The following is a 144,179-nucleotide window of genomic DNA, read 5'->3' on the forward strand; positions in this document are numbered from 1 at the left end:
AGTCTCAGGATACACACTCCCAGAATGCTTTGATCCACTGCTTATATAACACCTGAGCAGTGACACTTGTCACACAAAGGCTCTTTAAAAATTATGTTGGAGGCAAATACCCTACGCTCTGTTTCATATGGTTCTGGACTTGAACTGTTAAATATATGTACCTGGGAGGTTGTGAATATGGAAAAGGTCAGGAAACAGAGAGAGAGAGAGAGAGAGAGAGAGAGAGAGAGAGAGGCACACACTATTAGCAATGTATTTGTATCAGAGAAAGTAATTTTTCTTTTTTTTTGTAGTTCTGCTTCTACATGTTTCCAAATTTTCACTAATGAGTATGAACCACTTTTACTGACAAGAAGACTAAGACACTACCCCAAGAGTAGACACCTCTGTCCCCCACCAGCTGTGTGTGTGGCAAGGAAGGCAAGGTCACATGGACAATGATGGCTACAATAGCAAGTCACAAAGGACCCCTTACTGCTGAGCATAGTGTAGGTAGAGTGCCCAGTACTGTGTCTGGCACACAGGAAGAGTTGAGTTCATATGAAATATTATTATTCATAATATTAGTAGTGGTATGGTTAACCTTCCCCAAAATATACAAAATACTGACTCAGGGCCCAAGCAGAAAGATAGAAAGAATACATAGAACATAGCCAATGGTACTGGAAAGAAAGTTAGTAGTAGTCAGACAAGAAGTGACACCTCTCAGGCTCCAATGCTAGCTAGGCAGGCTGCTTTGGCTACAAAGCAAAGCGATCCACACACTCTAACTCAACCAAGGGATATTCTCAGAATAAGGAGGGTCTCATGGATCCCAAAGGTAAGAACCAAAGCCCAGAGACTCCCCAGAAATCTGAACTGGGCAATCAAGAAGTATCAAGAGTCCCCTCCCTCTCTGCCCCCCAATCTCTCTCCCCTCTGTCTTTCAAAGTGTCCACCACATCTTCTTCTTCCACAGGCTGATGACATCCTCACACTGTCTCCCCTGTGCACGATAGGCAACCAGCTCAGCATTAGGCTCCCAAGTGAAGAATGAGATCTGGCTCGCCACAGCAGATCACGCAGATCGCTTATCCCTTGGTCTCCCATGAGGTTGATTACCCTGTCATCACACACTCTTCTCTGGTGCAACCGGCCTGGCAAAAGGAATTGGGTCATGTGGCATAAAATGTGCCACTGCCAGTATTCACCGGGGATTATGCTTAGATATGTATATGGACAGGAAAAGCCATTGACCTTTCTAGGATGGAACTTTCTAGAACAGAACTTACTGCTTTCAGTTTGTTTTACAAGGTTTCTTATTCGTCCTCGTTAGCCTATATAATACATATATATGGGGGTACTCGACTGTGCTGAAGGAAAAAGTCTTTTTTTTTTTCCCCACAGGTTTGGTTTTTCAGGAAGCAGATTGGTGTCCTTAGTTGCTCATCTGTTCTGGCAAAGTTGCTGCACCTGGTGTAGTAGCTGCTATTGCGGAAGCTGCATGATTGAGCTTAGAGAGCTCCGCTGTCACTCGCCAAACCCTGTCTGAGTTTTCAGGAGTCCGAGTTCTACATTCATGAAAACTGAGTGATATTGACCCTATGACTAGGGCCACCACCTCCGTGTACTTTGCTTTTGCAAGCTGGCATTTCCTTCCATCCTGAGATGTGTTCTCCTTAACTGGCTGTCTTTACCAAGCTCAAGATACTGGAGGCGGTTGGGGGTAAGGGCGGGGCGGGGGCAGGAATCAGTTTTCATTTGCGTTTCCCCACTGTGGCAATTCAAGACAAGCAATATGTCAAGCTAAGCCATGAAGACTGGTCACCCCGTTATACACTTAAGAACCTCAGAGCCAGGCCAGCCATGGTAGAGGGTTTACTCCTAGCCAGCCTGATCTACATAGTGAGCTACAGGACAGCCAAAGCTACATAATGAGACCCTGTCTCAAAAGAAAATGAGAGAGAGAGAGAGAGAGAGAGAGAGAGAGAGCCTCCTCAGACGTGACCACTGGGTGCATTGCACACACATCATGAAGCCACTATGAGTTGGACCATGGCCAGGACTTATTACTTGGTCCTCTCCCATTAACATAGGGTCATATGATACTGTCAGCTACCATCCTTTGTCCAGTAGTCCCTGAGTACTGGCCCATCCCCCTCTCACCATTTACCATCTATTTACTCCAGTTGATGGTTGAGTCTCCTTGAGGAGACTTGCAAATGAAGCCTGAAGGAATCACCACTGGTGTGTTTGTTGACTGCCACAAGGACATTCCTTCCCTGGAACTGGATAAAACCAGTTCTCACTTCCTACTTGAAGATTTCTTCACCTCTGGCAAAAAAAAAAAAAAAAAAAATGGGCAAAGAATTGTCCCTTTCCGTGGCAGTCAATGGCTGTCAGTGCTCCCTTAGCATCTTTTGATTGCACAGTCTCCATTGGCTGCCATCTGTTTGGGAATCAGATCTTCCTTTTAGCAGTCATCAGGACAATTCTCTGCAGGCAGACCCATTCTGTTATGATGCTGCCTGAACTTGGCCCTGGACTGGCAAGAAGCCACCACTGACCACACTTTACAGTAATGTCACTGTCCCTCTCATCATGTATTTCCTTACTAATGAGTACCACACCTTGCCATGGCACAAAAATCACCTGGTACTAGATATGGCCTCCCACTGAGCCCTTCAGTCCTCTTTCCACCATTTTCCATGTAAATTTCAACATTTCCAACGTTTCCTAGGGGCCTTCTCTATCTAAAAAGACATCATAGTAACTGGTCCACACCATCTCCTGGTCCTGGATCACTTCATCTTCACCTTTCAACTTAACTTCTCAACAACATTATTGTCTGTGTAGCCATTTTTCTCTTCTTTTTTTTTTTTTTTTTTTTTTTTTTTTTTTTTTTTTTTTTTTTTTTTTTTGCATTAAGATTCCTTCATTTTAAACAGAGGTGTTTCAGTTTTCCTGGTTAGTTTTAAATGATTCTCCATTGAAATCTCCAGATTAAACCTCCCTGAGGGAGGGAGCCATCTGTTCTCCATCTCTGAGGTGAATAACCAAGCATCTGACATTTAGCAAATGCTCAGTAGAAGTTTGGTTAATTTACTGGACAGTGTTTACATAGAGGATAATTTCTCTTCTCGCACATGTCTGCCATGTGTTTTACAAAAGGTGGTTCTTAACACAAAGATGATGACACACCATCCTACGCTAAAAGAACTAGAAAGCTCCCTACCATCAAGAGAAAGGAGTCTTCTAAATGACATTTGAAGACAATGAGCTGGCCGGCCCCTTCCAGTAGAGCTGTGTTAGGAAGTCAGCTTTGGTCTTTAGCAACTCAGCCTGCTTCCCAGTGAAAATTCCTGTCCAATGTCCAGCCACATTATTTACAGCGTCCTCTTCATCTCTGTCCCTGAGGCTGGTTCATGATGTCTCCTTTCTGCCATTTAATCTTGAGCTGAAGAAAATGCTAACCATCCTGCCAGAAAGGATGCAAAAAAGATGTCACTTGCCCAAAATCACAAAGTAACGACAAAGCAAAGACAGAGATTTAACTAATTCCTCCATGATCTTACTTCTACCACCCTGCTTTCTGCAATCATCTGAAAGTAATTGCAGTTCTTTCTCTTCCACACCTAAGGAAATGGAAGCTTTGTCAATGAAGCTTTGAGAAATAGCCTTTCTCTGTGCAATAATCGCTTACTGAGTACTTAGCAATCAGACCTTGTTCTTGTCATTGGATGCAGAGTGGTCAAGGAGGACCTGGGAAATAATAAAACTCATAAAGAGGGGGAGGGGAAGGAAGTAGAGGAATACAGGAAGTGCAGGGGGGAGGGGGAGGGGAGAATGGCAAGGGGAAAGAGGAAATGCATGGCCTCTGCTCCCATAGGCTTCTAAATCAGTGCTGTGTCTTCCAAAGTATTTGGAAAATAAAACATAACACTAGGACCAGAAAAAGGGAATCAGTTTAATTCATGGCTCAGCAGTCTAGGTCCGTGGACCAGCTCCAACTGTCACCCGGAAAGCAAAAAAATATTTCCCTATCTTTTAGAAGTTACAGAAAGTCTGAGGGGGAAAAGAGGACATAGACACATGTGGCCTCCAAAGCCTAGAATGCTTGCTCTTGCCCATTCCAGAAAAGCTTGCTGGGTTGTAAAAGTGACTTTCCTCATCACTACAACGAAAGTACTTGAGAGAACAGCTTGAGGGGGGAAGCACTGTCTTGGCTCCCAGTTTGTGAGCAGAGAGAGCATCACAGAGGTAAAGAATATGCATTGGAGGCTGGTCTTTAATTCTGGGTAGACAGGAAGTACAAAGTAAGAGAGAGATAAAGTATCTCCAGCCATCCTCTGCTGACATCTATATCCTAACACTTCTGGACCCTTTCAAATAGCATCACCAGCCGGGGACCAAGCATTCATCCTTTTGGAGAACCCTTCATTTGCATATTACAACCCTGATTTCTGGTCTATCTTTAAAGAGCTTGAGACCAGGCATGAAGGTATTTATGTTTATTATCTCAGCTCTTGGAAAGCTAAGGCAGGAAAAGTGGAGTTTAAAACAGTCTGAGGTACAGCATGATTTCCAGACTAGCATGGACAACTCAGTGAGAGCTTGCTGCAAAGAAGAAAAACAAAAGTGACAAGATAATTTATGGCTATTTGAAGAATTTGCCTTCTCAGGACGCCTTTGCCTGCCCCATTCTCAGATAAATCTTTGTGTGGATCTGGCCTCTAATATAAAGTGTGACTTGTACTTACAAGACTCCCCTTTGCCTAGCCTTGGGTCCAGACGTCAACTCTGGGCGAAAAAAGACAAACAAACAAACAAACAAACAAAAAGATTCCTGTAGGGTCCCAGCCCACGGGAAAAATTGAATCAGGGTTCACCTGAAAGAGGGAGCGGGGATTGAAAGTAGGATACAGAGACACGAAAAATAACGAATCAAGTCGGGAAATTTCTGATTAAGATTCACTTTATTGCCGACTAGCAGGAACATATATAGGGCAAGGTCAATAGGATCTATTCTTATCTCACTCACTCTAGCCCTGGGGCAAGAATGCAATAGGCTAAATCGCTCCCTGTAGAACTTCCTAGTTCTCTGAGTAGTTCCTTGTAAGAACTTCTTAGATTCTCCGGGTGATTCCAAGTTGCGACTTCTCTACTTCTTTCAAAGGTAAATAGTCCAAGGATAGCCTAGAACACAAGACCTCATGGTGAGGTAAAGATCAGCAACTCGAAGGTCACAACATACAGCCTAAGCACAGGATTTCTGACATGACAAAATTTAACATGGGTTCCTACAGACTCCCCCTCCATCCCTGAAGGAAGAGTTCAGGGCATGACTTCATCTGGCCAATGTGCTGTAGGGATCCACTGGAGAAGGAATGCTTGTGGAGGAATGCCTTGAGTGGATGTAGCAGTTGTCAATAAAGCGCTGTTTGGCCAATCAGCTATGCAGAAGGACAGAAAGAGGAAGGCGGAGCTTCCGAGAGGAGGTTGGAAGAGTTGGTAGCTTGAGAGTTGACAGGTGGGGGAAAAAAGCCACCCAGGAGTCATCAGATTGGCAAATTATTGGTTTTGAGGCCAAAGGTCTAAAGTAGTTTAGATTCTGCCCAGCGTAGTAGTTACAGCTTTGAAATACACTATAATCTCACTGTGTCGGTTATTTGCACCCTAGGACATACTGGTAAATTATCTGCAACAGATGCTCTTCCTCTTTGGAGCTGGAACGCAGGCATGGGCACTGGGCACTGGGATCCATGGTGGGGAAACAACCCATCCTAGAGAGAATAGCAGATTTATTAAGTAACGTGGTCTCCGTTCCTGCATTCACAGTTTAAACAGCCTTCCTAAAAGCCACAAGACAGCATGTAAACGTCAGTCCTGCCACTGATCTGAAAGGAATATTCAGGATGCCCACCTAAACCACATGTTGTTCTGGAAGCTGCTAAATAAGCCACAGACCAAAAAAAAATTCAAATCATTCATGTCTAATTAAAATCGGGACTCTTTGGCCAAGAGCTCCTCAATCACTTTCACTATAAACTCCTGTGCCCACTATTCTACGTATAATAACTATACTTTTAATTTTAAGGACTTACTATAATTGTATATACAGATAGAAATTAACAAAATACAAAACATCAGTAAAGAAAACAAAGACAAAACTGATTCTAGTGGGGCTGAGAGATAGCTATTTGGTTAAGAGCACTGGCTGCTCTTCCAGAGGACCCAAGTTCAATTCCCAGCAACCACATGGCAGCTTACAATTGTCTGTAGCTCCAGTTCCAGAGGATCTGACACCCTTATAAAGAAATGCATGCAGACAAAACAGTGCACATAAAATAAAAATATAAGAATAAATAAATTTAAGAATTATTCTAGGAGAAGTTAGAAAATATAATAATAATAATCCCAAAATAAATCTCTGAGAAAAATACAGAAAAGAAATAGTCAGAAATTTTAAATGAGGCATTACTACAGATCCTACATTGAAACGATCATAAAAGGTCATTATGAATAATTTTATCCCAATAAATTTAAAATAAATTTCAATTAAAATGAACAGATCCAAACAGAACCCGACATTAAAAGAGATATGAGAAAAGGCTGGGTGGTCTTAAGTACATTTTCCAGATCGTTAACAGATGGAGCCTTTAGCTCAAGTTATAGAGTGAAGGCAAATGGGTAATTGCAAGTACAGATATATTTTATGATGTTGTTAGCCCCAAGTGCCTTTATACAAGCATATGTCCCTTGATTTGCCACATACCCTACCTACTAATTCACTATTTAAGTTCCCTTTACAGACTTTTGATGTATTTGTGTTTGTAATCCATAGAAAATTTTCAAAATAATTCAGAATGTGATAATCCAAAGGATTTCATTAAAAAGTGGTCTATCTAATGCTATTTTTATAATCTCATCTAATTAGATCACTCTATAAGTACCTCCAAGGGAAATTTTTTGTCTTGTAGTGGTTATTTTGTGGGGAAGGGGGTTGGTTGGTGGTTGTTGGTGGTGGTGTTGTTTTCTAGACAGGGTTTCTCTGTGTAGCCTTGACTGTCCTGGACTTCATAGACCAGGCTTGCCTCGAACTCACAGAGATCTGCCTCACTCTGGCTCCCGAGTCCCGGGATTACAGGCATGCACCACCATACCCAGCTTGTCTTGGAGTTTTAAGGTCTGCTCTCACCGCTATGTACAACTGGACACATCTGCATGCATGTAGGCCTCTCTCAGTTACAGTACAAAAGTAGCCAAATTACTGTGATTTGAAATAATAGATCTGAAGACATCCTTCACTTCTGACATCAGCTACAAATTTATGGAGATCCTTGCCTATACTTGTTTCAGTAATTCTCCCAAAGGACATGCAGAACTCACTGGAAAATATTATTTTGGCTTCGGTTACTAAAGGATCATAAATAAATCAGCCAGAGGAAGAGATACATAGGGCAAAGACCCAGAGAGTACAAAGCTCCCATTGTCCTCTGCTCTGGAATCAATATGCAGAAAAGACTGCTGCTCTAGCTTCAATTCATTGCGCCCTTATTACAGAAACGTGATGGATTGATTGACTGATTGCCCAAGTTGTTGAACTCAGCCTCGAGTCAACTGATACTACATGACCCAAACTTTAGCTATAAAATCAATCATGGGTGACCCTTGCTGATGCATCTATTCAGTATTCTTGACCCCAGCCTAAGACTCAATGTGGCCAGCACCCACTTAAAACAAAGACACTTCTATCGGGTTTAACACAAATTACCTCCCAGAAGGAAAGCAAAGCCAGGCATCTCTTCAGTCAAGGCCAAATTCTTTACTAGCCGGCACTGACATGTAAATGGCAGTCATATAACTGAGGTTCTCTGGCATCAGATCTGTCAACCCACCTATATGCAGAAAAGAACATATGCAAAGAAACCTAGTTCAACAAAGGGACCGTAAAGAGTAGTAACCAAAATACAGACTAATTCCATTCCCTGTGTCCCACAGACTTCGTCTTGTGATTCTTAAGACCAGACCCCTGGACAGGCTCACTTGAAGCCCCAGCTGAATCTCTGAGGTAAATTTAGGGAAATAAAAAGGTTAAGGCACACAGGAAGCTCGCCCTGCCTCTCTCTATTAAATACAGCTCTGTACCTCTTTCTTTCCCCCAGCAATCTATGTTGAGACCTGGAGAGATCTTTGCTGCGCAATAGCAGCTTGGTGCCTTTGTTTTGTAGCTCACACCTTTCAGAGGAGAAAAATAATAATTTCACATGTCTCTTCTATTTAAGTTGCTTGACAACCAGACTACCCAAGCACAAAGAGATCGTGGATGTCATAGAAACAAGTCTTGGGATTTTTCATAGTATGAGCCACACAATATCCTTCAATAAAATGGCCATTCACCTTATAAACAGTCAACTTTTTTTTTAATCCTTATTTGTCAATGGTTACATGTGCTCTGAAAATACTATTATAAAATTCTTTGAATGGCAAGCTCACTTTGTGAATTTAAAATATAATTTACATGTAGGGTTTCTGGAGCATAGCACAATACAGAGAAAGATACACTTTGCTGATTTACTTAACAGACTCACTTGTTTTTCCTTTTCATCGATGAAATAATAGTAACGTTGAGTCCAGACTGCATTGGAGTTACCACAGACTGGGGTTAATTGCATCCCTGTTTGCCAGAGTATCTTAATATAGAGAGGTCTGGGTAAATAACTGTTTATTGGATTGTTTGTGCATCCTTATTATACATCGTGTTCAAGCTCTAAGAACTGGAGATAAGAGACTAATGGGCCCGAAGAGTTTAAAATTAGTTCAATTGTTCAATATCTAGCAATCTACATTGAAGAATACCAATCCGTGGCACGTTTCCTGTTGAGGAGAAACACATTTGATCAGCACTGATAAGACAATGGAATGAGTCACAGAGTCTCTGTCACTTTTTTCCAGATCTGCAGTTACATATATATTCATCTTGTCAGCTGGCTATATAAACAGATGAGGTAAAACAACATGGCATTTGTTGTACTTCAATTACTTTCTTGTATAATGTCAAGAAGTAAAAGCTAACAAACCATAACTTTCCTTGACATTTCCTCCCTCAAGTGACCAATGATGGATTTGCCTTTAAAAGGCATTCATCATTTTAAAGAAGGCTAGAGACAGTAGATTTCTTTGTGTTATTTTTTTTCCCATTTTTTTTAAAGCCAGTGGTTAAACTGAAAAGCCCAGTGCTCCTGCAGATGGAAAGCAAACCTGGTTGATAAGATTACATGTTCCTAATCCTGGGGGATGTTTGAAGTCATCCAAGTAGAGAGGGCATTTGCTGTCATAAATGGTCCAGAGATGGAACTGAATTCCCAAAGAGGCGAGAGGCCACCCTCACCATCACATCCCCCTCCTTCCCCCACATCTCCAACCTCCATTCCCACTAAACAGCGTACACTTTGCTTAGCAAATCTTTTTATGTGGTCAGATCTGACATGGCAGCACAGCTGTTAACAGCACTGGCGTCTGACTATCAGGGACACCGTTTCAAATATCACCTCAGCCGTTTATCAGCTCTGTGACCTTGCGCAAATTACTTAAGTTCTCTAAATCTGTTACTTTGTCTGTAAAATAGTGACAATAAAGTCTAATTCACGGTGTTTCTGCAAGTAATAAAATTAAATGGCATGGTAAAAGGGCTCAGTGTGGAAACTGATAAAAAAAAAAAAAAAACACGCTCCTGTTATCAAATTTAGTATAAGCCCAATAAAAGCCAGGTTACTGCTCGACATTGTCACTACTTAAAGTCTTCACAGAACTTGGCCTCCACTAGACACTCACTATTTGGTGAATGACTTAATGTACAGATACTATTAGGTAGCTTGGATTACGATCTGCCTTAGACACTAGAAATCAGTGTAACAAAAATAATAATTGCAGACACCACATTACCCCTTATTGAGCTAAGCTATAAGTTACCAAGGTGAAACACCATATGTGTTAAATCACCGAACCATCACAAGTATCATAAATGAAGAAACTGAGACATCGAGAGCTTAATTAACTTATCCAAGCTCACACAGAGTGGGGCAAAGTCTTAAACCCAACAGTGAAGCATTACAGTGTATCACACCAAGAAAGAAAGTATCCAGAGAATAACAGTAAGTTACATTAATCAGGCATTTATGAAGATGCTTGTCACAGCAGTTTCCTTTATTTGGCATTTACAGCAACCCTAAGAGAAATTCACCCTCATTTTCCAGAAAGAAATTGAAGCAAAAACAGTTAAACAAATTATCTAAGTTATGCATAGTTAGAAAGTAGCCAGCTAGGAGTCAAGCTGCCTGACTACAAAGTCATGCGTTTGGTTTTTTGTTTTTGTTTGTTTGTTGTTGTTGTTTTGAAACAAGGCTTCTCTGTGTGGTCCTGGCTACTCTGGAACTCAATATGCAGACCAGGCTGGCTTTGAATCCAAAGATCCACCTGTTTCTGCCTCCTGGGTGCTGCCATGCCCAGCAAAAATCATGGTTTTTAAGCTCTACGTGTTCAAATATAGTAAGATACTTTGAGGATGAACCTCTAATTTGTTCACGTTTATTGTGCTCAGTGTGTTAGGATCGACAGGTGTACAACAATGTGCCTCCCTTCATCCTGGGCACACAAGTAGGCTACATGTCCTGGACTCCATAGACGTTGAGTACCAACTCATGATTGATTTCCATTTAGGGTTTAGAAAACAAAGAGTTTTTACTCCCAGACATAGCCCCTAGACATTGGCCACAGCTGGTCTTCATGTTCCATCTATTTCTTTCCATAATGCAGGAGAGTGTGACCAGTCCTTAAGGTAAGTAGATCTGTATATCACACATCAAGGGCCAAATGCAGACTGCCACTTCTCTTTGTAAATAATGTTTTATTTGAACACAGCCACACTTTTAATTCATACATTGGCTGGATTATTTTCATGGTATAATGACAATGTCAAGTACATGTGACAGAGACAAGATAAAGAATAAAATACTTCGTTATCTAATATGCCCTACTCCCAATCATAATCCTTGCTCTAGGGAATGTTAGAGACACAAGGTAGAAGGAGCCTGGGTTCCTGAAAGAAGCAGTCAAGGACAGCTACCCTGTCGTTATGAATACCCAACCTAGGCAGTTACTGAGCAAAAAAATATGATTACTAAACCCCAATGGTGTGCCATTATATTTCTTGGTGTGTTTTTTTAAAGCTGCTATCACTGTATAACTTATTCACAAGGACCCTCAGTTATGGAAAAATACATTCCTTCACACACACAGGAAAAAATACCTCTTTTGCTTCCCAAAATGATTCCTGTTTCACCTCATTGCTTCTCCATATCACACAGCCCTTCCTTCCTGCCACCTCTCTCTGGCATGGAGCTACTGCTTCCCTTTCTCAAGTATAAATGACACCGATGTTGACACCAGTGCCCTCCCTGAGATCCCTAATTATTAGCAATGTTTGCTGTTTCAAAATTCAAACAAAAAAGATAGAATTATAGCACTTATCCAATAATTCTGTCTATGCTGAGAAATAAGATTCTGCCAAGCATGAGGGGAAAAAATGTATTTTGATTCGTACGTCCATATCTGGAATGCAATAAAGCACAGACCTTTCAGAAGGGAAAGAAAAGCCAAGAGCAGATTACTAACGGCTGCAGGGTCCAATATTGTAAAGCCCTTTTTTTTTTTTTTTTTTCTTCTCCCAGGCCACGTTTTTTAATGTCTCCGTGAGCTCAGTGTGCAGTGACTATCAATCACAGAAAACCCTGACATTGTGAAACTGCTTTTTAAGATATACAGAGTTTTCAAAGCCAAAGTTGTCTAAAGAACAAAATTCTTCAAAGATTGTATATTTTCAAAAACATCTATTTGCTACGCCAAGCTGAGTGACAGCCAGCTGTCTTACTCTGTAGCTGCTTGACAGAATACATGAATACGGATCTGTGGAAGACATTAAACACAGGAAACAAAAGCGTTTTATGGGGACCGCCAGCTTTGCTGTGGCCACTGTTGTGACCTCAATGACTGTGTGCTCTAAAAACTCTTATGCTGAACTCTCAATGCCCAATGCAGTAATACCAAGAGGAGGAGCCTTTGGGAGCAATTAGGTCATGAGTGCAGAGCCTCGTGCCTATGTCAGTGCCCACATGAGAGATCGATTCCCCCCACCCCACCCAAAAAAAACTTGCCATGTGAAGACATTGACAGAAGTTAGACACATGCACTCCAAAAAGACCCAAGCATGTCAATGCCCTGATGGCAGAATTCTAATCTCTAAGAACACAGAAATGGATTTCTGTTCTTTATTAATCTCTTGGTTGATGGTAGTTTGTTATAGCATCACAAATGGACTAAGATGGGCTCTTCCTTTTGTAGGAATGAGAGTTTACATTACTGCTGAGGTGCTAAAAGTGGGTAGATTATAATCAAATTGATGTAGAAGTAGACAGTCCTCCAAGCTGTTTAGAGGTCAGGAAATCTTGATGTTTGCAGTCACAGTACAGATGTCTTCGCATACAGACATATGAAAGTGAAGTCAATTCTGCTGGTATGGTCTAGAACCTATGGGAATTTGCAACTTCTTCTAAGTGGTTGAGGAAAAATGCCTCAGAGAAATGGACGATGAGCACCAGAGACTGACATCTCTAATATTTGTTCTTTTTAGGCATAGGGAAGACAGGGTCTGTCACAGAGACCCGCCTGCCTCTGCCTTGCCAAGTGATGGGATTAAAGCCTTATGCCCCCACCCCTGACCTCTGGCAGTCATTCTGACATTCAGCAAATATGAAAGCTGTTTATGTCATGGCAACCACTCAGAACACACTAGACACATTTTAAAAAGTCATGTCTTTATGAGGATCGCATTCTGGTTTTCAAAAAAGACAACAAGCAAACCAATGCATTACAGACATTGAAACAGTGATATCACACAGACCACAGCCTCATGGCAGTACAATAAAACTAAAATTTACCCAAGTGGGGTAGAGTAGCAAACACCTGGAATCCCAGCACTCAGGCATTAAGACATGAGAATCACAAGTTCGAAGCTAGCCTGGGCTACATACCTGTTCCAAAAACTAAAATTCAGTAACAAAAGGAGCTACATAGAAATCCCACAAGAGAGGGGATAGCTAGATAGATAATTCAGTCAGTAAAATGTTTACATGTAGAGAGGAGGGCCCCCAACACCTACATAAAAATGTCAGTCATCACGTTACATCCTTGTAATCCCAGTGGTAGAGAGTGGAAATTGGTGGATCCCTGAAGCTTGCGGGCCAGCCTGACCCTGTTACAAAAAACCAGGGTCCGTGTGTGTGTGTGTGTGTGTGTGTGTGTGTGTGTGTGTGTGTGTGTTGGAATGTCACCAGCCTCTAGAGACACCCACCCTGTTACAAAAAACCAGGGTCCGTTTGTGTGTGTGTGTGTGTGTGTGTGTGTGTGTGTGTGTGTGTGTGTTGGAATGTCACCAGCCTCTAGAGACACCCACCCTGTTACAAAAAACCAGAGTCCGTGTGTGTGTGTGTGTGTGTGTGTGTGTGTGTGTTGGAATGTCACCAGCCTCTAGAGACACCCACCCTGTTACAAAAAAACAGGGTCCGTGTGTGTGTGTGTGTGTGTGTGTGTGTGTGTGTGTGTGTGTGTGTGTGTTGGAATGTCACCAGCCTCTAGAGACACCCACCCTGTTACAAAAAACCAGGGTCCGTGTGTGTGTGTGTGTGTGTGTGTGTGTGTGTGTGTGTGTGTGTTGGAATGTCACCAGCCTCTAGAGACACCCACCCTGTTACAAAAAACCAGGGTCCGTGTGTGTGTGTGTGTGTGTGTGTGTGTGTGTGTGTGTGTGTGTGCGTGCGTGCGTGCGTGTGTGTGTGTGTGTGTGTGTGTTGGAATGTCACCAGCCTCTAGAGACACCCACCCTGCCATAAAAAACACTTCCAGGAAGCTGAATATCAGCAAGCAGAGCTAAGACAGAGAGCTTGCTCAGTACCTGTGACCTCTGTCATAATCACTACTCTTGTTTTAATCCTCAAAAGACTTTAATGTGCTTGGTATCCCATTTTCCAAATTTAGAAAATGTACCAAAACACTGCAATAAGCAGCAAGAATGGGAAAAGAGCAGAGCTCTGAGCTCAAGTCACAGGATTAGTGGAAGTGACGTGAGCGGCAGAGCACTACAAACAAGAAGGCAGCATGCCAACGTCAGAGGAATGCTAAACGGGGCATTAGTAAGCCAAATCCAGGAATAAACAAAATATTTAGCATTATACCAAACAAGTCTTATCCCAGGGATGCAAGGTTGCTTTGTTGAAAATCTACCACCATTATAACAGACTCAACTGAATGAGCATGTTGATAAATGTAGAGGAGAAAAAACTCTTAGTAACTTAGAATAGACAGAAAATGTCCCTGAATTGTAAAAGTTCCCTGTCAAAAGTCTATAGTAAACATCACATATGAGGGGAAGGAATTACATACATGTGACAGCATTACATAGATGTGAAGGCATTGCACACATGTGAAACCACTATATGCATGTTACGGCACTGCATAACATGTGAAGCCATAACATACATGTGAAGGCATTACATACATGCGACAGTTTTAAAGGGAGTTTGGTTTGTTCTGGCTGTAGACAGGATTTCATTTTGTATAGTCCAAGCTAGCCTTGAACTCTCAGCAATCCTCCTGCCTCAAGCCCCCAAGTACTGGGATTGCCCAACTTCTTTTTTCTTATTGTGCTATTGTTGTTTGTTGATTTTGTTTTTTTAAACTGACATTGATGTTCAACTCCTACTTTAATGATTTCATCTGGTTGATCCGATTGAGATGCTAGGGTGGGGAGGGAGTTGTGTGGGGGGTGGGATTTGTTTCTGCAGTACTGGTCTCAAAGCAAAGGTCTCACGTGCTAAGTAAGAGTTCTACCACTAAGCTACATCTGCAGTCTCATAAAAGCAACTCAAATACTTCGGATATAAATCTGGGCTGAGAACCAATTCCCTAAGCCGGAAAGCCTTGGGAGCAGACAGACACCTGGGCAGGGTGGAGCACACTCCTTGTCCCAGCACCCAGGCACAAATTCTCACCTGTCACAACATGTATGGAACTCAGGATACCGAGGCAAAGGAATCGCAAGTTCGAGACTCATCTCAAAGATTGAAGAACCTGGTTATATCAACACTAGGGAAGCAGATGTGTGAGTTCAAGGCTAGCCTGGTCTATATTACAAATGCCAGCCAGACCCTGTCTCAAAAAGCAAGGCAGGAGGGACATAAGAGATCAAGGGAAGAAAAGGAATGATAATAGTACGGTGCCATTCGTATAGAAATGGTGTTGAATCGTTAGTTATCAAAGTACTGCAACACCAGGATACAAAATAATGTAAATATCATATAGAGGCATCGTACTAAAGTCACTTCAGAGTATTAGCTAAATGCTATATATTGTTTCACTCTAAAAGAAAAAAAAAAAGAAGGAAATATTTGGAGAATAAAATAGACAAAATCCAAGACATTTCTGATAATATGGAAGCTATTGCCATATTTCTTTAAGTGGAGGATTAGAAACTAGACACCTTAAAATGCTCTTCCACTTCTAAACATTACTGTGGTACTGGATATTTGTGGAAAAAGCACAAGAGACGCACCACCATTTCCCTGTACCGTACTATTACCATTGATTTTAGCAAATGATAAGAACTTTTGTATATAAAAATACTACCATAATTAACATAAGGGACTCAGTGCATCGATGTCTATGTTTTGTCAAAGAAGTTATAACCATAAGGACAACTTCTTAAAAAATCAAGCAAATACCTCAAACAGCTGTATAGTTAACACACAGTGCTAAGAACACTGAATTTCAGTATGTAATTATTAACTGTGAAGTTTTAGATCTGTGCGTGAACTTCTGGGAAGCTGAGTTTCTATACCCGTAAACAGAAGGATATTAAGCAATGCCCACAGCTGGGTATCATAAACACTAAGTGTTATTGTATATAAAGTGTCCACAAATGCATTTCGTACCTAAGTAACAAATACTGCTCAATAACATTTTTTCTCCCCCTGTCATTGGGTTTGACGTCCAGTAACTTGTTGGTTTTCATGGCTTTACAATAAATTTGTATAGCGGCATTAAAAAGAAAAAAAGAACAGAAATGGAAGGGGCTGAGTGGAAGAAGGGAGGAAGGAAAAGCTAACTCGGTGAGCACAGTGGTTAGAAGCAGAGCCAGCGGACCCTAGCCAGACGTAGAGGCTCGTGAGTACCGTGGCTTCTCCTCGGTGGTAGGCATCCGTGTCACCTGGCTCAGCACAGTCAGCACAAGTGCGTGTTTCCAAACATAGATTTAACGCTCTTCAAGGAACTGCGGTATGTTTAAACAGGAAAATATGACTGAACAATACACAACTTTGGACTAAGAAGTCCAGTCAAGGATCTTACAAATCAGCTTAGGAACAGTAAAACAGCGCAAAGAGGCTGGCAAGAGAGGGCTCAGTGGGCAGAGCGACTGCCGCACAAGCCTGCCGAGCTGGGTTCAATCCCCAGGTCGAGTATAAAGGTGGAGGAAGAAAGCAGACGCCACAAAGCCGTCCTCTGACCTCACCTGCTCTCTGTGGCCCACATGCAACTGCACTCACGCACGTTCACACACAAATAAATGAATAAAAAATAAATAAATAAAATTTTGATTCATTTTAAAACCAATGAGAAGCTATTAGCCACACAGGTGCTTTTGATTCTCCTGGCTATAGGAAACCCACAGCACTCAGGGCGATGCAGGAGACTAGCAAGAATGAAGCTCTTCCTTGGGAAAAGCTCAGTTGTGTTTCGGAGAGTGGCGCCTGCTTAGGAGCAGCCATTGCGGCTGAGGAGCACTGAGGCACTTACGCGCTAACAATGAAACAGGTGGCTGCTCACTGAGACCGCAATAATTCGGTAAAAACCTTCAGTGAGGAAAAAAAGCGCGCTATAACTGTATGTGCTATGATCTCGCTCTTCAAAAATGTTTATGTTGATTGATGTTTGGCTATTCATAAAAATTTAACAGAGGTTCCCTTAGTAAGGTAGATAAAGATTATTATTGTTTCTTTCTTTTTTTTTTTTTTTCCTCCACTAAACAAACTTGAATCACATACTTGGAAAGATAATTTTCAAAAACAGGTCTCATCTCAAAATAAAAATAAGTGTGTGTTGAAGAGTTACTTCATTTATAATAGAAAAATGTGGAGTTTTATACTCACACACAAAAAAGGGCTTTGCTTATTTGTAGTTGGGGTTGGGGGTTTTTTGTTGTTGTTTTGTTTTGTTTTTGTTTTGCTTTGGGTTTGTTTGTTTTTTATGTTGGTTTTGGTTTGGTTTGAGACAGGGTCTTACTATGTAGACTTGTCCTGCTGCCCTGGAATTCACTATGTAGACCAAGCTGGCCTTATACTCTTGGCAATCCACCTGCCTCGGCCTCCTAGCGCTTGGACTAAAAGCGTAAGCCACTATGCCTAACCACCATAATTGGAGTCTTTTAAGATTTAATTTCAAGTGTGTGTGTGTATGCGTGCGCGCACATGGTCGAGTGTGTGGAATGGCACCAGATTCCCTGGAGGATATTACAGGCGGCTGTGAACCACCCAACCTGAGCTCTGGGAACTGAACTCAGATCTTCTTCTACTGGAGCAATAGAGATTCTTAACAGCTTCCTCATCTCTCCAGCCCCATATAATTGTATTGTTTTGTTTTTTAACATTAGTGAAAATCTTGTTCTTGTTATGTAGAAGAACCCATGTTGCAATGTGCTAATTTAAAATTAGACTAAATAAGTATAAAAGAGTATAAGAGGTATCTCGTTATCTGTTTCTGTACATTTAGACTGAACAAGAGTTTCCTAAGGAACCCGGCAACAACATGTCACTGTATAAAACACAGTAAATGTGCTTCCTAAACAAGTATTTTGATCATTTCCTCTTAGGTAAATAAACTTTTTGTATCGCTTTAAGACTCAAGCTAAACTCTTTTTGCCCGATACCACGAGCATTGTCAAATCCTGGGGTGGTATTCTCTGACTGCTGGCTGGCTTCAGTTTCTTCCTCCTGTGTTGGTACATAGACCAGTCTTGCAGGGAGGGAAGGGGGCTAAGATCTGTTTAAGATCTGGACTGAGTTAACAGCCAGGCTTACCAAAATCTCCTCTTTCTAGTCTGAAGCTGGGGTAGCCTCACTTCTCTGAGCATCTAATGGACCGCTCTGTTCTGATGCCAGTTCTTAATGCATGCAGTAAATAAATACCTGTTGGGCTTATGGCCAGGGCACCATGTTCCCTTTTATGTGTCATGGAAAAAACCAGAAGCCTTGCACAGCCTTTCCAGTACTTCAAATTAGTTTAACTCCAATTTGGTTGAAACTTGGTCAGGGAGAAGGCTCAGTCTCCTGGCTCCATATAGGTGTCAGTTAACCTTCCCAGGGGTGGAGGCTGCTCCGGTTACATCTCAGCCTCGGGGTTACTTGAAACAACTGACCCCTGATTTTGATTTCGGTGTTCAGGTCAAAACTTGAAACATTTTAGCAAAAGTAAGCAGAGGTCCCCTACAAAGCCCATACCTTTAGCCCATGACTTAGAACAGGGAAGTGGGAAAGCCTTTTGTTCCTCCTCCTGCGGCTGTGTTCAGTTGTTATCTTGATTCAAAAGCAGTGTCTCAAATGCAGGCTTTTGTTTTGCTCCTATCTTTTCTACAAAATATTCTTCCCTTTTCATGGGAAGACTCTGGAACCCAGAATTATCACAACAACTCATCCGCCTATGTGTCTTATGATCTCCTGTTTTGACAACAAAAACCCCCACTAATTCCTCAAAAGAAAACAAAAGGAAATCAGAGTTTCATCAATTAGATTTTGTTTCTGGTAAAACAACAGAATATGGGGACCAACAAACAGATTCTTGTTTTATCTACCTATTCCATATTCCGTTCAGAATACCCGTACTCACTCCAGGGGTAAATCCCCCATGTTCGTTGAGGGGTCAGAATTAGACCCAAGTCCACTGATCTTCATTGTCCATTGGTGCCTCTAAAAGCCCCAGCCATTGCTTGTTTTTCATAGCTGAGTAGTATTCCATAGTGTAAATGTACCACAGTGGATCTGGGCCTAGGGGTCCTGCTCAAACTATTGCACTAACCAAGGACAATACGTGTAGTAAACACTGAACCCCTACCCAGATCTAGCCAATGGACAGGACATTCTCCACAGCTGAGTAGAGAGAGGGAACTGACTTTCACATGAACTCTGGTGCCCCATATTTGACCACGTCCCCATGATGGGGAGGCATAGTGGCACTCAGAGGAAGGATAGCAGGCTACCAAGAAGAGACTTGATAACCTATGATCACATACAGGGGGAGGAGATCCCCCTCAGGCACAGTCATAGGGGAAGGGAATAGGATGAAAGCGGGAGGGAGGGAGGAATGGGAGGATACAAGGGATGGGATAAAAATTGAGATGTAATATGAATGAATTAATAAAAAATAAAATACAATCATACACAAAAAATAAATAAATAAAAATTAAAAAGCCCCAGTCGTTATTACAGCCCAGCGCTTTCTCAGACAGAACCTTAGCATCATCATTAACATGGTTGATCCAAGAAGAATCTAGAGAAATGGTGGATCAGAAGCAATGACTATGAGACCAAAGCTGTGTGGAAGAAAGAAAGTTCAGGTAAAACAACCAAACACTGATGGGGTCTGTGAGAGGTTCAGCGTGTAAAACACTGAGCAAACTCACAGCCTCGGGTTAATCCCGGTAGCCCACATAAAGCAAGGAGAGAACTTACACCACAAAGTTGTCCTTTGACCTTCACGTGCATACCAGACATGAGAATGATGATGACGATAAATATTTATAAAGCCACCAACAAAAGGAGGAACTGCAGAAAACAGAAATGAGACAAAGGTGGGACTTCACACACACACACACACACACACACACACACACACACCACACACACACACACACACACACACACTCCAGCAGATGTACCCAGCCACATCAAGTTGCAGGCACCCCCAGAAGAGCTGCAAAGGACTTGGAGCATTTGTGCATTGAGAAATCACAAAGAGAATGTAAACTGCAAATCAGAAACCAAATCAGAAGCTGAACTGGCTGGCCAGGAAGAACAGTGGACCACAACAAACCATAGACCCACATTATAAAAGGTATGGGCATCAGAAACCCAGGGATTTCCAACCCACGTCGCCACCACCCCACGCACGCGCATGCGCCGCGCCGCGCTGCAGTCACCAGAGGTGTAAACAACTTATAAACATAGCTCCAGAGAAGGGGTTGCGGGTGCCTAAGGTTAAGAAATCTTCAGCACTCTACATCACCGCCTCCTCGCACAAATTCACTATTACTCCATGGACCAGTGAACGGATAGAGACCCCACGGAGAATGTGACAGAACACGCCACACGGTACAGCATTCTGCTGGGGGGCAATAGACCCCAAGCAGCACAGACTGCGGAGACAGCCGCAGAAGGATGGATGGGAAATGAAGCTAAGACTGAGAGAGCCTCAACACCCTCAGCCGCCATAGCAGAGAGGTGAACCAGAAGAAGAGGGAGGAAAGTACTTGGGAGGAATCCAGAAGGCAGAACTAAGTAAACAGAGGGCGGGGCATCTCGCCCCAGCCAAGAAGCCGGTCACTGTTCACTTGGGGAGTGGGGAGGGGCCTCATTTGTATTTATATTATTTTGATCTTTAGTATTCTATTTATGTATTTTGTGCGTGTGCCATCTCTGCAATTTAAATGTCCAAACGTGTTGCAACTCCTGTCTCATTAGAAACGGTTTTTCTGCCCTTGTTTCTGTAAAACTAAAAACAGCATTTTCCCTGATGGTTTTATGTCGAGCCGTTTGTAAAGGCTCTCTGGCCATAGGCGCTGCTCTGGTGCTCTCTGCTGCAATATAAGAATCACATGAGGAGCTGCAGAGATGGCTCAGAGGTTAAGAGCACTGGCTGCTCTTCCAGAGGTCCTGAGTTCAATTCCCAACAACTACATGGTGGCTCACAACCATCTACAGTGGGATCTGATGTCCTCTTCTGGAGTGCAGGTGTACATGCAGGCTGAACACTGTATATGTAATAAATAAATAAATCTTAAAAAAAAAAAAAATCACATGGATTGCTGAGACCGTGATTAAACAAGATGTTCTGCCAAGGCTATACTCAGGGTCTTCAGAAAAAGTACAGTGTGGCCTCTAGAGGCTGAGAGTTGATTGTTCCAGCACCCAGGAAAAGGAACTGCGTGCTTGAGATTACACCGTTTTCCCCGTGTGAATGTCAGCATTGTCTCCTGAGAGCCACCCTCCGCTTTGTCTTCCCATACCTGAGATGTGTATACATTGCACTGGTTAATAAAGTCAAAGCGGTTGTGGTGTTGACTGCAAGCTCTCCCAAGTCTATCCTTTGTTTCTTACTATTTCTTGCCTCAGTTTCTTATTTCTGTTCTTTTATCATTTCTTAAGCCTCGCTCCCTGACCTAGAATCTGTTCGATACTGTCAGGGCAGGCCCCGGGAGTTTTACATATCGCTAACCCATGTACTCGCCTTCTTAGTCTCAGTAACTCCCTTTTTGTCCTTTGTGGGGTCACTCTATAATTGGGTGTGAGGCCCACTCCCCAAGAACCAATCTGTGCCTGGTACTGTAAACCCAGTTTTTTTTAATGGCTAGGAAAGTCATGGTTCTAGGAGACAACTTTCAACTGTTCTTTAACTAGACGTACTATCAAACTGCCTTCTAAATATCTGTACTTATAGACAAACATGACTCCCAGCCTTCATCAGAGAAGCCTCTCTTTGCAGTGAACAGTGTTGATTGCCGAGGCTCTCAGCTGCTGTCAGTTGCTGAGAGTAAGTGACAGCTGAATGTTCAGTCTAAACAAGCCGTGCCATCACCTGTAAGGTTCGGAGATCATCGAAGATGGGGGTGGGGGGCAGAGAGAGTGCAAGAGCCAGAGACAGGGAGAGGGGCTGTGAAGTGCCACTCTCTAGGCACACTAACACAGTCAATGCAGTGATGACCTCATACCAGCTGGGGTTACCTGCACTGCGCCTGCATAAGACTGGCCCTTGTCAACTGTCAGTCATGGATGGGGGAGGAACTCACAGGGCCCTCTTTGGTGATCTAACAACACTGATAGTTGCTGGGGAGAAGGAGGCATTGTTTCCAGTTGAGTACACACAGGTCAGACCACCAGACTCCATTGGATAGTTCCAAACCCATGGTCACACAGCTGCTCCGCGACCCCTGAACTAGGTGGGCCACAGAGCAAAACAAAGAGGTGAACGTGAGAAAGGGATTTGTAGAGAGTTGGGGGAGGGCGGGGCGGGGATGATGGGGAGGAGGAGGAGTATGATAGCAAAGGAACGGGTTGTGCAGAGGATTTTAGTTCAGAACATGGCTGCTCTGGTAAGAGATCACATCCAAAGACCTAGATCTGTGTGGTCCAGCTGGAATCAAGCCTTTAATCCAGGAGACAGAGGCAAGCAGGTCTGAGTTCAAGGCTAGCCTTGTATAGAGCAAGGTTCAGGTGTGGTGGTACATGCCTTTGACCCCAAACAATGAAGGTAAAGTTAGTTTGTAGAAGGAAGCACCCATGTTTGAAAGTGATGTCTGATTGAGTGGCAGAAAAAGTGACAAATCAGAGAAAGATTTGACAGAGTGGGATATACCCAGCTCTCCCTAGAAGAGAGAGGAAAGGGAAGCTACTTAAGTGGCCATGCAGAGAGAGGGAAAGGAGACAGTTCTCCTGGGACAGTAATAGAGAGACAGGTTGCAGAGAGAGAACTCAGGTGAAGACTGAATGTCCCAGAGAATGTGAAGGAGCCAGAAGATTATAAAAGATTGCTGAAGTTAGTTTGAGGCCAGGCACAGCAATTCAGGGGCCAGGACAGAAGCCAGATTGAATAAGTCAGCTGGGAGAGGGAGTTTGAGCCAGAACAGCTGAGTTGAATAAGCCAGCCCAGAGCTCAGAAAGGGCAAGAGAAGGTGAGCTTATTAAGCAGTAATTCTCAGCGTCTGCAACATTCTAGGCCTAGGTTAGATTGTATGGAGGCTAGAAGCTTCCAGGACTAGGCCGAGGTTAGCAGACAAAGGCATTAAGTCTCTAAGACAGCAATTACTTCAGGAGAATAAAGGTTCCTTTTACAGAGGTGTGTGACAGGGTAAGAGGGAGATAAGAGAGAGTGGGGTGAAAGTCATAAGATTGTGCTATATATGTGCGAAACTGACAAAAGTTTTAATTAGTTTTTATAAGGAAAATGTGGGACATGTGTGTATAAACAAGGGAATCTTACTCAGCTGTAAAAATGAATACCAAGTGGTCAGCCCTAAAAACATACACACACAAGCAACACGAGGTGGACTCAGCAGGTTGTGTTTATACATTTATATGTGTGTGTGCATGTAACAATAATAATTAGGGACAAAGAAAACGGTAGAAATGATGTGGGAAAATGGAAGAAGGGCTGGAGGCAGAGGAAGGAGCAACAGTGGGAAAGGAGTTGGATATCATAAATAGAGGATTAAAAACTATCAATTATATTGTGTGTGTGTATGTGTGTGTGTGTGTGTGTGAACTGTAATAATGAAATTTATGTGCAGTTACTAAATGCTAACTAATATGGAAAATAATGAAATCAAAACATTCCTATGAAAATAGACAGAACTAAAGACTCTTTAACCAGAGTAAGCTGGTCTCAAGAAAAATACCATACTTTCTCTTATATGTATATGTACATATATATATATATATATATTAAAGGGGGTGTGGTGGTCTGGGTAGATATGGCCCCCACAGACTCCCGTGTTTGATGCTTGGCCCATAGGGAGCAGCACTATTAGGAAGTATGACCTTGTTGGAGTAGGTGTGACCTTGTTAAAGGAAGCCTGTCACTGTGGAGGTGGGCTTTGAGGTCAAGCTATGCCCAGTGTTGTAATACCATTTCCTTCTGCTGCCTGCGGATCCAGATGCAGAACTCTCGGCTCCTCCAGCACCATGTCTGCCTGCACACTGCCATGCTTCCCACCGTGATGATAATAGACTAAACCTCAGAAACTGTAAGCCAGCCGTAATTAACTGTTTTCCTTTATAAGAGTTGTCATGGTCATGGTGTCTCTTCACAGCATAGAAACCCTAACTAAGACAAGGGGCCAGGTGTGGTGGCACAGAGACAGACAGATCTCTGTGAGTTCAAGGCCAGTCTGGTCTACATAGTGAGTTCCAGTACAGTCAGAACTACACAGTGAGGCCCTATGTTCTCAAAACAAAAAAACAAAAAGTTAAATGGGGGCTCTGAGAGTGGAGGAAAGGATCTAAAGTGAGGGGGAGATGGGTTAATCTCATGAAAGCAGAAGAGATGATTTGGAAAGAGAAAAAGAGCAAATAGGAGGGAGAAGGTGGAGCCAGCAGAGGGCAGTAGAGGGCATAAGAACCCAGGATAATGATAAGACATGGAAATGTTACTGTGAGGCCCATCGGTACACAAACCAAAGTATTAACCCAAGAGAAGAAAGGTCAGACTTAACGCTGTAGTATGTGCCTGCAGCCCCAGCGCGTGGGAAGCAGAGGCTGAAGACCTGACCTCTCTCCCTCTTCCCCTCTCCTGCTCCCCCTCCTTCATCCCTTCCTCTCTCTCTCTCTCTCTCACTCTCTTCCTCTCTTCCATTACTTCTCCAGAGACTTGCTCTGTAGCTCAGGCTAGCCTCACCCTATACAAAAGTCCATCAGAATGGATCGAGACTTTAAACAGAAGAGTTAAAACTACAACATTCTTAGTAGGAAGCATGGGATAAATAAGATTCTTCACTGTGGCTTTGAAATGGATTTCTTAGGTTTGACACCCAAACTAGAGGAAATATAAGAAAAAAAGGTAAGTTGGATTTCATTGAAATTAAAAGCTTTGTGTGTCAAAGGGGATTGTCGACAGCACGCGAAGGCAGCTCACAGAGTGTCTGGAAATATTTGCAGATCTTTTATCTGATAAGAGATTCGTATCCAAAATGTACAAAGAACTCCTAGAGTTTAAAAAAAAAAAAAAAGGAACAACTCAATTTAAAAACAAAGTAGCTAGGTGTGGTAACGCAGGCCTATGAAGCTAGCGCTTGGGATGAGAAGGCAAGAGTGTGGAGTTTTGAGGTCACCCTGGCTACGTAGCAAGGCTAGGAGCAAAGGAGTTGAGTGGGATGGCTGAAGGTGGCTACTCCCACCCAGAATTTACCCCCTGGAGATCTGAGCTCTGTTTCCCATGCCTGCTTGGCAAGCATGCCATCCACTGAGCCATCTCCCTAGGCCCCCACTTTGCCTACTTCACATCCTGTTAGCGTCTCTGACCTAGTTATCACCACATACTTTTTTTATGCCTGTATTGATTTGAAGAAGGCACTAGATTAATTGCTACCTAAGAAAGAATAAAAGCCAATTTCATCCTCATAAGAGGCTACTAGGATGAAGTGCTGCCACAGGGAAGCTGTTTCTAGTACCCTCTGATTCTTCAGACCCCCTCTCCCCAAAATCCCCTGTCTCAGAGGTGGTGGAAACATTCCGGGGTGTGGTCTAGTGAAAAGCTGTTAGGTCATTGGGAGCAAATCTCTGAGGGGGTCATTGAGGGTGCATCCTGCCTCTCGACCTTCCTTCACTCCCTGGCCACCGTGAAGTAAGCAGCTGTGATGTACCCCTTGCCTAGAAGCTACACCAAGGACTGGCAAGTCGTGGAACCAATCTTGGGAACTATGGGCCAAAATAAGCCCTTCTCTTTTTAAAAAAAAAAAAAAAAAATGGATGTCCTCAGGCATTTTTGTCAGAGTGAAGGAAGTCTGACTGGCACATCATCATTAGCTGGAATAGAGAGGCACACTGTACGAGATCTGCGTCATCACTCAGCCCACACAAAAGGAAGGGCTCCTGACCTTTTAGGCCAAGGCAACTTCACACTATGGACCAAATTCACTCTGGAAGGGACAACCAGTCTCCATAAAGCTCTGTTTTATGTTGCCTTCGATTAACATTCTTTAAATTTTTATTTCTAACTTATTTGTAAAATATGTTAGGGTAGCAAAAATAAAAATAAAGCAAAAGACCTTGTCCAATCATTGTTGTGAGGCATCCGTCTGTCTGTCTTGTAGGTCACTCAACTTAACAGGGATAGAAGGACAGTGAAGTCCTTCTAAGCACTGGACACTAAAAGGCCTCTGCCTCCCGCAGAAGAGTGGACAAGAGGGCACAGGACAAGGTTAGGTAAGACAGGGCAGGGTCTGTCACTGCCACTGGACCCAGGCCCTGTCAGCTTAGACCCCCTCCTCCAATCCAAGGTACTTGGGAGCAATTCCCCAGTGCCCTCTAAGAAATGAAGACCCGGGCAGCTAGGCTGACCTGAGCTGTGGTGAGAAGAGCCAAGGATCCCTCCTCCTTCCCCTCATGGAGTCCTCTAGTTCCCCTGGGAGACTTCTGGGAACATGAGACTGAAGTCAGGTGTGTCTGATATGGAGGCAGAGTCAGGGTGTGGAAACAGGGCACAGGTACCCCACCCTGGCAATGGTACCTTAGGGAAGCCTGATAACAAGTCCTCATGGTGGCTCTTTTCTTTAATATGTAAATTCATTTTGGTTTTCATAGGAGCAAATTCTATAAAATTAAAGACTATATACATCACTTAATAGTTGTACTGGTTTACACTTAAACAGGTAATATAACAACCATTCAGTTTTCCAGATCATTGGAATGGCGCATAGGAAGATTTAATAATTGCAGGAAAATTAGTGGGCATTTAGAAATTCATGTACAGTATTTGTAATTGTATCGTTAGATTTTTTTTTTTAACTCCTTTAAATTTGAAAAGTCTAGATTTAACTGGCAAGGAAACATATGAGAAGGAATGGAAATGGATGGTAAATGTCAGCGTCATGTTTGATCATACCAAGGTGACCTTAAAATGCCATTTTATGCACTTTAATTTAACAAGACTGATTTCCTAAAATATCAAATATTTGATATAACCAAGAATTTATATTGAACTACTGGAACAAATAGCTAGAAGATATTTCAGTTGTCCCATTTGGAAAAAAAAAAAAAAAAGCAAGGTGTAGGCAAACTCTGCTCAACATGTCCAGAGGGAAGGAGTGGGGAGGGAGAAGGGAAGAGAGGGGAAGAAGAGAGGAGGGAGGAGGAGGAGGAAGGAGGGAGGAGGAAGGAGGGAGGAGGAGGAGGGAAGGAAGGAGCGAGAATCTTCCCTCTTCATCAAAAACTGGAAAGCCAGCTTCACCCAAATGTAAAGACTGTTTTCTTTTATCAGATTTAATCTCGGGGTCTCTGTCCCCTCCAAAAGCTAGCAATCCATCAGCACCCATCAGCAAGCCTTTCCTTAATTCAGACGCCACAGCTCTTCCTTTTAAAAATGCAATTTCCCTGGGAAGAACCAACACATTAAGTCCCTAAAACCTTAATGGGAGAGTATTGATTGAATTGCTTTCTTCCCTGAAAGGATAGACTGGACACATAAAAATGGAAAGAAGGAGCTAAAAATACAGTTTTAAAGCATGCACACAGACACACACACACACACACACACACACACACACACACACGCGCGCGCGCGCGCTTCGAGCTGATGCCTGATGAGCTGGGGCAAGGACTTTACAGACTTATTCTAATGCCTGCAACTCTTCAATGACAGCTAATTTGTCCATCTTACAATGAGGAAACTTGAAGCTGAGAATTAAAATAACTCAACCAGTTACACGGCCACTAAAGGAGGAGTCAGGATTCGAACTCATATCTGAACACAACCCAGTTTACTTCACACACACACCAGCTGCGTCTTCACAGGCAGACAAATGGAGTCCAATTGGCCATTAAGAGAGCGATGTCTCCTGTGTCTCAGTTTTACTAAGAAGGAATCCCAGTTGCAAGGCTGATCCTGTTGAGCTGACCCTTTCTGAAAATCTTGTTTGAGTGAGGTTCCACCACTTAGTAGAAACAATTCAACAATGTTCACTGCACCACACTAGACCCACATCTGAAGAGAAAGGCTAACGCTATGAATAGCAGACGCATTCAGTAGGTGGCCTTGGAACCACAAGGACTACACACAGCCCTCTCCTCCCCAGCCCCTCAACATCACACTCAACCTTAACAACCACCTGTGCAGGTCTCTCTGGTCATTTACTGGCAATACACAGGTCCTGGATGCTGAGGGTCCTTTGCTTCAGGTCATCATGCCTGTCTCAGATCAAGATCACCTCACTTGCCTATGTAGTATCATAGCTGGTCAAGGATGGACCAAGAGGCATCCATGTGGGACACCAAATGCCACCCTATTTCTCCCTGGCTGTTATATAAAGGCAGCCCTTCATCCTGTCAAATGTCAAGGTCTCCTGACAAGTGACCCCTCCATTCGTCTTATAGCCACTGGATCACAGGAGCCTGGAATGTTCCAGAAGCAGCTGTAACTATGGTTCAACGTGACTTGTGCCATTTTCTTCAACCACTTGGAGGTATTCCCTGATTGTATAGTCATAGGGCTGCCTGTACCACCGCCTGAACTGGCTGTAGAGCCCTGTCCTGTTCTGTATACCACTCCGAGGTGACAGCCTTGTGTGACACAACCTGTTCTAATACACCTGGCATTGTGGAATTCTAATGTTGGCTGGATTTCCTGGTGTGTGGAACAAGCTTCCTCCAGAACCCAAAGGAGACAGTCTGCTGGGCACTTGGACTTCCTCCTTCATCACGGGATGGAATTATATGAAAGATGGAAATGAATAAGTTAGGGGTTGGAGGGACAAAGATGGCTCAGTGGTTGGGAGCTCGCATTGCTTTAACACAGTGGCTCTCAATCCTCCTGATGCTACACGACCCTTTCATATGGTTCCTCATGTTGTGGTAACCCTAAACCATAAAATTATTTTTGTTGATACTTCATAACTGTAATTTTGCTACCATTATGATTCTTAATGTCAATATCTGTGTTTTTCGATAGTCTTGGGAGACTCCTGTGAAAGGGTCATTCAACCCCAAAGGGATTGCAACCCACATGCTGAGGACGACTGTTCTAATGGGACCTGAGTTCTGTTCCCAGCACCATGCACTGCATGCGTGTAGTGCACGTACACACAGAAAGGCAAGACACCCATACACATGAAATAAAAATAAACTCTATAAAGGAAAAGGAAGCCCGAGGATCAAGCAACAAGGATTTCTGTTATGTATCTGGGGACCAGGTCTTGGCCCCAAAAACCTGGTCCCAGGGGAGAACAGAAGAAGGTATGGGATCTTCTGCAACTGGGATTACAAATGGTTGTGAGCCACCACGTGGGTGCTAGGAACCAAACCCAGGCCCTCTGCTAGAGCAGTCAGTGCCTCTCTGCTGAGCCATGTCTCCAGCCCCAGAAAGCATCGTTTCCTACTAAGCTAAGTGCCTCCACCTTCTTCTGGTCATCCACTCATGATTTCTTTGAGGAGTACAAGCTGGGTAGTGCTTGTGTTGGCCACCTATCTATTATGTCCCTAGGGCTCCCAGCTCTTTAAGATCAGTCCCAGGATTCCGCTCCAACCCTACCCCCCAAGCACTATAATTACATCTACCCTGCAAAAGCCAGGATTCACCTACCTCCATTGTCTGCATTCTTGCCATCCCCTATTCCCCACAAACACTAGGTACGTGGTGGTAGATGATGAGTTCCTTTCCTTCTATTGCATCCCAATTCATCACTCACGAGAGTTTCAACAACTTGACTACCACGGAGAGTGGTTCAGCCTACAGGCTCTATCTGACTGTCTGCTTTACAGGACCGCTCCCAGTTTCAACTGTCTCCACGAGGGTTCCAAGGAAGTATACATGTTTAAACGGCTTGATTCTTTCTTCCTGAACCTGCCATGAATGGGCAGATTTGCTCTGCTGCACACTCCCATTGGGATGTACTGCCTGGAACTCCATAGCAGTAATACAAAGCCAAGCTGTCCCCTGTTTTGAGTTGATTCCCTTAAATATTTTGTTATAGCCACAGAAAGATAACACATGAGTGCAGAGTAGTACACAGAACTAGAATAAAAGGAGAGACTTTAACTGTAAAAAAAAAGATCATTGGAAGAAGTGAGGGGCTAGCTGAGGTCCTGAGTGTGGCTGAGGTCATCCAAGGAGATAACAACACAGGAGGACAGAACCCAAAGAGACACCAAGGTCTAAAGAGGCATCCACAGAGGATGACAGAGTGGTCCAGGCAAAGGAGAAGAGATAGAAAATGGTATATGTCCAGGACTGGTGTCATTGACTTACATGACTAACCAGAAAGGGAAACTGAGACAAGTAATATAAAATAAATTTAAAAGAAAAAATCAGCAATGCTCAGGCAGCCAGACAAGCCCTTTGCTTTTGTTATAAACCGGTGGCCAGCTGCTGCCCGTTAAGACTGGATGTCCAGCCTCTTTAAACGGTCTGTGTCTTCATTTCCTGCAGCAACATGCTGTTTCCGGTGGTAACACGACGTTAGCACAAACTTGGTATCTCAAAACGACAGAAATTTAGCCACACGCAGTTTTCGAAGGCAGATGTCTGAAATCACTGCCACTCAGCTGAAATCAAGAATGGATTTTCCCCCAGCAGCTCTAAGGAAAATCTGTTTCCTGTTCTTTCCAACACCTTTCTGCCCCATACAAGGCCAACATCTCCAAATCTCTTTTTGCTCCAATTTCTTTGCTTTTTTTTTTTTCTTTTTTCTTTCTTTCTTTCTTTTTTTTTTTTTTTTTTTTTTTTTCACTTTACATACGGAATGCACCCCCTCCCTCCTTTGCTCCGGGTCCCACCCTCCCATCCTCTTGCCTCTCCTCCCCACCCTCTCCTTCTCAGAAAAGGGGAGCCCCTCACCCCACCCCTTTCCCTGCTGTCTCTTACCAACCTACCCTGGCACATCCAGTCTTGTCAGGACTAAGTGCATCCTCTTCCACTGAGGACAGACAAGGCAGCCCAGCTAGGAGCAAGTGATCTAAAAGCAGGCAAGCAAGTCCATGTCAGATACAGCCCTCTGTCCACTTGCTAGGGGACCCTCATGAAGACTAAGCTGCCCATCAGCTACATATGTGTAGGGGGCCTAGCTCCAGTCCATGCATCCTCCTGGATTGGTACTTCAGTCTTTATAAGCACCCCCATGGGCTCAGCTTAGTTGACTCTGTTGGTCTTCTTGTAGAGTTCTTGTCCCCTCCTGGTCCTTCTATCCTTCCCCCCACTCTTCCGCAAGACTCTCCAACCTCCACCTAATGACTGGTCTCAGCATCTGTTTCTATCTGCTACTAGGTGGGACCTCTCAGAGGACAGTTACACTAGGCTCCTGTCTGCAAGAATAGCAGAGTATCATGAATAGTGTCAGAGGTTGGCCTTCTCTTATGGGGTGGGTCTCAGGTTGGGCCAGTCATTGGTTGGCCATTCCCTCAATCTCTGCTCCATCTTTATCCCTGCATTTCTTGTAGGAAGGGTGAATTTTCGGTTGAAGGTTTTGTGGATGGGTTGGTGTCCCCCTCCACTGGAAATCCTACCTGGCTATGAGGTGGCCACTTCAGTCTCCATGTCCCGCAAGGCTAGGAGTCTCAATTAGAGTCACCCCCATAGCCTCCCATCCTATTTCAGGTCTCCAGTTTGTCCCAGAGATGGCCCCCCCTCAGTTTCCCTTCTCTCTCCCAGCCCTCTTACCTCTCACCCCCGCCCCTGCTCTCCCCATATCTGATCTCCACCCTCATCTCCCTCCCCACACCCTCTCCCACCCAGGTTCCACACTTCCAATGTCTAGTCTATTTCTCCTTCTGAGTGAGAGTCAAGCATCCTCCCTTGGGCCTTCCTTGTTATTTGGCTTCTTCGGGTCTCTAGCTTGTAGTATGATTATTCTGTACTATATGGCTAATAACCACTTATAAGTGAGTACATACCATGGGCATCTTTTTGGGGTGAGGTTACCTCATTCAGGATGTTTTCTAGTTCCATCTACTTGCCTGCAAATTTCATTATTTCCTTGTTTTTAATTGCTGGGTAGTATTCCATTGTATAAATGTACTACATTTTTTTAATCCACTCTTCAGTTGAGGGACATCTAGGTTGTTTCCAGTTTCTGGCTATTACAAATAAAGCTGCTATGAACATGTTTGTCTTTGTGCCATTTTTACACTGCTTCTATACCATGTATCAAATCTCCCTCTGGTCTTCTTATAAGGGTGTTTATGAGTGCATTTAGGGCCCATACAGGTAACCCAAGGTAATCTCTCTCACCTCTGTAAATCAGCCTCCTGCTGAGAGAATCTGTGCCCAAAGAGCAATGTGGGGTGGGGAGATGGAATGCTTGATGCACATGTATGCGGAACAGTGTTTGGATCCCAGGGGCCCATAAAGCCTATATGCTAGGTAGGCATGATGGCTGCCTGTAATCCCAGTATTCAAAAAGGCAGAGACAGGAATCCCAAGACCAGCCAAAGCCATGAGCATGGGTTATGTGAGAGAACTTGCCTCAACATTTAAGATAGAAAGAGTTCAAAAAGTCACCCACCAGCAACCTCATGCCTCCACACAAACAGGAACATATGCACATAAGCCATACACACATACACATACAAAAAAAATGGAAGTGGGGGTTACTTTGGCTCCATTCAGACATCTGAGTCCAGGAATGGCTAGGCAGCGCATCACAGTGAGAGGAAATGGCAAAGCAAAATTGCTTTATCCTAGGCAAGCTAGGAAACAAGACAGAGGCGACCAGGCTCATACACGTCCCCGCATAAACACATGCCCAGTGTCCTACAAGCACACCCAGTTGCCAATAATGCCATAGATGGGGTACAAGCGTTGTTTGTTGTTTATATGAGTAGCTTCGGAGACGGTCTCCAAGGCTTTGCTCACGGTGGGCATTCTCTCTGCCATGGAACAGGAATCCAGGCCCCGACCAAGCCTTTAACCACGGACCTTAGGGAAACACAAGCTGTAAGCCATCAAGAACACCCTCCCTTCTCCTTCTCCCTCCTGCCTCCCTTCCTCTCTCCCTTCTTCTGCCCTTCCTCGACTCTCCACCTCCTGCACTCTGGGGCTTTGTTCCCACCTACCTACTTTATCCTTAAACAACAATTTTTCTACCTATTTTTTCAATTATTACAACAAAGGCTTTCAAGTTAAGGGAAACAATGCTGTTCTCTTCCCCACAGCCAGCTGTTCCCTGACACAAAGTAACAGTGATTCTCAACATTGCTAGCAATTGTTATGAAAATGCATTTCTCTGTATCCTGTTGTCATGGCAGCTAAGCATCAAGAAATGCCTGCTAGGCACAGCAATTTATACTGATTTGAAAGGCTGTTTTGGGGGCAGGCATTAAAATGCAGAGCCGAGTGCATGTGAAACCATAACCCAGCAAAGTGCAATATCAGTTATTCAAATAACATTTAAAAAGCAAAGTACATTGTTTGCTTCCATCAATATTGTGTTCATTATTTATGCTCAGGGAATCACTTTAATTTCCAATACACTGGCAAGTTCATTGGGTTTTTGTTTTTTGTCTTTTTGTTTTTGTTTTTGGTTTTGGTTTTGTTTTTCAGCGCTCAGATCATCCCTGTTACCTTCGTCCAGGCACTGTCTGGCCCAAACACAGATTCCAACACCCACATTACGTTGTGATGCTCAGAGCTGCTGCGGCATTTGTTTTCCTACCTGCTTCTTTGTTTGCTAGGCTAGGAGAAACTCACCTCTTAGTGAAACTCTTCAGTGCGTTTCCCCCATGGGCCGACAACTTCTCGAAATCTCACAGTATGGCTAATTCTCTCTACCTCCAAATTGTAACTGTACCTCAAGACACAGCACCACATTGACCTCATAGCTCAGGTCCTTCAAAGGGAACAGGACAAAAGCCCAAGAAGACAGACAGGGGGGTCAGGGTGCCAACCAAGAATATAAAAGGTTTAGATGCAAATAATCGACTACAAAATATCACATTTATTAGCCATCTGGACGGTGGTTGGGCCCCTAATCCTTTCTGTTGGTTATCCCCCCAGACTCAGCTAAGGAGACCAATGGCATTTGGCAGGCAGGGAAGTGGAGGCATGTGGGAGGGGAGAGGGACCACAGTGGCTGGGCTAGTTTGAGAACTTAGACTAGGGGTCTAAGGAATCTTACTAAGATTTCCTAAAGCTTAACTGACCACAGCCCCTCCAAGGATACTTGGTTACCCTGATTTTCCCATATGTGTACATTTTTAAGGAATCTTCTACTGAATTCAGCTTCCATACCACTCTTCAAACGCCCCTTAATCATAGCTGTCTCTCCAGATATTTCCTCCCTCGTCTCCTCTTCCTTCCATCTGTCCACTTGATGCTCCTGTTCCAATCCCCCCATCCATCCATCTATAACTCTATTTTAATTCCCTTTCTTATGGAGATCTATCTGTCTGCCCTTTACTCTGTACCTATAACCTCTGAGACTCTATGGATTGTAGCTTGGTTATCACTGACTTAATAGCGAATAACTACATATAAGCATGCATACCATATTTGTCTTTCTGGGTCTGGATTATCTCACTAAAGATGGCTTTTTCTAGTTTCATTCATTTACTTACAGATTTCATGGTTTCATTTTTTTGTTTGTTCGTTTTGTTTTTTGATAGCTGAGCAATACTCCAGTGCGTATTTACCATATTTTTTAAGCCATTTATCTATTGAGTTATGTCTAAATTGTTTCCAATTTCAGGCTATTATGAATAAAGGAGCAATGAACATGGTTCAGCAAGTGTCTCTGTTGTAAAATGAAGCACTCTTTGGGTATATGCCCATGAACGGTGTGTTAGTCAGGGTTTTCTAGAATAATAGAACTTTAAATAAGTTTACACATATGTCTATATATAAGGGGATTTATTAATTATATGTTTGTTTATTTTATTAATTACATATAATATATTAGGGGATTTGTTATATAGCTTAAAGGCTGTGGTCCAGCTAATCCAATGGTGGCCACCTATAAATGGAAGATCCTTTCCACAGGGGCTGTACAGGTTTGCACTCCCATCAGCAATTCTTCGACTCCACCTCCTCACCAGCATGAACTACCACTTGTTTTACTGATCTTAACTACTCTGATGGATGTAAGAGAAAATCTCAAAGTAGTTATGATTTGCATTTCCTGATGACTAAGGATGTTGAACATTTCTTGAAGTGTTTCTCGGCCACTTTAGTTTCCTTTCTGGAAAATTCTGTTTGGAACGATACCTCATTTTTAACTGGGCTGTTTGTTTTCTTGATACTTAGTTTTTTAGGTTCCTTATATATTTTGGATATTAGCATTCTATCATCCGTGAGTTGGTAAAAAAAAAATCTTTTCCGATTCTGTATGCTTCTACTTTGTCTGAATGACGGTATCGTTTGCCTTATAGAAGCTTTTCAGATTCTTAAGGTCCCATTTATTAATTGCTGATCTTAGTGCCTGTGCTAATGGTGTTCTGTTCAGGAAGTTTTTCCTGTGCAAGAGTTCGAGGCTGTTCTCCACTTTCTCTTGCATCAGGTTCAGTATATACGGCTCTATGTTGAGGGTTTTGATCCATTTGGAGTTGGGTTTTGTGCAAGGTGATAAGTATGGATCTATTTTGATTCTTCTACACACAGCACCATTTGTTGAAGATGTTGTCTTTTCCCCAGTGTGTATTCCTGCTTTCTTTACCAACAATCAGGTGTCCATAGGCATTTGGTTTTATGTCTAGGTCTTCAATTCGATTCCATTTAATCTGTCTGCATTTGTGCCAATACCATGCTGGTTTTGTTACTGTGACTCTTCTGTACAAGCTGAAATTGGGGGCGGTGATACCTCCAGCAGCTCTTTTATCATTCAGGATTGTTTTAGCTATTCTGCCTCTGTGTATGTGTGTGTTTCCATATGCAACTGATAATTGTCCTTTCAAAATCTGTGAAGAATTGTGTTGGAATTTTGGTGGGAATTACATTGAAACTAAACGTTGCTTCTGGTGGAATGGCTGTTTTTATTATATTAATTCTACCAGTCTATGAACACAAGAGATCTTTCCATCTTCTGATGTCTTCTTCAATTTCTTTCTTCAATATTTTTAGAGATTTTATCATACAAGTCTTTCACTTGTTGGTTAGAACTATCCCCAAGATATTTTGCATTATTTGAGACTGTTATGAGAGGCCATTTGTGTATAAGAGGTCTACTGGGTTTTATGTGTTAATTTTGTTTCCAGCTACTTTTCTGGAAGTGTTTATCAGTTATAGGGGTTCCCCAGTGGAGTTTTTTAGGGCCACTTGTGCATACTATCATCTTGGGTACAGTTGACTTCTTCCTTCCTTTTCATATCCTCTTGATCCCTTCACTTCTTTTATTGCTCTAGACAAAACTGCAAGTATTGAGTAAGTATGCAGGGCATGAACAACCTTGTCTTGTTCCTGATTTTAGTAGAATTGCTTTCAGTTTCTCTCCATTTAAGTTGATGTGAGCTATGATGTTGCTGGAAACTGTCTTTATTATGTTGAGGTATGTCCCTTGTATCCATTATCTCTCCAGGATTTTTTATCATAAAGGGGTGTTGGATTTTCGTCAAAGGCCTTTTCTGCATCTAATGAGATTTTTTGTTTTGTTTTTCAGTTTGTTTCTGGGGTGGATTAATTACATTTACCAATTTACATATGTTGAATCATCCTGACATCGCTGGGGAAAAGCCTACTTGATAATGCTGGATGATCCTTTTGGTGTGTTCCTGGATTCAGTTTACAAGTGTTTTATTGAGATTTTTTTATGTTCATGAGAAAAAATGATCTGTAATTCTTTTCCTTTGCTGGGTCTTTATGTGGTTTGGGTACCAGAGCAACTGTAGCCTCGTAAAACAAATTGGGGCAACATTCCTTCTGTTCCTATGTTGTAGGAAAATTTAAGGAGTATTGGCATTAATTTGCCAATGAAAGTCTGATCGAAGAGCTGGAGAGATGACTGAGTGGTTAAGAGCACTAGCAGCTCTTCTGGGGATTTTCTCTGTAGCCCTAGTGGTCCAGGAACTTGCTCTGTAGACCAGGCTGGCCTAGAACTCAGAGATCCACCTACCTCTGCCTTCCAAGTGCTGGGAATAAAGGTGTGCACCATCACAAACCATCTGTTTGTGCTTTCAAAGATTTCCTTAAGGGATTTATTTCCTCTTTGAAGACCAGTATCTTATTCATAAAGGCTAGTTTAAGGTCTTGGGTTCCTTGGTCTCTGTTGCCCTCTATGGTTCTTAGTAGAGTGTAGTGGATGGTAGGAAAGTTTTCTGGGCTCCTGATGGATGTGGCCACTGGTGGTTCCAGGTAAAATGTGTTTGTATGTTTGAGGAGCTGACTAGAAGTGGGGTGGGCTCTAGAAGTGAGGGCTGAGGGGGTCCCCAGGAAGGAGGAAAGCATGGCGTTCCACGAGAATCTGCTTAGTTCCCTGGGAACGGGGGCAGACAGTGAGGAGAGGCTCTAACAGGTCGTCTTCTACAGAGCTGGGGATGAGACTGGGACATGGATGTGGAAGAGAAGAGGGAGACTGAAGGTCTGAAGCTCACCCTGCCTGCTTTGCTGGCCTACTTCTTCTCTGTCAGGCTTGGCTAGCAGGTTCCCAGCGAATGTCTGCTGGAATTAGGGGCTGGGAAAACAAAATAAGTGGGGAGGAAAGTTGGAGAAGATCAGCTGCAGGATCTGCTGAAGATAGGGACAGGATGATGGGGCAGGAGGGGGGGGGAAGGTCACAGCAGGTGTTCTGCTGCAGAGTTGGGGATAAGACTGGGGAAGTGGACTTGAAGGGAGAGAGGGAGGGATGAAGACTTCTCTGGCCTGCAGTGTTCTCTGACAATGCTTACTGGAGTTGGGGGCTGGGATAAAGCAATGAGCCCAGCCCAGCCTCTTAAATCCTGTCTCTTCAAACTTGGCGTTTGCTCTCCCTATCGTTGACATTTCTCTCTTACATTAGGCAACCAAAGTTAAACGTTTACGTCCACATTTAGCACGGAACAGTGTTTCTCTTCTCACGCTTAGCCAAGATTCACAAGATCTGGTGATGCTGATCCTTTGAGTTAAAAAAAAAAAAAAAGAAGGAGCATATTAGTCAGGGTTTTCTAGAGGAACAGAGCCTGTAAGATGATCTGGTTTAAGAAACTCATGAACGTATGAGTTTATATATAAAGGGGGGTTTGTGCTGAAATCATAATGGTGGTTGTCTCGCACCTAAAAGGCCATGAACCCAGCAGCTGCTCAGTCTGCCAGACTGGGTATTGCAGCAGTCCTCACCTGATGCCTAAAGTCTGGAAGGTTCCCGGAGATTGGCTGGTGGTCCCAAGTCGACAGTGCGAAGTTACGCTGGCGCTGCAGTCAGCAAAGGAATCACCAGCAGCAGCAAGAGTGTAAATCAGCTCTTACCCAGACCAACTCTTGAGTGGGTCTTCCCACGTCAGGTAAGGCAATCAGAACAGTTCTTCGGTTATGGCTCCTTACTCGCGTGATTCTAAATAGTGCCAAGTTGACATTAAAACGAGCCATCACAGAGAGCAACAAACAGGAGCCATTGCAGGCCTAGGGAGATGGCTCGGTGGTTAAGAGTGCTTGCTGCTTTTCAGGGGACCTGAATTTGGTTGCTAGTGCCCATGTTAGGCAGTTCACAATGGCTTGTGACTCCAACTCCAATTCTTCTGACCTCCTCAGGCACCTGTACGTACACACACACACACACACACACACACACACACACACACACACACCTAAGAATACTAAAAATAAATCTTTTTTAAAATGTCACTTCTTACTCACTTGCTTGGAAGTGTCAAAGCCAGCATGTGAGCAAGGTCACTTGGCTCCAGAGTCTGTGGCCTCAGCCTCTCTACTGACTCAGTCTCCAGAAACAAAGCAGCTAGGAAACCAAGAAGCCAAGGCCCATGTTCTAGCTACGTACATGGCCTTGTGTAAATTACAGTACTACACCCTGGGTTCAGATGTGACCACCATTATGGATGGAATTGCTAAATAAATGTCTTGGCAATATGACTGGCAAGCAACATGCTTTCCAAAAATGGTAGCTGCTGGCTATTGCTGACATCATGACATCTGACTCCTGATAAAAAGGAAAAAAAAACTAGTCCAAGAAGTGTGGAAGAACACATTTCCTGTATAGTCCTTCTTTTTCCGTAAGAGAGTGGACCAGAGAAAGGTAGGCAACATGAAAGTGGAGGAGTGGGGTGAGCAGGGAACATGGTGAACATCTTCAAGCAGGAGGGGGCTGGCTGGGTTTAGGACCAATGAAGATAAAGAAGAGAAACCTAAAACCAGGGTGGTTTTAATCCCAGCACATGGGAAGCAGAGGCAGGCAGATCTCTGTGAGTTCGAGGCCAGCCTGGTCTACAAAGTGAGTTTCAGGACAGCCAGGGCTATTACTGAAAAAAAAAAAAAAAAAAAAGGAAACTAAACAAGACTCACTGTAGGATAAAGACCCTCTCAGGACAGCAGATCTGAGGCAGTAGCTTCTCCACGGTGATAAATCAAACACTCTCCTAGCCAAACAAATATGATTTTTTCCTACTCCCCTATTGGCTTGAATTAAACAGCTCCTCGGTGCAAGGGGCATTTTCCTTTGCCTTCATGAACTCAAAGCAAGAAGAATTTACATTTTCTTCCAGAAAAGAAGCATCCCCAGCTAGGAAACCACAGTGCCAGGATACAGTCCCCACGCCTCTGCAGCCAAACTTCCCAACACCAGGGGTGATGGAATTAGCAAGTGTTGAGGTCTCTGGAGGGGATCTTCTAGTCCAACATGGGTATCGGACCACACCATCCCATGATCTGGAAGCCTCCTGCAGTTGAAGCCTGCTGCAAACCTTGCCGTTCGTCCCTCGGTTTCCTGGCATTCTGTTCTGTACAGGCACCAAAGGATACAGAGATGCTGAAGTCTTGTCTGAGAGTCAAAGGAGAGAAGAGGAAGAAGCAGAGATCTTGGGTGGAGTCGAGTCTCTGCTACTTGCCCTGCAGCCCTAGGAAGGTCTGCTCCCTCTGTGCCTCGCTGATGAGACCCAGTGGGCAGAGGTCCTCAGTGGTAGAGTGCCCACCTCACAAGCATAAGGACCTGGTTTAACTCCCCAGTAAGGGGATAGGGAAGAAAGACACTTACCTGCTTTAGGATTCTATGATTTGTGTGAACTTGTCCTCTGGGAAAAATACTCTTTGATCGGTAGATACTATCTATCACATGATTTATGGGGGGGTTGGGTATCGATTTCACGGCTGGTGGTTTTATATGATAATCACCAGTCCCTAGGGACTTGGAATAATTTCACCATCAAAATTTTCCATTAGAGTGGCAACACAGCTCTGTTTCAACAAGCTCGCTCAAGTAACTTTCCCAGTGCAAATTCACATGATAATAGCATTATAAATGGCATCTCCAAAGACTTCAATTAAAATTGATTTGTCATTGTAATCTTAGCTAATAATGGTATGGTAATGGCATTATAATGAGGAGATCAAAGACTCACATTGAAATTATTTTGGCATTGTTATCCTAGATTCTAAATGGCTCTGAATAGGCTGATCTATACATAGATTTGAAACTGTTGTGTCATAGTGCTATTAAAAGCTAAGAGAACCGGTAATGGAGTCATCTATCCCTTTTCCCCAGAGCCCGGCTTGGAATTTCTTCTACTCTTTTCATCTTCCCTAAAGGTGGAGTTCAAAAGGGGGAATCTTTAATTCCCCTACCTTAGCACAGCAAGGAAGAGGAAAGAGATTGAGGTGGTGACAATGAGTGCCTGGAAAGACACTCACAGCAGCAGCAGCAGCAGCAGCAGCAGCAGCAACAGCAGCAGCAACAGCAGGAGACAGCCCCACTCAGCCCCACTCAGCCTCCATCAGCAGATGCTAGAACCTGGGCAAGCCTCTCTCTGAACTGGACCTGCGCAGCAGGCTGATGAGAGGCTAACTGAGGGGTCCTGTTGGTAGGCATGGTGCTACTGCTCCTCCACAGTAGCCATGCCTAGAATCAGGATGCCATATTTCCATGTGGCCCTCCTCCTCTGTGGCTCTGGCAGTTGTGACCCTTGTATGTGATGGAGGCTGTGGTTTTTCTCTGGTTCTGTCGTATGATGCTTGTGTGGCTTTTGACAGAGTCTTGCTATGTAGCCAAGGCCATCCTGGACTCACCACCTTCCTGCTTCAGTTGGAATTACAGGAATGCCCTTCTGGGTTTGGTGTCTCTTTAGTTTGACAGGTACTTAAATGTAGTGGCCTGAGCTATAATATCTTGGTTTATATTTACTTTGCAGAACTCCTACTTTCGAGAATATTGTTATATTAGGCTATATGATAGCCAGCAATCATACCTCTTACTCTATGGTAAATACTATCTTAAACACTTTGAAAACAGTCAGCTCTGAAGTATTCTAAGTAGTCATGCTCCATAAAGTCACCACTGACAACTGCTGAGCTGGAGGTGAAGATATAGCTCAGTTGGTAGAGTGGTTGGCTAGCACAGAAGAGGTCACAGGTTCAATTCCCAGTTCCACATAATTAGGTATAGTGGTGCATGCCTGTAATCCCAGCACCCCAGAAATAGCAAAAGAATCAGAAATCCAAAGACATCTTTGGCTACCTAGGCATTCAAGGCCAACCTGGGATACATAAGATACTGTCTCAAAAAGGTAATACATAAACAAAACGCACACTGGCTCATTGCTCCTACAGAAGATTACAGGTTGGGCAAGAGTTCTGCATGCCTGTTGCCCCAGGCCTCTTGTCAAGCAGTGGGTATAGCCCGTGGCTCTGTGTGTGTGTGTGTGTGTGTGTGTGTGTGTGTGTGTGTGTGTGTGTGTGTGTGTATGTACATGCACTTGTGTGCAGGGACCCATGAGACAAGACAAGGACATCAAATGCCCTGGAGACGGAGTCGCTAAGCAGTTGAGAGCCACCAATGTGAGTACTGGGAACTAAGTCCTGGCCCTCTGAAAGAGTAACGAGATCTCTTAACTCCTAAGCCAACACCTAACCCATAGAGCTCTGCTTAACATACGTGTGGGCTTGATGTCATTTTACACGAGACAGGCTGTAGACATTCCCACTGAACTGACAGCTAATAGCACCCTGCTCTAACTCATGCCTGAAGGAGGTCCATCTGGTATACCTATTTTCTCCCTGTGTTACATCACAGCATTCTGGTACATAAGCACAGCACTAGGCCTAGGGCCATTTAAACAACAAAAAAGGCAAAAACTTCAAAGCATGTAGCATTAATTAAGCTATTAAAAAAACCACGTTTGGGGGCTGGAGAGATGGCTCAGAGGTTAAGGGCACTGACTGCTCCTCCAGAGGTCCTGAGTTCAATTCCCAGCAGCCACATGGTGGCTCACAGCCATCTATAATGTGATCTGGTGTCCTCTTCTGGCCTGCAGGTTTAACATGCAGACAGAGCACTGTGTTCATAATAATAAATAAATGGTTTAAAAAAAAAAAACACGTTTACAGTTTGTTTCACCTCTCCCATAATGCACCCCATACAACTTGGCTTTTCACTGTCCACCCCTGACCACCACAGGTATTAATTTTGAGATTACAAATAAATTGCAGTAAGCAAGTTCAAAAACGCAGAACACATGAATCCTAAAAATTGACTGAACAATTATATATTTAAGCTTTATATTAACCCACTAAATGAGATATGCTGATGACGATGGTGGTAGTAGTGATGGCTGTCCTTGTTTTATAGACAAGGAAACAAAGACACGAGAAAATATGTATATGCAATGCTCAGCTCCCCCTCCCTCTTCCTGCCCCTCCCTCCCCCACCCGTGTGTGTGTGTGTGTGTGTGTGTGTGTGTGTGTGTGTGTGTGTGTGTGTTTTACCTGCATGTTTATTTGCTTACCACATGCATCCTGGTGCTAGCAGAGTCAGAATAACAGAGAGCATTGGCTCCTCTGGAACTAGAGTTGCCAGATGGCTCTGAGCTGCCATATGGATACTGGGAATCAAACCTGGGTCCTCTGGAAGAGCAACAGGTGTTCTTAACCGCTGAGCCACTTCTCCAAGCACCCATATACACACACTTTTTAAAAGGATATCAATTTAGAAAAATAGCATAGCCCTAGTGTTTTGGATGGGAAGGAGCTATGGTCGTCTAATTTTCCAGAGTTTTGAAGGGGCCAGAATAAAGGCTATATCAGTCATTTTTCTGACACCGTTAAAAAAAAAATCTGATAACAACTACATATGAAATATCACTTTAGAGGTCCAAAGTTCACAATTAGGCATGCTCTGTTGGTTTGCCCCTGGGGAAAATGCTGGATGGTAAACAGTATGGCAAGAATACACCGAAATAATCACATCTCAAACCAGCCAAAAGGAAGAAAAGAAACACAGTCCCACAGGCAATCCCCCTTTGAGAGCACATCTCAAAGACCTAAAGACCTCCCTCTAGGCTCCACCTCTTAAAGGTCCATAGCACTTGCTACTCCCTTCACCCTGGTGGCCAAGCCTTCTCATATGGACACTGCGAGGACAGTCAGCATCCAGACACATCCTCAGCAAAGGGAAAGCAAGTCGAAGATGCAACACACAGTACTGGTGTAAGCCCAAATCCATCCCTACTCCTTCCCTTAGCTATAAGAGCAGCAAGCTTTGTGCGGCTCATGCTGAGGACAAGGACCCCTGTTCTCCTTTGTCCAGAGGGAGAACCTCAACTAAAGTATGCTTGTCAAAACTATGCTATTTCCTAATCAAGAGCATGTTTTGAGAAAGGAGGCTTCTTTCCCCTCCATCCCCCCTTTTCTCTTTCTCATTCTCACTCTCTTTTGAGAACAAGGGTCTTTCTATGTGTCCCAGGGTGGTCTGGAACTCACAGCCATCCTCAAATGCTATGGGTATAGGAGCATGTCACATACTCAGCCTCCCATCCTTTCCATGGATCTTCTGATGCTTGTGGACACTGGTGAGTGGGCAATAGCACTGAGAATTGCTGGGACCATCTGAGGCCCTAGAGATACACCCGAATGGTAGAACTGCAGAGTACATGACAGGCTTTGGATAGTGGAACTGTAACATGCACGAGAGGATGTGAACAGAGCACAGAATGTTTGGCCTCTGATGTGATAAGCCCTGCCTGTTTAAACTGCTTTGGAGAAGTTCAAAGTACCTGGTGGGCTCATGAATCCTTTGGGAATCTGTTAGAACAGAGACGTGGACATCACAAAGTCACAGAAACTCTACAGACAGAAATACAGAGACCAAGCCTTCTGACAGAAATGTGATGCATTGGTTTCTCAGTTACATAAGTGATGGGAAATTTCCTCCCCTTGAAAACAGCTTTTGATCTAGCTCACTAGGGAAACAGCCATTGCAAGAATTCATCAGCAAAGACTCAGTAAACTCCACTGCATCAACATTCCGTCCTGCGGTCCATGTGGTAGGGTAAGGTGATGAAAGAGACAAGCTCTCTATCCTCTCCCATCCAATGCAGAAAACCAGACCAACAGGAACTTATAATTCAGGAGAAATTGTAGAAAGATACTGCAGTAGAAAGATAAGTGAGAGATTAATTTATTTTGGCAGACTCAAAAAAGCCCAGTGTTCTCTCCTGCTTAAAATTCCCCAGTGGTTTCCAACCGCAGGGCATTCATTTGACAAAATATTATTGAGGAAGTAATCGGGGCAACACTGATATAGATGTAGGGGACACCAAAGCACAAAGACACAAAGTCCCTGATCTTGTGAGATTAGGGGTGTGTGTGTGTGTGTGTGTGTGTGTGTGTGTGTGTGTGTGCACGCGCGTGTTGGTTGATTTTTAATTTTGATGGTAGTGGTTTTGGTTCTGTTTCTCCTGCTATGTATCTCAGGTTAGCCTAGAACTCACGATATAGACCAGGCTGATCCCTCTACCTAAGCTGCGATTGCAGGTTTGCACCAACAGAGCCAACTGTGAGCTTATGCTTTAGCAAAAGGACGATATATGATATGCAAATGAACAGATTTATACGTGATCAGTGCAGTACTGTTGAGATTTTTAAAAGTGGGGTACAGAGAGGTGATGCTAGGTTGTCAGGAAGCTATTTCATACGGCAGGGTGAGAAGCTGGCATCTTAGCAGAAAGAAGTGGAGAGTGAGTTATTTGTGAAGATGTGGAGAGACTATTCCAGGAAGCAGGAATAGTAAATGCAAAGGACATGTGCCTGGTACAGTTGAAGAGAACAGGTCAGTGTGCCTGGAATAAGGCGAATGAAAGGAGAACTGAGCAGAGCCAAATTCATCCCAGAAACACTGATGTGCCCAGTGTTAAAGTTATTCTTATAAAACTGTGTTTGTTTCTCTCTTAACCCGGCTAACACACAAATAATTGAGACTCTGTTATATTATTGAAACGAGCTTCACAGCACAAGAACTGAGCAATTACTAATCTATTCTTAACCCTCTAAGCTAATTTGGTTTTCTCCCAGCACACATCCCAGAGATACTTGCACTTTGTAGCGTTCCTTGATCCAGCTCCTCTCCTGATGTCTCTTGGCCCTCTCTCATGGCTCAATCTCCTAGCTGACTCCCCTGCTTCCTCTTCTAACTCTTCCTCCCCTGGCTGGCAGGAAGTACAGGCCTATTCTCTCTCTGGCTCAGCAATTGGCTGTAAGCTGCTTTATTGGCATACCAGGAGACAACTGGAGAGCAGTGTTTACACAACACTGAGACAGGAGATTCTCAGAACAAGGATTGCAACCAGATATGGGGGGGGGGGGTCAGAAATCAGCATTGAAATTATGTGATAACCTTATGCCTACAGCCCAGAAAGCCACATGCTTTGCTGTAATCTGAAAAGCAAAACAATTGTCACTAAGATAACTGTCACTACATTCTCCTGTAGCAATCATCCCAGGGGACATCTAGCCTGGGTTCAGTCAAATATATTTATGCAAATTGAAGTCACTCTCATGATGATCTGCCTCTAGGGAAGCTTCCTGGGAGCTATCTTCCAGAGAAGAAGGCTGGGGATAGGGACAGCTACCAGTCCCAGCCTCTGGGATCCTGGCATGTTGCCTACAGCCAATCATGAACCTGCTCCCAAGGTTAAAGACTAGGTGATGGGTAAAAGAGGGGTGCCCACCACCCTATCTCATTTTGGTTCTGCTATTTGGCATTGCAACCCAAAATTCAGGGCCACAATTCCAGTAGGATGAGGAATTTTGTCCCACAGAGCCCATAAAAGGTATTCTGACAGGTGTCACATATGCTCAACCAGGAACGTGTGAGAATGCTGGATTGTGAGCTCATTGACACCTGGTCAAAGGGGAAGTCTTCCCCAGGCAGGAGTGTACTCCAGACTGCCCACACAAGAAAGATGAATGCCCACAGTTGATGGACTAGGTTAGAGGTGGAGTTCAACAGTTGAGGTCACCAACCTGAACACCACAAGTGGCAAGGCTGATCCCTGGGAGCGAAGTCACCACCATTCAAACAAAAAGGGCTTTCAGACGGTCATCCCCAAGGAAATGCTTTCTGGCTGTATATACAGAATCTGTTCCTATAATACATCGCTTCTCATGACAAATCCTGAAGATATCCCAAAATGTTAATCTATAGGTAACTGATTAAATTGCCTCCATTAAATGCAGTTGTGGACTAAAAAACAAACAAAAACAAAACAAAACAAAACAAAGGAGGTCATGTTTCAATATGAAAAAAAAAAACCTCTTTAAATCCTTAGCTATAGGTGTCACTTACCCATAATCCAGCACTAGAGAAAGAGAGACAAAGCTGGGCGTGGTGGCGCACGCCTTTAATCCCAGCACTCAGGAGGCAGGGGCAGGTGGATCGCTGTGAGTTTGAGGCCAGCCTGGTCTACAAAGTGAGTCCAGGACAGCCAAGGCTACAAAGAGAAACCCTGTCTCGAAAAACCAAAAGAGAGAGAGAGAGACAAGATGGGAAGTTCAAAGTCATCCTCAGCTACATAGCAACTTTGAAATTGTTGTTCTGGGCTACATAGAAGCCTATCTCAAAACACAGAAAATAGAGTGGGTGGGAAGATGACTCAGCGCTCACTTGCTGCTCTTGCAGCATGAAATATACACTGGATCCTGAAACAAAGAAAGTAAACTATCAATATGGATCACATGTTGAGCTGGAAATATACCGGTGGATTAGGTTACAAGGCAAATCGTTACTATTAATTTTACGTATTTCTTGTTTTTCTTTTTTAAGTACGTGTTAGGAGCCAGGTGTGGTGGCACATGCCTTTAATCCCAGCATTTGGGAGACAGAGGCAGGTGGATGGCTGTGAGTTCGAGGCCAGCCTGGACTACAAAACGAGTCCAGGACAGCCAAGGCTAACACAGAGAGATCCTGTCTTGAGAAACCAAAAAAAGAAGAAGGAAAAAGTGCCTGTTAGAATGTTTTATCTGTAAGGGTGTGCCATGTGCACGCCTGGGGCACGTGCTAAGAAGCCAGAACAGGTTGTTGGATCCCCAACTGGAATTACAGATGGTTGTGAGGCATCTTGTGGGTCTAGGAACTGAACCTAGGTCCTTTGCAAGAGCAACCGGTGCTCTTAACCACCAAGCCACGTCTCCAGCCTCCTTACCAGAATATTTTAACTGGCCTCAATATCTTGGCACAGTGGCGCGCACACACACACACACACACACACACACACACACACACACACACACACACATGTAATCCCAGCACTTCATGGGAAAGAACAGTGAGTGTCAGTCTAGCCTGGGCTCTAAAATAAAACCATTCTAAAAAACAACAACAACAACAAACAAACAAACAAAGTAAGTGAGTAAGTGGCCTCTGTGACACACACTGAATTTCTATCAGCTAAGGCTGCTATCTGGCATGAAATACGGGGACAGGCATCATGTGTGTGTGTCAGAATGAGTCAGTAAAGATCTTGGGGCGTGCACTGCGTGTGATGAGAATGCAGAGAAGAACGGGGGCGTCGTTTAGGTTTTCCTGGTGATCTGTGAAAGCAAAGCAAACTCTCCCCCTTGTCATCCTTGGTAACAAATTAAAATGTTCTCTCAATTATCATCAGCAATTACCCAGTGGGAAGATTATGTGTTTGTTTGGAGTTGCTCAAGTGCAGCTGCCTGAAGCAAATGCTCTCCTTCCTCGAGAGGGCTGGGGGAGCAGATTGCACTTGCGCAGTTGAGAACCACACTTCAGTTCTGAAATCCAGGACTTCCGGTATGGCTCAAAGACAAAACTCTCACCTCTTCTGAGCAAGGCCCTGGATTCCATCTCCAGCAACACACACACACACACACACACACATACACACACACTCTCATATACAAACACGCACACACATGCACACAGACTCAGACACAAACATCCACATCCAAATATACATAGATACACATACACATATGAATACACACACACACCCAGACACATGCGTAAACACACTTAAAAATGCACACCCTCACAAACATTCACACTTGCATACACACACAAACACATGCACACACCCATAGAGACACACAAACACGCAGTCACACATGCACAATCAGACATAGACACACAGACACACATGCACACACATACACAAACACTCACATACCAACACACACACATGCACACACATACAGCAAACACACACAGACACATATACAGACACACACACTCACACACAAACATACACACATACAAACCTATCTTTCAAAAAAGAATAAAGAGAACACCAGTGAGATGGCTCAGCAGGTAATGGCACTGTACACCAAGCCTGACAACCTGAGTTTAATCCCTGAGACCCACATGGTGGAAGGAGAGATCTGACTCCCACAAGCTGTCTTCTGCCCTCTACACATGTGCCCAAGCCAGACATACACAAAAATAAATAAAACTGGAAAACAGAACACTCAATTTCTGAGTTTTGAAACAGAATAAAGAACACGGTAACACATTGTAAATCCATATGACAAGAAAAAGAGCCCCAGCTTTGGGGTGAGGCGAAGCTGAGGACAGTCTGCAGCTTCTCACAATGCTGCTAGGGCCGTCACAGCAGAGACCCACAGCTCTTCCCGGTGTGTCTTCATACCACCTTTTCTGCACACGTGTCTGTCTTCAAATGTCCCCTCTTATAAAGATTCCCATAGCTAAGACCTGGTTTCCTCCTGATTTTCCGGTCTGTGTTGTTGTTGTTGTTGTGATTGTTGTTGTTGCTGTTGTTGTTGTCGCTGCTGCTGCTGTTGACAAGGATTTTTTGTTGTTAGTGGTGGTTGGTTGGTTTTTTTCCCCCTCTGTTCAGGCTTCCTTTGTGGGTTCCAAATAGCTGCCAATTTGATTTTTCATTCATAATCAAAAGAGAAAGACAGAGTCTTCTCCCAGAAGCCCCAGAAGGAGCCAGGAGGTTCATTTTGATTGGCTGGTCCAAAGTCATGTGCTCACCTCACTAATCACTACCACCACCAGAAAGATGAACTGTACTAGTTGGCTTTCAGGAATATGTGCAATGCTCCTGCATTAATCAGCTTTCCTTCACTGGCAAATTACCTAAGAAAATCCGCTTCAGAGGAAAATTTATCTGGACTCACAGTGTCAAACTTTTCTTGACCCAAACATTGCTGTACACGAAACCACTGACCTCAGAACATTCAGGAGGCAAAAAGAAAAAAAAGGTTACCCTCCCAAAATCTCTTCAGGGGCTCATCCCCAGTGAGCAATCTGCCGTTAGGCTCCACCTCCTAAAAGCCCTACCCCTTCCAGTAGCACTATCAGCTGCGGTCCATCCTTCAAGCCTTTGGAGAACATTTACTATCAAAACCACTACGAGGCAGGAGCCGCTATGAACACTTGCTGCTCTTCCAGAGGATCTGAATTTGATTTCCAGCACCCACATGGCAGCCCTCAACCATCGTAACCCCAGTTCCAGGGGATCCCACTCCCTTTTCTGGCCTCTGGGGGCACTGTATGCACATGGGGCATCAATATACACGCAGGCAAAACTCCCATACAAATAAAATAAAGACATTTTTTTTTAAGGTCCACACCACTGTAGAGAGGGGTATGTTCAAAGTACATAATGTGCTTCAGGAAAATGGCTTTAAATAACCCATAAAAAATAAATAATACAATGAAATCATATAGACCATAACTCTGTGCAATCTAGAAAGGTTAGTCCTTGGAATGGTCTGGCCTCAGATAAAAATTGGTTAGAAAAAGGGAGGGAAGGACTCTAACAGAGCTCCCAGCACGGGCCTGCTGTGAAGACCCTGGCATTACCCTTCATCCTAGCTGCTTAACTTAGCAGTTGAGTCTGGGCTATCCGGAACATACTGGTCCAGCCCCTAATTAGCTGACTGAGTTTTACCATCTAGATCTCTGTCCACTGGGCACACCAATCTTCCACTTAATATTTTATGATCCAAATTAGAAAGGCTCTTTACGTGGCTTGCCTCTCACCACTGAACAAGCCTGCCTGTTATCTAGAAATAGAAAGTGGCGGCAACTTACTCAAAACACACCATCTTCTCACTACAATGAGGCATGATTATTAATGGCAGACGGCCTATCAGAAATAAAACTAATCTTTCATTTTGTTCAAAATAAATGTGCTCCAAAAGGTATAGAGATGGCAAAATTAATTTGAGAGTTATCAATTCCTGCATTTTAAATGAACATAATTAAGTAATCGTTCAATTATTTAATGGGCTTCATTAAGCTTATTTCTGGCTTAGGTGTCACATTTTTTATCCCAATTAGCTCAAGTGCTGAAATTAATTTTTTATTACTGGCAAGAGTGCTAATACAAGTAAGGATGAAACAGCTGGAGTCGGCCCAGCCTTACCCAGAGACTAAGATGGCCCATCATCATTTAAGGATGAGATTCGCTGTGTCATAACCATTGCTGCCAGTCAAGGCTCCCAGAAAGGCAAAGCAGGTCTATGGCAAATGACCTGCTCCTAGCCCAGACAAGACCCTGTCAGAATCAACCACAACTGCCACAGAAAACCTCGCAATGGAAACATCTCTCCGGAAGCCTGCATAGAAGCTGTGCTGGCTAAGGTGTCACCAAGAATGTTCCTGAGGGGAAGAGGGGGCTAGAGAGATGGCTCAGGGGTTAAAAGCATTGGCTGCCCTTCCACAGGACCTGAGTTTGATTCCTGGTACCCAGCATGGTAGCTCACAACCATCTGTTTCAGGTGATCCTACTCTCTCTTCTGGCCTCTGTGGACACTGCATGCATATGGTAAATAGACAGTGTGATGGGTTGGAAGAAAATGGCCTCATGGGCTCATAGGGAGTGGCGTTAGCAGGAAGTGTGGCCTTGTGGGAGGAAGTGTGTCACTGTGGGGGTGGGCTTTGAGGTCTCAGATGCTCAAGCCAGGTTTAGTGTGATTGTCACTTCCTGCTGACTGTGGATGTAGAACTCTCAGCTCCTTCTCCGGCACCCTGTCTGCCTGCATGCTGCCATGTTTCCCACCACTAAATTTCTGAACTGTAAGCCAGTCCCAATTAAATGTTTTCCTTTATAAGAGTTGTTGTGGTCGTGGTGTCTCTTCATAGCAACAGAAACCCTAAGATAGACATGCATGCAGACAAAACTCTCACATATGTAAAATAAAATAATAACTTAAAAATGAATCTGAGCACCGTTTAGAACAGGAAAGATCTAGGCATCTCACAGACTTGTGTTCAAATTCCACGTTGAATGAAACAATGTATGGGTTTTTTTTTTTCTTTTCTAGCCTCAGCTGCCCTCAACTTTAAAGAGGAATAACGAATACACTGTTTCTTAGAGTTGGATGTGAAAAATCACTGTAGTTATTATTCTCATCTTTCTGAACTTCCTAATGATTTATTTGGTTTTATCTCACATATATTCATGGTTTTGCCTGCATGCGTGTGTGGTGTGTGTGTGTGTGTGTGTGTGTGTGTGTGTGTGTGTGTGTGTGTGTGTGTGTGTGTGTATGTTTGTGTGTGTGTGTATGTGTGTGTGTGTGTGTGTACCTGCGCATGTGCAGGGCTGATGCATGCTTGGTGCCTGAGGGCATAAGGTGCTGGCTGGGAACAGAACTGGGGTTCTCTGCAGGAGCAGCCAGTGCTGGTCACAGCTGAGGCACCATTCTCACCCCATAGTTGTCATTCTTCTTCTCACAGTCAGATAACAACAAGTTTACCAATATACAGACTTTTTAAATACAAATACTAATTTGTATAACTTTTTATGCAAATACTCTTTCTAATACAAATACTAATGATATGTTCTGAGTGGCAATGCTGCAAAATAACATATCCCAAAAAAATTATGCTTTAAAAGTAAGCAGACAGTGAAGATGTTTATAGCACCAAAAAGAAAGAGTTGGTACAACTTGGGGTTTTTTGGTTGGTTGGTTGGTTGGTTGGTTGGTTGGTTGGTTGGTTGGTTGGATGATTTTTCTAAGAGAGAATTTCTCTCTGTAATAGCCTTGGCTATCCTGAAACTAGTTCTGTAGACCAGGCTGGCCTCGAACTCACAGAGATCCACCTGCCTTTGCCTCCCAAGCACTAGGATTAGTTTTGTTTTTTAATAAAGTTTTAAATGACTTATTTGCATGTGTTGGTGTTTTGCCTGCATGGAGCCAAAGTTACAGATAGTTGTAAACTGCCATGTGGGTGGTGGGAACTAGACCCGGGTGGGTCGTCTAGGAAAGCAGTCAGTGCTTTTAACAGCTAAACCATCTCTCCAGCCCCCTGTGTTCAGTTTTAAAACACGGGGATCCAGGAATGGACTGTTTTGAGTTCAAACAAAACAACCAGTCTAGGGAATGACTGAGGATGTAGCTCAGAGGTAGACCACTGGGTTGGCACATGCCAAGCCCTAGGTTCAATCCTTGGACCACACAAACAAAGAAATGAAGAAAATCATAGGCTTAAGTTTGAAGATAGGGTTATTTTATACACAGAAACCTGAACTCTGGGCTTAGTGGCTCACGCCTGTAATCCCAACACTCAAGAGAATGGAGCAGAAGGATTGCTGCAAGTTCAGGGCCAGTCTGGACTACAGAATAAATCCTGGGCCAGCCTGGACTTATCTCAAGAAATAGAAAAAGAAAAGAGGGACGGAGAGATGAAAGAGAGGGAAGGAGGGAGAGGTAGAAAGGAAGCTAAGACAGCAAATACTCAATATCTTTTCTCTATTACTATTACCCTAACTAGCAGAAATGTACAGAAATATGGATGCCAGATCCATTCAGTTGAAGAAAACATTTTATATATAGACAAAAAATTTTCTTGTGAGTTAATTTTGCCCACTTATTTAAACATGTACTGACACACCCACTACATGTACTAGCAAACACTATGTGTAAGGAACTGGATTTATATAGTAACTTGGGGGGAAAAGGCTTTTTAAAAGCACATTGGCCTTTCATGCCAACCAAGTTACAGAGCTTACGTAGTGCCTAAGACCTTCCCAGAAGGCAGTGGCAGGGAAAGGCGGTGGGGACGTCGTTTGCCTGTTCAGAATCAGACTAGCTATAAAGCCAAATGAGGGGCTTGAGGCAGTGTAGCCGAGTGCCTCTGTTGTCCAGAACAATCTCTGCATTTGTCCTGCCCTATTACAGATATTATGGACATCTGACACTGAAGGAATCGTCAAAATTAAGTTGCTCATGGATGTCTCTAAAACAGTCATCAACTCTGATGTCTTTTTTTTTCTTCCCTATTTAGCTCTTTCCTTTCCTTTCTTTTTTCTCTCTGTTTTTTTGTTTTGTTTTGTTTTGTTTTTTAGTTTAGTTTAGTTTAGTTTAGTTTTGCTTTGTTTTACATGTTTTAAGGGCCAGCGCTACTTGTAGCTCAAGTGAGTTTCCCCTGAATCAAATCAGGGGCAAAATCCAGCCCATGCTTAGGAAAAGAAAGACAGAGGAGTATTACCTAATCACACGAGTCCCCACGACGACACCTCTACATCTCCCGACTTAGTAGAAGAAAAGCTAAAGTTCCATCCTGCTGAGCTGCACTGCCGTGTACAGTCAAGGCTTATAACATTAATTAAAAAGAAGTTATCCAGGTAGGCGCCCAAAAACTTTGCAGCTTACCCCATATTATGTTCAAAGAACTAGAGCTGGATTCTGCCCCTGCTGCTAGAATCACGTGATTAAAAATAAAAATAAAAACAAACAAACAAACAAACAAAAACCCTAAGCTAATGGCTGGACCCAGCATTGGCCAATGATATAGTTCTAGGTCAAAGGCCACAGATGAAGATACCAGGACAAGGCTTGCTGGGTTAATGAGAGAGGGAAATGTCTCATCCGCACAGCGGAAAATCATTTTTTACTATTCTCCAAACTAATTCCCAGTCACTTGATTCATCAATAGAAGTTCCACTTTTTTTTTTTCCAAGACAGGGTTTCTCTGTGTAGCCTTAGCTGTTCTCGACTCGCTTTGTAGATCAGGTTGGCCTCGAACTCATAGCCATCCGCCTGCCTCGGCCTCCTGAGGGCTGGGATTAAAGGCGTGCTGGGATTTAGTGCCACCACACTGGGCTAAAGTTCCACTTTTGATACAAGGGTGTTGATTAGCAAATCTGCCGATCATCGAGAACAGACGGTGAAAGATTTGCAGTAACTGCCTCTGACTGAATCTGGGCTCCCTGTGATGGAATGGCAGCTGTCCACCCCAGACGGTGCAAGCTGCTACTGTACATAGATGCATTTTGTTTAATTTTATATATTCATATTGTGTGTGGGGTGTGTGTGTGTGTGTGTGTGTGTGTGTGTGTGTGTGTGTGTGTGCTTGCACTTGCACACATGGGCCATGGTGCGTTTATGGAGGTCAGAGGACAACTTTTGTACAAGTCCGACCTTACCGCCAACCTTGTTATTCTGAGGCAAGGTCTCTCTTGTTTCTTACCACGTCACTGTGTACTCCAGACTCCCTGGCCAGCGAGACCCTTGTCAATTCTCCTGCATCTACCTCCCCTCTTGCAGTAGGAGTTCTGGGATTACAGATTCCCATCTCCACTGCTGGCTTTCTTATGTGCCCAAGGATCAAACTCAGGCTGTCACACTTGAGCAGCAAGTGCTTTTAACCATCTGTGTGAAACTTGCTCTCTAGCTCAAACTGATCTTGAAGCACGAATCATCATGATCAGCTAGGATAAAGTATGTCCCAAGAAGTTATAGATGTGGTAATATTCTCTGAGGAAATAATGTCTGTGCATATTGAGCAGAGCAAGCAGGAAGCAGAAGTAGGAAGTAGGAAGCAGGAGTAGGAAGTAGGAAGCAAGAAGAAGTCCCAAGATCACCTCTACTCTTGAAGTCTAGGTCACCAAGTTATAATGGCAGAGAAAACTGTCTCTGTAGCCTTTTTGAGGATCCAAGAACTAATACTGTAAGAACCAAACTAGCACCGTGGTCTGTATGTTCTGTGAGAACTTGTCCTCTACTCAATCCACTTGAAGATCGACACTCCTGTGACCCACAACTTCTTCCCCTTATGATCCAGCCTCTACCCAACCCACCTAAAGGTCAACATTCCTGTGACCCACACACCCTCTCCCCCACTTACGGTTTTTCCCCTTTATAAGCCCATTGTTCTTGAAGCTCTGCACCACTCTCCTATCCTGTTGCGTCAGGAAGGATTGTGGTCTGAGCTCGAGCCATAACACAGGAGCCTGTGTATGTTGCATCATTATTGAGTCCTGGTGGTCTTTTCAGGGGTCTCATGCTCTGGGTGATCTGGGTACTACAGTACAACTGTGGAAAGGGACCTGGGAACCTCTCTCTACTGAAGAGATGTGACATCAAAACCATCCTGCTACAGGATTTGGGCAAAAGCTCTGAGCTTATGGATCCAGCAGCGTCCAAACCGTCGAGTTAACAAATGATGGACATGTCACTGGCTATATTCTGAACATAGCCCTAACCATAAATCTTCTGACATAGCCACTAGCCTAGCCACAAACACTGGCCATGCATTGCATATTAAATTAAAGAGCATACGTTGTTGGAAAGTGAATGTCTCGGGTCATCTGTGGTACTACAACAAAATACTGCAGACTGAGTGACTCATAAGGAGTAGAGACATATTTGCTTTCCTTCTGGATTCTGGAGGCGGGGACATCTCAGAGGAGGGTATCAGCAGGTGCAATGGCCAGCAAGAGCCTGGCTCTCAGGATCTGTTGCCTCCTCTGGAGGGGAGAAGCCCTCATATGGCTCATATGTGTCCTCATATGGCTAGGCAGCAGAAGAGAGCAATGCTTTTCTCCACCTCTTTTCTGACCCATGCCTGTGAAAGCTCTGCCATGATGGCATGATCACTTCCTAAAGGCCCCACTTCTCAGCAGTACCACATCAGCAGTCACGTTCCCACATGTGGACTTGGGGCAACACATTAACATCAGGTCACATCTGAACTGCAAGGCTTTTTTTTAAATCCTTCTTCCTTTTTACGGGTAAACACCATGTTCTTGGTTCCACACATTTTTTTTTCCTTCAGGGGAAAAAATATCTAATCTAGATGATAGCATATTGTATTACCTGCAAGTTACCAAATTAAGGATGCTTATGTTAAAGATTTCTAGTATTTGCATCTAACCTATGCACAATTTTTTATTTACCTCAAATCATCTCTAGATTGTTTACAATATCCAATATAAGGCAAATGCTGTAGGGTGTTTGTTTTTTCTTTTTGTTTTTTGTTTGTTTGTTTGTTTTGTTGGTGGTGGTGGTTTCTTTTTTTTTTTTTTTTTTTTTTTTTTTTTTTTTGTTTTTTTGTTTTTTTTTTTGAGACAGGGTTTCTCTGTGTAGTCTTGGCTTTCCTAGACTCACTTTGTAGACCAGGCTGGCCTTGAACTCACAGCAATCCACCTGCCTCTACCTCCCAAGTGCTGAGATTAAAGGTGTGCACCACCACGCTGTATGGAGTTTTTATCTAGTGCCATTTAGAAAATAATGAAAAGGAGAAAAATCCACACATTATAAGTGCACATGTCATTTTTTTTTTTAAGCTAGCATGGATCCACAGTTGGTTGAATCATAATTGTGGGACCTTCTGATAGAGAGGACTGATGGCAACTACATGTGACACACATATTCATGAATGGATGTATGTGGCCATGTCCTAGTATGTTTACATTTTTATCCCTTTGAAGAGTTAATCCTAGGTCTAAAGGGTATCCTTAGAAATTAGGAGATAGGGAGCTGGAGAGATGGCTCAGAGGTTTAAGAGCCCTGTCTGCTCTTCCAAAGGTCCTGAGTTCAATTCCCAGCAACCACATGGTGGCTCATAACCACTTATACTGAGATCTGGTGCCCTCTTCTGGTGTGCAAGCTTACATGCAGGCAGAACAGTGTGTAAATAATAAATAAATAAATCTTTAAAAAAAAAAAATTAGGAGATAGATCCAAACTTCCTGCTTTCCAAGGTCATGGACTGTGCTATGAATAAAGGGTACTGTGCGATGGAAACACTCTTTATCAACAGGAGGTTTAGGCTAAATAAAAATCCAGAAACCAGAGAGCCAACGACTTATTCCTGAGACTTCTGTGATGTAGAATTCTCCTGCATCCCACAACCCACTGCATCTCACAGACCGTCTACCCCAGAACTTCCAAATGCCTTTTTTAAACTTTTCTTTCTTTCTTTCTTTCTTTTTTTGTTTTTGTTTTTGGTTTTGGTTTTGTTTTGTTTTGTTTTTTGTTTTTTCGAGACAAGGTTTCTCTGTGATAGCTTTGGCTGTCCTAGACTCACTTTGTAGACCAGGCTGGCCTCGAACTCACAACGATCCACCTGCCTCTGCCTCCCAAGTGCTGGGATTAAAAGCGTGCGCCACCACGCCCGGCTTTTCTTTCATTTTTTTTTTCTTTTTCTTTCTTTCTTTCTTCCTTCCTTTCTTCCTTCCTTCCTTTCTTTTTTTAAGGAGACCCACTTGCCTCTGGTCCCCAAGTGCTGAGATTAAAGGTGTGGGCCACCATGGCCAACTCAAATACTTTTTAATTATAGAATCAACAACAGAATAGTGTTGCCCTGGTTGAAATGAAAGAGGCAGGTATAAAACTCTAGCCCTTTGATCTCTAGGGATCCCAGAAAAACTGCAGAATATGACTTGAGAATTCTTCAGGGCAAAAGATTTGCTCGTGCTTAGATGTATACAGAGGCTCTGGGCTTGTGTCTGAGTGGCAAATTACATGCTCAGTGTGTGCAAGGCTCTTAGTTGATGCCAGATTCATGCAGGACCACAATAGGAAAAAGATTTCCAGGCCTACCATGAACTGCACCTAGCTACTTTGAAAGCAGAGGCTGAATAATTGTTTGGGCCCAGAAGTTCAAGGCCAGCCAGAAAACGTGGTGAGGAACTTTCTCTAAATTAATATTTTTAAAAAGGAAAAGAATTGGGGTGGGGAGGACGACAAGCATCATAATGCCCTCTCCCTCATGATTGCACCCACATTTATATATGTGCTACCGTACATAGATATCCCTAATTATGATGCTCCCATTTGTCTTTCCAATGCTGCGAAAGCAAGAGGTGGTCAGAAGAAACTACACTTTGCGTTCTGGATTTTTACCTACTCCCAGGCTAGCCGTGTGCAGTAGGATTTTCGGTTGCGGTGCTGGGCAGTGGCCATGAGCTGCATCTCCTATCAGCCATGTGACCGCCAACGGAAACAGCGCATGCGCTCTCCAGGGTACTCTGCTGCTTGCTTAGGAATCCGAAACTCAAGATGTTTCAGCTTCTGGTGGGGTTGGAGAGGTGTAGCACCAGCCATCCTAATTTGATGCACGTGTGTATGACAAAAAGAACACTGCAGGACTGGAGAGATGGTCCAGCAGTTAAAAGTGCTCCCTGCTCTTCCAAAGGACCTGAGTTTAGTTCCCAGAAGCCTCTGCTCACAACCACGCAGAACCCCAGCTCCAGGAGATCCACTCCCGTGACCGACCTCTGCAGACACCCACACGTTGGAATACACACCAATAAAAACAAAAGGATCACCGCACACATGAGCAAATCAAGAATCTTCTTTTTAATTCCATCTTACTATGCAATCCAGGTTGCCTTCAAACCTATGATCCTCCTGCCTCAGACTTGTAAATCGCAGGAATGACAGGTATGTACTACCATGCCCAGCTTCAAGGGTCTTGAAGAAAAGAGCCCGGACTATCTAAGTACATCCAATGTAATTGCAAAGATCTTTCTGTGGGGGAGAGGAAAGCAAGACAGTCAGAGATGCGATCAGAGAAACAGAAATCGGAATGGGAGAGTCAAAGCCAAGGAATAGGGGCACCACGTGGGAACTGGAAACGGTGCCTGGCAGGAACTAAAGACCCCAGCACCCAGCTCTAACAAGCGTATTGAAATGGATGGGTCACATATAAGCCAATTACAGCTGGCAGCCAAGTTTGGGGAAATCACTTTCCCCGGAACCAATCAGGCCTTCTTTTTGGTGATAGAGGGGACAGCACATTAGTCTCTGTGGTCAGACGCCGCTTTCATGCATTTCACGGAGCAAAGGAAATCCGAAACGTTTTTGAAATGGAAAAACAGGGTATGGCCAAGTCGCTCAGTCAGGGCGTGTAAAGGGTCTTTAGCATGACATTCCATGAAGGACCTAGTTGCTTATTGAAGCATACAAGTAGGAAGTAAACATCTGCTCATCTACAATGTGTTACCCGCCCTGTTTCTCTGCATGCTTCCATGTGTGTCTAATACTTAGACCATTAAAACATCCCATCATTGGTCTATAGAAATGTGGGTCAGAAAATCCCTCATCTACTGAAATCTCATCACTTGTAATTAGTTAAACCTCACGTCCCATTCAAGATCTCTCCCTTTTTTTTTTTTTTTTTTTTTTTTTGTCAGCTTTTTAGTGGAGGGAGTACATGTCACAAGAGTCATTGGGTCAAAAAAACCTAATACACATAGGAGCTTAGAAAGCTCTAAATTCGGGGTGCAGTCAGACAAATGTTAGGGGAAAGCTTCGGAGCAAATCTGATACTGTACAAAAAATGTCTTTAAATAGATGATAGATAGATAGATATGTAGGAGAGGAGAGGGAGGAAAGAAATAAGGAAAGAAGGAAGAGATTGGGGTCTTCAAAGAATTTTAGTGATGTAAGAAGTCCTCACTGAAACCTCTCTTCAAAAACATGAGCCAGAGCTGAGGGTGGTAGCCCATGCCTTTAATCTCAGTACTTGAAGGCAGAGGCAGATAGAGTTCAAGGCCAGTCTGGTTTACAGAGTGAGTTACAGGCTAGCCAGTACTACACAGGAAATCCTGTCTTGGAAAAAAAATGGAAATTGTTGGGTTTGATGGTGCATGCTTTTAATCCCAGCACTCAGAGGCAGGCAAATCTCTATGAGTTCAAAGTCAGCCTTGTAAACATAGCAAACTCCAGGCCAGCCAAGGTGACACAAGACCCTATCTTAAAAAGCAAGCAAGCAAACAAACAACTGGGACATCAATCTGAGGATGTGGCTGGCGGCTTAGTGTAGAGTACTTGCCTGGTGCATGGAAGATCCTGGGTTTGATTCACTTCATCACAAAAATAATTTTTAACACACACACTTGGAAAATGAGTCACCAAAAGATAGACAACATGGCCAAACTCCTACGACTCCAGCAGGTAAGACTTGTGAAGCCAAAGCTGAAGCCACATTACTCCAAAATAATTCTTTCATCCAAGCAGTTTGTCATATATAAATATATACACTATATGTATGTGATGCGTATGTATTATACACACACACATAAAATCTAAGCATTTCTCATTTCAGTTGAGCTGGTAGCCTCAACCAGCATAAAACTGTTCTATAGCTCCTTACAGAACAAGTAATTTTAAGGCATACACCTTTAATCCCAGTACTTGGGATGGAGAGGTAGTGTGAGGCCAGCTTGAGCTACATAGCAAGATCCAAACACAAAAACAAACATAAAAACAGAACTGTTTATAGGTCATGAGAGCTAGCATTGTAAGAAAAAGAGGAAGGAAGGAAGGAAGGAAGGAGGAAGGAAGGAAAGAGAGAGGAGAGGAGGAAACAATAGAACCCAATAATGGGCTCGATTCAATATAAAAGCAGAGGGCTCCAGTGGAGCATAGTGGTACAGGCCGGAAGACCAAGAGTTCAAGGCTAGCCTTGATTGCATAAGATGTTTAAGACCCATGTGGGAACCAGAAGGTCCTGTCTCAAAATCCAACAGACAAAAAAAAAAAAAAAGATAAGAAGCACCCAGCAGGCTGACTCCCTCTAAACAGATATGAACCAAATCTATAATGGTTCCACAGGGAAGGGGGAACCAGTTTATTTAACACTGGCTTTGAGAAGAAGAAGAAGAAGAAGAAGAAGAAGAAGAAGAAGAAGAAGAAGAAGAAGAAGAAGAAGAAGAAGAAGAAAAAGAAGAAGAAAAAGAAGAAGAAGAAGAATTGTGCTACACACTTGTAATCTCAGCATTTGGGAAGCAGAGGCAAGTGGATCAGGAAGTAAAGACCAGCCTCAACTAAGGTGACCATTTCAGAGCAGCTTGAGCAATAGGAGGCTCTCTCAAAATATAAAAAGAGAGAGAGGCTGGAGAGATGGAGTAGCAATTAAGAGTAAGCTGAGCACATCTTTAATCCCAGCACTCAGGAGGCAAAGGCAAGCAGATCACTGTGAGTTCAAGGCCAGCCTGGTCTCAAAAAAAACAAAAAACAAAAAAAAAAAGTAATTGTTGCTCTTCTAGTTAACCCAGGTTACATTCCCAAGAACTCACATAATAGCGCATGGTCATCTAGTTCTAGGGGGATCTAATGGCCTCCTCTGACTTTCAAGGGCACCAGACATGCATGTGATAAACACATACACGTGCAGGAAACATTCATACACATAAAATAAATACGTCTAAAAATGTAGTTAAATAAAGTAAAATCAAACTCAATCACACCGTGTCAAATTCGGGCAGGATTTTTAAAACCGCACAGCTCTTGGCTCGTGGTTCGCAGATAAGGAAGTGGAGGTCTTTAGCTTTTAGGCAAATGTTCTTGACTTTGCATCCCTTCACCCAACAGAAGGATCCAATGTCTGCTCTCTCACGAGACCATAACCTCAGGAACACAAAGACCACATCTTTCTCGCTTACCATGAGGGATGGGGAAAAAAGGGGGAGAATGGTTGAGTGAGATTTCCCAAGCTTAGGAATCACATTAACATCAGAATTGAGACTGAAGTCTGAACCCCTCGCTTCCATCCCAGTGTTCGTTCCCCCTTTCTCATTGTCAGTCTTCATTCATGTTCAGAAATAAAGTTGTGGTCATGTTGAGAAGCCCCTAACCAACTAACTAAAAAGCTGTTAGTTATTTCAAAAAAAAAATGTAAACATATCCTCAGATGATGAATATATATCACTCACTGAGTTTCAAAACAAATACATATTTTTTTTCATTCAATACAAGCTTTCCGAGCACCTGTTTGGCAAACTGATTTGTGTGCACATGCTGTTGGGGTATTAGGGTCATAAATATGTTATTTTCATTTCTAGATATTCTATAACAATACATTTTGTTTACAAATTAAAACTTCTTCAAAAGAACAATCTTTTTTTTTTAACTTAACTTTATTTATTTATTTTTATCATTCTTTTTTATTTTAATTTATGTGCATTGGTGTGAGGGTGTCAGATCTTGGAGTTACAGACAGTTGTGAGCTGCCATGTGGGTGCTGGGAATTGAACCCAGGTCCTTTGGAAGAGGAAGCAGTGCTCTTAACCACTGAGCCATCTCTCCAGCCCAGAACATCCTTTTTTTAATCTTTCTTCACTTGGTTATTTTTGTTTTGAGCACAGGATCATGTAAGGCCAGGGTAGCATAGAACACTATGGAGCTGACCCTGTCAATAAAGTCTTGATCCTCTGCCTCCACCTCCCAATCTTTTTTGTTTGTTTGAGTTTGATATAGGGTCTCACTCTAAAACCAAGGCTAGCCTAGAAGTCACTAAATAACCTAAGTTAGCCTTGAACTTGAAGCAGTCCTCCTGCCTCAGCCTTCCTGGGTGCTGGGGCAATATGCATGTACCGCCACATCTGGCTGATAGAACATTCTTTATATTCTGGACATTTTTTAAATCCCAATTAGCCAGATGTTGTGACACATGCCTACAGATCCAGGGAGTCTGTGGAAAGCCGATCACTTGAGGCCACGTTTGAGTCTAGCCTGAGCAAAACAGACAACAACGGAAGTTTCATAATAACAGCAGTAAATTTAGAACATCAGCTTTCAGTAAGACGTCAAAAGGTTCAGAAGACACTGACCTGTAATGTTGCTTTGAATGTAAAAACTGGGCCTGATAACCCCTCCCCCCCAAAAAATGTTTTAAACAGCCGGGCATGGTGGCGCACACCTTTAATCCCAGCACTCAGGAGGCAGAGGCAGGTGGATCACTTTGAGTTCGAGGCCAGCTTGGTCTACAAAACAAGTCCAGGACAGCTAAAGCTACACAGAGAAACCCTGTCTCAAAAAAAAAAAAAAACAAAAAAACAAAAAAAGAAAGGAAGGAAGAAAACATGATATCAACATCCACCTTTACTTTTTCCTCCTTTTTTTGAGTCAGTTGACAAGCCAAATTTTAACACATTCAGTGTGTTAAGTGTGGTGTGCTGATTTACAGACGCATTACAAAATGTCTACCCTGACCGAGCTAAATTACATTATCTGTCACTTGACACAGTTATCATGCGTGTGCTAAGAGTGCTTAAGACATTTCCTCTTAGGAATTTTCGAGTATGCAATGCATGCTCATTAACTGCGGTGACCATGTGTTAGGCCTCCAGAACCAGCCTTATAATCTCAAGCTTGTGCCCTTTGGCCAGCATCTCCTCGTTTCCCTGGTAACGGCCTTCCTACCCTCTGTTTCTATGAGTCGGACTTTTGCTGTTTACTTGGCCTTTGCTTTATGTTCCGTTGTGTTGTGTTTTTCTAAGAGAGGGTCTCACTAGGCAGTCCTGGGTGGCCTCTAGTACTCTCCCTGTAAATCTAGATTGGCCAGAAACTTGTCAAGTCCCCTGCCTCAGCCTGGAGTACAGGAATCATAGGAGTGTGCCCCAACCCAGGCTGAGTTTGACTTTTTTTTTTTAAGTTTATTTATCATGTATACGCTGTTTTGCCTGTGTGTCAGAGGAGGGCACCAGATCTCACCATAGATGGTTGTGAGCCACCATGTAGTTGCTGGGAATTGAACTCAGGACCTCTGGAACAGCAACCAGTGCTCTTAACCTCTGAGCCATCTCTCCAGCCCTGAGTTTGACTTCTTTTTGTGTGGTTGGTTGGTTGGTTGGTTTTGTCAAGACAGGGTTATTCAGTATAGCCCTGACTGTCCTGGAACTCGCTCTATAGACCAGGCTGGCCTCAAACTTACAGAGATCTGCCTGCCTCTGCTTCCCGAGCGCTGCGATTAAGGGTATACGCCACCACTGCTGGCTGAGTTTCCCTTCATTAGAGTCCATTTTTGTGGTGAATTTGTGCAGCATTTTCCCTGGCTAATTTTTTTCAGTGTGATAACCTCCATATTAATTCCTGTTGTCATAATTGGAGGATTCCCTTCCTTTTTCAAGCTGATGAAGCTTCATTTTATATATACATAAATTATATTATGTATATATGTATCGTATGTGTATATATAATTTCTACTGAATCAGGTAGATGCTTGTATTATATGTCACACTTTTTCTCCACTTACTTTTAGCTAATAAATTTTGATAAAATTCAAGTATTGAATCTTCTGCTTTGGTATTTTATTTCTGAGACAGGCTCTCACTCTGTTGTCTAATTGGTTTGGATCTCAATTTGTAGCCTATGCTAGTTGAAACCTTGCCACTAGCCCACTGCTTCAGCCTCCTAAATGTTGGGGCTACCAGTGTGAGCCCAGCATCTGTTCACTGTCTCCCTCCAATTTCACCTAGTGCCCTCATCTGTCCCCTTCCTAACTTCATACCCTCCTTTTGAATATTCATTTAACTTTATGTGTACTTTGCGTGTGCTGTAGGGGGAACACGTGAAGGGTTCCTACAAATCTGGTGGGTGGCACTAGCCCTCATTGTTCGTACTGGCTCACCTTCCTGGAGTCAGGACAAGGGCAGAGCTAAGTACATATCCCCAGTCAAGGGATGACATCAGGAGGGAGGGCCCTAGACTGAATAGTGTCGCAGACCACCCTGATGAGAAAAGGTAACACTCTGGTAAGACAGAACACCTCCCATTTGTCCCCTCCTCGTGGGCAAGGCAGATGGACAGTGCAGTGACTAGAAGCACCCAAGGGGTGACTGTGAGCCACAGTGTAAGTTGTGCATGAGCGATGAACCACGCCCTCAAGGGTCAGGAGCACTTGCTGCTCTTTCAGAGGACCTTGGTTTGGTTCCCAGCACCCCATGGGAGCTTCCAGCCGTCTGTCATCCCAATTCCTGGGGATCTGGTGTGGTGCACACACCTCCATGCCGGTAAATACTCGTGTACATAAAATAAAAATAAATAAATCTTAAGTGAAATAAAGTAAAAATAAATTATTACACCCAGCATATACCTTTTCTTCCTAGCACTGAAGAGGCAGAGGCAAGTGGATTACTGTGAGTTCAAGGCCAGCCTGCTCTACAGAGTGAGTCCCTTTGGTTAGTCAGGGCTACAGAATGGGACCCCTCTCCCAAAAAAAGTTATATATACATATGTATAGAAATATTACAAATAAATATTTGTATGTATATAAATCATATAAATTTTTTAAATAGTGATTTTTGCTTCCTTAGGCATGTATGTTTTTTGGTTTTGTTCTTCTTGTTGTTGTTGTTGTTTTGTTTTGTTTTAAAGATTTATTTATTTATTTATTTATTATGTATACAGTACTCTGCCTGCATGTACACCTGCAGGCCAGAAGAGGGCATCATATCACATTACAGATGGTTGTGAGCCACCATGTGATTGCTAGGAATTGAACTCAGGACCTCTGGAGCAGTAGTCAGTACCCTTAACCTCTGAGCCATCTCTCCAGCCCCGGCATGTATGTTTTTATGTGATGCTTACTACCACTGACCTGAGAGTTGCTTTTGCTGCGACCACAGTTTGCATATGTTATGTCTATTTTCATATGCCTCAAGATATTAACTTACCTTTTGATTTCTTCTTTGAATTTGTGCGAGAATGTGGCATGTACTTCTGAACTTTCCAATTTTCCTACTGTTACCAATTTCTAGTCTCATGTGATTGTTATTTCAATGTTGCAAACTCTGTTACAAGTTGACTTGTAGTGTAGCATGACAAATCCTGAAGTGCCTCCTGTGTTCACTCGAGGAAAACACGTATTCTCTGCTGGCAAGCAGGGTATTCTGTACATGTCTGTTCGTTTCATTTGGTCTAAAGTATGGTTCAAGTTGAGTGTTTCCTTATTGATTTTCTGTCTAGATGATTTATCCATTGTTGAGACTGGAGTACTGTGTCCTCTGCTGTGTGTTAGAGTCTATTTCACTCTTCAGATCAGCTAACATTTGCTTTAGAAATGTAGGCGCTGTGACGTTGGGAGCATCTATATTCACTTGTTATATCTCCTCGGTGGATTTACTCCATTGTCAGTATATAATGACTTTCTTGGTCTCTTTTTATACTTGATAAAATCTATTTTACCTGAAATAAACATAAGTATATCTGCTGTCTTGTTTGTTTGTTTGTTTGTTTGTTTCCATTTGCGTATACTTAACCTTCCTTTCATTTTCCATATATGCATGTTCCTAAGTCTTACGTAAATCTTTTGCAGGAAGACTATAGCTGGATCCTTTCTAATGCAGTCAGCATCTGCAGCAGCTCCTCTTCCTCCTCCTCCTTTTTTTTTTTTTTTTTTTTTTTTTTTTTTTGGTAACACTAAAGACTGAACCCAGGATTGTGCACATGCTAGGCAACCCATCACTACACTTGATGTCTTTTGACTGGATGATATAATCCATTTACATTTGGAGTAATTACTGCAAGGCAAACTCTTAATATTCCCTCCTGTTAGTTGCTCTTGGATGTTTTTTGATGGTGTGTTCCTTTCTTCCTGTGGTAGTATCTTCCTCTGAGATCGATGGTTTTCTCTAGAAGTATGCTTTGATTTCTTTTTCTTTTTTGTATTAACTGTATAGTTATGCATTTTTTGTACAAAACTAATTTACAGGCTAGGCTTGTAGCTCAGTGATAGCATGTGTTCTTAGCATGAGTGAGGCCCTGGATACAATGCCAACACACACACACACACACACACACACACACACACACACACACACACGCACGCACACGCGCATGCCAAGAAGTTACTACCAAGGTCCAATTTAAGCTGGTAACTACCCTACTTTGAGCATATATGTATCAGTTAGCTTTCTGTCGCCATAACAAAATACCTGATATAGGGGTTGGAGAGATGACTCAGCGGTCAAGAGCACTTGCTGTTCTTGGAGAGAATATAGGTTCGTTTCCTAGCACACGCATAGCAGTAACTCCAGTTTCAGGGGGTTCCCCCACCCTCTTCTAGCCTTGGCAGGCATGTGCCTGGTAGATACACAAAGAATCAAACAAAACATTCACACTTATAAAGTAAAAATAAATTTAACAATTTTCTTCAATAGCTATGAGACTTAACTTTTAAGAAGGTTGTCTAAAAGCCAGGTGTGGTGTTAAACACCTTTAATCCCAGCACTTGAGAGCGAGAGTCAGGCAGATCTCTCAATCTACAGCCAGCCTGGTCTACAGAGTGAGATCCAGGCTAGCCAGGGCTACACCAAGAAATCCTGTCTCAGAAGAAGAAAGAGGAGGCTATTCACGGGGATAATCTGATTGTTGAGGCTTAGTGTAAATGCCTGGTCAGCACAGCATAGCCTGAACCTCTGAGCTCAAGCCGTCCTCATACCTCAGCTTTCCAAGTAGCTGAAATGATAGGCAGGCACCTTGGCTTTTGGCTATATTCTTTTAAATAGAATATGGAAAATGGCAACACTGCCGGGCGTGGTGGTGCATGCCTTTAATCCCAGCACTCAGGAGGCAGAGGCAGGCAGATTGCTGTGAGTTCGAGGCCAGCCTGGTCTACAAAGTGAGTCCAGGACAGCCAAGGCTTTTGGTCATTTACACCATGGTGCAAGTTAGCTTCCGCGAAGGGACACTTGGCTTCTTGACTGGACAGAAGTGCAGAGAACTTGAGAGCATTCCTTAGCTTTTCAATGTATCAGGGGGAACATTTCAGGGCAGAATTAATCACAGTAAGAAGGAAGCAGAAAAGCAGGAAGCAGGCGAGAAGGCATCATGTGTTTTACAGTTCTGCTCTCTGGTGACCGAAATAAAGCCATGGCCAAGGCCAAAAGTCTATCGTGTGGGGCTGGAGAGAAGGCTCAGTGGTTAAGAGCGCCGCCTGCTTTTCCTTAGAGGTCCTGAGTTCAATCCCCAGCAACCACATGGTGGCTCACAACCATCTATAATGTGACCTGATACCCTCTTCTGCAGATAAAGCACTCATATGCAATAAATAAAATAAACAAATCTTTATAAAAAAAATCAAAAGTCTATCGTGTTCTGAACAGCAAGGGAGTCCGACTTCAAAAGCAAACCCAAATAGCTCTCTGTTCCTCTGAAAGGATGCTCAGCATCCCGATTTCTCCTCTCGGCATCCTGTCTCCACTACGTGGCTCTGCTTTCAGACAGGGCGCTGTGCCTCCATTTCTCTGTGGCCCAAAGACCACAGTTTTAGACACTACCCATTCCAAGTTGTGCACTTCTGATTTTTTCTTTCCTCTGCTGACCTCATTAAGCAGGGTGGAAGGCAGTTTTTCCTAGTCTATTAAGACTTCAATAAAATCATGCGCCTCTAGTTAACTGGAATAGTATTCACATTTAGCCCTGCATATTAATTGGCTGATAAGGAGATGATAAAGCTACTTTTCTCTGCAGGTGTACCAATCAATTTCAATGAAACAGAAAAAAAAAAATGAGTTCTTTTCTTGTTGCATCTGAAATTAAAAAGTGATTTATATTTTCTAATAAAGTGGTTTGCATTGATCCCCTTCTGAAAATGTGCGGTTTCATTTGTGCCCATTTAAATTATAATAGTTTCCGTTTGTAAAAGAATGATTTTCCAATATCAGCTCTGGTTTCCCATTGATGATTAACTTTAATATGGATTTGAAGGGGGAATGTTTGCAGGGGTCGGGGGGGGGGGGCTGGGGACAAGCCATCCAGAGCCTCCATGCCCCTCAAAATGAAAAAGTCCTTGCTACTTTTTTTTTCCTTGCTACTTTTAATAATCACAATATCTGCAGGATGCTTTTCATAAAAACAGTATTGTCAAAGCAAGTTACACTTCCCCCCAAAGAAACCCATTTTTCTATTTTACAAGTTTCCATCTGACATAGAATTTTATGCCTGTGCTGACTGTTTCCCATTTCTGTTGTGTCAGCCTTCCTGCAGGGCAGATGTAGGAAGGAGGAGACTTCGGGTTTTGTGGAGGGGGGGGTTGTTTTGCGTTGTATTTATGCCCATTGTCACCAATAGCAAATTCTTACCTAGAAATGCTTGCAGAATCTTGTTGCTACCAGCTGAATTCTGTCTGTGTGAAAAGAGACAGACTTGTGGCATCTGGGGTCTACTCAGCCGTGATGGGAAGAATAGTGTGCAGTTACAGTGGGCTATCAGCAGACTAGTGACAGGCCTCCACCTCTCTGTCACCCAGAAGCACCTAGATTCCTACTCAGCCTGCACACAGGTGTTGAGAGAGTCTATAGTGCCCAGTGTGGCACAGCTACCACCGCAGCACAGGAAGCAGTAACCGTGGGATCAGGAGTTCAAGGTCATCTTCAACTATGTCAAAAGTTCAAGACCAGGCTGGGTTACCTGAGACCCTGTTAGGTGGACAGGAGGGGGGAAGGGGAGGACAGAGATACAGAGAGAGGGGAAGAGGAGACTGTAGATTCAGGTGTGGTGGGCCATGGCTATAAGCTCAGCACTTTGGAGGTAAAGACAGAGAACTGTGAGTTTGAGGCCAACCTGGGCTAAATAAGCAAAACCTTGTCTCAAAAAAAAAAAAATTAAAAACAAGCCACATTTAAAACAAGAGCCAGGAATGTTGTTTGGCTAATCACATGGGAGATAAATATTAGCTGAGGGAAGGACTTGTGTAAGATGAGGAGGGGAATAGATAGATGGAGAAATAAATATATATATATATATATATATATATATATATATATATATATATATATATACACACACACACACACACACACACACACACACACACACACATTACAATTTAAATCAACTCTACACTATACTATTTCCGTCCAAGTATTGCAGTACCTGAACATTTCATAGTAGACCCAGGTGGCATCATCTGGATTAAATATTAAAGTCTAACCAATTGCGTCATTGCCTAATTTTTCAGCTAGTATTCCCTAGTAGATGATTCTAAATGAGCAAGCACCAACATAATTGGGAGGGGGGATGTCCCCTCTCAACTATTCTGGCCTATGTGTGTTCTGAACCACTATCCCAATGTTTTCCACTCATCCACCAGGAGGGTCCTCAGGAATTCCATGAGAATTTTTTTAACCACAAAAGCAAATAACACTGTGAGTGATGTAGTCTCTTCTTCCTTGAGAAAGATTGCTGGTGGCACCTTGCTGGGCAGCCTCTGAGCTTTTGTGATGAAATCATTCCCTCCAGCCCCCGGAGGACACGTACACCACCTGTAGACCAGCTTCAAGGAGGAGGATCTGACCTGATTCAAATTTCCATCTTGTGCTCTTACAGCTGGGTATTGAATGGCCCCAAAGCTACATGTGTTAAAAACGTGTCAAGAGGCACTGTGGTCCTTTAGGGGTTGGGCTGGGTTTCATATCACTGGGCACAAGTCCTGAAGGGAATGAAATATGACATCTTCTGTTGTATCTCTGTTTTTATCTCTGTGTCTCTGTCTGTGTCTGTCTGTCTGTCTCTCTCTCTCTCTCTCTGTCTGTCTCTGTCTGTCTGTCTGTCTGTCTCTCTCTCTCTCTACCTCCTGGCCAATGGAAAACTTCAAAACTATAAACCCAAATATACCTTTCTCTAAATAATCATCTCAGGTGTTTCATTATGGGAGCAGAAACTTCAAACACCTGGTGAGAAACCTCAATATCCTCTTACCTAGTCCCACCTCATTGTGGCCAGAGTATTCACTCCTCGATGCCATCATCCTTCACACTAAAAACCATGGCTTAATAGGGTCAGTATGGAGGCCAGAGTATTACTCAGAGAAAGAGCATGTATGTATCACACATGAAATCATGAGGTCATTCTCAGCATGGTGAAACTTCTGACCGCGTCTCCAGCATCCTGTCACACCCATGCCTGTCTCTCACTCAGAGTGTGATCCTGAGAGAGCTGGCCCCAAAACTCATCTGCCAAGTAGCAACAGGAACAAGGTAGAGATGCCCTCAGCCCTTGACACCTGGGGCGGCAGGAGAGCTGGCCCTGGGGCCATGAAAGCAGGAGAGCTGGCCCTGTCCCCCACCTGCTGCAGCCCTCAGGAAAGCACGTCCTGTATCTTGCCTGGGCAGCATAGTACAGCTGACCCTGGATGTGGGGGGGGGGTGCAGATGAGATGTCATCCTCCCCTCCTTTGACCCTTGCCATTTATGACAGGAGGAAGAGCTGGCCACAGGGTTATGACAGTGGGAGCACTATCCCTGTCCCTCACTGGATGAGACTCAGGGAAGTGGGTCCTGCATCTCACCTGTACAGCAGGGTACAGCTGGCCCTGATTTCAGGGGCTGTAGGTAAGCTGGCCCAAGGGCATGGGACCAGGAGAGTGGCAGGCTGAGCAGCTCAAATACCTCTCAGGCTTTGAATTGGCCAAACCTATCAGTGAACTGCTGGAGTGCATGAAAGGGCCAGTCCTACAGATCCAAAACTACAAGATCTCCAGGACACAGGGCAACAGCAGGATATCAAAGAAAAGTCCCAGTGAGGTTCCAGGATTGATAGAGTAACAGAAGCCAGAGGCCTCGAACCAGACCAATGAGTCATTGCAGTGAGCGTTTGCAAGCAAAGAAGTGTGGACAAAGGGGTATACTGTGGGACACACTGTGACACACTACAGCTTCCACCATGAGATTTTTTTTTCTCTGTTAAATGGGGAGCTTGCAAGGGTGGAGGGTGGGTATGAGAGGAGAAGGAAATAAGTGGGATTGGGGTGCATGATGTAAAATTCACAAAGAACCAATAAAGTTTTTCTAAAAATTGAGGTCACGGGGGGGGGGGGGAACCGACTGGAAAGATAGTTAAGAGTACTGTCTGCTCTTCCTAAGGTCCTGAGTTCAATTCCCAGCAACCACATGGTGGCTCACAGCCATCTATAATGAGGTCTGGTACCCTCTTCTGGTGCACAGGCATACATACAGGCAGAACATTGTATATATAATAAATAAATCTTTCTTTTTATTGAGATAGGGAGCAGTTTGGTGCCAGGTATCGAACTTGGAATTTATAAATGCCAAACACATACTGTGTCACTGTATTACACCCCCAAGAAGAAGAAGGAGGAGGAGGAGAAGTAAGAGATGGAGGAGGAGATTTCCTTTGGCCCGTTGGCAGTTTCAGAGGATTTGATCCATGATCACTCAGCTCCATTGCTCCTGGGCCTATGGTTAGTCAGAACATCATGGCAGACGCCACAGAGTGATAGCAACCATGATGGACAGGAGGCAGAAAGAGACAGGAAGAGGCCAAGGAACAAGGTATGTCTTTCCATGGTACAGCCCAAAGAACCTAATTCCCGCAACTAGGTCCCACCTCCAACTTCCTACCACCTCCCATTAATGCCATTCATAGTATGAATTCAGTGTCGTGTCGTTGTGGTGGTTTGAATGAAAATGGTTCCCATGGACTCATAGGGAGTCACACTGTTGGGGGTGTGGCCTTGCTGGAGTGGGTGTGGCCTTCTTGTAGGAAGTGTGTCTCTGGGGGTGGGCTTTGAGGCCTCAGATGCTCAAGCCAGGCCTCATGTCTCCTCTCTCTTCCTGCTGCCTGCTGATCCAGATATTGAACTCTAAGCTACCTCTCTAGCGCCATGTCTGCCTGCGTGCTGCCCTGATGATAATGAACTAAACCTCTGAACTGTAAACCAGCCCCCATGAAATGTTTTCCTTTATAAGAGTTGCCATGCTCATGGTGTCTCTTTACAGCACTTGAAATCCAAGACACTCTGAGCTTGCCTTCTGATCATGATGTTTCATCGCAGCAATAGAAATCCTCACTAAGGCAGCCTTCCAATGGGATGAAAAGACGGCTCAGAGGTTAGGAGCACTGGCTTCTCTTCCAGAAGTCCTGAGTTCAATTCTCAGCAACCACATGGCGGCTCATTACCATGTAGAATGAAATCCGGTGTCCTCTCTGGCCTGTAGGTATACATGCAGGCAGAACTCTGCATGCATAAATAAATAAATCTTGAAGACGAGGAGGAGGAGGAAGAAGAAGAAGAAGAAGAAGAAGAAGAAGAAGAAGAAGAAGAAGAAGACAGCCCTCCCTATCCTGTCACTTCACAGAAGCCCTTCTTCTAAGGCAGCAAAGACTTGAGCACATGAGCCCTTTGGCAGAACACTTGAAATCCAAACCCTGGTTGCCTCAAAGGAGGCCACTTAATACCCAGGCAGGTGGCAGGTGACTGGTTGGTCATTACCTGGTCATAATCATAGCTCAGAACAGACCTTCGGCAAGCTCTTCACATGAAAGGCTGGAGGGCTGGGGGGGGGGGGGGGTGGAGCACAATCCAAGAGGCAGTTAGTGGATGCTGAACGCTAACAACTGAGCTGATCACAGAGGGCCACTGCTGCTGGCAATCCCGAAATTTGGCAAGCTGAAACAAAAAAATCAACCTGGAGTTCTGGGCCAGCCTAGACCACACAGCAAGACCCTGTCTCAAAAAACTCATCAGCTGGCATGTAACTAATAATAGAGGGCTTACCTGGCATGCATAAGGCCCTGCGGGCGGTACGGGCACTGAGCACAACAGACTCGGGTGAGTAGTAGTAGACCCCCCGCCCCAGCTTCAGACACAAAGTGGCCAGCCTATAGATAACTCTGAATCCTCAGTTTCTGCCTGTCTTGAAACCCAATCTATGCAGTGTCTTGGGTAGCTGTCTTCTCCACATCCCTGGGTGTTCCTAAAATGACCCATACTTCCTATCCTGTCTGCGCCTGCTCAGCACAGTTAAGGAACGTGCTAACAAGCTATCTCCTGGGACTCCAAAGGAGACACCTTTGGCCAACTGGATTCCAGAACTTTCTGGATGGCTTTGGAACGCCCCCAGAATCCCTCTCTGAGAATCTGCAAGGCATCCACGGGTGACTGGCAGGCTGGCCTGCATTCCTTTGCCTCTCCTGCCCTCTAGTGCTCAGTCCCTATGCTGAGCTTTATACACTGTTTTGCTACTGAGTTTTTTTTTTTTTTTTTTTTTTTTAATTTATTCTTGTTACATCTCAATGGTTATCCCGTCCCTTGTATCCTCCCATTCTTCCCTCCCTCCCATTTTCCCCTTATTCCCTTCCCCTATGATTGTTCCTGAGGGGGATTACCTCCCCCTGTATATGCTCATAGGGTATCAAGTCTCTTCTTGGTTGCTACTGAGTTTCACAATCCAACACCTGGCAAGAAATTTCTTGCAAATGTATCCAATACTTGGTGGAAATTCATCTGTCTTTATATGGACATTATATATACATTTTATATGTAAATTTAAAATACCTTTAGGCTGGGCTTATAGTTAAGTGGTAGGAGCTCTTGTCCAGAATATACAAGACCCCAAGTTTGATCGCCCAGCACAATGATAATAAACTTTCCTGTACATTCATCTATCAGATTGTTTTTAAGATTTATTTATTTATTTGTACAGTATTCTGCCTACATGTATGACTGCATGCCGGAAGAAGGCACAATATCTCATTATAGATGGTTGTGAGTTACCATGTAGTTGCTGGGAATTGAACGCAGGACCTTTGGAAGAACAGACAGTAGTCTCAACCTCTGAGCTGTCTCTCCAGGCCCCATCTATCAGATATATATTGAATGCCTACTTCTACAAGATAGACTCTCTTCACAAGGATCACAAGTTCAAGACCAGCTTGGTCTATATAGTCAGTTCCAGGCTACTTTGGGCTATAATATGAGAACCTGTTCTTAAACGTGTGTGTGTGTGTGTGTGTGTGTGTTGCATTTTTTTTTTTAATATTTATTTATTTGTTAGGTCTACAGCATTTTGTCTGCATGTACACCTGCATGCCAGAAGAGGGTATCAGATCTCATTATAGATGGTTGTGAGCCGTCATGTGGTTGCTGGGTATTGAACTTGGGACCTTTGGAAGAGCAAGCAGCGCTCTTAACCTCTGAGCCATCTCTCCAGCCCCCGTGTCTTCCATTTTAAGTAATAAAAAATGCAGCTTTTGTCTTCATGCAGCCCTAGCTAGAGAGACTAATAATAAAGGTTATAGAGCTAAGTTTACAGTGTAGCTGATAGTGCTACAAAGGATACAGGCAATGAATACCCTAGAGAGATCTGAAAAGCATCCTGGGAAAATGAGGGTGAAAAATATGAAGGATGGGCCGGGTGTGGTGGTGCGTGCCTTTAATCCCAGCACTTGGGAGGCAAAGGCAGGAGGATCGCTGTGAGTTTGAGGCCAGCCTGGTCTACAAAACGAGTCCAGGACAGCCAAGGCTAACATGGAGAAATCCTGTCTCAAAAACCCAAAAATAAGAAGAAGGAGGAGGAAGATGAGGAGGAGGAGGAGGAAGGACTAGAGGTATGATGGCAAAAAGCAAGGGAGTTATCAAGTCAAGACCTCTGTGTCCAGGGAGAGTGGGGTGAGTCTGAAGAAGGGAGCACAGATTGTGTAGCTAGAATGTCAAACACAGGAGTCTGAGGTGAAGGGAGTACAGACTGAAGGACTGCAGGCTGTCTTCATGTGGTCCTGTAAGCGTAAGGTTACTGTGTAATTCAAATGCTGATTTCTGCCCTCACCACCACCACCCACCCACACCCATGGCCCCCATGACCGCCCCCACCCCTGCAAATCTGGTTGCAATCCTTGTTCTGAGAATCTCCTGTCTTAATGTTGTGTAAACGCTGCTCCCCAATTGTCCCCTGGTATGCCAGTAAAACAGCTTACAGCCAATCGCTGAGCAGGAAAAAGAATAAGGCTGGACTTCCTGCCAGCCAGGGGAAGAAGAATGAAAAGAGAAAGTAGCAGATTCAGCCGTGGGAAAGGAGCAGGAAAGTTTAGGAGAGAGAGAGCTGGGACAGAAAAAGCTACCAAGTGCAAGTATCTCTGGGATGTACGCTGGGAGGGAGCCAAATTGGCATAGAGGGTTAAGAACAGATTAATAGCTGCTTAGTTCTTGTGCTGTGAAGCTTGTTTAAATAATATAATAGAGTCTCAATTATTTGTGTGATAGCCGGGTTAAGAGAGAAACTGAGAAACAAATCCTTTTATTAAAATAACTTTAGCAGGCTCCTGCTGATCACATTAGAAATTTAGTCTTTGTTAAGATGAATCATTCGTATTTCCTTTCTCCCTTCCTAACCTCCTTCTCCCCTTTTTCCCTTGCTCGCTCTCTTCTTCCTTCATCCCTTCCATCTGGTTGTATACCCTAGCTTCTCATTGTGATCACCTGATCAAAACCCCAGCCAGGGTGAGGGCCAGCATGTGTGTGTGTGTGTGTGTGTGTGTGTGTGTGTGTGTGTGTGTGTGTGTGTGTGTGTGTTTTTAAAGGTTCCCCCAGGTGATTCCAGTGTGTGGCCAGTAAGAGCAGCCCCCAAGCGGAGCCTTCTGGAGACCTAAGAAAGCTTGAATTGCTGTTCCCTTGCCTCTTCTTCCCTCTAAGTCTGCTCCTAAGTCTGCTCTCCAAACCTGCAGACAGGTGTTACCTCCAAAGACGAGTTTCCCCCAACCCTGACTCTCCATCAGGTAGCTGCAGTTCTGAAACAGAGCACTGAGGGCGCTGGAATCCCTCAGGCAGCATCAAAGTCCTACATGGAGGGCAAGGAGATGTGTAGGCAACAATGCCCAGCCAGAGGACACTGAAAAATCCCACAGCCTTCTGGTCTTATTAACCTATGCCTGGCAGGCGCCAGGTGCCAGGCTCGCCCATATTCCAACCCGCCCCACCCCTTCACCATCTCATTTCTCTGTTCTGTCCCCTAGGTGGTGCTAAAGAGCAGCGAGCCTGGTTTCTGTATTGTACTTTGAGATAAGGCTTCCATTTGGAAAAGATCCCGCTGTTAACAGGTGGAAGAGGGATTGAAGCTGGACCATAGCGTCAGAGGAGAGCAGATCGAGGCCGTTCGTAATGTAGTTCCGGTGAGAGAAGACGAGGCCATGGCCTCTGAGACAGTAGCAAAGAAAGAGACTGTAGAGAGAGCGATGGCTTCGTGTTGGCTTGCTTGAAGAGGAGAGGGGTAAGTCAGGGATGTTTTTAGATTCTTGTTCGAATAAACAGATGGTAGTCAGAGTCAGTTCCTGTGACAGGGAACAGAGGAACAGATGTCAGGGGCGGAGAAAAAGAAAAGTACGAGTGTGATTATGAACAAATTCAGAATACTGTGCCATGAGAAACCGATCTCTGTACCCAGTTATGCAATAAATACTCCAGGCGTGATAGCAGACGCCTGGAATCCCAGTGCTTGGGGGAATAGGTGCAGGGAAATCAAGTTCAAGGTCAGCCTTGGATACAAGGACGCCTGAGTTAGAGACCCTGTTTCTATAGCACACACATCCACACCTGCATGAGCTCTTAGTAGGTATCAGGCACAAGTTTAGGCTTTTCTTCTTACAGAACCTAGATTGTAGCTCATCCCCTGGGCTCTGGGTAGAACCCTGCCTACCTCTGCTAGCCAGTTGAAAATCAAACCAGGATTTAACTGGTTCGTTGTAAGCGCTGGCCACACAAGGGGCAGTGGACTCAGTGTTCCCCTTGACTCAAAGATTTCCCGTCTCTGGGGAGTTTGTATGTTTTCTCTGGGGAGTGTGTATGTTTCTCTTGTTTTCTTTTCAGCCCCAAGTTCATGATCCTCCTGCCGTAAGTCTTCCGAGTGGTAGGATTATATATAGGACACAAAGCTCAGCAGAAGATTTCATTTCTGACCTGTTCTTGCTCTGGTTGCCTTGCCAAAGTAACCTTCTCCTGACCAAAAAAAAAAAAAGCAAAACAAAAAAACAGAGTCCCAGGACAGCCAGGGCCATTACACAGGGAAACTTAGTTCAAAACAAAACAAAACAAAAAACCCAACAACAACAACCCAAAAAACATGTGCCTGATGGGAATGGAACCTAGAATCCACATTGTCCTGAGACAGCTCAGTAAAACTGTTCAGGTCAGTAGGAAGGAAATGCATTGTCCTTGTCCTGTTGTCCATTCCCTGGACAGCTGCACAGGAAACATTTCTCCCTGCAAGTCCACAGACCTTCACACTCAAGGGCTTTGAGGCAGGAATGATGCTAGGCTGTGACTGCAGCACTTTGGAAGCTGGCACAGAAGGACAGTAAGTTCCAGACTAGCCTGTGGTACAGAGTAAGACGCTGACCTTAAAAAAAAAGAAGAAAGCCGGGTGTGGTGGCGTACGCCTTTAATCCCAGCACTCGGGAAGCAGAGGCAGGTGGATCACTGTGAGTTCAAGGCCAGCCTGGTCTACAAAAGGGAGTCCAGGATAGCCAAGGAAGCAGAGGCAGGTGGATCACTGTGAGTTCGAGGCCAGCCTGGTCTACAAAAGGGAGTCCAGGATAGCCAAGGACTGTTAAACAGAGAAACTCTGTCTCGAAAAACATTTTTTTAAAAAGGGGGGGGGGGGGCTGGAGAGATGGCTCAGAGGTTAAGAGCACTGGCTGGTCTTCCAAAGGTCCTGAGTTCAATTCCCAGCAACAACAAGGTGGCTCACAACCATCTATAGTGAGATCTGGTGTTCTCTTCTGTAACAAAACACTGTATATATAATAAATAAATAAAACTTTAAAAAAAAAAAAAAAAAAAGCTCTGAGTCCTTACATAGCAGCAAAATCAAAGAACCAAAATGGCAAAGAGAGGCGTGTAGAAACCATCCAACCAGTCTTTCCCAGAGTGAATTCCGTGTAGCGCCACCTCCTAAAGAGGACAAAAACGTGATGTCTAATACCAGCATTTTAAGATGTTGGAGGACCACCTGTGATTTGTTGAACCTCTTAGAACTTCAAAGTATATACAAAGATATTAACGTATCTAAAACTTGCTAAAGAACCTCCTTAATTCTATGGACCACATGTGACCAGACTCACTTAACCATCCAGCCCTTTCCTTTTAATGTGCCTGGAAACATGTCCTTATAAAGATATACATGTATAAGCCAGGCACAGTGGTGGAATTTGAGAGATGAGATGGGAAGATCAGGAGTTCAAGGTCATCCTCAGCCACAGAGGGAGCTTGAGGCTAGCCTAGGCCACATGAAACACTGTCTCAAAAAAACAAAAACAAAAACAAAAACAAAAACAAAAAACAAGCCCAGGAATGGTGGCATAAGCAGAGACAGATCTCTGAGCTTGAGGCCAGCTTGGTCTACATAGTAAGTTCCAGGATTCCGGGGTACATAGTGAGAACCTGTCTCAAAAAAAAACAAAAAAACAAAAACAAAAACAAAAAAGAAAGAAAGACAGACAAATACATACACTTACATTGACGTAACAATAGCCATATTTTATTCTCTTTGTTTTATTTATTCCTAAAACAACCTTCTTATTATAGAACCTTATTATATTTGTATGTATTGTAGTTTAAATTATGAATGTCTTCCCCAAGGCTTAAACATTGAAGGCATAGACCCCAGTGGTCGCACTACTGGAAGGCCATGAGGACTTAGGTGTACTGTTGTTGAAGGAGGTAGGCCATTGGAGATGGTAGGCGGGTGTCTGCCACTCTCAGTCTCCTTGCTCTCCCCCTCTCTCCCTACCACCAGCTGCCATAAAGTGAGCAGAGTTGCTCTTAGGTGTTCGGCCTCACCACAGGCCCAGAAACAAAAGCCAAGTGACCAGGGGCTGAAACCTCTGAAACAGTGGACCATTATAAGTCTTTCTACCTTTCCATTAATTTTCTTTTTCTTTTGATACAGGGTTTCACTTTGTAGCCCAGGCTGGCCCTATGCTTAAGGTTCTCCGGCCTCATCCTACTAGGTTGTGGCAGTATACACACGTCACCATTCCCAGATTTCCTTAAATATCATGTCACAGTTACAGAAAGCTGACTCACACACACACAATTTAACTGATGAGAAAATGAGGCTCAGCTGGGTGGTGGTAGCAGCGCACGCCTTCGATCCCAGCACTTGGGAGACAGAGGCAGGTAGATCTTTGGGTTCAAGGCCAGCCTAGTCTACAGCGTGAGTTCCAGGACAGCCAGGGCTACACAGAGAAACTGTCTCGGGAGAAGAAGAAAGAAAAACAAAAGAGCTGGAGAGATGGCTCAGAAGCTAAGAGCACTGTCTGCTCTTCCAGAGGTCCCAAGTTCAATTCCCAGCAACCACATGGTTCTCATAACCATCTATACTGGGATCTGATGGCCTCTTCTGACATACATGTGTATATGAAAGCAGAGCACTTGCCATATTCATGAAATAAATAAATCTTTAAAAAAGGAAGGAAGGAAGGAAGAAAGAAAGAAGAAGGAAAGAAAGAAAGAAAAGAAGGAAGGTTCGAACACTTCCTCCAAAGCAATCAAGATGATAAGTAGTGACAGAGCTCAATACACAGCACCAAAGTATGGCAGCTGGTAGACCACAGTAGGCTACTCCAAAAATGCCTGTTTGGCATAAGTATTATTTTGGGAAACAGCAGGCAGCTCTGCAAACAGGAGCAGAAGTTCCCCCGCCATGACAGAAGTCCACAGACAATGACACAGAGGAGCTCTGCATGGGTGACGGTTCTTCATCTTTGTACCTGGAAGAAAGGAGGGCTGATCAGCAGACTCTCAACAGTAAAGAATGCTCGGCTCCAACCCGCCCTGCAAACGTTGTTCTTGTCTGCCCTCTTTTCCTAACCGTCTCCCCATAACCAGCCTTTCCCACACCCTTCCTACTGCTCCAGCAAACAAAGGAGCTCAGCCTTGAAGTTTACACTACCCCTTTGATATTTAGTGTATGGTTTTACTCTTTTTTGTTTGTTTGTTTGTTTGTTTTTCGAGACAGGGTTTCTCTGTGTAGCCTTGGCTGTCCTGGACTCGCTTTGTAGTCCAGGCTGGCCTCGAACTCACAGCGATCCACGTGCCTCTACCTCCCGAGTGCTGGGATTAAAGGCATGCGCCACCACCGCCTGGCTTGTTTGTTTTTCAAGACAGGGTTTTTCTGTGTAGCCCTGGCTGTCCTGGACTCAGTCTGTAGACGAGGCTGGCCTCGAACTCACAGAGATCCACCTGCCTCTGCCTCTGGAGTGCTGGGATTAAAGGCGTGTGCTACCATGCCCGGCTATGATTTTACTCTTTAAGACTTCTTTAAGTGGCTTTCCATGCATGCAGGAGGGATGTGTTAATCAGTTTGTTTGATTTGCTCTTGTTGATCTGTCTTTTGTAACAGGGAACCCCCACTAAGAACCATAGAAGACAGACAAAAATTCTACAAAGAAGTAACCATGGTTTGAATACAAATTCCTATGCATTTGTCTGCCCAACTTCCAATCTAGCCAAATCCTCTCCCGTAATAAATGGAATAGGGCCACAGTGCCCTGCCCGCCCGGCCCCCACCTCCCCCCCCCGCCCCCCGTAAAAAAAAATGCAGTCTCAAATATTTAAATGCACTCAAAATAAGAAACTCACTGTTTCTCAAAATAGCACATTTCATTATTAAATATCTTTAAATATTTAGAAAGTTCTTCATATTTAATTGAAATCTGACTTTATGTACCTTCTATTCATTATTTCTCGGTTTCAACTCAGAGATGTTGCACATTAAGCCTGACATTTCTATAAAGGCACAATTCAAATATTTGAAGACAATCACTTTATCTACTTTCAAACAGATAACCAAACTATAATTAATGTTTTAGAAACAACCTGTAGTCTGTGCGTAGACTGAGGCTTGATCCAGGTCCTCGAAATATTTTTGTCTAATCACACTGTCATAGAAGTTTCCTTAATTTCCACAACAACACAAAGAGATTTGTTTTGGTTTTAGTTTTGGGTTTATTTATTTATTTTGTATCCTGTAAGGGAGGGAGGAAGATAAAGCTTGAGAGAAAATGTATATTTGTGTACAGAAGGGTGGATTCGTCACTTTTCCATTGCTGTGATAGAACACCATGGTCAAGGCTCATGGGGAAAAAAAAAGATTGTTTGGGCCTATGTTTCCAGAGGGTTAAGAGTCTATTCTTTGGGGGAGGGGTAAAATTACTTTAAATATTTACGTACTTTCATTTTAGGTATAGGAGGATTTTGCCTGCACAGGTCTGTGTACCACATGCAAGCCTGGTGCCCACAGAAGCCAGAAGAGGCCATCAGATCCCCTGGAACTAAAGTTATGGATGGTTGTGAAACAAGAGCAGCAAGTGGTCTTCACCACTGAGCCATTTCTCCTGACCCAAAAGTCTGTCTTTATGAGGACTGTGTGTCAACAGGAGCAGGAAGCTGAGAGATCACATCTTTAACAGCAAGCACAAAGCAGAAAGAGTGAGCTGGGAGAACGGTGAGGCTCTTAGCTCTCAAAGCTCGCCCCTAGTGAAGTACTCCCTCCAGCAAGGCTGTCTCCTAATGTCCTCAGCACACCACCAACAGCTGACACAAGTGCTCAAATGTCTGTGCCTCTGGGAGACATTTCTCATTTAAATGAACTTTGCAGGGCAGGGCATGAGTGTGTGTGTCTATGTGTCTGTGTGTGTCTATGTGTGTGTATATATCTTGTGTGCATGTGTATGTGGCTGTGTGCAAAGCACACATGTATTTGATGCTCTGCAATTTTTAAAAAGACAGGAGAACCTCACACGATTCAGCCATTAGCATTCCCTTGTGGAGGGGGTAGGGAGCTCACTAGGCAGCTCAGGAGCTGCACCCTGCTCCTCCTGAGGCGTATCAGAAGTTAATGGTTCCTGGGGATTTTTCTTTGATGGTATAGTCACTTGTAAGTTGCTGTGATAAAACACTGACCAAAAGCAACTTTGGAGAGGAAAGGGTTTATTTCATTTTATAGGTTGCTGTAGCCAAGCTTTTGGCTGCTTTATCAGGTTCTTTTTCCTACCTCCCTACACCAGCCCTATCTCTTCCAACCCCTGAATACTAGGTAGGAGAGAAAGAAGTTTATATGGAAAAGGGGGCATCAGTATTGTTAGACTATGTCCTACTCATTGGGACAGCTAGTTCCTTAGGACAAGTTTCATCTTTATTTTCAGGACATCTCCAACCAGCAACCAGACATTCAGCAAACAGCAAGCAACAACAGCAGCAGAAGCAAACAGGAACAGCAGCAGGGAGAGCAGCCACTGCCACAGGCATTTTAGGTGCTCTTGGATTTATACCCAGAATTCCATATGTAAACTATCTGCAGCTGGCAAAAATCACATTTCTGCCAGAGCACGAGACAAACTATAGTTAGCTGCTGTGGTCAGTCTGAAGCGACTCCATATCCCCTCACATACCTGAAATTAAAAGAAAAACAGTGGCCCATAACATTTCTGGGTTTTGAGAGAAACCAAAAATCCTCACATCATTGAGGAAAGCGGAGGCAGGAACTCAAAAAAGCAGCTTAAAGCAGAGATCAGTAATGGAATGCTACTTTCTCGCTACCAGCTACTTGTTTTAAACCTATGTCCCCTCGCCTAAGGATCGTACTGCCCACAACAGGGGAGAGGGGTCCTTCCTGCAACTACTATCAATCAAGGAAATACCTTCACAGACATTGTCACAGGCAATTCTTCAACTGGGTTTCACCCCAGGTGCATCAAGTTGACAACCAACAGTAACCAGCACAGTCATGCTCCTGTGAATAACCCTCGCCAAGCTAGACTTGGTGGAATCTTTTCTTTGTTTTGTCATAGCATCCTATCTAGAGTGCATAAATATTATTTCCATCTCCCCAGAATAAGTTAACATGATATTTGGCACCCAAACCGAGTCTATTTTAGTTTGGGTTTCCATTGCTGTGAAGAGACACCATGACCAAGGCAACTCTGATAAAGGAAAACATTTCACTGGGGCTGGCTGACAGTTTGATAGGGTTAGTCCGTTATCATCATGGCAGGAAGCATGACATCATGGAGGCCAACGTGATGCTGGAAGAGGAGCCAAGAATTTTACATCTTTATCTGAAGGTAGCAAGGAGGAGACTGTGTCACACTGAACATAGCTTGAGCATAGATGACCTCAAAGCCTGCCTCCACAGTGACACACTTCCACAGTGACACATCTCCACAGTGACACACTTCCTCCAACAAGGCCACAGGCCCTAACTGTGCCACTCCCTATGGCCAAGCATTCAACTGCATGAGTCTAGGAAGGCCTTTCCTACGAAACCACTACAATGACCAACTGAACCAAAGTTGAAAGTTTACATGTCTCTATGTGAGTGGTGAGGCATGAATTCAAATGTGCTGTCCGTGGAAGCAGCAGTAATATGACCGCCTTTCCCCATGTAGTGGGGTGACCCTGTCCCACCTCAGGGCTGGGATGCCGTCCCAGCTCTTGGAGTTGTGGACATCCTTCCACCCGAGTGGAAGGAATATATTAAAATCCCCGGAAGTAGTATGCATGTAATAAGACCATAAGCTGCCTGAAGTATCAGTTCATGGCCTCGCTCTGGAGATAAGACACGCAACTGAAGGTGAGCTCTCTGCCCAGAAAAACAAAACAAAACAAAACTGTCCATGTAAAGGAAGAATTACAACAAAAAGAAAAACTCACAGATTCAATTCAAGCTGGGAAGTTCAAAATAGGTCTGTGCTAAATGACAGCTTGGTTCATGGGACTACAGAAACGGGGCAGGCAGGATCAGTCTGGGTGTCATATACGTAGGAAAACTGAGAAACATAACCGCCCCTTGAGGCAAAACCTGCACAGTGTATGCACACAGTAGCTGCAGGAATAGTGGGTTATTGAGCGACACGGTTCCCCATTAGCATGAGGAACTGGGGGACAAATGAAGAATGGCAGGCATTACCGAGAGAATTGGAACAGGCAGTGTGTCATGCCCAACTCACTGGGTCAAGTAGGACTGTGTTCCCAGAGAGTCAGGAAAAAAGATAACTCATTAGGGGCCTCAAGGCCACTGTGGAGCTGGAGTGGCTTTGCTGAGGCCCATGGTGAGACATGATTTTTTTAATAAGTCAGAAGAGGTTCTAGCAGATCTGACTGATTTAGACTAGGATATGAATTGGACCCATAGAATGCTAAAGCAATAAAGAGCAGATGGGAAAGCAAACGAACAAACAGAGGAACCTTTCTGGGTCACTCAAGAGCAAATGTGGCCAAGATGTGTGTGGTGATCTAGGGTTCCTAAGGGGGAAACTGACAGAAAGCCAAAATTGGTGCTTATGTCCTAAAGCCTTTTCATCCTGAACAGCGATTCATAGAAGGAGAAATGATATTTTTTTTTGATGGTACAGATAAAAAGATTAAGCTTTGGGGCTGGAAAGATGGCTCAGTGGTTAAGAGCGCCGCCTGCTCTTCCAGAGGTCCTGAGTTTGGTTCCCAGCAACCACATGGTGGCTCACAACCATCTATAATGGGATCTGGTACCCTCTTCTGGTGTGCAGGCATACATGTAGGCAGAACACTGTATATATAATAAATAAATCTTTTTTTAAAAAAAATTAAGCTTACTTGGGACTAGATGGTATCGCCACAGTGTAACGGTGTAGGACATGATCCTGCTCCCTGTGGGCCCTGGGCTGTTCTGAGCAGCTGGAGGCTGCCCCACCCAGCCTGTCTGGGGGGCGGGGAGACGTATGGCAGTCCCTTATCAGTATCCCAGATGGAAAGATAGGACCGCACATGAAGGACCCCTATGAATGGTGGCAGGCTGGCTGGAGCAGTGCCTCCCCTCCATAGAGCTCGACTCACCACTGATGATGTGAGGGCGAAAAGGATATAATTTTCCTCGTCATATCGGACCTGTTCACTTAAAAAAAACGGGGGGGGGGGGGGTCTCATGTAGCCCATACTGTCTTCAGACACACACTGTGTGCTGGAAAATGACTTTGAACTTCTGATCCTCTTGCCTCCATCTCCCAAGTTGTAGAGTACCAGATCCAGTTTAGCTTTATGTGGCACTGGGTGTTGGGTCCAGAACCAGAGAACCGTGAAGACTTGGTAGCAACTGAGCTACATCTTCCTCAGTATGCTTTCAGCTGATGACGTCTGTTGTTGTTGTTATTTCTTTGTTTTACTTTGTTGGTTTTTTTCTTTTTCTTTCTTTTTTTTTTTTTTTTTTTTTTTTTTTTGGAGGGGGGCAGTTTCGAGACCCGGTTTCTCTGTGTAGCCTTGGCTGTCCTGGATTCACTTTATAGACCAGGCTACACTTGAACTCACAGAGATTGGCCTACCTCCTGCTGCCTCCCCAAGTGCTGGGATCACAGGTTTGCGCCACTGCACTCGGTTTTTGCTTTGTTTTCTCGAGACAGGGTTTCTCCGTGTAGCCCTGGCTGTCCTGGAACTCACTATGTAGACCAAGCTGGCCTCGAACTTAGCGCCTGCCTCTGCCTCCTGGGTGCTGAAATTAAAGGCATGAGCGGTTCCCCATCTCCCGGGAGGCCGCTGGGCACCGAGCCGGAAGTGCTTCTCTGCCGGAAGGTCGGAGCACCTCCAGTCTCCAGGCAGAAAAGGATGAAATTCGGGGTGCCGAGTTCCACTTCCCTCAGGAACATCAGACTGCGGGGTAGGAAGGGGTAAAGAAGGTCCATGCCACAGGATTTCCAGTCCAGCTGGGGTGTGGGAAAAGATTTTCTCCTCACTAAGTGTTACTGCTCCTTTAGCTGGGCTGCTGGCCAGATGGCAGTGGGGCAACTCGGGCCTCCAAAACCAAGCCAGGTGGTGAGTCAGGCGGCTGCCTCGGGAACAGCTGGGTTATGGTTTTTTGGCTAAACAGCCATTTTAGCAGCAGACAAGCCTCATCAGGTTACTGCTGGAACCTGGGTTCCTGAACTGAGCCAAACAGCAGATGAGCTAGCTGCAGCGGAATTGCCAACAAACGGCAGAAGCTCATGGTGGCCAGGCGAGTTCCAAGGGACTGCCTAACCAGCAGTCAAACCTAGAGGTCCAATGAGGAATTCTTCAGGAAGAAGGGGAGGCCTTCTTTCCCCAGTGCTACAGCTCAGAATAAAACAGCCAGTCTCAGGCCGGGCGTGTTGGAACACTCGTTTAATCCCAGCACTCGGGAGGCAGAGGCAGGCGGATCTCTGTGAGTTCTAGGCCAGCCTCGCTTACAAAGCAAGTCTAGGGCAGCCAAAGCTACACAGAGAAACCCTGTCTCGAGAAAAATGAAAAACAAAAACAAAAAACAAAACCAGTCAGTCTCAGACGATCTTCAGTGAAATAGATAGTGCGTGTGCTTGTGTGCATTCCTGTGTGTGTGGTTTTTTTTTGTTTTTTTGTTTTTTTGTTTTTCTTGTGAAACCAAGGACTTATTAACCTTGGGCAGTGGGTGGGGCTTTGAGGATGAATGCATCTCATTGGCTGGGACTAGGATGCAGGCAGTGCTCTATTTACATGGGGAAAGATAACAGGTGACAAGCTCATGTGACTGACCACCTGTTAGGGTTGTGTCACATGCTTCTGAGGCAGGCAGAGAAACAGGCAGAGAGCTTTGTCCCACACCTTCCCTTTGAGATTTCTGGAGTTTGAATATGCTCCACCTCATTAGCTCCATGCTAGTCCCCTGGAGCACAGTCCACAAGCCTCACAGCCATGCCTGGCTGAAGCTGGTTTCTTCTGAGAGCGACTGACACTTGCTTTGTTTGAATGGACAGCTGCGGGCCCTCAGGGATTCTGCTAAGTTTCTGTAGAAAGATGTAATTACAAAGATGGTACATTGATGGAATCTAAGCTTTTCACACATTTAGAAAAGCGTCTGAAGCTGGGCGTGGCTTCTGGGCTCAGGGGTTAAGAGCACTGATTGTTCTTCTAGAGGACCTGGGTTCGATTCCCAGCACCCACATGGCAGTTCACAACTGCCTGTAACTTCAAGACCACAAGACACGAATACACATAAAATAAAAATAAATTTGAAAAAAAATTTTAATTTCCAGTATCTAGATCTAGGATAAATAGAGTGTGAAAGATTGTCCTTTTTTTTACTCACATGCTATGTGTTAAGGATGGGACAGGATGGGCAGGAAAGCCCACAAAGTGCATTAAGGGAAGGCACTTATTTAAAAACAAACAAACAAAAACAAAAACCTGCCCTGTTCTCCATCCCTACTCTGTCATGCTCACAGCCCCACCCCCTTACACACAGGGTCAAATTATACACTGATGCGAGTTTCTCCATAAGGATGATGTTCTCAAGGTGGGATGAACGCAAGAAAGTGACATATGCAACTGAAGACGATGAATTGGCCCCTGGGTTAGTGCAAAACCAAGAAGCACAACCAAGAGATAAAAGATGGAAGAAAGGGTTACTGTTTACAGCACGTAAGGAACATACTGGAAAAAATTCCCAATGTAACGCCTTCCAGAATAAGAAAGCAAAATGTTTATGTTGGTGCAAATTATACATATTCATACAGAAAGGAGGAAGCCACATCTCCGACGCTGCTCCGTTTAAGGTCGTACGTACAGATAGGAGGAAGCCACATCTCCGACGCTGCTCCGTGTAAGGTCGTACGTTTTGTGCTAAATGAACTGTTTACAGGCTGTGGAGCCTAGAGGAGACACAAACACTGGCCTGGCTGAAGTACCTCACTCGGTGTTCCTTTCCTACTGCTGTAATAAAATAGCTTGACAACAGTAGCTTAAGGGGGAAAGCGCACAATCCGTCCTGTTGGGGGAGTAAAAGCAGCAGAGGCTTGAAGCAGTTGCCCACACCACGCCCACAATACAGACCAGACAACTGAACGCATATTGCTTTGCTTAGCTCCTTTTCTTTTCTTTTTTTTAAATTTTATTTATTTTATTTATTTATTTATTTATTTATTTTTTACTGTCTACAATTCTGGCCAGGGTATGGTGCCACCCTCGGTGAGAGGACCTTCCCAACAAAATTAACACAAGCTGGAGAGGTGATCAAGAGCACCGGCTGCTCTTCCACAGGACAGGGTTTGACACCCTGTACCCACATGGCAGCTCACAACGAAAGGCAACTCCAATTCCAGGGGATCTGATGCTGTCTTCTGGCCTCTGCGGGCACCCAGCACATACATGTATACATATATGCATGTAGAAAAATATCCATGCACGTAAAATATTTTTTTAAAGATTTATTTATAAAGCCGGGCATGGTGGCACACACCTTTAATCCCGGCACACGCCTTTAATCCCAGCACACGGGAGGCAGAGGCAGGTGGATCACTGTGAGTTCGAGGCCAGCCTGGTCTACAAAGCGAGTCCAGGACAGCCAAGGCTACATAGAGAAACCCTTTCTCGAAGAAAAAAAAAAAAAAAAAAGATTTATTTATTTGTTATGTGTACAGTGCTCTACCTGCATGTACACCTATACGCCAGAAGAGGGCATCAGATCACATCATAGATGGTTGTGAGCCACCATGTGGTTGCTGGGAATTGAACTCAGAACATCTGGAAGAGCAGACAGTGCTCTTAACCACTGAGCCATCTTTCCAGCCCCATAAAATATTTTTTTTTAATGAACTAAAAGTTCTTGTTTCCGTTTTTATGTATATAGATGTTTTGGCTGCATGTGGTTCTGTGTACCAAGTGTGTGCATGCAATACCCTTGGAAGCCAGAAGAGGGCATCAGATCCCCTGGAACTAAAGCTGCAAATGGTTGTGAGACACCAAGTAGGTTCTGAGGCCTGAAGCTAGCTCTCTGGCCCCAAAAGCTAAGAGTTTAAATAAGAAGTGGACGAATGGAAGGGTAGCCTGTTGAGCAGGACAGGTAAGTTAACTGATCAACAATTAATGCTCCTCTCCCCACATTCCAGAAGAATGGAACTAGAGCAATCACCTCAGGTCAAAGACAGCCTGAGGCAATCTGTCTTTCAGAGGCTGGTAGCTACACTTGCCCCTGGCATCTGAGGCATTTCTGAACCTTTGTGGGAGAGATGGGTGACTCTAGGCCCCAGAGGAACAATCCTCCACAGTTATGTGGAGAGCAGGGACTAACTCTGACATGAACTCTGGTGTCCCATATTTGACGACCTTCCCTTAGAATGGAGCCCTGGTGGCACTCAGAGAAAGAATAGGCAGACTACCAAGATAAGACTTATTAGCCTGGGACCAGAAAGTGGCGGGGGATGGGGGGGGATGGGGGGTATCTCTCTCAGACATGGACCTAGGGAGGGTAATAGGGTCGTGGTGGGAGGGTAGGAGGAATGGGAGGATAGGAGTGATGGGAGAACAATTTAGTTAAAATCTGAATAAATTAATTAAAAAAAAAAAAGAATTTAAAAGAAACCGGTGCTTTCCCTTTCACAGATGAACTTCCCACCAAATTACTGCATGCCTGCCACAGTTGGGGGTGGCTGAGGAATCCTGTTCTCAAAGACTTTGAATTTAACTGAAGGAGCATTTTGCTCCTTCCCAGTAGGAAGCAAAACCACCTAAGGACCTCAAGCGAGGATTCCTTCCTCTGGCGCTTTGGGAGCTACAGAAAGAAGCGCCCCCCCTCCCCCCAGCCCCCACCCCGCCCCGCGGCCCTGCCTTGCCACCAGCTGAGAGCTTTTTGCCCTGGGTTCTGAGTGGCTTGGAGAGTGGTTCCTACCAAGCCCAGTCCTATTTGGGCGGGTGAATTTTCATTAAGGGGGAAGAGAAAGGCAAACAGGCATTTAATAGAATTGAAAGTAGTTCCCAGGGTTTGGCCTTTCCCCAGTAAGCTGTAGAAATGCCCTAAACTTCCTGAGGCCTAGTCGCAAATCCAGGCCTGTTTCCTGGCCCACAGCTAGCTTGCTCAGTCTCCCTGCGGGCCTCCAAGGCTAGCACGGTCCATTCTAAGAAGCTGCCAGGCTCTGTCAAATAAAAAATGGGTTCATTCCGGTTAGTGAGGCTTAAAACTGCTTTACTCTTGGCTTTGCTGTGCCCTAAAAACATCCTATTGAAGTTGTACAGAGTGGTTTATGCCTGTGGTCCCAGCACTTGCAAGGTAGGAAGGAGGACCTTGAGATTGAGGGTAGCTTGGTCTACAAGGCAAGATCCTCTCTTTAAAAGGATAAAAGAGGGGGGAAAAAGCAGCCAAGCCAAAAACAAAAACAAAACAAAACAAAAAAACTTTTATCAATTTCTTAGGACTTTGCAGCCAAAAGTAGCTTTCCAATAGTGTTTTGGGTTGGTTTGTTTTTTCCTCTCCCTCCCTTCCTCCTGACATCACCCCCTCCTTCCTGCCAAGCTCTCCCCTCCTTTCTCCTTCCCAACTCACCCCCTATCCCACAACAGTGAAAAATAACAGGCCCTGGAGTTGAACAGGTCAGCAGCCCACTTCTCCCCAGGTCAGTAGGTCTGAATGGACCCAGTAAGAATTTACAATGAATAGCTGGGCGTGGTGGCACACACCTTTAGTCTCAGCACTTGGAAGCAGAGGCAAGTGGATCTCTGTGAGTTCGAGGCCAGCCTGGTCTACAAAGCGAGTCCAGGATAGCCAAGGCTACACAGGGAAACCCTGTTTCGAAAAACAAACAAGAAGAACAAAAATTTAGAATGATGGAATGGCTTGTCGATCATGCATCTACCCCACAAACGTGCCTCGGGAGTTTAGAGCCCTAAACCCAGTGTTTGCACAGGTAGACCAGGCAGCCAGCCTGTAAATCCAGCCTTGGAAGGTGTGAACAGGGGCATCCCGGAGCAAGCTGGTCATGAATCTGTCAGGTCCTGCTGCAGGGCGTGGCTGACATGGCCTGCCCTCTACCTAAAGGTGAGCCTTCCCCTCTCCTAGAGAATGACTATATAAACCAGACATTTTGATTCCAGGGTCCTCTCTTTTTTCCCACCTCCCTACCCTCTTTCCTTCCCTTCCCCAACCCCCACTATGCACCCTCCCCTTTCCTGCCCCCTCCCCTGCCTCTTCCAATAAATCTGCATTTATAGTAAAGCTCCATCACCAATTAGCTCATTCTGTTTATTTAACCAATCAGAGACTACCTAGATTAGCAAACTCTAGGTTTGATTGAGAGACTCTGCCTCAGTGACTAAACCGGTGGAAGATTCACCAAAGATGGATCCTGACATCAAACTTGGGCACACTTGCATGTGGACACACTTGTATGCACACCCAAACACGTGTGCCAACAGCAAAAACATGCATACACACAACACAAACATCCAGGAAAACAGAAAAAAGAAGAAAAAATTATTTAGATGTTAGATTTTAGAGTTTTTTTTTAGTTCATTCACAAGAGAGACCATAGGTATGTAGTCTTCAATTAAGATTCTGTGTGAGTTGAGGTCACACGGCTGTGGTTCAGAGCTGGTCTCTAGAGATGGGCATGGTAGCACATGCCTGTAATTGCAACATTCAGGAAGAGAGCAGGTTCCAGAACACACAGACACACACACACACACACGTGCACACACACACGTGCACACACATGCACACTTGTCCTGCTCAGCCATACTCAGGCAAGTTTGTACACTTTCTCACCTATAGAATAGGGATGGCAGCGCTGGTTATATTAACAGACCCCTGTTGAGGGTTCAACGCAAAGCCTGGCACAAAAGAAAGGCTCAGAGTGGCACCCACCCTTCCCTGACAATCCTATAACCACAGAGCCCCAGTCTTGTCTTTAAAATGTGCTGTGTCATCATTTATTTGCAAACATGTCTGTTTGATTTCAAGTGAAAAATGCTTTGGGGTGGCACTAAAAACAAAATGCATTCAGGGGAAAAAGAAACAGCAAAATGTTTCTGAAGGCTAGACGCAGACAGTTCAGATGCTGGAGGGCTCAAAGTGACAGGCTTTTGTTAGCAGGAGACATGCGAGCAGAAGGACATTTCCAAGGGCTTAATAACCGGAAACTTGAATCTGCCCTTCCCTCCCACCAGCGCTCAGCCCTCTACTTGCTGTGAGCCCAAGGCCTTGGTGCTGCCGTCCATTCATGGAATCCCTCCCTGCCCAATCCTGATCACTCCCATAATTCATTAATGACACTGCAAGTGAAATGCTAAATTATTCATGCAAACCATGTGAAGAGAGCCAAATGCGAAAGCTTCCTGTCAGGGATGCTGGCTGTTCATTCAGCTGTTGAAAAAAAAAAAGGGAGCAGGATTAAGACCAAACCAAGATCCATAGTCCCAACTGATGCTAATGGCTACAGAGCCTTAAAGAGTTCCGGGGAAGGGAAGCAGACAGAACGGCTGGACATTCACAACCCAGAAGCAGATTGTCTGGACCAGAAGAATCAATCTATGTTTTTTTCTCTTTCCAGGAGCTGTGGGGAAGGCCCGAGAGGAATGAAGCAATCCTTTGTCCGCTTTGCCGGATGCTGGAGAAATAGGACTTGTCTCACTCTCATCTCCTCAAGGCCAGAGAGCAAGCCTGGTGAAGGTCACATCCTAAGCAGGGATCTCTCTCTGCCCTCCAAGGATAACTCCTCAGGGTGAGGCCTCCCAGGCCAAAGGCAGGTCCAGGGTTGAATCAAGGGTCCACTGGAGAAAAAGGCTCAGCTCTTCAGCTCAGAGGCCCCTTCCTTCATTGAGATGCCCCTGCCATCCGCTGCCTCAGTGCCAGGCTCCACCTTCGGCTCTCCTCCCTTGGGGTGATCTCCAGGTTTCTGGGACCCCTCTATCACCGCAGTGCCCTTGCTGGAATGGCATCCCATCTCACAGGGGACGCGGAGGCCTGGTGTTCTCAGTCCTATCGGAAAGAGTTCCTTCCTCGTGTGATGATCGGAGCCTGGGAAGCCAGCACTAAATAAACCCTTCCCCATGGCATTGTTACAAAGTGAGCTGCCATGGTTTCTATGGCCACAAGAAGACACTCCTTGGCCACAACTGTGAGGTAGGCAGGACTTGGAACCCTTTGGGGGTGGGGGGCCGGGCGGGACTTCCTTTACTCTTTCATTTCTTTACAGATCGCCTACCACCCCCCACAACCACCTAGTTACGGGTAAACACCAGCCTACACCTTCACAGACAAGAGAAAGCAGTTACCATGCAACAAGCTGTGGGCTCCCTTCTTGACCTTGGGACAGATCCAGCCCTGGGCCGCACAGATCCCCTGCTTGGAGGCCTGTGAGAGGCTCTTCTACAATGTCTGCTACCATGGGCTTCCAGGGTTACCCAAACATATCACCAAAAGAACTAAAAAAACCCAAAACACCACCGGGTGGGCCTCGGTGCCAAGTGCAGCTCACATTCCTAGCCAGTTCACAGTTCTGACACGACATGTCATTTCTAGCACTCAGTCATCCGTCTAACAAAGTGGAAACAACATGGAGGCGCAGCCAGATAGGAGAGTTCGTCTGAGGTAGTTACTAATGGCCAGGAGGAGTGAAACCCGTGTCATCTGGCTTCACTCTTTATTTTAATACAGAGCCTCCACGCACAGGCAGGGCCGGCCACAAACTGACAGTCCTCCCCGCTCACCCCCACCCCCCACTAGAGAACGTAGCTCCCTCTCTTCAGCACTCCTCTAGACAAACATTTTAAAGTCCCTATCAAGCCATCCTCACACACTGCCACAGATGTCTTCTTTGGTTGTCCTTGAATAGTTTGTTGGCTTGCCTGCTTCTTTTCTTTTTTCTTTTTTCTTTTTTTTTTTTTTTTTTTTTTTTGGTTCTGGGGATGGATCGCCCTGTTGCATGCTGGGTAACACGCCTCACGCTGAGCAACACCTCCAGCTTATCCTTGCTCTTTTAATCCGGGTAGGCAGAATTACTAACTAAATGTGAGATGTCCTAAACTGTCTCATGTATTTGAATACCCAGCCCCAGGTGATGGCACTGTTATGGAGAGGTTATGGGATCTTTGCGATACAGGGCCTCTCTGGAAGACATAGGCTACTAGGGCCAGGCCTTCCGTTAGAGCTTCTATTCCTGTTCTCTACTGTTTGAGGGTATGAGGGGCCACACAAGGTATGAGGGGCCTCCACTTTACGTTTCTTCCATTAATGAACCCCCGTGACTTCCCCCACTTGAAAGCACTGAAAACTGTGAGGCAAAGCAATGCATGCGTTTCCTGAGGGAAGCCTGGCTAGGCTACAGATCACGTCAGGCGTTAAGGATCCCTGTGCTCTGCTGTCTACTCTTGGTTTGTTTTCTAAAGATGTATTTATTTATTATGTATACAGTATTCTGCCTGCAAGCCAGAAGAGAGCACTAGATCTCATTATAGATGGTTGTGAGCCACCATGTGGTTGCTGGGAATTGAACTCATGACCTTTGGAAGAGCAATCAGTGCTCTTAACTTCTGAGCCATCTCTCCAGCCCTTGGTTTGTTTTTTCTTTTCTTTTTTTTTTGTTTTTGTTTTTGTTTTTGTTTTTGTTTTGTTTTTTTTGAGACAGGGTTTCTCTGTGTAGCCTTGGCTGTCCTGGACTCACTTTGTAGACCAGGCTGGCCTCGAACTCACAGCGATCCACCTGCCTCTGCCTCCCAAGTGCTAGGATTAAAAGCGTGCGCCACCACACTCGGCCCTTGGTTTGTTTTCTAATCACCTTGCTTTCCCTTTGTAACTCTAACTAGGGCATCATAATCATAATCATTTCTTTTACGTTTGTTTGTTTTTATTTTATGTATATGAATGTTTGGCCTACCTGTACCACGTGCAGCCTGGTCTGGAGTTATGGATGGCTATGAGCCACGAAGAGGGTGCTGGGAACTGAACTCGTGTCCTCTGCAAGAGCAGTCAACCCTCTTTAACGACCGAGCCACTTCTCTGGCCTCAGGGCTTCACAGTTTTGACCCAACACCCAGGAAGCTAAAAGGAACATCAAGTAAGTCTATGAAGTAGATTTCCAGAGGAGCACAGAATCTGCTGTGATTCTCTGCTGACCCCTTGTACTGAGGATGACTTCAAGTCCAGTGCATTATGGGAGGCTGCTGCATGCTCCCCCTGGATACCTAATAGCAGTCCTCTCAGTAGGGCTCACAACCCTCCGGTGCTATGTATGAGGCGGAGCCATTAATCCTCCTCTGCAGTGAAAATTAAGTCTGTCATGGTCAGGTCAGTTGCTTCAGGTTTGAAGTCATGAACTTGAGCAGCTGGCTCATGATACAAACTCAAGACTTGTTGCCTCCAAAGCCCATCCTCTCCCTCCTCTCCCATGCCCTCTGCTTCTGCCGGTCAGTAGCTTTCCTTCTCTCTAGGCCTGGGAATTCACCGAGCTGAAAGAATGTGGCCCAGCTCCCCTGTAAGTCACCTTGCTTTGAGTCAACAGCTTGGCAGCTTGGAAGCTTGGCAGCGTGGCAGCTTGGCAGCTGACAGGAAGGCACTGTGGTGTCCCATCTTTACATCTGCCATATATAGGCCAAAAACAGACTGCGGGACTGACAGAGTGGAGAGGGAACTCTGTTTAAGGCAAACCCTCATTTGGAAACTAGAGTCCCAGCGCTATAAACCTCTCCAGATTAACTATACCGACCGTGGGTGATCCCAGGACTTAGGCAGCACAGACCCTGGGAGCAGGCGAATAGCCCTCACTGAGTTTAGACTTTGTGTTTAAATGCCTGGCTGAGAGGAATAGGCAGGGCCCTTGGCCAAGTAAACAGGGTAAGAAATCTTGGCTTGCCTGGTTCCGTGGGACCATTTATATCATCTGTGAGGTCAAGTACGAAATTAGCTTTCATTCAAAAGTTCTTGAGAAACTCAAGGCAGTAGCACTTTAAGTGAGGGATAAGGTGTGCATCATGTACTACACTGAGTCGCTTCCAGATATGGATTTGCCTCTGATGGGGACCGGCAAATGACAGTCTGTTAGATGACATCGCCCAACAGCCATTGGGTTGGGCCAAGCCGAAGATATATGAGGCGTGAGCAAGACACATTTAGAATACTTTAAGCCTTAGCCTGCTTCCTAGCCAGGGATGGTAGTACTTGCCTCTAATATCAGCACCCAGGAAGCTAAGGCACAGGGATTCTGAGTTCCAGACCAGACTGGGCTACGTAGCAAGACTCCATCTTGAAAACCCAAGGGCTCAGCTTACAGCCCCGTGGTACCATGCTTTCTTGCCCCGGTATATGGAAGAGTCTGGGCTTTATCATAGAGGATGAAGAAGAGGTGGAGGCAGAAGAGGAAGTTGTGGCCTCTGGACTAGATGGGGCTGACAGGAAAGATTACGCGGAAAAGAAGGTGCGGTGGTCCTGGTGGCTGGGTGTGATGGCTTTTAATGCAAGGTTCCCACATAAACAGGCTCTTTCTTGGCTTTGTGCCCCTCCAGCCTTTGTAAGAAGTTTAAGAAGCTGGGCGTGGTGGCGCACGCCTTTAATCCCAGCACTCGGGAGGCAGAGGCAGGCGGATTGCTGTGAGTTCGAGGCCAGCCTGGTCTTCAAAGGGAGTCCAGGGCAGCCAAGGCTACACAGAGAAACCTTGCCTCAAAAATAAATAAATAAATAAATAAGTAAATAAAAATAAGATGATAAGATATAATAAGATGCCAGGCAACAGATATTATATTATATGAGATTTATTAAGTGACCATGGGGGGAGAAGGGGCAGAGTGGTACCCCAGAAAGAGAGAGACAGAGGGACAGACACAGGAGGAGAGGGGAGAGAAAGAGGAAGGGGGGGGAGGTAGGACTGTCCTTTTATATAGCCCTGGGCAGGGCCACGCCCCCATGACAGGTAAGCAATGACATCATAGGTAGGCACACTGAAGCAGAATGCTAACAGCGCCCTCCTAGGATCTCAGTGGGAGGCTTGAGCTCAGACCTTCCCTCCTCGGTTCCTGAGAGCCAGGATTGTACACGTGCACTTCCACTCCCTGCTCAACTCTCCTTCTACCTATTAGTGCTGGTTTGTTTCCCTTTCTGTGTCCGTTGTTGAATCGGGGGCCCTGTGCATGCTAGGCAAGCTACAGCCCCAGCCTCGAGCTCTGCTTCAGCACAGCTGTCCCAAGTTTCATTTTAGAGGTTGTGTGGCTTACAGACCTTGAACGGATCACTCTGGAAGAGGACTGAAGCTGGAGGCAGAAGCGTCTTCAAAGCAGAGACTTATCCTCCAGCTATGGCTGTAGTCAGGACAGCAACTGAGTCCACAAGCATGCGGGGAAGAGGCCGGTGGGCATAGGAACCTTTGTTCCCTGTTGAGGTCAACCTTAAGGACACAGAGCAGGAGGGGGGATGGCAGCTGTGGAGGGGGACGCCAGCCACCTAACAAAGCCACCTGGATCCTGCTCTCAGTGTCATGGACACTGTTAGGGGAGACAACACCCGTCCAGAGAAGCCTACCATATGACAGGATACAGGAAGTGTTTCAACATGGAAAATAAGTCACAGTGGAAGAGAGGACAGGATCATTTAAGCTGGCCCTAAAAGGATGGGAAAGGAAGAACATCCGGGCCAAAATGAAAAAACTGGCTCCTCTTCCTCCAAGAGCTGTGTCTCAAAATAAGAAGTAAAAAGGCACACGGGGACACAACTTGGTGACAGAGCAGGTGAGTGGTCCCAAGGTTCAGGTCCTGGTATGAAGAAAAACAGAACAAGAAGACAAAACCCAGGCTGGGTGATGCACATTTATCATGCCAATGCTTGGGAGGCAGAGGCAGGAGGATTGCTGAGAGCTCAAAGTTGGCCTGGTCTACATAAGTGAGTCTCAAGCCAGCAGGGACCTACAAAATGACACCGTGTCTCAGGACGACAGAAAAGGATGAAAGGAGGGAGAAGAAAAAGGAAAGAGGCTGTAGAAGGAAAGGAAGGGAGAAATTCCTTCCTAGAGCCCGTCAGGGTGACACTGTCTTCTAATGCAAGCTGCCCACCCCCCCCCCACCCCTACCGCCCCCGCCCTTGGGAGCCCGTGGCAGGAGCATCACAAATTCAAGGCTTGCCTGGACAACTTAGTGAGACCTTGGGCCAACTTCCAACCTCATCTTCATCATTAGCTTCACCTGGTTTGTAATGCCAACTGGGCATGCCTGTAAGGGTGTGTCCAGACAGATTAACTCAGGAGAGGAAGGCTTACTGATGGATGGATGCGGGGCTCTGCAATCCCATGAGCAGCCATCTCAGGCTGAACAGGAGGGGAAAGAGGAAACAGCGGGCTGAGCGCCATCATTCACCTCGCTCGGCTTCGTGCCCATGGGTACGACTTGACCAGCCACCTCACACTCCTGCTGCTGTGCCTTCTCTGCCATGATAGAACACACACACATACACACATACACACACACACACACAAAGAAGTGAAGTCAGAACAAAACAGAAATGCAGAGACCATCTAGAGAAAAGGGCTGTTCCAGGTTACCTGGTAAAACAGCTGTCAGCAATTACCCTGTCTTACAGAGAGGACAAATAACTTGACTTCGACATTCCTTATCTGCCTTCTGGAAACACGCCTGTCCATAAGAAAGGAATGTCTCCCTTGATCTCAGTCCCTGGGGATCAAGAGTGACAGAAACTTAAGCCCACCAATGACGTAATTGCTTGAAACGATGCTAAAAAGTCATAAATACAGGAAAAGCTTCCTCCTTCGTGCAGTGGCCCAGTTACAGAGACAACTCCACGGAGCCCATGGACATAATAAACTTCCTGGTCCTCCACTCCGTTTCTGCTGTGGAGCATGGCAGCTTCTCTTTGTGAAAAACACCTTAAACTGTGAGACAAGTCGACTCTTCTTTAAGCTGCTTTTGTTGGGTGTATTTTGGTTGTTTTATTCCTGTTGGTTTTGGTTTTTTGGGTTTTGTTTGTTTAGTTCGTTTTTTTGGTTTTTGTTTTTTTCTTTTGATTTTTCGAGACAGGGTTTCTCTGTGTAGCCTTGGCTGTCCTGGACTCACTTCTTAGACCAGGCTGGCCTTGAACTCACAGCAATTCACCTGCCTCTGCCTCCCGAATCCTGAGATTACAGGCATGCGCCACCACGCCTGGTGTTATTTTGTTACACCAACAAGAGAAGTAACTAATTCACCCAAGAACAACAAGGACAAAAAAGAAGGAGGAGAGAGAGGGAGGAAGGGAGAGAGGGAAGGGAAAGGGAAGGGAGAGAGAGAAAAGTCCTGATCTAGAGCACAAAATAGTAGCTCAGCTCAGAATGAAGCTGAAGGCCACATCTAAGCTGTATCTTCTGCATGGCCCTGAGCCTTCACTTAACATCTCAGTCAGTTTTCTCACCTGTGGGATGTGATAATAATAGCTATCCTTTGTTTTGTTTTGTTTTGTTTTCAGTTTTTCAAGACAGGGTTTCTCTGTGTAACCTTGGCTGTTCTGGACTCACTTTGTAGACCAGGCTGGCCTCGAACTCACAGCAATCCGAATAACTGATTCTTGATTGATAAGGCAAGGTCAGTGACAGCCTGCTGTTGGACCTTATAGCATATGGAAGGAAAAGCATTTTTTAACGGGGTGTGGGAGGTACAGTTTGTGATTCGATTCAGCCAAGCCTGATGACCTGAGTTTGGTCCCTGGGACCCACATGGTTTGGAGAACTCCCACAAGTTGCCCCCTGATTTCCTCAAATAGACCTTGCTGTGTGTGTGATCATGCGTACGCACACAATAAATAAAGGTAACTAAAACAAATGTTAAATGTGGCCGCGTTGGCAGGTTCAGCAACTGTATTAGCTACTAGTCTTGTTTCTGTGACTGAAGCAATTTAAAGAAGACTTTTATTTTTGAGTCACAAATTAAGGGTGCCATCCATCATGGTGGGAGGATGAGGCGGCCCGTCGCATCATTCCCACAATCCAGAAGGACAGAGATGGATGCTGGTGCTCAGCTCACTTTCTCCTTTTCTTTTCTTTTCCTTCCTTCCATTCTTTCTTTCTTTCTTTCTTTTTTTTTTTTTTTTTTTTCTGAGACAGGGTTTCTCTGTTTAGCTTTGGCTGTCCTAGACTTGCTTTGTAGATCAGGCTGACCTCGAACTCACGGCGATCTGCCTGTCTCTGCCTCCCGAGTGCTGGGATTATTTTTTTTCCTAATGTATTTATTTATTATTTATACAGTGCTCTGCTTACATGTACACCTGAATACCAGAAGAGTGCACCAGATCTCATTATAGATGGTTGTGAGCCACCATGTGGTTGCTGGGAACTGAACTCAGGACCTTTGAAAGAGCAGACAGTGCTCTTAACCTCGGAGCCATCTCTCCAGCCCCCGAGTTCTGGGATTAAAGGCTTGAGCCACCTTGCCTGGCCTGGCTTCTCCTTTTCATCCATTCCAAAGCACCAGCCCACGTAACAGGCTAGCCTAGGCAGTCATTCACAGGCTTATCTCAGATGAGACTCCAGGTTCTGTTGAGTTGACAATGTTAAGTATCACAGCCCCAGACCAGGAGGTGCCCAGTCATGTTCCAATCATTTATGAATATGCTGTGACTCCTAAAGTCAAATTGTTCTTCAGCCTTCTCCCAAGGCCCAGCATCCTTTTCTCAGTGAGCATCCAATCTTCTTTTGTCTCTTTGGCATCCTTGCCCTCTTCTCTAAACATCCTTCTACCAGGTCCTGATGTCATCCTGCCTGTGCCCGCAGGGCCTCCCTTTCTCTATCCATCCACTTTGGATAATAGAGCGGGTTCTTCCCCCACTAACCCCCTCACCCGCATCTCTCTCAGAGCATCAGCTTACAGTTTCTTATATAAACATTAGGAAATTTCTCAGAACATAATAAACTTATTATAAAAGCAAAACATGTAATAAAAGTATCAGCAGGAAAGGAGAAGAGCAATACGCTAAGACTGAGATGCCTGGTCCCTCCTGTCTTCTGTATACACCTGGAGCTGGGCTGCACAGGTGCGCTGAGGTCAAGCCTGAACCACATGGTTATTTCAACATTACAAATTTGCTTCTTCACTGCTAATGTGATTTGAAGAAGAAGAAAAAAAAAAATAGTGCCCACTGTGTAGGCTTATCTTGAGGGTTATTTTTTATTTTTTTGTTTTGTTTTGTGTTTTTTCAAGACAGGGTTTCTCTGTGTAGCCTTGGCCATCCTGGACTCACTTTGTAGACCAGGCTGGCCTCGAACTCATAGTGATCCGCCTGCCTCTGCCTCCTGAGTGCTGGGATTAAAGGCGTGCGCCACCACGCCCGGCTTCGCGAGGGTTATTTTAAGTCAGTAATCTAAAGTCCTCAGTGTCTAATATGTTATAAAGATATTGGGGGCCTGGAGAGATGGCTCAGCAGTTAGGAGTACTTGCTGCTCTTCCAGGGGACCCAAGCTTTGTTCTCAACCCCCACATTGGGTGGCCTCCAGCTCCAGTAACTAACTTGGGCCCCATGGGATCAAAAGTCTTCTGGCTTCTGATGGTACCCACACAAATGTAGCATCGCGCGCACACACGCATGTGAGAAATGTGTTTTGGTTTGTTCTGTTTTTCCTATCAAATATAGTAAACCCAACTGAGTATCCACAGTTTCTGAACTTCCCCCATCCCCCACTACCCCCTGGCCTGATTAACCAATCTCATCAGATTGTAGAGTTTTGGCCAATGGGATGATTGGCAGTCACCACGTCTATCAGGAGTGAAAGACAGAGGCCTTCTTGCCTGGCAGTCCTCACTATCTGGGCTTGGGTCCTGAGGCATCCATCCTTTTTACAAAAGGAAACTGCTTTGTGAATAACTTCAGTTTTGCTCATGTGTGACACACATATGAATAAAAATTAATCTTTAAAAAAGCTTTTATTATTCCTATTTGGTATGTGTGTATGTGGGGGGGGGGGGGATAGGTCTCTTGAAGCTCGAACAACTTCCTCCCCTTCCTGTTTCTATCTCCCTAGTGCTGGGATTAGAGGCCCAAGGCACCATGCCTACTTCTATTCTTATTTTTGTTGACACTATTTCTACCTATCAAATTGTGCTGTCCCCTAAAGAGACCACAACCTAAGTAAGAGGAAACACATTTGTTGATAGCTGCAGTTTCCAAAACATCACGGTTAATAGGACAGGAAAAGGCTAGGAGAGCTTCTAGGGGGAAAGTCCTGGGTGCTTCCAACCTCATTAGGTCATGCCGGGCATCAGACGCCCTCCCAGAGCGAGGACTTTGCCCAGACATGCACCGGGACATGGCAGAGAGGAGAGAGCCCTGGTAGGGTCTGAGCGGGGGCAGTGGAAGTGACTCAGAGGCGTTTGAAAGTGAAGGAATGGGAATCTACTTGCAGCTGGGCCGCACCTTGGGCTGACAGCTCTTCTGTGACCTGTTCGCCTTCATGGCTTCAAAGCTCTTCCCGCTAAGGCACACCTTACACCTGTCCACCCTGCCCCTTGGCCTTCTAGGTATTGTCCCCTTGTCCCCGGGTCTCACTGTGCATCCACCTCTGCCTTTGATGTTCACCTTGACCCAGTTATACCAGGGTAGGGTCCACAGAAGAAGGAGGCACACACACACAGGGTGACTGAGACCAAGCACAGGGTGGGGTAGGTGACAGGATGCACGGCTTTGACTTTTCAAAACTTGCCTCAGGGTTCCACTGATGTCACTATCACCCAGTGTCATGGGATAACTGGCAGGATTAAAGGAAGTTTCTCATCTACTTTAGCAGCTTGCGTGTCTTACTGTCCTCCCCTTCTGCCTCTGGGGTCCTGTAAATGGGTATTATTTTATAATACTGAACTCTGATGTTGAACTAAATTGCTTCAAGCTGAGTGTGTGTGTGTGTGTGTGTGTGTGTTCTCATGTCAAATATGTTAACAAGAGGCAGGTATGTAGCTCAGGTAGAGTAATTGCCTAGTATGCTTCAGGCCGGAGGGTCCATTTGTAGCAAAACAAAGGGTTTAGATATTATATTAAATGTAAATTAGAAAAACGGAGAGATTTTTTTAAAAAGATTTTTTTATTAAGTATACAGTGTTTTGCCTGAAGTTACGCCTGAATGTCAGAAGAGGGTACAGATCTCATTACAGATGGTTGTGAGCCACCAGGTGGGTTCTGGGAATTGAACTCAGGACCTTTGCAAGAGCAGCCAGTGCAGCCGGGCGTGGTGGCGCACGCCTTTAATCCCAGCACTCGGGAGGCAGAGGCAGGCGGATCGCTGTGAGTTCAAGACCAGCCTGGTCTACAAAGTGAGTCCAGGATGGCCAAGGCTACACAGAGAAACCCTGTCTCGAAAAAAAAACCAAAAAAAAAAAAAAAAAAAAAAAAAAAGAACTGCGTTTTAAAAGAGCCGGGCGTGGTGGCGCGCGCCTTTAATCCCAGCACTCGGGAGGCAGAGGCAGGCGGATCGCTGTGAGTTCGAGGCCAGCCTGGTCTACAAAGTGAGTCCAGGATGGCCAAGGTTACACAGAGAAACCCTGTCTCGAAAAACCAAAAAAAAAAAAAAAAAAAAAAAAAAAAAAAAGAGCAGCCAGTGCCCTTAATCTCTGAGACATCTCTCCAGCTCTCAGGCGAAGAGTTTTTAAAATAATGTTTTTTTATAAGTTTTCTAAAGGTGGTTGTGGTAGTGCACAGCTTTAATCTCTGCTCTCAAGTTCAAGGCCAGTCTGTCATAAATTTCAGATCAGCCACAGGCTACATAGTAAAACTTTATGACTATCTAGCTATCTACAGATTTATCTAGATATAGATACAGAGAGATATATTTGGATCTATATATTTAGGGAATTTTCAACAGTGTATTTTGATTATATTCACCACCCAACTCCTCCTAGATCTCACTCATCCAACTTCTTGCTGGTTCTCTCTCTCTCTCTCTCTCTCTCTCTCTCTCTCTCTCTCTCTTTCTTCTTCTTCCTCCTCTTCTTCCTCCCCCCCCCCTTTGCTCCTTTCTCCTTCTCCCCTCCCCAGTTTGTGTTGGGGTCAAACTATTTAACTCAAACTGACTTTCCCTCACCCAGTAGCTAAAGCCAGTACTCCTCAGGTAGATGTCCACGCTGGTATTGGTCTGCTTTGTTTTTCTCACCGTCCAGTGCAAGCCCTGAATTCATGTGTGCAATCAGAAGAGTTCTTGCGTGCAACCCAGAAGGCTGGGATTTCGTGGTGTCCTTGGTTGCTCAAGTGGTGTATAGATGCTCAGCTAATATTTATTTAAAGAAGAAATAAACGAGACATAAATGCACTAAATAATCCACCATTTTAAAAGGATATACTTAGTTACTGTGTGTGGCAAGTAACTATACCAACCCAGCCATTTCTGAGACTGGCCTAGAGCTTACCATGTAAACCAGGCAGAGGATCTCCTGCTTCTGCCTCCCACCCCATCACTCTATGGTTTTTTGTTTTTTAATTTGTGCTAACCCACTGTTTCTGTAACACTGTTCACCGTGTCTTCCTTAGAAGAAAATACTGAAAACCGCTAGAAAGGGACGGGTCTGAAGATCCCCTCAGCTCTGCAAGGCATGGTAATAGGACTTCCGTGGACAGGGTACTTCATTTAGTGTCATCTGATCTTAATTATCAGCTAATTAGTTCTCAGCCTGGAGCTATTCTCTCTCCAACAAGGGAGACATTTGGAAATCCGGAAGGGTGTTTTTAGCGTCACAGTGATGAAGGGGGTGGCTGCTAGCATGTTATGCTAAGGAGTCCGGGGTGTTAAATGACCTCCGGTACCAGCCAAAGACATGCTAATGAGCCTCCGGGAGAATCACCACCTGGGTGGCCAACTCCCAAGGGTTCTAATTGTGTCTACTGGACTCCGCCCCTGTACTGGCACAGACTGGGCGTTTCATACAGGTCAGCCTAGGGTGAAGGAGGGGAAGGGTGGGAGGGGACGAGAAGGGTTGCTGATAGGGCCAGGCATCCCTGGGCTGGAAATAAACCCAGTCCTGGGCATCTTCGGATGCTCCCAGCGTGTTTTTAAAGGAGAAGCCATGCCACGCTAGAGTGCACTGAAAGCTGACGGTGGAAAAGAAAGATCCACGAGCCCTGCCAGGAAAATCCCAGGGTGGATCCCGGGTCAGAGGCCCAGACCTGACAGCTCCTCGACGCCTCCAAGAAAAAGTACAGCAAATTCCGTTCCCCACGCTCCCCAAGGGGAGAAGGTGGTGCGGCCCAGGCCGGATCTGCGCCCCCGGGCTCCGCCGTGTTGGAAGCCGCCCACATGGGAAGGCCCAGCTGCATTTCCGCCCTGCACTGCACTCGCACCTCCCAGCCCCTGCCCGCGCTACCGCCCTACAGCCACTAGGTGGCGCCTGCGCTCTAGTGGGCGCCTGTCTGGCGCCGGCGAGGGAGACAGATGGAACCAGAGTCCTAGGGTTCCGGGGACTGGAGGACAGCGCCGGCAGCCAAGGTAGGGATTCCTCGGGCGTGTCCCTAGAATGTCTGAGGCTGGGGTGGACTGGCGGCCGCGGAGCTCCGTTTGTGGTCTGCATTGCTGACCAGAGAGGACATAGCGGCCACATATACTGTTGCCCCAAGAGAACCTAGAGCCCCGCAGTCCCAGAGCTGGGCCTAAGATGAGCAGAGCCCCAGGTCCCTGGCTCACACCCAGACATCCTTTACGAGCCTGGGCCTCTGAAAGGCGTGCCCAGCCCCCACACAGCAAGTCCTCATCACAGAACGGTGGCACTACTGTCCAAGGGTGCCCCCAGCCTGAGCTGAGGGGTGAACAGGGTCCTAGCACTTCTCAAACTTGGGCATGCATTGGCTTTGGTTAAGGAATAGTAGGGCAAGCTGCTGCCTGGGTTCCGTACCTCCACCCCCACCCCGAACCCCCAGATGTAATTGGTTTGAGTTGGACGTGGAGATCTGGCTATTAAAAACTTCCCAGGGGATTCCGGCTTGCAGCCAGATTCAAGGGCCCTTTGACCGAAAGAGTTAGAGAAACCGAGGGTACCTATTACAAGCCTGGAAGGCTTCTTCTATCCCCCACCCCCCCCCCCTTGCCTTTTTGGCCAGCAATTACCTCTGCCTTTGGGCTTTCAAACTCAGTGTGACAGGCCAACACCCCACCCCAAAAGGGTGGAACTCAGACGTGCCAGAAGGAGGGAAAAAGCCAGGCGTGTACAGCGTGAAAGGGCTCCCCACGTGGGTTTTAGAAGAGAGGCGCTCTCCCCCACCCTAATTCCAGATTAGTGCAGGAGCCGATCCAGCCGATCTTCATCATTCTGAGAAATGGAGCAAAGCAGAATAGGAAAAACCTCTGTGTCTAGTAAAAGTGGCCTCGTGTATCTTATGTGCCAAGTGTCACCAACAAGAGCCTGAACACTCCCTTATTTATCACCTTAGATAATTCACTGAACCACCCTCGCCTTCCGTTTCCACATCTATAAAATGGGTACAGGAGTATACAACTCTTAAGAGTTGCTATGGGAACCATTAAGACTGAAGTCTGTGTGTACAAACGATTCTGTGCCAGGCACTGTGCGTCCTGGGTGCACAGTCATTCTGAGGCCTTACCATAGTCCACAGGGTAGTGGGTAACTATATAGAGACGTCTCCCATCTGATAGCTGAGGTACCTTACTTTGGTATCCAAGAAAAGCTGGGGTTCAGAGAGTCCAAAGGACCCGCGGAAGGTTATCAACATGAGCAAAGGCAGATTGGGAGCTTGGAATGTGACTTTGTGGCTGGAGTACTTGCCGAGCACACATGAGGCCCTGGGTTCTATACACACATACACCCACAGCAAGCAGATCCCGTGTTTGTGCCCTGGGCAGCATGACTTCTAGCCCGTGTAGAAAAGGAAGTTCAGTGTTGAGGGATGTGAGGACAAGCACCTAGTCCAGGGGTGAACCCATGGTGTGTCTCCCTATTCCTCATTCGCGTCGTCGTGAGAATGACCCTTCCACTAAGTTCCTCTATCCCTCGGTGGAAGTATAATCATTATCTGACACTTACTGTGTGCCAGAGCAATTTCCTGACACTAATAGTAGAATGTGGGGAAGGCGAGGGTAAACCAGCCCTCCATGAAGCTCACACTCAACAGCAGAAAAAGCTAGGAGCTCGCTTAGATGGGCATTATTTTAACAAGCTTGAGGGCTTGCTAAATTGGATCGAGTCTCCTCAAACCCATATTCCTCGTATTTTGACAGTCTCATTTGGACTTTGCAGCGCAGCACAAAATGTTGTTGCCTGAGCTGGGTGTGGTGGTGCACATCTTTAATCCCAGCCTCCATAGAGGCAAGGGCAGGAAGAATCTCTAAATTGGAGGCCAGCCTTGTGTACAAATCAAGTTCCAGGACAGCCAGGGCTACACAGAGAAACCCTGTCTTGAAAACAAAAACAGGGCCGGGCGTGGTGGCGCACGCCTTTAATCCCAGCACTCGGGAGGCAGAGGCAGGCGGATCGCTGTGAGTTCGAGGCCAGCCTGGTCTACAAAGTGAGTCCAGGACAGCCAAGGATACACAGAGAAACCCTGTCTCGGAAAGAAAAAAAGAAAGAAAGAAAACAAAAACAAAAGTTGTTGTCCAACACTCCTGAGCTGTGGGCTCTCCAGCAAGGAGAAGCTTTGTCATCTCATTGCGCAGCCTTCCATGTGCAGACAGTCGCTGGCTTACAACGGCTGAACCTTCGGCCTTAACGGTGGATACAAGAGCTATATGCATTGAGTGCAATGTGAACTTTACTTTGTTGTCAGTCTTGGTCTTTCCCTGGACCAGCAGTGTGCAGAAGGTCCCTTTCTTGCTCTGCAGGGCAGCAGCGACAAGCTGCATCTCTCAGGCAGCCATGCGATCAGAAGGGGAGCGGCCTACAGGCTCCAGCATGCCCCCTGTTGCTGAGCTAGCATGTTCAACAGGTTGGATGCGTGCAAGGTAGCTCTGACCGACACCACTTGCCCGCTTCCAATTGGCCTGCGGGCATTAAGGTTCCTCGCGAGTAGAGGTTATTTGTGTAAACTAGTATCTGTTCTGCAGTCTGTTGTTGCCACGATTGTGTGTGTGTGTGTGTGTGTGTGTGTTTGTACTTTCTCTTGGTGACTTGGCTGATAATAGTGGTCCCTGATCCTAGTGCTAGTTTACTGACTGATGTCCCCAAGCACAGAAGTCATGTGTTTTGTGATCGAATTCATGTTGGAAAAAAATTTTTTTCTTTAGACAAGTATTGCTGTGCAGCTGGCAGAGTCCAGTGCTAAGGAGATAACATGTATTAGATAGGAAGGTAGCCCAGTGGTGGGGTTCACCCAACATGTACGAGGCCCTGGATTCCATCTTCAGTGCAACATACACATGGGTCTTTAAACAGATACACATAGGGCAAGGTTGTGTATTGATCTCAGGTGGGGGTAAAGTGGAGGAGATAAGATGTCCTAGATAGGAAGTGCAAGTGTGTAAAGGTCTGGAAGTGGGTAAGTTTAGAGACTTCTGCTGACCCAAGGGCCAGGGAGTGTGGTGGACACAGGGAAGCTATGCTAAAGGAGTCATTTTCTGGAGGGAGCCTGAGCCAGGTGCCACTGTGTTTGGTGTGGCCAGATCTTATTTCATCCTATTAGCCCGGTAATCCTGGCAGGCTGGTCAGGATCATTCCTACCTTTGACAGAGAGAGGATCAAAGGCCTGTGCCATTAAAAGAATTACTCACCAAACGTGGTGGCGCACGCCTTTAGTCCCAGCGCTCAGGAGACAGAGGCAGGTGGATCTCTATGAGTTCGAGGCCAACTAGGTCTATGTAGAGATAGATAGATAGATAGATAGATAGATAGATAGATAGATCATAGAAAATTATTACAAAATCAGAAATTACATAGCCGGGATGCCTAGGATTAGGATTTGTGACTATAATCCTTATCCTTGGGTGGCAGAGGCAGGAAGATGGCAAGTTCAAAGACAGCCTGAACTACATAGGAAGTTCCAGGCAAGCTTGGGCTATAGAGTAAGACAATTTCATTTTTTTTTTTTTTAAGTTACTCTGCTGGTAAGTAGCAATCCCCACTGCCACACATACACTAATGCCTTCTCCCACCCACCCACCTGCACAAAAAGATCTTCACTTCCACCCCGCCCTATTCACACCAGAGCCTCGCCCCCATCCTGCCTGTCTTCTGTTGTATTCAGCAGAGTTTTGGATCAGACCTCAGGGTACTGCTCCAGGGTCGATTTGATTGGGAGAGGCATCCGTGACTAAGCAGTGACAAGGCCACCAAGCATGAAAGAGACCAGCAGAACAGCAGCAGGCGAGCCTCGAACTCACAGGGATCCGCCTGCCTCTGCCTCCTGGTTGCTGGGATTAAAGGCGTGTGCCACCACACCCCGCCTTATGCCTGATTATGAACCAGAGGTCAGCCAACACTTTTTGGGTGAAGGTCTTGACCTTGGCTGACCATGTGACTCTAGTTGCAGTTATCCGAATCGGCCGCTGTAGAGTGAAAGTTGCCACAGAGAGTGAATAAAGAGATGAGTCTAGCTGTGTTCCAGGCAAGTGTTATAGTCACTGAAGTTTGCGTTTTGTATAATCGAAAAGAAGACTTTTTTTTAAAAATGAGGGTGTCCTAGCACTCGGGAGGCAGAGGCAGGCGGATCGCTGTGAGTTCGAGGCCAGCCTGGTCTACAAAGTGAGTCCAGGATGGCCAAGGATACACAGAGAAACCTTGTCTCGAAAAACCAAAAAACTAATTAAAAAAAAAAAAAAAAGAGGGTGTCTGGGCATAAGCTGTAACCTTTGTACCCAGGGAGCTGAGCTGGAGGGTCCTGCAAATTCAAGGCCAGCCTGGGCTTGAACTCAGAACCAAACAAATGCAAAACGAAGTTTGGTTTTTTTTTTTTTAATATTTTTTGTTTTTGTTTTGTTTTCGTAGTTTTAGGAAGAAGTTCAGTGCCCGCCTATAATCCCAGCACTCAGGGGGGCAGAGGCAGGTGGATCTCTGTGAGTTTGAGGCCAGCCTGGTGTACAAAGTGAGTCCAGGACAGCCAAGGCTACATAGAGAAACTGTCTTGGGTGGGGGGGGAGAAGAAGAAAAGAAAGAGGAACAAATTCAGTGCATTTCCTGTGCTGAATAAACCCTCCCTCACTGAGCTACTAATCACTCCAAACTCATTTCCCCCACGACCCTCACCCTCAACTATATTAAGAATTTTGGAACTTTGGTTTCTTTGAAAAACACAGAAGTAGGGCCTTGGAGCTCACCCAGGACCAGCGGCACACATCAGCCCAGGGTTAGGTACCTGAGTTCTCACTGTGGCCATGAGCTGAGGTCAGAGCCAGGGATATGCATGTGGTTGGTACTGGGATCCCAGGGCCCGAGGGCAGGATGGGGCTTGAGAGCACAAGGAAGAAGAAGATGGGTCCTTGGCAAGAGCAGCCAGTGCTCTTATCCACTGAGCCATTTCCCTAGCCCCTCAATATGAAGGGTTTTTGTTTTGTTTTGTTTTGCTCTTTGTTGCCCCGGCTGACTGTAACTCACTGTGTACACCAGACTATCGTACACAGGAACTCCTGAAACCCAGAGATCTGCCTGCCTCTGCTTCCTGAATGCTGAGATGAAAGGCATATACTACCATTGCCATTAAAAAAAGAAACAAAACCCAGAAACATTATAAGAATATGTTTCTGTTTTAATCCCATGTATGGGGATATGGGGCTGCTTTGTATGGATATGATTTACCTTGTGCTCTGGCAGGGACATAATTTTGCCAACTGTAGATAGTTTCTGTGATTGTGTGACATTTGGAATTCTGGGAGCTTTTTTTTTTTTTTAAGATTTATGTATTCATTGTTATGTATACAGTGCTCTGCTTGCATGTACTCCTTCAGGCCAGAAGAGGGCACCAGATCACAGTATAGATGGTTGTGAGCCACCATGTGGTTGCTGCGAATTGGACTCAGGACCTCTGGAAGAGCAGGCAGTGCTCTTAACATCTGAGCCATCTCTCCAGCCCAATCTGGGAACTTTTAAAGTAGTATATAAATACTAAATCTCTGAGAGAATTGGTTAGTTGTTGGTCGTTGTGGTCGTTGTTGGTCGTGGTTTGTTAAGTAGTCATGTGCCAAGAAGAAACAACATAAAGAAATTAGATATATCTGGGGCTGGAGAGATGGCTCAGAGGTTAAGATCACTGACTGCTCTCCCAGAGGTCCTGAGTTCAATTCCCAGCAACCACATGGTGGCTTACAACCATCTATAATGTGACCTAATGCCCTCTTCTGGCCTGCAAGTATACATGCAGGCAGAGCACTGTATACATAGTAATAAATAAATTTAAACAAACAAAAAAGAAAAAAATTAGATATACTCACTGAAGATCAAACACAGGAATCCTAATGATAAAGTCATCTCCTTTCCAACCCCTGACTTAATTCAGGGATCTCTTTCCTTTCCTCTCTAACCTTTATTCTCTTATTGTTAAGGGGTTGAAAGGGTAGAAGAAAAGGGATATAAAGGAGTGGAAGAAAGAAGAGCTTACAAGGTAGTAAAAGATCAGTTATACCCAATCCCACCAGCACTAGATAGAGTTCACTGCTGTGTTATCTGAGCCCAGGTTCCTGGGGTCAGGTGATCTTCCTGTCTCAGCTTCCTAGGTAGCAGGAATTGTAAGCATGTGTCACCCACGAGGCTGGCTTCACAGAGGGTTTTGTTTGTTCGATGGTTGGGTGGTTGGTTGGTTGGTTGGTTTTTGTTTTTGTTGTTGTTGTTTTGTTTTTTGAGACAGGGTTTCTCTGTGTAGCCTTGGCTGTCCTGGACTCACTTTGTAGACCAGGCTGGCCTCGAACTCACAGCGACCTGCCTCTTGAGTGCTAGGATTAAAGGTGTGCATGGTGGTGCACGCCTGTTTGATTTTAATGTTTCTTAAAGAGTTGCCCTTTGCTTTTTTAACCTCTAAAAGGGTAAAAATCCTTCTGAGCTCACTGCCTGTCTGTACAGGGACGTGCAGTGTGCAGATATGAGCTGAGATGCTTTACAGGCTCTAGCTCCAGAGTTTTAGGACATGAAGGTCAGAAGGAAGTGACCCATGAAGAGGCAGGGTAGCCTAGGGTGTTTCCCCTGGAGTCAGCCATTGGCTCTGGGTTGCCGCTAAGCTATCCTCTCTCCAACACATCTGGCCCGAGCAGCTGCTAGGCATTTTTTTGTGACTGGAAAATGACCTACAGCAGAAGGAAGTGGGAGGCACCTCAGCCTCTGGGTGCTCTGGGGAGAGAGAAGACACTAGCGAGCCGAAGCATCTGCTAAGGGTGCTTCTCGTTGGCTAAGTATAAGATGATCTGGGTGGCACTGGAGCCAGTGATCAGGATAGGAAAGGCTTTCTCCTCCAGTCTCCCTCCTGCTCTGCCTGCCTCAATAGCAAGCACCCTTAGGCCACCTTTTTTTTTTTTTTAAATAGGAACAGGTGCTCCACCACACCGGCTTGTCAGGCCTTTCACTTCCTGGATTCACCAGGTTTTTCTTTCTGATGGCAGTCAACTGGTAGAAGGCCCAGGGATGTTCTAGAATGTTCCAGGGCCTCACACGTGTTAAGCAAGAGCTTACACTCCTGGCCCTCTAGAACGCCTCTGTGACACTTGGTTTCTCTCCTTTTTAATTGAAAGACTACTCTTCCAGGTGAATGTTTTAATGGGCAGGAGTAAATGTTATTTAATAGCAGTACTAAGGTCCTTACAATTTTGCACAAGCTCCGGTACCTATGCAAAATAAAAGTACTGGAGATACTGCAGTAGGACCTAACAGAGTCCTCCCCTTCCAATCCAGGATGCCAGCAAACCAGCTAAGAGGACCCTTGCTTGGCTGCAGCCAGACCGGGCTAGATGTGGAAACTGTTTCAAGAGTAACAGTAACAACTGAAGTCCTCAAGAGAAACAGTTTGAAAACATTGTTTCATGTTTATCTCTCTAGTTACCATTCACATAGGCCAAGATTACTGAGTTGAGTATAAAAGCAATACAAAGTTTTCTTTGAAATAAATTAATAAGTGTGAACTCTGGCATGAAGACTGGAAACCTACATATGAGTCGGGCAGAAGTCTGGGCAGTAGTGGCACAGACCTTTAGTCCCAGCACTCAGGAGGCAGAGGCAGGTGGATCTCTGAGTTGGAGGTCAGCCTGGTCTACTTAACCAGTTCCTGGGCAGCCAAGGCTATATAGTGAGACCCAGTCTCAAACAAAGCAAAAAATGCTGAGCAGGCCTGGTGGCCTTGTGTGATCCCAGTATTCTAGAGAAACAGACCCCATCGCCAGGACAAGCTGCCTAGCTGGAATCAGCAAATTCCTGTTTCAGCAAGAGATTTTGCCTCTAATAAATAAAGTGGGGAGCGATCCAGGAAAACGGTTGTGGGCATGACATGCAGTATAGCCACATGCATGGGCTCCAGCACACAGATGTGCATCCACATGTGAACATGCATACGCATATACAAATGAAAAAACCCAACTAATGAATAAATCATTAGAATTGAGGAAAGGTGGCTACCCCTGTAATCCCCATATCAGAGAGGCAGAAACAAAGACAGTGAGTTCAAGACCATCCAGGCTATATGAAGACAGCCAACACCCTGCCTCAAATGTCTTCAAAAAGCAACGGGGGGGTGGGGGGGGGGGGGAATGCTGGAAAGGTGACTCAGCGATTATGAACCCTACCTGCTCGTCCATGGAGCTCAGGGTGGATAGCCAGCACCCTCAGGCAGCCCACAACCATCTGTAACTCCAATCCCAGGAGAGCCAAGAGCACCAGGCCCCCACACATGGTAGGTAGATACACATGCAGACAAAACACTAATACCATAAAATAAAAACTGTAAAGATCAACAAGTGCATAAAACTAAATTAATTGATAGAAATCACGTGTCATTTAAACGAAAGTATTAAGTAGTAAGATAGGTGGTGTAGGGTCTGGAGAGATGGCTCAGCAGTTAAGAGCATTGGCTCCTTTTGCAGAGGACCCAGGTTCAGTCTCCAGGACTCACATGGCATTTCATAACCATCTGTAACTCCTGTTCCAGGGGATCCCATGCCCTCTTCTGACATCCTAAGTCTGTAAGCACCAGGCAAGCATATGTTCATAAGTAAGCAAAAATGTTCATAGGCATAAAATAAATTAACTTTAAAAATTAAAAGATAGCTAGTATTATAAGAATTTTCCAGGTGCTGGGTGTGGTCATGTATACCTTTAGCACTTTTGAGCCAGAGGCAGGCAGATCTCTGTGAGTTCGAATTCAGCCTGGTCTACAAAGCGAGTTTTAGGACAGCAGCCAGGGCTCTTATACAGAGAAATGTGTGTGTGTGTGGGTGGGGGAAGCTAATAAAGGTGCTATTTATGGAGTTCTTGCTCTATGTTCAGTACTGTTTCAAAATATAAAACGTTAAATTTCATTTATTTGTATAAGGTGCCCAGGACAGAACCCTGGGCCTTATGTGGCTTTTTAGACAACTGCTCCCCAAGAAGCTGTACCCCCAGACCTTGTCTGTTTTCTTCCTCCTCTTCTTTCTTGTCATCATTTTTTTTCTGTTTGTTTAGAGGCAAAGTAGCACTGTGTAGACCAGACTGGCCTCAAACTCACAGAGATCCCCCTGCCTTTGCTTCCTGAGTACTGGCATTAAAGACATTTGCCGCCACATCGGCTCTGCACTCCCTCCCTCCTTCCCTCCCTCCCTCCCCTCCACCAAAGTCCCACTGCATAAGCACACCTGGCTATTTAATTGTCACACAGTAATTGAGTGTGTTTATGAGACGTGCTATACTATTTCAATACTCTTTTGTAGTATGTGATGATTGAATCCCTCTGCAAGTACTTACCTCTTTGTCTGTCTGTCTGTCTGTCTGTCTCTCTCTCTCTCTCTCTCTCTCTCTGTGTGTGTGTGTGTGTGTGAGAGAGAGAGAGAGATCTACATTATGAGTTCCAGGTCAAGGTCAATCTGGGCTACACAGTGAGACCTATCTGAAAAATAGCTGGATAAATGGCCCCGTGATTAAGAGCACTCACTGTTCTTTCAGATCACAGGAGTTTTGTCCCCAGCACTCAAGCACAGGGCCTCTCAGAACTCCCTTTAATTCTACTTCCAAGGGGGATCCGACACTTCTGGCCTGAACAGGCACTTGGACTCACATGCACACACATGTAATTAAAATAATAAAAATAAACTAAAAGCAAACAAACCAAAAAGCACGCCCCCTGTGCAACTGTTTTTCTGTACCCGCTGAATCTTCTCTCTGCCTCTGTCTACCCTCCCCCACCTCACCAATCTCTAGGAGTCGCTGTCTTATACCCTACTTTTGTAAGACTAACATTTTGGGTTTTTTAGCTTCCACATACGAGTGAGAACATGTAATATTTATCTTTCAGTATCTGACTCATTTCACTTAACATAATATCCTCCGGGCTCATCTGCACTGCCATAGATAGTAAATGAATTCATTTCAACCGGGTCTCTTGTATCCAAGACTGCCTTCGAATTTATCATAGCTCAGATCCTCCCAAGCATGAGAATTACAGATGTCAGCCTGGTCTACAAAGAGAGTCCAGGGCAGGCAAGGCTAGACAGAGAAAACCTGTCTCAGGGAAAAAGGAAAGAAGAAAGAAAGAAGGAATGAATTTCATATGCACTCCTCCACATCCAGCAAGTATCAAGATTTTGTTCTTTTTTGTGGCTGAATAATATTCTGTTGTGTATATATACTGCATTTTCTTTCTTGTCTTTATATTTTGAGTCTTTGTCACATTTTATTTTATTTTATTTATTTTTATTTATTTTTTATTTTTTAAGATTTATTTATTTATTTATTATGTATACAATGTTCTGTTTGCACCTCTGCCTGCACTCCAGATCTCATTACAGGTAGCTGGGAGCCACCATGTGGTCTCTAGGAATTGAACTCAGGACCTCTGGAAGAGCAGTCAGTGCTCTTAACCTCTGAGCCATCTCTCCTGCCCCTTTGTCACTTTTTTTTTTGTTTTTCGAGACAGGGTTTCTCTGTGTAGCCTTGCCATCCTGGACTCACTTTGTAGACCAGGCTGGCCTCGAACTCACAGCGATCCGCCTGCCTCTGCCTCCTGAGTGCTGGGATTAAAGGCGTGCGCCACCACGCCCGGCTTCCCTTTGTCACATTTTATTCATGTACTTATTCACTGGTGAAAACCTGGCTTGATTCCTTCTTATGGCTAGCTTGAATAATATTGTAGGAATGCAGATGTCGCCTCTTTTTGACATCCAATTTCCATTTGTTTGGAGAACCCCTCTGTAGCAGGATTGCTGGATTGTATGCTAAATCTATGCCTAACCTCCCTACTGGTTTCCATAGTGATTGTACTCATTTACATCCCAGCAGCAGCGGATGAGTTTCCTTTTCTCTGCATCCGGCCACTGTTCTAAACCCTTCCTGTGGATAATTCCACTCATCCTTGTTGCAGCCTTCAGGGTTGAAGACTGGCCATTCAAACTAGATGTTGTTGTTAGCTCCATTTCACTCATGAGAACTGGAGGAGTTGAAGGAGTTTAAAAAAAAAAAAGTTTTACCTAGAGTTGCAGAGTGAGGGAGGGCCTGGCTGGGGATGAACTCATGTGGTCTTGCTCCAGAAACAAACACTGGAGAAACAAAAAAAAAGTTAAACACGGTCAATGCCCCCATCACCCCCAACACACACACACACACACACACACACACATGCAAACACATGCACACACACGCACACCACCACTGCCCTCGTGATGGAGGAGTTAAATATAAGGGCCCCTGCATCCTAGATAGGCACTCTGTCTCTGGATTAGTATTGATCTATCCTAACTGATTTTTAAACACTTCAAGGCAGGCCTGTAACTTAGAACCTGCCTCAGCTTCCCTAGCCACTGAGATTACACAGCTAGGCCACGGGGCCTAATTTCAAAGCAAGAGCCTCTGAAATGCTTGCAAGTATTTTACTTCGTTGTTGTTGTTGTTTTGTTGTTGTTTTTCAAGGCAGGGTCTCTCTGTGTAGCCTTGGCTGTCTTGGACTCGCTTTGTAGACCAGGCTGGCCTCGAACTCACAGCGATCCACCTGCCTCTGCCTCCCGAGTGATAGGATTAAAGGCGTGTGCCACCACGCCCAGCCCAAATATTCTGCTTCTAAGCTGGTCGCCAGCCTGAGACAGTATTCTTAGTCAAAATGCTGTACCGCTTTTCACAGAGTTGACAGGAAAGAAAAAAAAAAAAGAAAGAAAGAAAGGGGGAAATGATATTTGAATAACTGATGTGAAACGTGAATTTAAAAAAGCGCCCCCCCATCCCCCTCTCCCTCTGGGAGCCTGGCCACAGGGGAGACCTGGCTTACCTCTGCCCTCCCCTTCACCTCTCCACCAATAAACACTTCTCTTGCAACTCAAAAACAACAAAACAAGACTCTTTTTAAAAATATTTAAGCCAGAAGATGGTCCCCCAGAAGGGGAAGCAGGATCTGTGAGTTGGAGGCCAGCCTGGTCTACAGCGTAAGTTCTAGGACAGCCAGGGTGGCACATCGAAAACCCTGTCTCAACAAAAACAAAACAAAACAATTAATTAAGTTTTGGTTTTGTAACAAAGTCTCACTATGCAACCCTGACTATGCCAGAACTCACTACAGAGACAAGGGTGGCCCGGAACTTGCTATGTACACCAGGCTGACCTCCTACTCACAGAGATGTGTTTCTCTCTGACTCCCACGTCCTGGGATTAAAGGATTGCGCCACCATACTTGGCTGTAAGTTTTAATCTTTTTTTTTATTTCCTATCCTCATTGTGTATGTGTGGCGGTGGTAATGGTGGGGCACATATGCAGGTCAGAGGACAGTTGGCTCTTTTCTCCCACCACGTAAAGCTGACGCTCAAATTCAGGTTGTCAAGTTTGCATGGTGGGTGCGGAGACAAGATGCTGAGATGCCTTGCTGGCCCCTTTTCTTGTTTTTGGAGACTGGAACTCACTCTGTGGCCCCGACTGGCTTTGAACTTGAGGTAACAGTCCTGCTGCTGCCTCCCAAGGACCAGGATTGCATGTGTGTGCCCCCAGGAGAGTGAGGGCCCCTCTAGGCTTTTTGTTGTTTTTCCTGGTTTTGCTCTGTATCTGTCACCTCTTGGTTGATGTACTTTCTCCTGGAGCCTCCGAGAACAATCTCTCCCCTTTCCATCACAACAGTCCCGATTGACACTTGGTGACAGCATGCCAGGTCCTCCTGGATCTTTGCTGCTGTAGCTTGAACATTGCCATTTTTATATATAAAAGTAAGATAGTGATAGATGCAAGGTACCTGATATTATGTTACATGAGGCTTATTAAATGAGCATTGAGAGAGAAAGAAAGGGAGAGGGGAACCCGAGAGAGAGAGAGAGAGAGAGAGAGAGAGAGAGAGAGAGAGAGAGAGAGGAGAAGAATAAGAGGGAGAGGAGAGAAAGAGAAGGGGAGGTGGGGAGGGGCCACGTGGATGGTTTGTCCTTTTTTATAGCCCTGGGCCGGGCCACGCCCCCATGGCAGGTAAGCGATGTCATCATAGGTAGGCGGGCTGAAGCAGAGTCCTAACAGCCATCTCCTTCGGTTTCTTCTGTTCTTCCCCCTTGGCATCTTCCCCAAGCAGAGGGCCTCCTTCTTCCTTCTTCTTCTCTCTTAAACTTACAGTGTTAGTTTTGTTCTTTCTTTCAGGTATTCCACAACTCATTCTGAGCTAGGGCAGATGACTGTGGCTAGGTGATAGATATATTGAGGGCTCGCCTCTTAGTCAAGTCAAAAGGGAGGCAAGGCTAGGGAGCAGCTCTGTGGTAGAACACCTGTCTGTCATGTGCAAGGCCCCGGTTTCAGTTTCCAGCACACTCCGCATGCGTGTCTCCGCAGGAGAAATCCCTCCTGGTCTAGATCGTATATACTAGGTTGGTAACTGGTGGTTCCAGAGTCATTGCAAGCCAGGAGTGAAGAGTCTTCTGTGTGCTTGGAGATAATCAGACAGAAAGGGATAGACCAATCAAACTTGCCAGAGGCTGGAGTTGAAGCCAGACCACAAACATCAAATCACAATGGGAGAAGGAACTGCAAAACAGCCTGAGCCCCTTATGCAAACTTGTCAGCACATTCCTTCCCCTGTGGGAAAGGCCAGATGGAAAGGCACATTCTAGCTAGAGGGTTGGTATTCATGGACTCAAACCAAGGTGAGCATAATAAATAATTTCATATCCAGGGAGAGAGCCGAAGATACTTGTGCCCTCCTAAGAGGAGTCCAAAATTGCCACTCCCCTGATGTAATTAGCTACCCTTGTTGCCATGGCAGACATAACTGGTCAATTACCGACCTGTTTCCTTCCAGTTACTCCAGGTACCGGCACGAGAAAGCCTTGTCATGAGTATCCTGAAGGGGCTGGTGAGGTGCCTCTGCACTGCAAGTATGGAGATCTGAATTTGGATCTGCACACCCATCTAAAAAGCCAGGTGTGCGTGTGTGTGCGTGTGTGTGACTCCAGCCCTGGGGGTGTATGGAGATGGGCAGATCCCAGCAGCTTGCTTCATGCTCTAAGTTCAGAGAAGATACTGTCTCAATAAATAAAGCGGGGAGGGGCTTGAAAAAGGGCTCGGCAGGCCAGGGCACTTAGACAATCTAAGCCCGATGACCTAAATTCAATCCCTGGAACCCATGGAAAACATGGAAGGAGAGAACTGCCTCTCCTGGTTGACCTCTGACCTCCACATGGTGCCATGGCATGTCCCCCTGCATCATGATGATGATGATGATTTTCTAAGATTAAAAAAACAAAGTTAAGAACAATGGAGGGGAAAGACCACCAAGGTAGACCTCTGGCCTCTGCAGGCACGGGCACAGAGAAGCACTTCAACACACACGTGTGTGCGCGCACACACATCAGCACATGCATTCAACACACAGGGGAGAAAAAGTAAGGAGGAGTGGTGAAAATGAGACAGAGACTTTCCTGGAAGCTCTAGCCAGATCTCAGATTTGCCTGGGTTGCTTAACGAAGTTTCCAGAGCTCCCCTTAGCCTGGACAACATGAGACAGCACAGGCGCTGCTCGTGAGCATCTACCATATTATTTCTGTCTGCCAGTTATTTCTACAGCTTTCATTAATACAGCCTGCCTGCCTGCTCGCTTTCTTTTTACTCATTGTTAAGTCTTGATTTTATTTCCAGGCCTTGTTTGACCAGCGTTGTCTCGAGACACATTCTGTCCCTTCCTTAAGGACTTTGGCAGGCCAGTAAGCATGGATGGTGTATGCGTGGCTTCTCCTGGCAAATTACACAGTTCAACACATGTAGCACCCAGCAGCAACTAAGAAGAACTTTGCTGGCTGAGGACATAGCCCAGTTGTTAGAATGCCTGTCTAGTGTACACAAAGCCCTGGGTCCACCCCCAGCACAATAAAACCACGTGTGTAATTCCAGGACGTGGGAGATGAAAGGTGGGAAGATCACAAGTTCAAGGTCATCCCTGCCTATGAGTTCAAGGCCAGAAGAAGAAGTTGTTGAAGTTTATCGTGATGCAGACTTTGTTCTGCTTTCAAAATGGCAGCATTGCCGGGCATTGGGGGTTTTGTTGTTGTTGCTTTATTTTCAATTTATTTATTTGTGAGCATGTGCGCACGTATGCCGGAATGTGCAAGCCACACTGTGTGTGAGGAGGGCGTCTCCAGAATTGGTTGTTTCCTTCCACCCTGTTGACACAGGGTCTGTCTTGTTTCTGTTGCTGTGATGCATACTCTAGGCTGTTTTCTGTCTCCACCTTCCACTTCCCAGTAGGACTGGGTTTATAGATACAAGCCACCTTTTGGTTCTGGTTCTGGGGCTCGAACTCAGGCCCTCAGACTTGCAAGCCATGTACTTTTGCGGAGCCATCTCACTAGTCCTGCATGACAGTTTTAGACTGTTAGTGGCTGTTATCATTCAGCTATGGCCGATGTATATCCTAAAAGGCCTGCCGAAGAGCTCTGAGGCAGGAGAGGGTTCTTACTCAACTGACAAATTATTGAGTTTTTTTGTTTGTTTGTTTGGTTTTCTCCAGTGCTAAGGATTGAACCTAAGGCCTCACACTTCCTAAGTTTGCTGATTTTGAATATTGCTTCCCCCCGCGCCGCCCCCCCCCCCCCACACACACACAAAAGAGCTAGCATTCTTAGCCATGCATGGTAGTCTTCTGTAATGGAAGTTTTGGTTTTTTTGTAAACTCAGTTATGTTTTTGTTTTAATAGCAAGTGTGGGATTTTAGTTTGGGCTTTAGTTTGTCCTCAGCTTATAATTGTCTCACGTGGGCTGTGGTCATTGCCAGCTGGTTAATGGCCTGCCTCCTGGCACGGAGAGGGGCATGGTCTAGGACTCTAAGGAGGATTAATAGGAGAGCCCAGAGAGAGAGAAAGTGTCACATGCGGTAGTAGCATATGGTATGTAACAATTTGGAGAGACCAGAGAGATGATTGTGTGGTGAGAAACGCTTCAACACAGTGGCTCGGAGGAGACTGCTTGCTGCATTTACTGTTGATGGAAATTGGTGTTGCCCCAAAAGGACCCAATTGACCCTACACAGCCCGGAGAAGTAAAGGGGCCTGTGCCACCTCTCTCCTAACCTTCTTTCACTTACCCAGGGTTAAGGCGTTGGTAGAAAGGAGGTAGAGGCTTCAGTGCCTTAGATAAAATATAGTTTAAAAAGACAAGTGTCAGCATTCTTCTGTCATATTCCTAGCCCTTGGAGTGCTGAGGCCTGAGGATCTTTAGTTCAAGGCCTGACCAAAAAAACAAAACAAACAAACAAACAAAAACAAAAAACAAAAAAACAACCTGAAATACATAAATAAGAGAGAATTCAAATTCCTATTATTTTGAAGCAGTAAGACCCTTGACCTTTGACCTTTGACCTTTGGCCAACCTTAGGAGGTGTTTGGGGACTGAAGTAGCGCTTGCCTAGTGTGCTTGAGGTCCTGGCTTCCATCCCTAGCACTGTATAAAACGCACAGGCTGCCACAGCTCTTCTTTTCAGACACTAGAAAACCTCTTAACTGACCCAAAAGAAAAAGAAAAGGCTTGTGGAGCTCTGGGCCTTCTGAGCCTCGTTGAGCCCCTGAGAAGGAAGTTGGCCCTTGGGTTATGGGTAGTTCCAGACTAACAAAGGAAGTTTGGTTCTCATCTTGGGAAGGCTGCCAGCCCAATGGAAGAGGCACTGTCTCTAACCTCACGAGCTCTGATAAAGGACAGCACTGACATCCCTTGGTGAGACTGTGGGCCCTCTGCCAGTAAGCAGGCAAGGTGGGGACTGGCTTCAACCCCAGCTCTGCCCCCAATGAACCTGCCCAGGGGCAGCTTCTGAAGATGGGTTCAGGAATTTGCTGTTTGTTTGTTTATATTTGGAGACAGGGTTTCTCTGTGTAGCCTTGGCTGTCTTGGACTCACTTTGTAGACCAGGCTGGCTTCAAACTCAGAAAGATCCTCCTGCCTCTGCCTCCCCAAATGCTGGGATTAAAGGCTTGTGCCACCATACCTGGCCTCTGTTTGTTTGTTTTAAAGATTAATTTTTAAAGATTATGTTCAGATGTGTCTGTGTCTGCCTGTGGGTGTGTGTATGTGCGTGTAGGTGGGGGGGGGGGGCAAAAGAGTCATAAGCTGGAGTTACAGACAGTTGTGAGCCTCCTGGTGCGGGTGTGTGTCGGGAGCCAAGCTCTGGCTCCCCAGGAGAACAGCAAGTGCTCTTAACCACCGAACCGTCTCTTCAGCTCCAAATTTGCTTGATTTTAATAGAACACACATATATACACTATTTTACTGTCCATTTTTTTGAAGACAGGGTCCCCTTGCTCTGGCTAGGAGACCAGGGCTCTCGCTCTTGGACCTAATTATGGACCAGCCTAGCCCCAACCTCACAGAGATCTGCCTGCCTATGCTTCCTGGGGGCTGGGATTAAAGGTATGTGCCACCATACCTGGCACCATACCTGGTTTTATTTATCATTTTAAAGATTGGTGTGTGCAGCCAAGCGTGGTGGCGCACGCCTTTAATCCCAGCACTCAGGAGACAGAGGCAGGCGGATCACTGTGAGTTCGAGGCCAGCGTGGTCTGCAGAGCGAGCCCTGGACAGCCAAGATAACATAGAGAAACCTTGTCTTGAAAAACAAAACAAAACAAAAACAAAACAAAAAAGATTGGTGTGTGTGTGTGTGTGTGTGTGTGTGTGTGTGTGAGTGTGAGAGAGACTTAGGCATTTGTACCTATATGGGTTTATGTGCACTACATTTGTGCAGGAGTCCTCAGAGGCCAGAAGAGGGCATCTGATCTCATGGAACTGGTTCTAGCCACCCTCGTAGGTTCTGGGAATCAAACCTGGGTCCTCCGTAAGAGCTGTAAGAGCTCTTAACCACTGAGCTAGCCCTCCAGTCCCCAGAAGATACCTTTGTGGAGTTGATTCTTGCCTTCCTTCTACCACGTAGGTCCAAGATATGGGCCTCAGATCACCAGTTTGGCAACTAGCTCCTTTGCTCCTATACGCATTAGGCCAGTTCTCAGGCCCAGAATTTATGTGTTTTTTTAAAATCGTTTAAATTTGCATTTGATACAATCGTCCAGAGCTATCATATAACACCAGAGTTTCCCTATTTTAATGTCTTACACTCCTATTGTACAATTATCTAACCGTGACATCCTGTTGAACATATTTGTTAAAAGCTAGTATTAATATTTTGTTGCGATGGTTATGGTACAAGACTTCAACAAGCATCCCAGTTAACCCCAAGCCAAATAATGACTTGTTTGTTATGGTTCTGGGGACCGAACCCAGGTCTCACACATGCTAGGCAAGTGCTCTACCACTGAGCTACGTACAGGCTCCATTCCTGCCCTTGGAAAGATTTCTCAAACTGTACTGGTGTTCAAGGCCCCTGTATGGCTGGTTCTTATCCAAGATCACCCTCTTGCCCAGCTGCCTGTGCTCCTGAGCCTTGGTTTTCTCAGCTAAAGAACAGAACTAAGGCCGGGTGTGTTGGCGCACACCTTTAATACCAGCACTTTATAATACCAGAGGCAGGCGGATGGAACTGTGAGTTCGAGGCCATCCTGGTCTACAAAGCGAGTCCAGGGCAGCCAAGGCTACACAGGGAAACCCTGTCTCGAAAAGCCAAAAAACAAAACAAAACAAAAAAACCAACCAACCAAACAGAACCAATATCGCCACCTGGCCACCTGCCATGGAAGCTCCTTGAGGGCCATACCATGGCTCCTAGAAGGATCAATGGTTATTAGTGTTAGTGTGGCCTGAGGATCTCTCTTACATTTCCTTCTAAGGTAACAAGACTCTCTTGGCAGTGAGTCACCACCCCTCCGGTCACCTCTTCCTTCCCATGCAGCCTTCTCACCCACCTTCTGCCTCTCATCCCATCACTTTCTGACAAACAAATCGCCCTCTCCGTGTGCCGGCACCCTCACTTCTTCAAACCCACCGGGACCACCACTTCCTGCCGTTACAACTGCCCCGAGCCCAGCAGCAAGTCCCTTTTCCTCCTTGGAACAGCCAGAGGCACAGATACACTCCTGCCCCGCAGCAGCACCTGCCTCAGACCCTGTGACAGTCAGGCCCACCAGCCTCCCTCTGAGCAAGGCTTTTCTCTCATCCCTCTCTCCTGCCTGCCAGCATTGACCTCCTGGTACAAGCCTGTGGGCTTGGCACCGGTGGTGAGCTTTGACAAGACAAAGGCCCTGCATCACTCCCATTAATTATGTCTGTATGTAGCTGTGAGTTTTCTGGTGGTAAAATATATGTCACAAAATTTACAATTTTAGTTTCTTTTGAGGTGGCTATTGGGCCTGAACCCCAAAGAGTCATCTGGACTGGGTGAGTGTTCTGGGTCAGAGCAATGCTCCTACCTGCCCCACAGGGTTGATGCTTTTCTAATTAGCAGCTAGTGGAGTAGTGATGTTGAGCATCTTTTTTCCTTTTTCTTTTTGGTGTTTTGAAAGAGGGTCTCCCCTCAGTGTTAGGATTATGGGTGTGTACCATCACACCCAGCATCTGACACTGGGTATTTTTTCAGGTTTGTTTTTTTAAAAATATATTTTATTAATTTATTCATTTTACATCTCAATTGTTATCCCATCCCTTGTATCCTCCCATTCCTCCCTCCCTATTTTCCCCTTACTCCCCTCCCCGATGACTGTGACTGAGGGGGACCTCTTCCCCCTGTATATGCTCATAGGGTATCAAGTCTCTTCTTGGTAGCCAGGTTTTGTTTTTTGGGGTTTTTGTTTGTTTGTTTGTTTTGGTTTTTTGAGACACGGTTTCCCTGTGTAGCCTTGGCTGTCCTGGACTTGCTTTGTAGACCAGGCTGGCCTCGAACTCACAGCGATCTGCCTGCCTCTTCTTCCCAAGGGCTGGGATTAAAGGCGTGCACCACTACTGCCTGGCTTTTCAGGTATTTATTTCCAATTTGAGTAACATACTTGGAGACATAGCTGTTCCTGTCCTTTGCTCCTGTTTTATGGTGTGTGTGTGTGTTATGTGGATGCATGCGTACGGAGGCTAGAGGTTGCCTGCAGGTGTTTTGCCTAATCTTCAACTTTTTTTAAAGATTTATTTATTTTATGTGTATTAGTATGTTGCCTGTGTGAATATATGTGTACCACATGCATGCGTAGTCTCCACAGAGATGAAAAGGAGGTCAGATTCCTCGAAACAAGAGTCACAGAGAGCCGGGCATTGATGGTGCAAGCCCAAGCCGTGCTTTACCCCAAGAAGCTCAACACCTTCTTCTAGATGCAGAGACCTGAGTAAAGCTCCAGAGTGAGGTGGTGGGGGAAGAGGAGGAGAGGAAAGAAAGAAGGAATGGAGAAAGGGAGGGAGGGAAAGAAGGAAGGAAAAACAGGGTTAAATGGATCCAGAATGTGGCTCCCAGCTCTTAAGGAGAACAGGACCTTTTGAATCATGAGTTCATGCCTACATGGTAAATCAATTCTCATTCATTTTCATATTCTCTCTCTCTCTCTCTCTCTCTCTCTCTCTCTCTCTCTCTCTCTCTGTATCTGTCTCCCTCCCTCCCTCCCTTCCTCCCTCTCTCTCCCTCCAATGCTGGGAATGGAATCCTAGCACTTAGGAATGCTAGGCAAGTATTCTTCCACCTAGGCATACCTCCAGTCACCTAGCTACTCTCTCCTTTTCTCTTTTTAGAAAACATTTATTCATTTGTGAATGTGTTTGGTGGTGGGGAGGGGGTTGGGGGAGTAGTGTGGGCATATGTGGAGACCAGAGGACGACCTTCAGGAGTTGCTTCTCTCCTTCCATCTCATAGGTCTGGGGATTGAACTCAAGTCCTTAGGCTCAGCAAACAAGTGTCTTTATCTGCTGAGCTATCTCAATGGACCCTTCCCTCTCTCTGAAAAAGGCCACAATCCCAAGCTTGAGTCCCTTTGTAATCTGAGATCGTTTTGGCCACCCACCCTGCTCTGACTGTAAGAGGGAGCCAGGGAATTTCTCTTCCTGGGCTAGTATATTTATTATTTATTATTTATTATTTATTATTGCCTCAGGTAGACCCGGCAGAGGGACTGCAGGGGCCCATTTACTGTAGGACATCTCTCCAGCACATGCCACTGAGAGCGGTCAGAGCCTGGGAGTCCTCTGGAACCCCCTGGAGCACCAGCATCAAGGAGCCCTCCCACTTGTCACAGGAATTGCATGTCAGAGAGCAGATGACGGAGCAAAGTCAGGCCCCCTGTGCTGCAGCTCAGCTGAAGGCTGTGCTGGGTACAGAGCTGAGGGACAGAGAGCTGCCAGCACATATCCTCCTGTTACTCTCTGGTCTGCGGCTCAGTGACAACAGACACTTGCAGTCCTTTTCCAAGCCTTGGATTTATTTTGCTTCCTGTTTTTCAGGCCTGTGGGACACTTAATGTAGCACAGACACACACAGCCTCTTTCTTCTGTGCCAGTCCTAATGACTACAGAATTCCTGGGCTCCAGAGTCTGAGACACTGTCTCCTTTCCTATCTCTTTCTGTCAGGTAAGCCTGCTGTCTTAGCCGCAGCTGAAAGGCCCTCTGCCACAGGGCCAGCTCCACCCCAGCCGCAGCTATTGCCAGCGCCAGCCAACTCCCATTCCTATTTCCATGGCAACCAAAACACATTTCCCAGCCTTTCCACCTCAGAAAGGAAAGCTCTTATTCCCTCTCTTGCTCACTCTTTCTTTTCTGTCTGTCTTTTTGGCCAGCCTAGAGCCCACGAGGTAGAGGACCAGGCTGGCCTTAGGTTTGTGCTATTCCTCCCACCTGGTTTCCTGAGTGCAAAGGTTACAGTCACAAGCCGCTGTGGCTGGCTTTTCACTTCTTTTTTGTTTTTGTTTTTGTTTTTTTTTGGGGGGGGTTGTTTTTTGAGACAGTCTCTACATAGCCCTGGCTGTCCTGGAACGCACTATGTAATCAGGCTGGCCTTGAACTTATACCTCCGCATACCTCTGCCTCCTGGGTGCTGGATTTAAAAGTGTGTGCCATCACTGGCTCTGCTTCTCGTGTGTGTGTGTGTGTGTGTGTGTGTGTGTGTGTGTGTGTGTGTGTGTGTGTGTGTGTTTTGAGTCTGGGTCTTATTTTGAAAAGAACTGAAAGTGTATCTGTTGTCATGGAACCCCAGATGGGGAGTGACAAGAGGGCACCTCCCAGGCACAGGCTCCGGCAGCCTTCAAACACAGCTGTGGTACAGGGGACCTGGTTTTGTTCTAGTCTGTCTTCAAACTCATGATAGTCCTCTTAACTCCACCTTTGGACTTCCTGACATGTGTAAAGCCCTGAGTTTGATCTCAGGCACCTTTTTTCCTTGTTCTGGGTTCTCACTATGTAGCTCTGGCTGACCTAAAATTCACTGTCTAGACCAGGCAGGTCTTGAACTCACAGACATCTGCTCACCACTACCTCTCGAATTCTAGTGTTGAAATCAGTGAAGGAAGGATGGCTTAGCTCTTTGCAAGCCCAGAGGAGGGTGAGGGCTTTTGTCACAGTCCTCTGACAATGCTAACTTGCAGCACTGGGGTGTCTGTTTATTTACCTTCTTGTTTGGAGAAGCCAGAGGTTGCCTGGAGATATCACTGTAGCATCTCTGAAAACGAGCTGTCCCCCCTGTCCTCGCCCCCCCCCCCCCCCGAGTAAAGCATGGCTTTTAGGTTGTTTGAGCAAGATTAGTTAGGTGTTCGCTCCTGGTATTAGCTAGATCCGAGCTCTTCGGCTTGCAATAAGCTCATAGAACCTTGGTTGTACGGTGTGAAGGGCCTGGAAACGCTCTACTCCCGGGCACATCCATAGTGTCTAAAATGTTTCTGTTACATTTGTCCATGCGGACACACTCAAGTGCTGAGGTGCACATGTGGAAGTCAGAAGGCAGTTTACAGGAGCTGGTTCTTTTCTTCTACCATGTGAGTCCTGAGAATTGAACTCAGGTAGGTCATCAGGCTTAGCGTCAGAGGAGTGTTGACAAGTCAGCTCTGTGAACAGTGTGCATGAAGAGTGCACCAATAAGGTGCTGGGCACTTGGCAGGCCTAGAGTAAGGCAAGGCTCTGTGTCACCTCACCCCGCCTGCCTGGTGCATCTCTGTCATTTGGCTGTTGCTGACTTGTATCCTTTATAAAAATGTGGGCCAATGCAAGTGAAGTGTTTAACCTGTGTTCCAGGAGGCTGTTCAGCCAAACCCGCCAACTTGAAGGGTGTCTTAGTTAGGGTTTTCTATTGCTGTGAAAAGACACTATGACCATGTCAACTCTTATAAAGGAATGCATTTAATTAGAGCTGGCTTACAGTTCAGAGGTTTAGTCTGTTATCGTCATGGTGGGAGCCATGGCAGCGAACAGGCAGACAGTGCTTGAGAGGTAGCTGGGAGTTCTAGATCTTGATCCACAGGCTACAGGGTGAACAGTGAGCTACAGTAGGTGTAGCTTGAGTTTCTGAGACCTCAAAGCCCACCCCCAGTGACACACTTCCTCCAGCAAGGCCACACCTCCTGATAGAGCCACTCTCTATGGCCAAGCATTCATATGCATGAGTCTGGGGGCCATTTTTACTCAAACCACCACAAAGGGCTTGTGGGAACCCCCTGAATTTTTGTTTTTGTTTGTTGTTGTTGTTGTTTGTTTGTTTGTGGGTTTTTTGTGTGTGTGTGTGTGTGTGTGTGTGTGTGTGGTTTTTTTTTTTTTTTGAGACAAGTGTTACAAAGATTCAAGGGGAAAGAATGCCAACTCAAATCATCATGGCCAAATTAATTAAAGCAACTTTTTAACTCATTTACACGGACTGTGACCCCCAAAGGCAGGGTTCAAGAGGTCAACTTTTGGGAGGCTGGAGAGATGGCTCAGCAGCTAAGAGCACTTGAGTTCTTTCCCAGAGGTCCTAAGTTTAATTCCCAGCAACCACATGGTGGCTCACAGCCATCTGTCATGGGATCCGATTCCCTCTTCTGATATGCAAGAAGATGGAGCACTCATATACACAAAATACACGAATAAATAAATCTTAAAAAAAAAAAGACGTCAGCACTGGATGTGGTGAAGATAAGGTTTTTGTAGCTCAAGAGTAGGGGGTTTTGTAAATGGGGGATTTTGCAGGCAGATAGGCAGAGTTGCAGAAGCAGAACATAATAAAGTGGTCATAACAAGTAGTAACAACAGGTAGTCATAACAACCATTTGAAACAATGGTAGTGTTTCAGGATGGTTATAACAACTTTCTGAAACAAAGACATGGTTGCCATGTTTTGGAACAGGCAGCACAGACCCATTTGTAGTTAAAGGCTGCAGGCGTGTCATAGCCCCCATCCCTGAGAAACAGACGTTTAATCGTAAACAGGAACGAGCCTAGTTTATCTTTTAAACCGATGGCCTTCGTGTTCCTAAAATGGAAGCGGTCTGGCTCATCACAGGGTTTCTCTGTGTAGCCCTGCCTGTCCTGAAACTCACTCTGTTGCCCAAGCTGGCTTCAAATGTACAGAGATCAGCCTGCCTCTGCTGTTGCCACTGAGTGCTGGATGAAAGGTATGCTCCAGCACCACCTGGCTTTCCCTGAATATTTGTTGGATGTCTCTGTCTTTTCAAAGCTGAATGATATCCAGGTTTGATGCTTATTTATTTATTTAGAGATAAGGTTGCTACATAAATCACTCTAGCCTCAGAAATTGCATTGCTTCCCACACACACACACATATATGTTTTACCTGCATGTTTGTATGTGTGTCATGTGTGAACTTGGCGCCTGAGAAGAGGGCTCTGAGTCCCCTGCAAAATGAAGTTGCAAGCCATTGTGTAGATGCTGGGAATTAAATTCCTGTCCTCTGCAGACGCTAACAACTTAACTGCTGAACCAACTCCTCAGCCTCCTCTTTGTTTTTCTTGAGACAGTATCTTCTGTGGCCTTGGCCTGGGACACAGTTCTCTGGGGTGTATGGAGCTTTTGAGTACAGACAGTCTTTGGGACTGAGCCTGTGGGCATGCCAATGCTAGGTAGCCGGCGGCGTCAGAACAGAAACTACATCGTAGGCACCAGCTGGTGTTGGCGAATTGGTTGGCATGGGAAATGCACGTAGACACATTTGCTATTAGATGAAGGTTCTGTGGGTAGAAACATTTGGGGGGCACATTTTGGTAAGAAAGCATTTTAAAAAATTAGCTAACTAGTCCAGGACAGCCAAGGCTAACACAGAGAGACCTGTCTCGAAAAACCAAAACCAAACCAAAACAACAACAATGACAAAAAAACTATTTCTGGCCTCACCAATGCCCCTAAGAATGTAGATAAGGAAGAGACTTGTGTAAAAAGTACTGGAATTGGTTATTGGTATAGCATTTTGTTTCTTTTTAAAAGGGAGAGATTTTGTGTGTGTGTGTGTGTGTGTGTGTGTGTGTGTGTGTGTGTGTGTGTGTGTGTTGGGAAAATAGAGTGTGCATACACCTCCAACAGGGAGACAATGTTTGTCTAAAGTTGGGTCTTTGTCTCAACAGCATGCCACCCCCCACCCCTGCTGTCCAAGTGAGCCGGGGCCTTTTAAAGTCACTTGTGATGTGCTTTTGAACACAACATGGGGGAAGAGCCCCCACAGTCTGCTCAGCTCTCCTCATGAAAAATACAAGCTGGGTTTGACTGAATGACAAAAAGAAATCTGTGGATCCGGGAAGCGTAGTAAATACCGTGACTCTCTGCAAATGTGCACAGCCCAAACAGCTTTTTCCAGTCTGGAAAAATGAAGAGATGTGTCTGTGCGAAACCAGCCAAGGCTCTGCCCCTCCTCCCTTGCTCCCTGCTCCCGCTCCGCTCCCGCGCCCCCCCCCCTCCTGGCAAGGCCTCCCACCCTGCCCCAGACATTCAGTCATAGCTTTCATCCTGTGTGAGTTGTAGTTGCCCAGGAAATAACATTGCCCAAGCTCGGGGGACATGTACCAGCCACTCCCAGGCAGCTTTCCGGGATATCTGTCAGGGTGGGGGTTGCCAGGCATCCCTGACCTTGGCCAGGGCTAGCTCCTAGTGAGATTGTGTGGAAGGTAAAGTGGGCCCAGCATCTTTTCTATAGTTTTAGTCTCTGCTCTCTCCTCCCCCACCCCCACCCCCTTACCTACCTCCTTTGGCTTTGGAGCAGCCTTCATCTCACTCTTATTTCTATTGTAAAAGCCTTCCCAGGGGGTAAAGGCAGATGGAGAAAGCACACAGTGGCTATGAATGGCGCCCGGGTGGGAGCAAACTCTGTACGTGCAGAATATCCGGGCAGAATCTCCATCTTGGAAAGGTTTGCAAGGTTTAGTTCCACACCTTGTCTTGACGGTCCATTTGCATAACAATTGCTCTGCTCCCTGCATGGTATGCTGTGGGTGTAGTAGAGCAAGGAGGCACCCACCCAAGCCCCTGGAATTGACAAATCCTACCTGCAGTTCTGGGTGCTGGGAAGGGCCCTGGGATCGGAATCAGAATCTCAGTGGGTTGCAGGTTGACTCCTTTAAATAGGAAATACTTGTTTTCCTCCCCGATGGAACCATAGCACCTAGTTCAAGCCTGCTCATACAGGTAGCTGTGTCGTTGAGTGCGTGAATGATAACCCTGGGTATTTTTCATTTTTGGACCTCAGTTTCCTGGCTAATCAATCAGTCAGTCAATCAATCAATCAATCCAGGCATGGTGATGGATCCCTATAACCTTAGCCATTGGGTGATGGAAGATAGAAGATTGGAAGTTCAAGGTCATCTTCTGCTACTTTGCCAGCTGGAGGCCAGCCTGGGTGGACTGCGCGACCCTGTCTCAATAATAATGTGACATGAGTGTGGCATGTGGCTAATTATGTTGATAATCCCAAGGAAGTAAAGGTCAGCTTCATCTGTGTGTGGAACAAAATGTAGGAATGTTTTTTATAAATAGGGATTTAATAGTCAGTTTGTCTTAGACTCTTTGTTTTTCATCTTCTGTTTGGATGTATCAAGGTTTCCTGCATCCTCTTGCTGGCTTTGACCTTACAAAGAAGCCAAGAGTGACCTTGAACTCCTGACTCTCTTGACTCTACTTCCCAAGTGCTGGAATTAAAGGCTTTTCACACTATGAGCCTATGACCTGTGTGCCTGCCTGTGTGCGGTGTGTGTGTGTGTGTGTGTGTGTGTGTGTGTCTGTCTGTCTGTCTGTCTGTCTGTCTGTCTTTGGGGCAGATCTCACCATCATGCCCTTGCCTCCTGAATGTTGGCATGACAGTCATGATTATTGTGCTGTGCCTGACTCAGGAGAGATTTTGGGGGTGGGGCTCAACACAGGGTTTCTCTGTGTAGCCCTAGCTGTCCTGGAAACTCACTCTGTAGACAAGATGACACTCAAACTCAGAGATCCACCTGCTTCTGCCTCTCTCCCAAGTTCTGGGGATTAAGGCATGAGCCACCACTGCTCTGCCAGGAGAGGTTTTAAAAATGCTTTTAGCTAAGTTTGTTGTTGTTATGGCTCATACTTGGTCCCACAGCTCCCCCAAACCCTTCCCAGGCCGAGCTTGCCTTAGCTACAGCAATAGATTTTCCTCAGGTGCTGGGCACCAACCTCCAGGTCTTTGTCTGTGCTGTCTCCCTACCTTACCGGCTCTCCTTCCCTTCTGCCTGTCCTATCCTAGTTCATCTTTCAGACCTCAGCTGAGAGGACTTCCTTTTGCACACAGTCCCAGTCTCTCCCTGCTGCCTTTTAGACCCAGCTTCCCTTGGGCTCTCTCTACTTCCTCTTTCAGTGCTCTTGTCTGAATGGCTCTGCTGACCACTTGTCAGCCTTCTTTGACTGTGGGGCCCTGAGAACGACCTTACTCCCTGCTCCCCACCCCGCGCCCCCATTTCTACTGTCCTGGGGATTGAGCCTAGGGCCTTGCTTATGCGAGGCCAGCACTCTACCTTGAAAGCTGTATTTCCAGCCCTCTTTTTTACTTTTCTTATTTTGAGACAGGGATTTCACTAAGTTGCCCAGGCTGGCCACTCACTGTGATCATCTTGCCTTAACCTCTCAGGTAGCTGGAATTATATTTGTACATTCTCGGGCCTAGCTCTTTTAACTTTGGCGGTGCCGGGGCTCAAACGTAGGCCTTGTGCACGCTAGACAAAACTGCACATTGCTGCAAGTTCCCCTGCAGACCGCCGTACTGGGTAATAAAAAGTGCTCCCCTAAACACATATTACATGATATAGCATTGAGTTGGGATATGGACAGTGGGAGGCTCGAGGCATGGAGGTGGCATTTACTGAAATAAGAGAAATAACACTTGTACCAGAGTGGCCTGCATACAAACCAGGACGTGCACACACCCAGACACGCCTGCGTGCTCCCTGCTAAAGGCAAGCGCTTGCGCAACACGCTCTCCCTTGCTCTGAAATTTCACCTCTTGTCACCTCCTCCCACTCACCTTTCTTGTTCCTTAATATACAGAGAATGGCAAAGCTAAAACAACCTACCCAGCAGCAAACCAGTAGGAAGTAATGCCAATAAAGAAAGAGGTCAGCCAGGCATGGTGGTGCACGCCTTTATTCCCAGCACTTGGGAGGCAGAGGCAGGCGGATCGCTGTGAGTTCAAGGCCAGCCTGGTCTACAAAGTGAGTCCAGGACAGCCAAGGCTACACAGCGAAACCTTATCTTGAAAAACAATAACAAAAACAAGAATAAATAAAGAAAGAAAGAAAGAAAGAAAGAAAGAAAGAAAGGGGTCAGCCTTGCCTCCTTGTTGATGGTTTGCCTCATCCTCTTACTTTTTTCATTGAGACAGAGTTTCACTATGTTGCCCTGCCTGGCTTGGCTTGGAATTCACTATGTAGTCCAGGTTTGCCTAGAACTCAGAGATCTGCTTCTGCCTCCCCAGTGCTAGAATTAAAGGCATGCACCTTCTGCCTCAATCTCCCCCACCCCCCACCAGCCTTTTAAGTTTGGGTCTCCTCCCAGACTGCCAGGAACTCACTATATACCCAGGCTGGCCACTACTCCGGAGCCACCTGTCCCCCTACAGTTGTGTATGCCTCCGCCGTATACCGCTGTGTATGCCTCCGCTGTATACTGTTGCTTATACCTCTGCTGTATACACTGTACCTTCATACACATTTATATTCTCTCTCTCCCTCTTCTGCACTTTACATTCCAGCACTATTCTATTATAAAGACAAACACAAGAACAAAAACCCTTATTCTAGCTGGGTGTGGTGGCATACACCTTTAATGACAACCCTCAGGAGGGGAGGCTGAGGCAGGAGGATCTCTAAGAGTTTGAGACCAATCTGGTCTATATATATATAGTGAGTTCCAGGCCTGCCAGTTACATGCTGAGATCCTGGTTCAAAACAAAAACAAAAACCAAGACAACACCACTGACCCCCATCCCAATTATTTTTATGATGTACAATTCAGGAAAATACATGAACTTTTAAAAACTAAGTATTACCCAAGAAGAGACTTGATACCCTATGAGCATATACAGGGGGAGGAGGTCCCCCTCAGTCACAGTCATAGGGGAGAGGAGTAAGGGGAAAATGGGAGGGAGGGAGGAATGGGAGGATACAAGGGATTGGATAACAATTGAGATGTAATATGAATAAATTAATAAAATATATTTTTAAAAAGATATGAATAAACTAAATTTTATGGAAAAAACATTGTATTCAAATACAAAGGAAAAAAAGATAAAGCTGTTTGTACCTAAAAACAAACAAACAAACACTAAATATTGGGGCCAGGAATATAGCTATGAGGTGCTAAGTTTGATCCTAAACACCATTAACGAAGGAAGAGGAGGAGGAGGAGGAAGAGAAGGAAGCTGATAACAGTTTGGTATGTGATTTCTTCAAACTGAGCTTTGGGTTCCTTCTTCATTCTCTCAGATATGAGAAACCGTTTTTTTCCCCCTCAAAACATATTCTTTTTCATTTTAAAAATAGCCCAAGTCCTATTGTAGTTGTACACACCTGTAATCCCAGAGCCCTGGAGAGCTGAGGCAGGAGGAGCTCTAGTTTAAGACCAGCCTGGTGGGGCTAGAGAGATGGCTCAGTGGTTAAGAGCACTGCCTGCTCTTCCAAATGATCCGGGTTCAATTCCCAGCACCCCACATGGCAGCTCACAACTGTCTGTAACTCCAAGACCTGACACTTTCACACCAATGCACATAGATTAAAAAACTAAATAAAATATTCTTTAAAAAAAGAAAGAAAGAAAAGACCAGCCTGGGTTGCATAGGAAGATCCTATCTCCAAAGAACAAGAGCAGAATAGAAAACAAAACAAACAAACAAACAGAAAAACCATCTCTCTCTCTCTCTCTCTCTTTTTTTTTTTTTTTTTTTTTTTTTGGCTGGCCTTGAACTCACAGCGATCCGCCTGCCTCTGCCTCCCGAGTGCTGGGATTAAAGGCGTGTGCCACCACGCCCGGCCGATCTTCCGGACTTTTAAAAGCTGACTCCAGTGTGTCAGAGGTTGGTAGCAACTGATGCTCTCCTTGAAAGAAACCATCCTGAAGTGGCTGGGAAGTGGAAGAGTGTTTGGATGAGTGGGGGTGTCAGTGGTTAGCACCCACCAGCAAAGATAGCATCTGGCCAAAGTCACCGAGGCATGAGAGAGTTTCATGACGGCAACTGGGGTGGGGTGGGAAGTGGAGTGGGGTGCAGGGGGGGGGGAACAGTGAGGAGGCTGGCCTCTTTAGCTTGCTGCTGAGGACCTCACACAGCAGTGAGCTTCGTCCGCATCCCTCCTGGCCTCCTCTCTTGTACCCTTGGACTCCCTGACGTCCTGTAGACACAGCACCAAATGGTAGGCTGTTCCAGAGCATGCAGACTGATGTACAGTTTGGTTTGGCCCATCGTGTCAGCCTTTGGGACATCTTCCACTCAGATCTGTTCCTGCTTGGCTTGTTGAGGTAATGGAGGGTGTGGCCGCACAGCGCTCCCGCCCTTCTTAGTAACAGTCAGCTCTGGGCTCAGAAGGCACTGCTGCCCATCTAAGGTTTCTATTGCTGTGATAGACACCATGACCAAAAGGAAGTTGGGAGAGGGAAGGGTTTTATTTCACCTTATAACTCTCAGGTCACCCTCCATTATTGAGGGCCGGAACTCAGGATAGGATCGTAGAGGCAGGAACAGAGACCAAGGAGGAACACTGCTTACTGGCTTGCTTCTCATGGCTTGCTCAGCCTGATTTCTTTATCTCATCCAGGACCATTTGCCTAGGGATAGCACCATCTCCAGTGAGCTAGACCCTCCCTAGTCATTTATTAAAAAAAAAAAAAAGCCAGGCAACCTAATGGGAGTATTTTCTCAATTAAGATTTTCTCTACTGCTGGGCATGTTGCACACTTTTAGTCCCAGATCTCAAGAAGGAGAAGCAAGCATTCTGTATGAGGTCAGCCTGGTTTACAGGATGATTTCCAGGCCAGCCAAAGCCACGTAGTAAGAAGACCCTCACCTAGATAGATAGATAGATAGATAGATGATTAATTGAATCCCTTTTTAGATATGTCTGTGTCCAGTTGAGAAAAACCAACCAAGACTTTGCCATTTACAGAGAACACTTTGTCCCTGGTCCCACTGCAGCCTTCTGTCTTTTGTATCTCTCCCCTCCCCCCTCCTTCCAGGACATTTATATAGCTTGCTGGATCCCTAAGGGTATCTGAGGCCTCTTGACCTCTGTCTGGGAGGAATACCTTCTGTCCCCAGGGCCCCTGATGCTTGAACATCCTGTCTTCCATCCCCCCTCACAGCTGACGTGTCTGCTGTTGTGTGTAGTACAGAGAGCTACTAGCTCTCTCTTCTTTAAGGGAAAAGTTGCCATTAGATGAAGAAGCAGAAGGCCACGGGCTAAGAAACAGGCAAGGACTTGCCTCTCGCTGCCCAAATGACACACACCCATTTTAGCAGTAACCTTCTGGGAACCATGCCCACCCCCCTGCACCTCCCCCCCTCCCCAAACCCTTGATTAGTGACTTTCAAAGGGGAAGTTTCAGCCAGGCAGAGGGGAGCAGATGGCTGGGCTTCAGGCCTCCCGTGGTATGAATGATCTGGGGGAGCCCAGGCTTTCCTGTGCTGAGTACTTTAGTCTCCTCCCCGAACCTCCATCCCTCAGGCTCTTGAGGTGCACGCTCCTGCCAGTTACCCTGGTGATTGAAAACTGCTCTCCTTGCCTTTTTTTTTCAAAACAAACAGGGGAGCTGGAACAGAGCTTTTTTTTTTTTTTTTTTTTTTTAAAAAAAAGGCTTTTTCATGCGCTTTGGGAAAGAATGAGCAATGGAAAAAGGAAATTGAGAGCTTCGGGGAGTTTACAGCAGCCCAGCGCTGGAGTTTGAAATAGGAGCTGGGAGTCCATATGTTTGAGAAAAGAAAGAACGGAGCAGCCACACGCACAGAGCTTCAAGGCTGTGTGCGGAAATAGTTATGGGAAAGGGGGCAGGGAAGCCCACGTGGGTCTGCCTTTATCAGACCCAGATGTTCAGGCAGCAGCTCTCAAGATGCCTATGAAAGGGTCCAGAGCCTGCTGGGCTGGACTGTGTTTTCTTAACTACCAAGAAGCACGTGAAATCAGTGGCTGGGCGCTTTCCACTGTGCACTCAATGACTCCCTGGGGTCCTGCTGGGGTCTGTGCCATACCAATTATGCAGAGGCCTAGCTGCCTAGGAGCAGGCCTTAGAAATGGATAGCACCTGGCTCCCGGGGTGATGACACAGTCCCTAGCAACCACAGGCTGCTGAAGCTGCCTCAGTTGCCTCTTGCCTCCAACTTACCTTATAATGCAGGAACTGGAAACCCAAGGTTCAACCCAGTTCCTAGTTGCATCAATGACATATCCTTTCTGAGCTTCAGTTTTGTTGTCTTTAAAGCGTGTGTATGTGTGTGTATGTGTGTGTGTGTTGCTTGCGAGGTGTATACAAGATATGTGTGAGAGAGGCTCTTTACAAAAAATAAAGCCCAAACATGGTGTTAAAAATAGTCACCAGGGGCTGGAGAGATGGCTCAGAGGTGAGGAGCACTATCTGTTCTTCCGAAGGTCCCGAGTTCAATTCCCAGCACCCACATGGTGGCTTAGAACCACTTGTAATGAGATCTGGTGCCTTCTTGTGGTGGGCAGGCATATGTATGGACAGAATACTGTATAAATAATAAATAATCTTTAAAAAAAAATAGTCACCATAGCAGGTCATGGTGACCTAAACCAGTAGTTGCACCTTTTTGGGAGACTGAGGCAGGGGATCACTGAGCCCAGGAATTTGAAGCCAGTCTGGGTTTGAGCAACAAAGTGAGGCCCCATCTCAAAAATTAAACCAAGGTTCTGGAGAGATTGTTCAAAAGTTAACTAACGGCTGCCTATAATATTTCATTTCCAGGGAATCTGCCACCCTCTCCTGGCCTCTGCTGACACCCATGGGGTCACAGAGACACATGCAAACAAAACACTTAAATATATAAATAAACATATTTTTAAAAACTATATTATTTGGAACTGGGAGTGGTGGCACATTTAATCCCTCCATTTGGGAGGTAAAGACAGGCGGATAGCTATGAGTTCGAGGCCAGCCTGGTCTACAATACCAGAAGTTCCAGGATAGCCAGAGTTATTGCACAGAGAAACCCTGTCTCAAAACATAGATAGATAGATAGGTAGATGGATAGATAGATACATAGATAGATAGATAGATAGATAGATAGATAGATAGATAGATAGATAGGGCCAAAAAATTATTTGGTACATCTTAAAATTTACACTGGCTATGGGGCCAATGAGACGGTTCAGCTGGTAAAAGGGTCTTGCCACCAAACCCAACAACCTGAGTTCAGTTCCCAAAACTCACGTGATGGAAGGAGAGAAACAACTCCCAAAAGTTGTCTTCTGATACATACACACGCACGCACGCACGCACGCACGCACCACACCAAATAAATAAAAATAAATACATATAAGAAATTTAGTTATCACAGGTTAGGAATAACTATGTGTTCAGTCAGGCTGCACCCATAATAGAGCTGCAACGATTATTAACATGTCTCTTTCTATTTCATCAATGTCTCTCCTGACATCTCAGGGTTATTCTGAATCAACTCCCTAATAGTCTATTGCCTCCCCCCCCCCCATTTTCAAAGTCACATGGCTGAGTTGCATCCTTACCCAGTTGAAACCCACCCAGTTCTTGGTTGTCCCTTTTTGTACCCTTCCCTTCTTACATGGTGACATATCTCCTGGCTCTACCATGTACCCAGTACCCTTAACTCCTTGCTTCAAGACTATCATGACCCATAGCAGCCCAAGATGGCAGTCGTGAGAGGCCCGAGCAGTTTTTGTAACTTAACAGGCTACATTATCTTCTAAGAAAGAAGTGATGCTCTGATGAACAGAAGTGAAGTGTCTGTCCCTGAAAGAACAGAAGGTACTGGGTTCATTTACAGACCTATAAGCCCTGACATCAGGAATAAGCCTTATGGGGCTGAAGAGGTAGCCCAGAGGTTAAGAGCACTGCCTGCCCTTCCAAAGATCTTGAGTTCAATTCCCAGCAACCACATGATGGCTCACAACCATCTATAATGAGAGCAGGCAAAACACTGTTGTGCATATGATAAATAAATAAATCTTTTAAGAAAAGAAGCCAGGGCTGGGCGTGGTGGGTGCACGCCTTTAATCCCAGCACTCAGGAGGCAGAGGCAGGCGGATCGCTGTGAGTTTGAGGCCAGCCCGGTCTACAGAGCGAGTCCAGGACAGCCAAGGCTACACAGGGAAACCCTGTCTCGGGGAAAAAAAGAAAAGAAAAGAAAAGAAGCCTTACACTGACTGATGGAATCCTTTCCTCAATTTGGGAACACAGTGCTGAGAATACCAGGACTCTGTACTCAGTTGTAGCTGCAGGGTCCTCCTCTCCAAGTGAATTTTCTACCATTGACTAAAGTGTGTGACTGAGGTGGGTAGGTAGAGCCAGTCTCTTTCTAAGACCCTAAGCAATGGGCAGAATGCAGGCTCCAGCGGATAGGAGACCAGATGAGAATCCTACCTCTGTGCCTCAGTTCCTCTAGTTCCCAGTTGTTGAGTGAATTATACAGTAGGCGGAGACGATGGTGCATACCCGTAAATCCAGGACATAGAAGGCAGAGGAAGGCAAATCATGAGTTTAAGGCAAGCCTCAGCCATGTGGCAGTTTGGAGGCCAGCATGGGCTCCTTGAGACCTTGACTTAAAAATCAAAAAAGCAGCATCTCTGATGAGGGATGAGTCAATCAATGGTCTGACCTGTGGGTATAACTGCGTCCTTAGGAGCCGTTCCATCGCGACGTTTCTTCAACAGAATAATAGTAGCAAGTTTCCCCCTAGAACCGATGACCTATGTAGTCTCAGGCTCGTGTCCACTTTAGCAGTGTCAGGTAGGGGGTTCCATGACACGGAGTGGGCCTTAAATCCAATTTTTTAAAAAGTGGTTGGTTCCCACCATGATGTCTGTGCCACTGTTGCATCAGTATACCTTGCCGGCAGGTTGCCGTCAAAGGTCCCAGGGTTCGTGGCAGGGTGATGTGATTACTTTTCTCCCTCCTCCTGGCGCAGTGAACAATAGTGAAGCTTCCTGTTGGGCACCAGCTCAATTTCTCCATGTTCTATGACATAAGTAAGTTGTGTCTTCAGCAACAGAGCCTCACCATCAGATTATAGAGAGTGGCCTTGTCAATAGCCTTATAACATTTGAGAGGGGAAGTTTACGGGACCCCTTTGGCCAGTGACTCAACCAGGTAGAGTCCTGGCACTGAATGTTTTGTTCAGTGGCATAAGATGTCTTGTGGGGGCATTCTCTCAAACATTACGTGGTGATTCCATTTAAATACTTTTCATATATGTCCATATTTTAGGGACCTTCTATAGTAGTAGGATTTTTTTGTTTGTTTTGTTTTTGTTTTCAAGACAGGGTTTCTCTGTGTAGCCTTGGCTGTCCTGGACTCACTTTGTAGACCAGGCTGGCCGCGAACTCACAGCAGTCTGCCTGCATCTGCCTCCACCTCCCGAGTGCTGGGATTAAAGGCGTGCGCCACCTCGCCCAGGGTAGTAGTAGGATTTCAATGGAGGCCTGTAGTGTTAGCTTTCCCTCCTACATTTCCTCCTCCCTTCTTTACACTTCCTTTTCACCCCTTCCTTGTATAAAGAAGAAGCCTCTGCAGTAGCTCCCTAGGCCACAACTGCAGCTACGTAAGTGCCTGCACTTTCCCCAAAGCGTGTTTGCCCTGACGTTTTTAGGTTCCTCCAGCATTGTGGACTTCCTCACTCTTTAAGGCCTCCTTCACTGCATGTGTGTGCTTGTCTGCCGTGTGTCTCACCTCCACCTCGTGGCTTTTTTTTTCTGGGCAACTGCTGAGGTTCATGGCTGGCCTGCCCTCGGGATTTTAACGCTCGCTAATAAAATTGTCCTTGAACTTCCAAAAAAAAATATATAATAAAAAATAAAGAATTAATGCAGTAACCAACAGGATCCTTTTAGTATCGAGTGACAGAAAATTCAACACAAAAACGTCTTTGAGAAAAATGCCAGTCAGGAGCTCATCTTACGAAAGGGCGTAGGGGCAGGCATGGCACCCCATGTCTTTACTCCCAGCATTGAACAGGCAGAGGCAGGCAGAAGAGGCCAGTCTGGTCAGCGTTGCATAAAAAGACCCTGTCTAGGGCCAGGCGTGGTGGCGCACGCCTTTAATCCCAGCATTCAGGAGGTGGAGGCAGATGCAGGCGGATCGCTGTGAGTTCAAGGCCAGCCTGGTCTACAAAGTGAGTCCAGGATGGCCAAGGCTACACAGAGAAACCCTGTCTCGAAAAACAAAACAAAAAAAGACCCTGTCTAGAAAGAGAGAGGGGGTGGAAGAAGGAGGAGGGAGGGAGAGAAAGGGGGAAGAGAGGGAGGGAAGAAGATGGAAGGAAGGAAGGAAGAAAAAGCAACAGCAGCAGCCACCAAGAACATATTGATGAACTACTTGTTTGGTGTGCATGAGATCCCAGGTTCTTTTCAAAACCAAACCAAACTCTTCATAGCTGAATTCAGGATTCAGATGGTTAATCAGGACGTGAATTCTCTTTTTTTTTTTTTTTTTTTTTTGGTTTTTCGAGACAGGGTTTCTCTGTGTAGCCATGACTGTCCCAGACTCACTTTGTAGACCAGGCTGGCCTCGAACTCACAGCGATCCGCCTGCCTCTGCCTCCCGAGTGCTGGGATTAAAGGCATGAGCCACCACGCCTGGCAGGACGTGAATTCTTATTTTTATTTTTATGTCTACTAATTTTAATCTTGGGCAACTGTAACTAACAAGATGACAGCATCAGTTCCAGGCCTTGTATCCTTTCAGGTTTCAGATCCAAAGGAGTTTTCTTTCCCAAGAGACCTGGAGAAAGGCATTGACCAGGACTGGGTCCCGTGACCATCCTGGTGACAAACAAAAATGAAATCCCTTAATGTACAGGCTCGGGTTACCAGATCCTCCTGGACTGGGAGACTGAGGGGTGGCTCACATAGGAGGTTGGGTGTATAGATTGTTATGGTTTGAATGTCCCTTCCAAACCTCATGTTTAACGTGTGCGTGCATGCATGCGTGCATGCGTGCGTTGTGCTGGGAATTAAACCTTCATTCATGGAGGCCAAGTTCATTGCCACTGAGCTACACACTCAGCTTCTACATGTTGAAATGTAATTGCCACTGTAACACTTTTCAGAGGGGATAAGGGCTCTGTCCTCTGAATGGATTAGCAAGGGAGTGGGGTTAGTTATGGAGGAGTAGGGCCTGGGCGTGATGGCACCTTTAATTTTAGCACTCAGGAGGCCACCAGCTGGGTCTACATAGTGGCTTCAAG

Source organism: Acomys russatus, chromosome 26 (genome assembly GCF_903995435.1).
Source record: "Acomys russatus chromosome 26, mAcoRus1.1, whole genome shotgun sequence".
NCBI classification, from domain to species: domain Eukaryota; kingdom Metazoa; phylum Chordata; class Mammalia; order Rodentia; family Muridae; genus Acomys; species Acomys russatus.